Raw genomic sequence first — 138,775 nt, 5'->3', positions numbered from 1 at the left:
GAGCCAAAGAGCTACTGACAGCCCACAAACCCTGAATTCAAACCCCTAGTCTGATATCACAACAGAGAGAGGGAGAGAGAGAGAGAGAGAGAGAGAGAGAGAGAGAGAGAGAGAGAGAGAGAGAGAGAGAGAGAGAGAGAGAGATATGGTGTAGTGGTAGAGTATTGCCAAGCACTGGAATCCCTGGGTTTGACTCCTCAGTACCACAAACGCTGAAAAAGCTAGTGGTGCTGTGGCTCCAATGGTAGAGAGCTAGCCCTGAGCAAAAAAAAAAAAAGCCAGAGTTTTTAAGATTCAGGAGTGATACAATAAGAAAGGAAGACTGAAAGGAAGGAAGGAAGAAATGGAGGGAGGGAGGGAAAGAACAATGAAAGAAGGAAGGAAAGAAAGACAAATGAAAGAAGAAAAGAGAAAAAAGACAGAGAAATAGAGAAGGAAGGAGGGAGGGCCTGAGAAAGGAAGAGAATGAGGGAGATTGAGAGCAAGGAAGGAAGGAAGGAAGGAAGGTGGGGAGGCCAAATCTGAACAGAGCAAACTCTTGAATACATGGCCATTACTCTTAACACATAGCTACCCAACACCAAATTGGGTTCTCAAGCCTGCAGAAAAGGGGCAGAGGAATGGCCACCAGGCCATCACAGGGGCCATCCTGCACAACATCTAGGTCAGCCTCAGTTTGTGTTTCTTTATTTTTGCCTGTTATGGGGTTTGAACTCAGGTCGCGGGCCCTAGGATGACAGTTGTGAGCCCTGGGCTCCAGGCTAGGCCAGTCTGATCTAACCTAGCTAAAAGGACAGGGTGGTTCTTGCCCTGTGGGGGCCACCCACCCTCACAGAGGCAGACCCTCCCAGCAGAAAACGTAAGCTGATCAGGTGCCCATGGCTCACACCTGTCAGCTTCTTGGGAGGCTGAGATCAGAAGGTGGTAGTTCAAAGCCAGCCTGGGCAGGAGAGTTTACGGCCACTTCTCTCCAATGAGTGCTCTAAAAGCCAGAAGTGGAGCAGTGGCTGAAGTGGTAGAGGGTAAAAGCTCAGGCACAGTGCTTAGGCCCTGACCACCAAAAAGACCAAGACACACAAACCAATGTCTGCATATACATGGGCCGGGAGTTGGGCCTAGTGGTAGAGTGCTTGCCTGGCATGCACCAAGATCAAGAGGTTTCATTCCTCTGTACCACACACACATAGAAAAAGTGGTACTGTGGCTCAAGTGGTAGAGCACTGCCCTTGAAGAAAGCCCAAGGACAGTGCTCAGGCCCTGAGCTCCAGCCAAGGGACTAGGAGACAAAAAAAAAAAAAAAAGGCTGTGGAGTGGAAGTTGCCCTGAGGAAGAGCAGTGAGGGAGGGTGGGGGGTATGAGATTAGGGAGAGTCTCAGGGGGGGTCTTGAATAGAGATGTGGGGCATTGGAGCTGTGGAGCTCAGGCAGAACTCAGCTGGCTGGCTACTGCGGGCAGCGCTAAGGCCTCCATGGCAGACCGGGCGCCAGCCATTCGCGGAAGCCATACTACTTCCACATGCCTTGGTGCTGGTCTTAAGGGCCAATGTTTAAAACTTGTAAACTGTGCCATCCAATGACCCTGATCTCTGAAGAGCCCACAGGTAGGCTCTTCCAAGGTTGGAGTGGGGAACTGAGTGGGTAGAAAATCCCCTGCTGGTTGTCATCCTTCTCCTTTCATTGTACATCCGTGAGTGTGTGTGTGGGTGTGTGTGTGAGTGTGTATGTGATCTGAGGTCATCTGAGGTTGACCTGGAAGTTGGAGCTTGAAATTCTTCTGCCTTGATCGGGGGGAGGGCTGGAACAGCATAAAGCACCATGCTTAGCAATGAAAAAACTTGATTTATGGATTGATTGATTGATTGATTGGTCTTGGGGCTTGAACTCTGGTCCTGGCTTCTGTCCCTAAACATCTTGTGCTCAAGGCTGGTGCATTACCCATTGAGCAACAGTGCTACTTTGTCTTATTAGTTTATTGTAGATAAAAGTCTCACAGATTTTCCTGCCTGGACTGGCTTCGAACCATGATCTTCAGGTCTCAGCCTCCTTAGTAGCTAGGATGGTATATGTGAGCCACCAGCACCGAGCTAAGAAAGAACTCTTTTAAGTTCAGCTTGTCATTCCCCTCCCCTTCAGAGAGAAGTTCTATTAGAACCCCACTCCCTCTCTGAGACTGAACCTGTTTAGGTCATTGGACAAAGATTTTTTTTATCACAGTAAGGAATCTTGTTCTTGGTTGGTTTGTCTCCATACCATTGTATTAGTCAAGAAGAACATGGAAAAACGTCTAGAGTGACAGGATTCTGAAGTCAGCGGCAGGAAAGCCACAGAGAACAATAGTTCTTTGGGTTGCCGAGAGCTGGGTACAGTGGCTCACCCTTGTAATCCCAGATATTTGAGAGAGAGAGGCCAGACTGGACAAAAGGTTCACAAAGACCTTATTTCGACAGAAAGCCTGACTGAGGTGGTTTACATCTTGTCATCTAAGCTATAAGACGTATAAATAGGAAGATCTAAATCCAGGTTGATTCCAGGCTAGATCCTATCCCTAAGTAGGGTCTGATATCTTTTTCTTTCCCCCTCGGTGGTAGAGCTTGAACTCATCGCCTGAGTGCTGTCCCTGAGCTCTTTCACGCAGGGCCAGCACTCTACCACTTTCAGCTATAACACTACTTCCCGTTTTCTGGTGGTTCATTGGAGGTCAGAATCTCATGAGCTTCACTGCCCAGGCTGGCCTCCTACAGCTAGCATGAGAGGCATGAGCTACCAGCACCTGGCTAGGGTCTAATATCTAAAATAAAGAGGACTAGAGGACTACTTCAAGTGGTATGGCACTTGCCTAGCAAGTGCAAGGTCATGAGTTCAAACCCCAGTACCATAAAAAAAAATAAAAACAAATAACCAACTTACGTTCTTGTGTTAGGACGGTGGCTCAGTAGTGGCACTGAACATAAGATGAAACTCTTAGTTACTCAGGAGGCAGAACGGGAGTGATTACAAATTTCCAGGTTGGCCTGGGTCGAGTTAGTAAGCCATGAAGTCAAAAAAACAGTAAAAATGAGCTGGGTACTGGTGGCTCCCTGGCTAACTAAGAGGTTGAGATCTGAGGATCCTAGATCAAAGTCAGTGTGGGTAAGAAAGTTCATAAGACTTTCATCTCCAATTAACCTCACAAAACTAAAAGCCGAACTGTGGCTCAAATTGATCCTAGCCTTGGGCAAAAAAGTTCAGAGAAAGCTGGTGGCTCATGCCTATAATGCTACTCAGGAAACTGAGACCTGAGGATCTCACTTCAAAGCCAGCCTGAGCACTAAAGACTTATCTCCAGTTAATCACTAGAAAACTGGAAGTGGCATTGTGGCTCATGGGCTAGGGTGGTAGCCATAAGCTGAAGAATTAGAGACAATGCCCAAGCCCAGGGGTAAGGCAGTAGCTTTGAGCTGAAGATCTCAGGGGCAGCCACCAGGCCCTGAGTTCAAGCCCTAAGACCGACAAAAAAAAGCAAAAATGAAAGGACTTGCCTGGCATGTGCCAAGCCCCGGGTTCTTTCTCCAATAAGGAGAAAAAGGAGTAGAAGAGGAGGAAGAAAAGGAACAAGGGCGGAAAGGAGGGAAGAGTCAGGAGTGGGGTGTATGCTACACAGACAGCAGGATCAAAGCGAGCCTATGCTACATATAAAAATCCTGCCTCAAGCTGGGTGTGGTGGCCCATGGCTGTAATCCTAGCTATTCAGGAGGCTGAGATCTGAGGATCACAGTTCAAAGCCAGCCTGGCCACTAAAGACCAAGAGACTTTTATCTCTAATTAACCACTAGAAAATCAGCAGTGGTGATATGGTTCAAGGTGGTAGCTTTGAGGACAGAGCCCAAGCCCAGAGTCCAAGCCCTATGACTGAAGAAAAAAAAAATCCTGCCTCAGAATAAAAGAACAAGCTAGAGGCTGGTGGCTCATGCCTATAATTGTAACTACTTTGGAGACTGAGATCTGAGGATAGCAGTTCAAAGCTAACCTGGCAGGAAAGTAGATTCGAATCTCAAATTAACCACCAGAAAACTGGACGTGGTGCTGTGGCTCAAAGTGGTAGAATGCTAGCCTTGAGCAAAAAGAAATTCACAGGGCTGGGAGTTTGGCCTAGTGGTTAAAGTGCTTGCCTAGCATGCACAAAGACCCGGGTTGGATTCCTTGGTACCACATACATAGGAAAAAGCTGGAAGTGGTGCTGTGGCTCAAGTGGTAGAGCTCTAGCCTTGAGAAAGTCCGAGGACAGTGCTCAGGCCCTGAGCTCAAGCCCAGGACTGGCCAGAAAAAAAAAGAAAAAAAAGAAAAAAGAAAATCAGCTAGGTGCCAAGTGGGTCATGCCTGTAAACATAGCTACTCAGGAAGCTGAGATTTATGGATCATGGGTCAAAGCTAGCCCAGGCAGAAAAGTCTGTGAGACTCCATCTCCAAGTAAGCAAGCAAAATGCTGGACTAGAGGTATGGTTTAAGTGCTAGAGTGCCAGCCTTAAGTAAGAAAGCTGAGCAAGAGCGTAAGGAAAGGAAGGGAAGGAAGAGACTTCTTTCTCTGTTTACCCAATAACATTATATTTGGAACGAGTCATGGACGTGTATCTGCATGTGCATACAACAGGCTCCACCGCATGTCGTGCCCCCTCTCACCACAGGACGTTGGCACCATCTCGTGAAGGATCTGCCTGCTGCCTTCATACATAGCATCTCAGTCCCCAGGCAGTGCCAGCCAGTGGAACATTTCTGCAACTTTGTCATTGCGAGAATGTTACATAAGCACAGTCACATGGTCCAGGACCTCTGGGACTGGCTTTTTTCCACTCAACAGAATTCTCCAGAGAGTCTTCCAAGTTGTGTTTCAAAACTCCAATCTTCTTATTGCCAAACAATCTTCCTCCTCCAGAGACTTGAAAGAAGAAGCAAGCAGGCTTAAAGATATCCTGCCACTTTCCAAAGGGTAGAAAAACTATCTTTTCTATCACTGTGTTGCCTAAAAGTTCCTGCTTTGGCCTGGTAGCCTGGCTCTTGTGATGGAAAAGGTTTTGTTTTCAACTGGTTTCTTCTCAAGATGGAGTTAAGACACACCACAGACTGTTCAGGAAATAGCAGGAAGTGTAGGTTTATTTTAAGATAACTCTTGGATTGTTCATCTTATTTCAAATTCACCTATGTCAGTACATTTTACTCTATTCAAACTAGGCAATCATGAGCAATTGTGAACCTGAACTCAGCCAATCTGAGCAAAGAAGGGACAATTTTATATAAGTATATTTTACCCTATTCAGTCTAGCCAATCATGGGCAGATTGTGATCTGAGTTCAACCAATCCGAGTGGAGGGGTGGGGCCTGATGGTACACCCTTTGGCATAAGTAAATTTTGTCTTGCTGAGACATTTATTTTTGTGTCTATCTGTCACTGTGACTCCAACAGTTCTCGGAGAGCATACTTCTAAAACATATGAAAGGGGATTCAGCCTGCTTGTGTTTTGCCACAGACACGAAAATAAACTATAAATTAAACTTTAGAATCTAACAACTCCAGGAAAATCATATTTGATTTTGGGCCTTTCTTAAGTATGAATTTAGCAAGGCTAAATTACATTTGTGATTCCAGAGATGGGAAGATCAAGATTCAAGACCAGCTTAGGTAAAAAGTTAGTGAGACTCTCTCAACCAACAGTAGGGTATGCTGGCACATAGCTTTAATCTTAGCTCCTCAGGAGACATGGGTAGGAGGACTGAGGTCAAGACTTGGGCAAAATTTCCAGTCTTTGTCTGAAAAAGTACTGGGGGTCCGGAAGTGTAGCCTAGTGGTACAGTGCTTGCCTAGCATGCACAAAGCCCTGGGTTCCATTCCTTGGTACCACATACACAGAAAACGCTGAAAGTGGTATTGTGCTTCAAATGGTAGAACACTAGCCTTGAGAAAGCTCAAGGAGAGTGACCAGGTCTTAAGTTCAAGCCCCAGGACTGGCCCAAAAGGACTCGGGTGTGGCTCAAATAGAAGAGGGCTTGCTTAGCAGGCACACACACACACACACACACACACACACACACACACACACACACACAAATTGAACTTCTGAGCAAAACTTCAGTGAAACTTATGGCACTCTATTTTACCGCAATTAAATAATCTCCCCCAATATATTAAAAGTTATGTAAAAGTCACCTTTATTATTTCTCCTTAAACTTATTTATGTGCTGGTTATAATGTACATTCTATTTCTACTTTATTTTCCTTTACTCTTGGTTAAATAGTTACCCATTTGTCTCTATGTTTTCTTATTTTTTTTATTGTGCCACTGCAATAATATATGCTCTTTATTAGCTTGTTCCTAATATTAAATTATGTTCATATAAAATTTGCAAGAAAAACAGCATTTCCGCTTACTTGAGAATTTGAAGGACTTCTTTTGGGGAAGTTGGTCCTTGAGAAAAAAACTTGGGCCGAGTGTAGTGGGGCACCCCTGTAACCTGAGTTACTCAGGAAGCAAACTGGAGGATCCATCTGGGCAAAGCTATTGAGGCCTTATCTCAAAAACCACACTACAGCTGTGTACCTATAATTCATACCTCTAATTCTAGCTTCTTGAGTGGCTAGGAGTATAGACAGGAGCCACTGGCACCCAGCAATTATTATTTTAAATGCTGAGACAATTGTATCCCAAGCTGTCCTCAAACTCTCAATCCTCACCCTCTAGAGGGCTAAAATTACAAGCATTCATCACCACACATCATTAGGAACCTGTTTTAAGTGCCGCCAGGGAATTCTGACTGTAAGCCGCAGGTATAGAATTTGAGTAAAAAGCTGAGATCACCTTTAGCTAGTGCCACACAGCTCAACTTCCAGGCTCCTACCAGGCCTCGGTGCAAGTTGACTCCACACCTTCAGAAATTCTTGCCCTAGGCAGCCAGGAGGGGCAGAAGCCCAGCTCTTCCCAGTCCATTTGAACTGGTGCCATTCTGGCATCTGGCCACTAGATGGCAGGAGTTAGATGGCTTTGACTTGCAGTGGTCTTGGCTGAAGAAGAATTAAATCTAGCCGGATGGTGGTGGCTCATACCTGTCATCCTAGCTACTCAGAAGGCTGAGAATCAGTTTTAAGTCACCCTGGGCAGAAGAGTCCATATGAGTCTTATCTCCAATAAACTACCCCAAAAGGCCAGGACTGTAGCCTAGTGGTAGAATGCTTGCCTAGCAATATACAAAGCCCTGGGTTTGGCTCAAGTCTGTAATCCTAGCTACTCAGAAGACTACTCAGGTGAGGATCACGGTTCAGAGCCAGACCATGTAGCCTATGAGACTTTTCTCTCCAACTGACCATCAAAAAGCCAGATGTGGAGCTCTAGCTCAAGAAACAACCTAAGGGAAGGAAGGATTGATTCTGGCTAACATTTCACTTGCTGCCTATGAGGAGCAGATACCTCCTTCACCTTGCTGCAGGGCAGTTTTACACTAGTGGGCGTGTTCTGGGAGGGTGTGGTTTGTGTGGTGATGGGCGTGGCTTGAGTGATGATGTGGGTTAAATGGGTTAAGTCTAAATTTTCTGTCTAGGGCCCTATCCACTCACATGCAGGGTAATCAATAACCAACTCCCCTACCTGTGGGAGGTTGTAGGTGTGGCCTGGAGGATGACGAACGGGACTCTGTCATCTTCCTTCCCAGCCTTGCATGACAGGCCATTTACATGAAGACACTGGCCTTTTCGTCCTATATCTTTTCCCATGTTCCCCCTCTCAGCACTGAGGCTGAACTCTAGAGCCTTGCACGTCCCTGTGAGTGTTCTCCCACTGAGCTGCACCCTCCCCCCATGCCCAGCTCACACTCCTTACTTTTAGCTGAAATCTAATCTCTGTGTAGCTCACTTCTAAATTCTTTCATAGATAGCAGCCACACAAAGCATGCCACCGCCCCCCGTACACAGTATCTCTGGAAATCTCCAATGTGACATCCGGGCAGTGACATCCGGGCAAGTCTCCTCTGGTAAATCTGGGCTGCCTGTCTCAGATCAAATTCTGCTTTTCAAGCAGTTTTATGGCTAAATCCTCTCTCCACATATTTGTGATCATTTCTTACAAAGCACATTACGTTCACTGTGATCTTCACTGAATTAGACAGCGCAGATCGCTTTCCTGGTTTTTTTTTTTTAAACAATCCTATTCTTTCCTGCTGCAATTCTAAAAATATCAGTTAAGCCACCAACTAATTTCTAATCCTTGCTTCTGTTCCTATTGACAGATGGGCAGTTCATCTCTTAGCCTTTGTCCCTGCCTGATTGAGCAATTATAATCTTTTCCCGACAATTTGATGGTTGACAGCGTGACCGACTCTGGCTGGAACGCCAGGCCAGAAGGGATTCTTGCCTATGAGGCCTTGAGACCAGCTCAGTCAGAGACAGCCCAGTAACACGCTCTGCTTTCCTCCCCCACCCCAGCCTCCATTATCTCTATGGAGGAAAAAAAAATAACTTAGCATATAAAATGATTTTAAATTCTCCATTGTCTGCACACAGCAGTGTGAATAGACAGACCTCTAAATTTTGTTGTTGGCTAGATGACAGTGTAGTGGATGTTAGAGTACAATGCATAAAACCCCTAAGATGACAATTCTCACCACATACAATGGCTCATGTCTGTCATCCCAGTTGCTTCAGAAGTCAAGATCAGAAAAGATTGAGGTTTGAGGATGATCTGCACAGACTTAGCAGTTCCAGCACCAGTGAATCATGCTTGCGACTCTAGTTACCTCGAAGGCTAAGATCTGGAAGATTGAGGTTCCTGATCAGCCTAGGCACTGTAGCTCACACCTATTATCCTAGCTATACATGTAGCTTTTCTAGAGGCTGAGACATGAAGATCAAGATTCAAGGCCAACTTAGGCAGGAAAGTCTGTGAAACTATTATCTCTAATAATCCACCAAACCCCAGAACTGGTGGTGTGGCTCAAGGGGCAGAGCGCCAGCATACAGAGAAAAAAGCTAAAGGGCAGTGCTCAGATCTGAATTCAAGCCCCAATAATAGCAAATACACAAAAGAAACTATGTGTATGTATTTATAAATGGATTGATAGGTAGATCGTATCTATATCTAGCTAGGAAGAGAGAGGAAAGGAAGAGAAAGAGAGAGGCAGAGACAGAGAGAAGCAGAGGGAGGGAGAATGGGACCTCCATTCTAAATAGAGAGAAGCCAGATGCCTGTGGTTCGAGCCTGTCCTCCTCACTGCTTGGAAAGAGCTAAGAATGGGAGAATCCGAAGTTTAAGGCTAGCTCAGACAGAAAGATCTATGAGACTCCATCTCCACATAAGGAAACTGGATGCAATGGTGTCTGTTTGCTATCCAGCAATGATGGGAAGCCTTGGACAGGTGGATCACATTCCAGGTGCAGATCTAGACAGAAATCAAGTCTTTGTGTCAAAGACACTCAACAATACAACAGAGTTGAAGTGCAAACTCCAGTGCTTCAAAAGAAAAAAAAAAGAACAGGAAAAATAAACATATTATGAGAAAAAGCAGAAGCACATTTGTATAATTGTCACTGTAGTATCTTGTTCTCATGGCTGGACTTGAGTTCCTGCAGTTTTTCTCTCCCTGATGTCTCATTTGTCCCAGATAATACATACAGGAAATGAGCAGACCCCAGGGTTTGGTACTATATCCTGATATCTATTGGGGTCTTTGGATGAATCCCTGTGGAGATTTCTCTATTCCATCTATTCCTCTAGTCCATCTGCTCCATTAGAGGACAAACGGGCCTCTCCACTGTGTGACCCTTCAACATGTCTTCTAGCCAGCACTGGCTCCAACCAGCTAAAACCAGTATTTTTTGCTAAGGAGGGGCACCTCGTCTCCCAGTAGCTCCCTGACGACCCCTGAGGACATTGAGAAGGATGGTAAGGAGTTTTAGAGGCAAGACTGGGCAGGTGGGAAGAAATGGGGCTGTTCAATCTCTGTGTGGATGCGCTGCCATCCACAGCATGCTGGCATCCCGGCGGGCACCCATCACTGGGTGATCTCAGGGTGGGGACCACACAATCCTGCTAGGTGCCATGCTGGCTCCTGAAGTGCAAGTGGCATGTGTCACTGACTTTGTTTGTGGCTGTTTATACTGCTGAACTCCCTTCCTCACCCCTGGTGTGCATGTGCAAGCACCCATGAATGCCAGGGCTGGCGTGTGAGAGCCCAAAAAGCCAAGCTATGAAACCCAAAAGGATTGGGAGTTTGGAAGGCCTTCTTTTAACACACTCTCAGAAGACTGAGAGTTTCTGGGAAATGTCCCTCAGTCCTGGCCTAACAGGAATCAGATTTCTATCCTGGGTGTGAGCTAATTCTACTCTTAACTGCCTGACAACCTGGGGTAGACTGAGGTTTATGCAAATTGTAAGCTGTTTACTGGGTCAGCTCCAGCTCCGAAGACAGGAAGTCTTCCACAACCTGTACACAAAATATTGTCACTTGTTGAGGCTTACACCATACTCTCTGCACATACTTCCCTATATGAAATGCAATAAAAGCTTTGGTTCATGGAGAGAGCACCCATCCCAGAAGACCATTTGAACACAGTCACATACAGCAAGGGTGTTTATTGTCAGATTGGCTGACAAGACCACCTCCCATATGGGAGGGGAAATGGACCCTGCCTCTGTTTAGGGGCATCCTTATACAGTCCTGGACTACAGATGGGAGGTACTCTCCTTGTGCAGCTCATCCAGGAAGATAGCGCATACGCAATGTGTAGGTAAAGCAGAACTCAGGTCTGTGTGGAGAGCATTCCACTGATGCATCTGGTGGCTGGATGTTCAGGCTGAGGGCAAAGCCCCAAATGGAAGAGGACATATTAATAAATGGAAACTTGGGATCTGAAGCTAGCACAAGGCTACAGGTCCCCAGGTACCCCAAACCTCAATTCCATGTTACTGCCTTATCCTCCGTTATGGTAGTTTGCCACCCTGGGATTGGAATGCAGAGCCTGGGCATGGCTCCTTAGCTTTTCAGTCAAGATTAGCTCTCTAGCACTAGTCTTGAGTTGAGGGACAGCACCCAGGCCCAGAGTTCAAAGTCCATGACTGATAAGAAATAAAAATTTAAAAATTGGCTTTCTATTTGAACCACAGCTCCATATTCAGCTTTTTTGGTGGTTTATTGTAAAGAAGTGTCTCAAGGGGCTTTTTCTGCCCAGGATGGCTTGGGGCTATGATCCAAAGATCTCAGCCTCCTGAGTAGGTGAGGATTACAGGAGTGAGCCACTCGCCACCCGGCTGATGTTGCATATATGTAATGCAGCAACTGGGAAGATTGGGAGTTCAAGGCAGGCCTGTCTGGGTTATAGGAAAAGACTCTTGTATTAAAAAATTTTTAAAAACTGGGCCAGGAGTGTGGCCTAGTAGTAGAGTGCTTGGCTAGCATGCAAGCACTGGGGTTGATTCCTCAGAACTAAATAGCCAGAACAAGCCAGAAGTGGTGCTATGGCTCAAGTAGTAGAGCACTAGCTCTACTACTTTGAACAAAAGAAGCTCAGGGCCAGTGCCCAGGCCCTGAGTTCAAGCCCTAGAACCAGCAAACAAACAAAAAGGAACTGCTGCAAGTTTCAGAGTCAGTGACCCCAGGAGTTCAAGGCCAGGACAATACATATACCAGAGACCCCATCGCCAAACAGAAAAAAACATTCAGCACACAAAACAAGACTGAGACTTCTTCCACACATCAGGAGCCATTCCCAGACACAGCTCCAAATTCTTGACCAAATCCATTGGTTTCTTGGAGTGAGCAGCAAGGGAGCAGGATGCAGTTGGTGGCCTGGGACCCCATCAGCAACCCGGATGGGCCTAAAGTGTTTCCTCAAGCTCTCCTGCTGGGCTCAGTGCATCCTGAGTGCCATCTCATGCCCTCCCACAGAACATGCCAGGGGCTGCTGTCCAACACTGGGACTTTGTCTGGGACCAGAGGTGCCCAGCTGGGTGGGAAAGAGCCCTCTCCTGTGGGGTGAGTCCAGTCTGGCTGCGTCTGTTTGACCCAGAGCTCTTGGGACAAGGCCTAGAGATTTACAGCCACAATGACTGTCCTCTGTTATTGTGCATGCTGGCAGAGGAGCAAGTCCACAGCAGAGGGAGTTGTGAGCCTGGCAGGGGCTGCTGCCCAGGAGGTGTGCACCTGCCTCCTACCCCCAGTGCCAGCCTCACCCCACTCCTTCCTGCTTCTTTCCCTTCCAGTGAAATTCACCATTAAACACAGCACTGTGGGAACAGCAAAGCCAACGAGGCTCAGATCAGGGGCCTGGGGCCTCACAGTCACCGCAGAGAGAAAAGACAATTCCTAGTGCAGATAAACCAAGTGTATAGGAATAGCCAGGTGTCTTACATCTGTCTAGGGGAAACTTGAAGAGCAAGCCCTTCTCACTTTTTCAAACTCTCCAAGACGGTGGCTACTTCTGTTTTCCTCAAAGATTCCAGAGCCAGGGCTGGGCATGAGCAGAGCTCATGCTTGGCATGCCAGCTACTTGGAAGGCTGAGATTGGGAGAATTGAGGTTTAAGGCCAGCAAGGCAAAAGTCACAGGACATTTTCTCAACAAACAAGCTGAGCATGGTGCTGCACGTTACATGTATGGGGGACATTTAATTAGGAGGAGGGAGGGGCAGTCAGAGTCAGTTCTCAGGGCAGTGAGTCTCACCATGACACTGACTTGATTTCAGTTGGGTTTGATGGAGAGACTGACTGTCTTTGGAGGCTCATTCTTCCTCCCCTCCAGCCCCCATCTACATCTCCTGTGAACAGCAAAATGGTCTTTTCCTCCAGACTGCGGTGGGCACTGAGCTGAGCTGTTCTGTTTTTCTTTTCCTTTTTTAATGCCAGTACAGGGACTTGAACTTAAGGCCTGGGCATGATCCCTGAGATCTTTTTTTTTTTGCCAGTCCTGGGCTTGAGCTCAGGGTCTGAGCACTGGCCTTGGACTTTCTCAAGGCTAGAGCTCTACCACGTGAGCCTCAGCACCACTTCTGGCTTTTTGCTATGTATGTGGTACCGAGGAATCCAACCCGGGTCTAGGCAAGCACTCTACCACTAGGCCAAACTCCCGGCCCGATCCCTGAGATCTTTTGCTCAGGGCAAGTGCTCTACCACTTTAAGCCATAGTACCACTTTTAGTGTGTATGTGTGTGTGTGTGTTTCATTGGAATCTCATGGGGATTTTTCTGCCTGGGTTGGCTTTGAATTATGATCCTCAGATCTCAGCCTCCTGAGTAGCTAAAATGACAGGTATGAGCCATGGGTCCCTGGTATGTTTTCCTTCTTCAGAAACTTGCAAGCTAGGGGCCGAGAGTTTGGCCTAGTGGTAGAGTGCTTACCGATCATGCATGAAGACCCGGGTACAATTCCTCCATACCACATACATAGAAAAAGCCAGGAGTGGTGTTGTGGCTCAAGTGGTAGAGCACTAGCCTTGAGAAAGCCCAAGGATAGTGCTCAGGCCCTGATTTCAAGCCCCAGGGCTGGCAAAAAAAAAAAAAAAAAGAAAGAAAACTTGCAAGCTAGAATCTCCGGCTTTTTTCTCTTCATGACAACATGCAGCAAAATCCATCCGCAGAAGCTGGGGTCACACAGGCCCTTCTGTTCCAGCTAGACCACTCACATCCTCTGGGTGAGAGAGAAAGCAAAGACCTATTTTGAAGATGGCCATGTCTGGGCTACCATTCTCTCAAGTTGGTACCAATATGAACGCAGAACAATGTTCAGTCCTCGCCAATATGCATGGAGTAAAATAATGAACAACTCTAGCAACCAGCCAGTGGGAGTCTGTCCACAAAACCTCTGCTGCTGCCTCACAGTGGAGCCGCCAAGGCCCAGAGCCTCAATATTTAATGCTAAGACTGGAGGGGTGGCAAAGGGGCCTGGCTGCAAACACACATTGAGTCACTAGGAAATTGGGAGGGTTATTATTTATTCAGAATCCACCAGGAACCAAACTGAAATGGAAAACAGGCAAATGGCATACATTGTTAGTACATGGCTTTTTGCCTTTCTTTGAGGACGGAAGCTTGAGGGATCCTGAGGCAGTGACCAGTGAGACTCAGATCAGAGCCATAAACCAGGCATGGTGGTACATGCTTGTAATCTCAGCTACCTTGGATGTGTCCATAGGAGGATATGAAGTTCAAGGCCAGCCTTCAGGCAAAGATAGAACCCTGTCTCAAAAGCAAAGTATCAGCAAGAGGCCAGTGACTCATCTCTATAATCCTAGCTATTCAAGTGGCTGACATCTGAGGATTCCGGTTCAAAGCCATTCAGGGCAGAGAGAAGTTTGGGAGATTCTTAGTTCCAATTAATCAACAAAAAGCCAGAAATGGTGTAGCAATAGCCTTCAGTGGAAAAAGCAAAGGGACAGTGCCCAAGCCCTGAGTTCAAGCCCCAGTAGTGACACCAAAAAAAAAAAAATAAGCCTAAGAACTCAGGGCTTGGCTCAAGTAGTAGAGCTCCTGGCTAGCCAGCATGAGGCCCTGAGTTCAAACATAAATAATGGCTGAAAAAGAAAGAAGGTTCCAGCTGGCATTGCACATATTGTGGAAGTTTTCAGGTGTAGGCAAATGCATATAGCTCACCTCAGGCTTCCACACCCCATGCAGGAAGTCAGGTGAGTAAAGAGAGTCTCCTCCTGTTCTCATAGTCACTACGCATGCCCTCTTCCCACACAGCGGTTGGGTGCTTTTTAAATTACATGGCAGTTCATCTTTGCATACTAAAGTGTGTGTGTGTGTGTGTGTGTGTGTGTGAGAGAGAGAGAGAGAGAGAGAGAGAGAGAGAGAGAGAGAGAGAGAGAGAGAGAGGGAGAGAGAGAGATTTGGGCCTGGGTACTCTCCCTATGCTCTTTTTGAAACACGGGTCCACTACTTTTTTGTGGTTAATTGGAAACAACAGTCTCACAAGGACTTTTCTGCGAGAGCTAGCATCAAACCATGATCCTCAGACCTCAGCCTCCTCAGTAGCTGGGATAATTGGCGTAACTACAAATGTCCAGCTACCAAAGTCATTTTATTTCCCCAGATACTGCTGGGGTTTTGTTTGTTTGTAAGGTTTTGTTTTTTTTTGTGCTAGTACTGGGACTTGAACTCAGGGCCTTGCTCTCTTACTTGCTGTTTTCACTCAAGTGCTCTACCATTTAAGCCACAGTTCTACTACCAGCTTTTTGGTGGTTTATTGGAAATAAAGATCTCATGAATTTTTCTGCTTGGGCAGCTTTGAGCCCCGATCCTCAAATCTCAGGCTCCTGAGTAGCTAGACTTATAGGCAAGAGACCAGCAGGTGGCCTGTCCCCTGATTGATTGTTGGGGGAGGGGGGGAGGGTAGACATCAGGAGTCACATCAAAGCTATTTAGGATTCTGGTGACATTATGTCCTGTCTTTCCAGATCCCATGTCACCATGATTGCTCTGACAAAATCATTACTAGCACCTGCGTCCACTCTCCAAGGGTCCCAGGTGGGATCACCGCAGTCACCCTGAATGCTTCTCAAGCTAATGACAAGTCCACAGATGATGAGGAACACTGACAAGTCACCAGCCGTGGCACTGAGGGCCGCCTCAGGGCAGCAGGAAAGAGGCTGATCTCACATGCATGGGTGGCAAAGACCTCAGTGAGTTCCTGGATCCAGGCACACCTGAGGTCCAAGAGCTTAACTGTCCCTTTGGGCAAAATCTCTTTTGAGTTGGCCTCTTGTCACTTGTCATCAGAAGTCCTATGGAGTTGGATGCTGGTGGACTGAGATCTAAGGACCTTGGTTCAAAGCCAGCTTGGGCAGGAAAGTCCATGAGACTCTTATCTCCAGTGAACCACCAGAAAACCAGAAGTGGTGCTGTGGCTCAAAGTGGTAGAGTGCTAGCTTTGAGCAAAAGAGTTCAGGGACAGTTTCCATCCAATGAATTCAAACCCCAGGAATGGGGGGGGGAGTGGAGAAAAAAAAGAAAAGAAATCCTATGGATACACAGCCAACTACGACATTCCCCTCAAGTCCCTAACCCCCTCCCACTCAGTCCAATTTCCAATCTTCAAGGCCCACCAGATCCCATCAGATTTTAGTTTCACTATGGAAATGTTTGCTCTGAATTCAGTAGCATCACCAAACTGTCCCACAGCCTCAGCAATATATTACTTGTACATACTGTCCAGATTTCCAAACCCTTCCTTCCTTCCTCTTTTTTTCTTTCTTTCTCACTCACTCACTCTCTTTCTCTTTCTTTTTACTTTTTTCTTTTTGCCAGTCCTGGGGCTTGAACTCAGGGCCTGGGAACTCTCCCTGAGCTTCTTTTGCTCAAGGCCAGCACTCTACCACTTGAGCCACCACACCACTTCCAGCCTTTTCTGTTTATGTAGTACTGAGGAATCAGACTCAGGGCTTCATGTATGCTAGGCAAGCACTGTACCACTAAGCCACATTCGAAGCCCCCCAGATCTTTTCCTTCTAGTAGAAAGCCCAATGACAGTGCTCAGGCCTTGAGTTCAAGCCCCAGGACTGGCAAAACCAAAAACTATAAGGCCCAGGGAAAAGACAAGGGCCATTGTAAGCTTCTGTCATGTTTTCTTGAGGTTGGGCAGGGCAATGGGCACACAGCACACACCCTTATATTTGCAGAAGATATGAATTATGAATGGAAAGGTAATATTAACTGTGCATCCAAGCAAAGGAGAGACTGTCCTATGGGAAGTGGGCAGAGGGAAATCATGTTTATCCTGGCTAGATGGGGACAAACCAATTTCATCTTTTAGGTGCACAGGGGGATTCTTTTTTTAACCATGGGGCTTTGTGCCCCATTTCAATCTGACTGCTGGGACCATCGCTCAGGTGTTGCTGGCTCCTTACCTCAAACACATTTTCCATCTCCATTTGCAGGAATTCCACACAAATGAAGTATCCTCCTTCCTAGTTTCCCTCCCTCCTAAGTTCTTACACAGTCTATTCCATTGATCAGGCCAGTCTATTATTCTTTGATTGATTGTGCTGGTATTGTGGCTTGAACTCAGAGCTTCAGGCTTTCCCTTGGCTTTTTTGATCATGGTCAGTGCTCTACCATCTGAGCCACACCTCCACTTCCAGCTTTTTGCTGGATAAGAATAGATAAGAATCCAATGGATTTTTCTGCCCAGGCTGGTTTGAAACCATCTCCTTTTGGATGCCGAAAATAATTTTACATTTCTTCTCTGAGACATACGCATTCCTGACTTGGGCCCATGAAAAGTACTGCACATTTGACACGTCTCCATTTTGTATCTGTGCTCTTGGTCTTGAGGCTTCTCTCTTCAGAAAGCAAGGGCCAGATTAGGAGTCAGATGTAACTTTTATATTGCTCACCAGAGCAATCCTGGTATCAGTCAGATCACCTGATACCTACCTGATACCACCTGACTCCCTCTGAATGTGCTTAAAGCCTAGGACTATTTAGCTCTGCACACTTTTTAACCTCTGTCCTCAATTCCCCCTACTTCCTGAAGCTGGGCAAAGGTTATATAAAATGCCATTGTGCCACTTAATCTTTCTCGTCCTAATAAACGTTCCTAACATTTCCATTACCTTTTTTTTTTTTTCCTGGTCATAGGACTTGAACTCTGGGTCTGGGCATTGTCCCTGAACTCTTTAGCTCAAGGTAACCACCTTACCACTTGAGCTAGAGTACTACTTCCAGTTTTCTAGTGGTTAATTGGAGATAAGAATCTCATGGACTTCAGTGCCCAAGCTGGCTTTGAACCACAATCTTCAGATCTCAGTCTCCTGAGTAGCTAGGATTACAGGCCTAGGTGCTAGGTCAACTACCTTTTTTTCTGCCAGTCCTGGGGCTTGAATTCAGGGCCTTGGCTCTGTCCCTGAGCCTCTCTCTGCTCAAGGTTAGCACTCTACCACTTGAGCCACAGTTTCACTTCTGGCTTTTCTGTTTATGTGGTACAGAGGAATTGAAGCCAGGGCTTCATGAAGCTAGGCAAGTACTCTACCACTAGGCCACATTCCCAGCCCCATTTTCACTATCTCTGTGTCTTAGCTGAATTCTACTCATCCTGAACCCCAAGCATCAAGACAGATTAGCTGAGCTCAGTTTCAATACTAAAATAAATCCTGGCTAAATCTTTTGACTCTGTGAGACACCTTATGAGTCTTCCCACAAAGGGATCTCAGACCTAGGCACTGTGCGGAACCTCATCCATCACAGGTGGACAATAGCTGCCAGGATTTCATTTTTATTTATTTATTTTTGTGTTGGCCCTGAAGCTTGAACTCAGGGTCTGGGTGGCAGCCCTGAGTTTGTGTGCTCAAGGATGGTGCTGTACCACTTGAGTCACAGTTCCACTCCTGGCTCTTTTGGTGGCTAACTGGAGTTAAGAGGCTCACGGACTTTGCTTGTGATCCCTTCAAACCGCGATCCTCAGGTCTCAACCTCCCGAAGAGTTAGGATTATGGGCTTGAGGCATCACTGCCCGGCCTAATACTGGGGTATGAACGCAGGACCTCACACTTGCTAAGCAGATGGCCCACCCTTGAGCCCCAGCTCCATTTCTGGCTTTTTTTTGGGGGGGGGGTTGGGGGCGGGGCCGCTGGTTAATTGGAAATAGAGAGTCTCACAGATTTTCCTGCCAAGGTGGGCTTCGAACCCTCGGCCTCGCCTCAGAATGATCTGGCCCAAGGATTCAGCTACCTGGCCCCTGGCCCCTGGCCTCCATCCTGCCGCAGTCCAGCGATCCTACCATAAACAAGGGCCTCGGGGGACAGTGAGCGGTCGCTCGGGCCCGGTCCACTCGGGGCCACTGGGCGCAGAGCCGCCTCACGGTGACTCAGGCCAAGCGCGGAGAGCTGAACGTCCAGTCCAGTAAAGAGGCGGAGGGCGGATGAGTGGGGCGGGCCGCCGAGCTCCGGGATTGGTCAGCTGGACGGTGACGTAGGGGGAAGCGCCGGAGCTGTCGGGCCGCGGCGCAGCACGATTGGTCGACTTGTGGGTGGCGTCATCCAGGCGCGCCAGGAACGCCCAGGGCGCGAGGTTCCGACGGTGGATAAATGGCGAGCGCTGTGGGGCGAAGTGATGCGGCGTTTTCCGTGCGTGCAGCCGGGCTTTGGACGCCGAGAGGCTCCGGCTCCTTCATCCCTGCCACCTCGTCACCCACCCTCCTCCCCAGGGTAGCCGCGGAGACGGACGCTCGCTTTGTGATCTCTGAAATCCGCCGGATCTCCTGCAGCTGCCGGGGTCGCTGACCAGAGGCAAGTACCGGGTTGGCGCGGTCGAGAGCCGGGCTGGCTGGGCCGAGGGGTCGCGGCGGCCCCTTTGCCTGTGGGGCGGGGGCGCTGTCGCTCAGGTAGGTGTCGGAAGGCCGATGCCGAGTTCCGGTCGGTTTCACGGAGGAAACGCCTGGCTCCGGTGGTCACGCCTGTCATCCCGGCGACTCCGCAGGCTGCCATCAGGGGATCGCGGTTCGAAGCCAGCCCGCGCAGGAAAGTTCCTGTGGGTTGTGTTTTTGTTTTTGTTTTTTTCTTCCCACTCTCCATTCCCCTTCTCCCCCACACCCCCTCCCCCCCCCAATCTTGGGCCCTGTTTTCAAGCCCAGGACAGGCATACACACGAGATTTCCGATCGACGACTCGGCAGGAGTTCAGAGTGGGCTTTTTCGTGGAGCTTATTATTAGCAAAGGGGGTTATGAGGGATGACCCTTTTGAGAGAAGGGGGATTTCAAACCCACTCCTGACAAAAGGGTGTAGATGTTTCCAGAAGAGTGGAGCTATCTGATGGGAAGATCTGGAAAAAAGAGACCCACTCACCCACCCCTGGCTTGTGGGAAGGACAGTCGTTTTGAGTAGTTTGGTGAGTGCCAGGTGATGGGGGGGTGGGGGTGGGGGAGGGGAGTGAGGACTTCATGATTGCTGCAGTGGACCTCAGCCCTTTCTACCTGCGTCTGTGATGAGTTAACGTCTGGCACTCCTCCCTGATTAACTCCTCTGTTTTATGTCATTAAGGAGAATGCTCATAATAAAACTCAAGTCAATGCAGGAGGCAAATCTATGCACGAGGGAGAGAGAGAGGGAGGGAGGGAGGGAGGGAGAGGGAGAGGGAGAGGGAGAGAGAGGCCAGGGACCAAGTGAAAGCACCTCCAGAGAATGTAACTCTCTAATGTGATTTAGCACCTGGAAACAGCTTTGTTTATGTCAACAAGTATAGGCAGTAGGTGAAACTGGGACTTAAAAAACCACTGAGGGGCTAGGAATGTGGCTTAGTAGTAGAGTGCTTGCCTAGCATGCATGACTCCCTGGGTTCGATTCCATAGCACGCCATAAACAGAAAAAGTCACAAGTGGCACCATGGCTCAAGTGGTAGAGTGCAAAAAGAAGCTCGGGGACAGTGCCCAGACCCTGAGTTCAAACCCCAGGACTGGCAAAAACAAAACAAAAACACCACTGACATGGTAGCTATGTGAATTGAATATTTGGTGTGAACTCCTTTCAGTATATGAAATGTGGTTTAATTTCCAAGTCAAAGCAGGCTTCATAAGTTAGGAATTAAAATTTGTAAAAGCCTATCTCTCCAATGACTTGGTAGTTGTGCTAAAACTTCCACTTTTTTTTTTTTTTTTTGAGGGGTGAAGCCATAAAGATTTACCATACTTAAGTTTTAGAAAGAGCCCAGGATGCTGGACACTATTCTATTGGCTCATTCCTGTAATCCTAGCTACTCAGGAGTTTGAGATCTGAGAATAATTATTAGAAGCCAGCCAAGGCAGGAAAGTCCATGTGGTTCTTTGTTTGGGACTTAAACTCTGAGCCTTGGTGGTATCCCTGAGCTCTTTAGCTCAAGGCTACTGCACTACGTCTTGAGCCGTAATACCACTTCTGGTTTTCTTGTGGTTAATTGGAAATGAGTCTCACGGACTTTAGTGCCCAAGTTGGCTTTAAACCTCGATCCTCAGATCTCAGCCTCCTGAGTAGCTAGGATTACAGGTGTAAGCCACTACACCCAGCTCCGTGTGATTCATATCTCCAGTTAACCACCAGAAAGCCAAAAGTGGAACTGTGGTTCTAGCGAAAGCGCCAGCCTTGAGTGAAAAAGCTCCGGGAAAGTGTCAGGCCCTGCATCCAAGCCCCAGTACTAAGCAAGGGGTGTGGCAGAGGCAGCCAACATGAATGAGTAATGCTCCTACCAGGGGTGTGGGTCAGTGACTCCCTCATGAGTGGTAAGTGCTAAGTCTAACTCAGGGCCCTCCTGCTGTCCTCTTCCTTTCCCATTCTTAATAGGTCATCTCTAGCTGCCCATCTGTGTTTTGGGAACACTGTTTGTACAATGGAGTTTCCTGACTTGGGAAAGCATTGCTCTGAGAAGACTTGCAAGCAACTAGGTGAGACCATTGTTAACAGTCTTAGTAGAAAATGGTGTTTTTTGTGGAACAATATGGCTGTTAACCTTCATGAACTGATTGCTGTCCATCCATGGCCTTTGTGACTTCTCAGAGGTATTGGGACTCTGACCTGGGGTACAGGGCTTGGTCACCATTGCTAGTGTCCTCTAAGGGCAGGCACTAGGCTGGTTACCAGGGCCAAGTGGATCCAGATAGCCATCTGGATAATTATGGTATCTCATGAAATGGGAATGTGTTGAAAAGGGAGCTTTGTAGGTTCTTTGTGCTGCTGGATGGTGGTAGACTCATAGCCCCAAAGTCCTCTTTTCCTGTGCATGACAGTTCCAGGATACATTTATCTCAGGTGTGAATAAACTGCTACGTGGAGGTGATTATTAATGAACTATCTGCTGACCTACCTATAATTCAGTCTTTTGTTCTCATCCTTAAGTGACGTTACTGGTTTTGTTTTGTTTTGTCTAGATTTTCTACCACTAAAATGTGATGCATGTAAACAAGATTTCTGTAAAGATCATTTTACTTACGCTGCCCATATGTGTCCTTTTGCATTCAAGAAGGTAATTAATCATCCTCTCTTCAGAACAATCTAGTTTGCATTGTTCAGTGCAGCCTTCATTGGCCCTGGGTGCCATTTAAATCTTCTGAAATTGATAAAATCCAGGGGCTGGGGCGGGGGGTGCATCCTGGGGTAAAATGTTTGTCTAATATGCCCAAGGCTTTGGTTTTAATCTTCAACACTGCAAAAAATTCAAACAAATTCAGAGCCCCCAGTTTTCTAGCCACACTCTGTCTCCAGTGTTCTATGGCTGTGTGGGGTGTGTCACACTGCTTTGCAGGCACAGATGAGGAGACTTTCCACTATCAAGGGACTTCTTGGTGGGGAGCAGAGCTCCACAGCTACCGAGATTTTATTTTCAGACATAAAGAGCCAAATTGTTACTGTTGGCTGACCCACAAAATCATAAATGAAGCTATAATAGTTTTTTTTTAAATTTTTTTATTGTAATTAGTAAAAGGGTTACATGATATTTGCCAGATAGAAGGTGCATTAATTCACATACATTGATACCCTTTCACATGTCTTGGTACCCATTTCCCTCCCCCCCCATAAATAGTTTTTATGTAGGTGCAGAATGGATTTGCATATGAGAGACTGTCTCACCTAGAAACCAAATAGGTGTCTGTCAAGAGTAAGGAGGACTTGAGTTTTCTAGCCAAGTTCTGGCTAGAAAACATGCCTATAATCGCCACCATACTGGAGACTAAGGCAAGAGGATTGTCACCTGGGGTATATAGCAAGACTTTTTTAAAATAAAATTTAAGGGGTTGGGGATGTGGCTTAGTGGTAGAGTGCTTGCCTAGCATGCATGAAACCCTGGGTTCCATTCCTCAGTATCACAGAAACAGAAAAAGCCAGAAGTAGTGCTGTGGCTCAAGTAGTAGAATAATAGCCTTGAGCAAAAGAAACTCAGGGACAGTGCCCAGGCCCTGAGTTCAAGCCTCAGGACTGGCCAAAACAAAAAATGTATAAAGGGGAGCAATGAGCCAAGAGAGGTGACTCATGCCTGTTCATCCTAGCTACTCAGGAGGAGGAGATCTGAAGATCGTGAGCCAGCTGAGATCTGGCTGGCCAGCCAGGGCACTAAACACTGTGAGACTCTTATCTCCAAGTAACCACTAGAAAACTTGAGCTGAAGAGTTCAGGGACAGCTCCCAGGCTCAGAGTTCAAGCCTCACGACCTACCAAAAAGGAGACTTAGATCTGAGGATGGCAGTTCAAAGTCAGCCTGGGCAGGAAAGTCTGAGACACTTGCCTCCAATTAACCATCAAAAAGCCACAAGTGTGGGCCAGGAATGTGGCCTAGTGGTACAGTGCTTGCCTTGCATGCACGAGGGCCCCGGGTTAGTTCCTCAGAACCACATACATAGAAAAAAGCCAGAAATGGTGCCGTGGCCTTAAGTGGTATAACTCTAGCCTTGAAAAAGCCCAAAGACTGCGTTCAGGCCCTGAGTTTAAGCCCAGAACTGCCCCCCAACCCCGAAAATGAAATTGTGGTCCCAATAGTAGAGTACTAGTCTTGAACTAGCTAAGGAACTGTGCTCAGGCCCTGAGATCGAGCTCCTTACCAGCCCCTGCCCCCCCAACCCCCAAAAAGCAGCTGTGGAGGGGCAGTGGTCAGGAGGCCTGGGTTTTATAAGGTAAAACAGTGTCATCAGGTGAACAGGCTGTGTTTGGCCCTGCTGCCACCACTGCAGGTTGAGCTGCCTGGTGTTTCAGCTGCTCTACTCACAGAGCACCTATACTGGATGCCATCTGTGGAGACTCCCGGCTGGCATCCTTTACTCCTGGGTGGTCCACAGGACAGATGACTTCACATCACATGACATGACCAGGGCTGGCCATGGTGTGGGACTCTTGGCCCCAGTCCAGGCTCTAATGCCACCAGTCACCCCAGGTCCTGGACTCCTAGAGCTCTGGACCTTCTCTTACGTGCTCTGCTGTGTCTTTTTGTTGTGGTCATGGTGGTTGTTGGTTGTGGAGTTTGGACTTGGCCTGGGCACTGTCCCTGAGCTTTTCTGCTCAAGGCTAGAGAGCTACCACTTTGGTTATTTGGAGGTGTCTCAGGGACTTTGTTGCTTGGGATGGCTTTGAACCACAATTCTCAGGTCTCCTCCTCTGAGTGGCTAGGATGACAGGCATAAACTTCTCATTCCTGGCCTGCTTGTGGCTGCATGCACTACGCTTTATCTCGCATGAGGTCTGGTTGGATCCCAGCTGTGTCCTGTTCCTCACTCTAGGATATCCGTGTCCCTGTGTGTCCTCTCTGTAACATCCCTGTCCCGGTAAAGAAGGGGGAGCTGCCAGACGTGGTGGTCGGCAAGCACATGGACAGAGACTGTGCACGCTGTGCTGTGCCAAAGGAGAAGGTAAGCTGGTCCTAAGTGCGGGAAGGGCACAGCTCTAACCATAGACTGTAGAGCTCCACTGAGAAGTTGTGTGGAGAGTCAGTTTTCAGCTGTAGAAGCAGAGACCCAAGATCCTAGGGGCCTGAGTTTGGGGGGTCTCCTTTCTAGGGGTCCTGCATGGTTTCTCTTGAGGCAGAGAGGTAACAAGGCTTTCTAGAACCCTGAAGTTAAGCTACATTTACCCTTCAAGCTCACCTAGGATCCAGGGAGGGGGTGGGTCATCCTCTTGACCCCTCTGGAGGCCCCGAGCTTGGCATCTTTTTGGGTCTTTTTCTACCCATGCTGATTAGGGCACACTCCTGAATCCTGCAGAACCTGGCTCTCCCCGGCCAGCCGCCTCTGTGTGACCAGAGCCTTGGCTGGTTGTGGTCTAGGTGGGTCCCGTCCAGACACACCCGGCAGTGGCCTTCTCAAGCAGTGGTCCTGCGTCTCTGGCTGCTTGTGGCAGCTAGCCTCTTGGGAGTTAGTTGTGGCTGCCATGTGGCTGCTTCCAGTTCCACCTGAGCTTCTCTTCCCTACCTACCCTCATTGTCAAGGTTTGAGAACTGTTTTCTTTTTAAAATTCCTGTTCTTGGACTAGAACTTGGGACCTGGGCATTGTCCCTAAAATTCTTTTTTTGCTCAGGGCTGGTGCTCTACCCCTTGAGCCACAGTTCTACTCCTGGCTTTTTCTGGCAAGTCTCATAGACTTTGCTGCTGGGGCTGGCTGTTGATCTCACTTGACCTCCTGAGTAGCTAGGATGCCGGGCTACATGTGTGGCCCTGCCTCTCGGCCTCCCTCATGGAGACCCTGTGCCCACAGGTCTTCACACACCGCTGCTCCCAGGAGGGCTGCAGGAGGAAGGAGATGCTGCAGCTGCCATGTGTGCAGTGCCGGCGCAACTTCTGCATCCAGCACCGGCACCCTCTGGACCATGGCTGCGGCCCCCGGGGTGGCCCTGCCGGCAGAGCGGGGTGAGCCAGGGGCCCTGTGGTGCTGAGCTGGCTGGTCCTGGCTGGCTGCATCCATGAAGAGGCTGGGGTTTAATAAAAGGATTAAAGTGATTATTTCTCTGTGCCGTGGCATGCATTGTGGATGGGGGTGGTTAGGGGATGTGGGCATGGGCCAATGGGTGGGTGGCTGGGGGGGGGGGCTTACTATTTTTTTCCTGCCGCTTCCATGCACATCTGGCTGTGTAGGTGTTCAGCGACCACAGCTGCTGAGTGCAACCCACCGGGCCTTGCGAGCACCCCATCTTTCGGCTGGCTGGCTCAGCGACTCAGGTACTTGTGTCCATGTGGTCTGCTCTGAACCCAATAGTGTAGTGCACTTGTGTAGATGCCAGGACCCCATGGCACAGCATGCTTCTATGGGGAAGGGAAGTGCCAGCTGCCACATGACATGGTCCATTTCAACCCCAAACGGCGTCAGGCCAGGATGCAGTGCTGCTGCTTCTGGAATGAGCAGCATGGCCTCCAGGACCTGAGGTGTGGCCCCTCACTTTGCTTTGGTTATGATCAGCATTCTGTTCCCTTTCAGGTGGAAGGAAAAGCGCTGACGCCAGCATGCCTTGCTTGACGCACCCCCTCTGGCTTCTGACACAGTTTAACTTAGAAACCTTCACCAATAAGACACAGATTAGCTGTTAGGACAAACATGAGAAGGCTATTAAATCCAGGCCCCTTGGCTCATGCCTGAAATCCTGACTACTCAGGAAGCTGAGATCTGCGGACCAAGGTTTCAAGCCAGCATATGCTGAGGTCTGTGAGACCCCTCCCCCCCATCTCCAGAATAATTACCAAAAAGCATAGTTCAAGTGGTAGGTCCCCATTCATGAGTGAAAAAGCCAAGCAAGAATGCAAGGTCCACTGGGCATTAGAGGCTAAGATCTGCAGATCACAGTTCAAAGCCAGCCTGGGCAGAAAAATTTGAGACTCTTCAATAAATTATCTCAAAAAGTTGGAAGTGGAGCTGTGGTTCAGTTAGAGCACTAGCCTTGAGCAAAAGAAGCTCAAGGATGGTACCCAAGCCCTTAGTTCCAGGACTGGCACACGTGTGCCCCCCTCTCCCCCCACAGGCTGCTTTTAATATTTACCCTGAGAGGAATCCACACTGAGACCCATTGACCTCCAGACCTGGAATAAACGTGCTGGTTATTGTAACCATGTTTGCGGGATGAAATGGTAACAGTCCACCTAAGGTGGATTAATAAAATAGTACAATTGATTTTACCTCTTCCGTTTTATTTCATTTATAGCAACTTACTATTCTAATTCTTTTCTTCCTTCTGTTGTTCTTGGGGCTTGAACTTGAGGCCTGGGTGTTGTCCCTGAACCCTTTTGCTCAGGGCTAGCATTCTTCCACTTTGAATCACAGTACCACTTTCTGCTCTTAAATGGTTAACTGGAGAGGAGAGTCTTACGGGGACTTTTCTCCCTGTAAGACTGGTTTTGAACTGCAATCCTCAGATTTCATCCTCCCGTGTAGCAAGGATTACAGATGTGAGCCACTGGCTTCTGACTTGCTGTTTATTTGTTACCAGTCATAGGGCTTGAATTCAGGGCGAGGGCACTGTTTCCGAGCTTCTTTTGCTCAAGGTCAACATTCTACCACTTGAGCCATGGCACTACTTCAGGCTTATTCATTTTATGTGATAGTGAGAAATCAAACCCAGGACTTTATACATGCAAGGCAAGCATTCTACCATTAAGCCACATTCCACCCCACCCCCAGCTTGCTATTTTAAAATGAAGGAAGTGGAAAATGCAGATTGTTGCCACATAGCACAGCCCAGCCCGGGGCTGCGTGGACAGTGAGTTGCAGGTGAGGGGCCACAGGTTCTCTAAAAGTCTCCTATAGCATATGCTTATAAACCTTGCTTGTCTGCAGATTGAGAACTGAGCATCACAGTATCACAATTGAAAGCCAGTCATTTATTTTTGGGTCATACGGTTTGAGCTCTGGGCCTGGTTGCGGTCCCTGAGCGCTTCAACTCAAGGCTACCGCCCTACCCCTTAAGCCACAGCACCATTTCTGGTTTTCTGGATTTCTGGTGGTTAATTGGAGATGTGTCTCAGGGACTTTAGTGCCTGGCTTGACTTTGAACCCCCATCCTCAGATCTCAGCCTCCTGAGTAGCTAGGATTACAGGCGTGAGCCATTGCACCCGGCTCTATTATCTCAACAGCAGAAGTTGGAAAGGGAACTGCTTTTATGTGGTAGAGTGGCCAGGAGGCTTGCAGGCCTGGTCCTAGCACATCACTGCAGCCCTGGGTGAATTCACTTTTCCTCCTGGCTTGGCACATTGGGTATGGCTGTGGTTGAGGGATGCAATCTCAAGCTTGTCCACAAGGTGTCACCAAAGGCTTTTGTTGGAATCAGCCAGCATCTTGGGGAGACAGCCTTCCTTCCTTGCATAAATCATGATGGGAAAGAGGAACTTTGAATTCCTTTTTGTGCAATAAGCTGAAGGCTAAATTTGAAAGTTTCTGAAATAAGTTCCTCAAAATGGGTCCCAGCAATCTTTCCCAAAATTAAAAAATAGAAACTTTTGACAGGCTTGTCTTTTTTTTTTTTCTTTCCCTTTTTCACTTTTTTTGGTGCTGGCCCTTTGACTTGAACTCAGAGCCACTGCATTCTTGCTTCACTTTTTTTTTTTGTCGGTTGTAGAGCTTGAACTCTGGGCCTCTGCTCTGTCCCTGAGCTTTTTAGCTCAAGACTAGCCCTCTACTCCTTGAGCCACAGCACCACTTCTGATTTTCTGATGGTTAAATTGGAAATAAGTCTCATGGGCTTTCTGGATTAGACTAGGGATCCTTGGATCTCAGCCTCTCCAGTAGCTAGGATTACGGGTGTGAGCTCTTGCTTGGCTTTTTTTTGCCACAAGCTGGCCCTCTACCACTTGTGCCACATCTCCACTTCTGGCATGTTACTGTTCCACTGGAAGTGGAGGATGCTTCTTCTAGGGTTAGCTTCAAGCTGTGATCCTCATATCTCATTCTCTTGAGTAAGGAAGATTACAAGCATGAGCCACCAACACTCCTCACTTGGTGCAAGGGTGTGAGAAGGAAGCTAGTCTGACTCCTGTGACCGTGTGAACTTTCCCCAGGAACATGGTGGTTTGCTTTATTTTGAGGAAATGATAGAACAGCTTCTGACCAGGTTTGTTACACAAGGGAGTGAGATCCATGGGGGCTGTGTTGGTTGAGACATTCACTTAATGTCCAGTGTTGTTTTTTTGGGTTGTTGACTTGAATCCTCCCTTCCAGTGTCAGGATACCGGAAGTTCCACACATTCTCCTTATAAATCTTATAAGATGCATTATCAGCTAAGATTTAGCCAGGCTTGGTAGCGCACTCCTATAATCCTGGCCTATGGCACTGAAGTGGAAGAATCTCAAGTTCCAGGCCAGCTTGTGTTATATAGTGAGATGCTGTCTCAAAACAAAACAATCTAAAAATTTCTAACTTTACATTTTGCATATTCTGTAGGTTTTAGTTTAGAACTAAAGTAAGGTTATGTTTTGCAGGTAGTTTTCTGTCATTGTACCTTAAGAGAAAACCCACTACCAAAAGTCTATTAAGAAAGAGATATTAGGCCAAGAATGTGGCTTAGTGGTAGAATGCTTGCCCAGCATGCCCTGGGTTCGATTTCTTAGGATCACATACATAAACAGAAAAAGCCAGGAATGGTGCTGTGGCTCAAGTGATAAAGTGCCAGCCTTGAGCAAAAGAATCAGAGACAATGCCCAGGCCCTGAGTCCAAACACTCTTCGCAAACACGCTTGAGTTCAAATCTTAGTACCTGAAAAACAAGGCAATAAAGTCCGGAGTGACAGTTGTGTAAGATCAGAAAATGTCCATGGCTCCCAATCACTCAAAGAATGTGAAAGGCAATGGATCATAAAACCAATGCAAAACTCAGGTCGATAGCTTTCCTTCCTACAAACAAGAATCCCATGGCATAATGGAAAAACAAATCCCATTTACGAAGACAACCAAGATTGAGTACTTAATTATTAACCTAATGAGGCATATGCCAGACATCCAAACCACAAGTCCTTAGGACACACTCCACACACGCAAGCGTAGATGAAGATGGATGGAATGACAGCTCTTGTTCTGGAAAGACTCACAGCGTGTCCATTTCCTCTAAAGTAATAGATCTGACACAGTCCTGGTAAGGGCACCTGCAAGCGTGTTCTGGCATTAGGTAGATCATATAGATCATAGGTGGTTCATATGGAAAGCACAACATGAAAGGATAAGGAAGGCAGGGCCAAGCATGCCTGTAGGTCCACTTGGAAGGTGGAAGTGGGAAATACAAAAGCTTGTGGAGGGTTGGTTGTCAATAAGACAGCACATTACCCAGCCTGTAGCTGAGATGGTTTCATTCTGGCACCAGAACAAATGATGATGTAATAGCAAGTTCAGACAGAGGCCTGTAGTATAGCCTACTGCCGTAGAATGCCTAGCATGTACAAAGCCCTGGGTTCTGTTCCCTAGTACCACATACACAGAAAAAGCTGGAAGTGTTGCTGTGGCTCAAGTGGTAGAGCACTCTCCTTGAGCAAAAGGACCTTAAAGACAGTGCCCAGGCCCTGTGTTCAAGCCCTGGGACTGGCCAAAAAAAAAAAAAAGGCAGAAGTGGTGCTGAGGCTCAAGTGGTAGAGCACTAACCTTGAGAAAGCTCAAGGACAGTGCCTAAACTCTGAGTTTAAGCCCCAGGACTGGCCAAAAAAAAAAAAATTCGGGCCAGGAGTTTGGCCTAGTGGTTGAGTGCTTGCCTAGCATGCATGAAGACCCGGGTTCAATTCCTAGGTACCACATATATAGAAAAAAAGTCAGAAGTGGTGCCGAGGCTCAAGTGGTAGAACTCTAGCCTTGAGAAAGTCCAAGGACAGTGCTCAGGCCCTGAGCTCAAGGCCCAGGACTGGCAAAAAAAAAAAAAAAGTTCACACAGAAACTAAAGTATGTATGGAAACAGTAGTCTATACATAAAAGTTACAGCTTTGTAGTTTTTGTGCTTTTTGAAAACTATCTCCCAACAGAACTTGGGGGGCTTATTCCTGTGCCCCCCAAGTCTGAGTATGTGCCTTATGGAGACTCTCTTGCACAAAAAGACAAGGTATAATCACAAAAAATAAAACAAAAACCCTAAAAGTATACTGGGCACCCTGGTTCACTGTACTCCCAGCTACTCGGCAGGTAGTGGAGATGGGAAGGATTATGCATACAGCACCTCTCCAGTGTCAGAAATGAATAGACACAGATTGAGATTTTGTCAAGACAATTTACTTCTGCAAATGGGTACAATGCCATTGTGCTACCCAAAGTTAGGCAGGCAGACCAGACAGGGAAACTTGCTAGTTTTCGTTTGCCAGTCCTTGAGCTTGAACTCAAGACCTAGGCACTGTCCCTGAGCTACTCAAGGCTAGTACTCTACCACTTGAGCCATTGGCTTTTTCTGTGCATGGTACTGAGGAATCAAACCCAGGGCTTCATGCATACTAGGCAAGCACTCTCCCACAAAGCTACATTTCTAGCCTTTGCTAAGTTTTTATCCCAGTCCAAACTATCCCTCCTCCTTGTCAAGGAGTTAAGACTCACATTGATTATCAGGGTTAGAAAAGGGGCTGTTCTTTAGTTCTAATAAAAGATTTGATTTAGGCAGGCACACTGGCTCACGCCTGTAATCCTAGCTACTCAAGAGGCTGAGATCTGAGGATCTCAGTTCAAAGCCATCCCTGGCACTAAAGTCCATGAGACTCTTTAATTAATCACCAGAAAACCGGAAGTGGACTGTGGCTCAAGGGATAGGGCGGGAGCCTTGAGCTGAAGAGCTCAGGGTTAATGCCTAGGTCCAGATTTCAAGACCTATGACAGACAAAAAAAAATATTTGATTTACTTATCTTCCTTCCTTCCTCCCCCATCCCACAGCTGGCTGGGAAAGAGGTGGGTGACACAGTTGGTGGAGGTTGATGAGGTCAGTAGGAAGCTCCCACTCAAGTTTGGCACTAGTGGCTCCTACCTGTACCCTAGTTACTCAGGGAAATGAGATCTGAGGATCTTGGTTTGAAGCCAGCCCAGGCAGGAAAGTTGGGAGGGAAACTCTTCAATTAACCACCAGAAAATGGGAAGTGGTACTGTGGCTCAAAGTGGCCGAGTGCTAGCCTTGAGCAAAAGAGCACCCAGGTCCTGAGTTCCAGTTCTATGACAGGAAAAAAAAAAAGTCAGCATTTGTTAGGAAAATGCAGGAGAAAGGAAGGAAACAGGCCAGACTCAATCTTCCACGGGCAAGGACTGTTTCTTGAGATTCTATCTCAAGGGACACAGCCTTCCCTTGGGCTTGGAGACTGTGTGTCCAAGCTGGGACAGGAGATGGATTTTTATGGGGTCTGAACAAGAAGGCAGAGGCTAATGCAAAAGCCACTAGGTCAAGGGAGGTGGGGGCTTAGCTGTATTGCCCTGCTAGAGTCAAGACAGTAGACTGCCTAGGTATGTACCTTAGGAAAACTGGGTGTGAAGGGAGGGTCAATCCTTCAGCATTCACTCTGGTGCCAACTACTGGAGGTCATCCACCGGAATCCATAGTTTGCCTCTCTCCTTCCTTTCCTCCCTCCCTCCCTTCCTTTTCTTTCATCTGCCCTGGCGCTTGAACTCTGGACTTGGGGGAGCTGCTCTTTTGCTCAACGTTAGCCCTCTACCACTTCCAGCCTCAGCTGCTACTTCTATTATTCTATGATTATGGTCGTTGTCGGTCGTGGGACTCGAACCCTGGACCTGGGCGTTGTCCCTGAGCTCCAGGCTACCGGCCCTACCCCTTGAGCCACAGCACCACTTCCGGTTTTCTGGTGGTTACTTGGAGATAAGAGGCTCAGCATCCGGGCTGGCTTTGAAGCGCGATCCTCAGATCTCAGCCTCTGAGGAGCTAGGGTTCCAGGCATGAGCCACCGGCTCTGGAATCTAGTTTGCACTCGATGCGCGCAGCAGGCGCAGGGGTCAGGCTGGCACCCAGGTCGCAGCGCGCCGTGGGCGCCGCGCCTTCCGGGGCTTATTGCCTTAGCAACCGAAGGCTTGCACCCCGCCCCCGCAACCAGAGGCGCCAGGAGATGACGCCAGCATCCCGCGCCAGAGCTTGCCCGCAGCTCCACGTGCCATTGGCCAGCACGAAGACGGAGGCGGGTATCCACCAATGGGAGGCGCCGCGTGGCTGGAGGCGGGACTGGCGCGTCCCTGAAGCGCCCGGCCTGCCGGAAGCTGGCGTCAGGGAGGACTTGAGCGTGCGCCGGCGGGCTCAGGTGGGTATGGCGGGCCACACGATTGGGCGTCGGGAGCGCCGGGAGAGCCGAGGAGACTCCGAATCCCGACGGGCGCCACGCGTGTGTGCCCCGGGTTACCGCCCTCCTCGTGGTCCGCGGGACTCGGTGGTCGGCGCCCGCGGAAGCCGGGCGAGCAGCCCCCGGGCGGCCCGGTGTGGACGAGCCGGGGTGGGAAGGCAGCGGAGCCCTAGCCGCCCTCAGAGCTGTTGGCGCCCGCCTTCTCTCGTAAGCTTGTCTCGCATTTCCCATCATCCATCCATCCGTCCATTCGTCTGTCCACTCCGCGGCCCCTCCTTGGTTTCCTCCTTTGCGTCGTCCGTCGCTCTAGGCCGTGGGATCATCGCTGGGGATCAGGTAGAGACGAATTTAGGACAGAAATCTCATCTGCGGGCCTAATCTCACGGTCTGATGGGAGAGTGTTCGCCTAGCATACACGAGGCCCGCCCTGAGTTCGATTCCTTGGTACCACATACACAGAAAAGGCTGGAAGTGATGCTGCAGCTCAAGTGGCAGAGCGCTAGCCTTGAGCAAAAAGTCTTCAAGGACAGGGCCCAGGCCCTGAATTCAAGCCCCAGGACTGGCAAAAAAAAAAAAAGAAAAATCTCATCTGCTTCCTGATAGGAACCTCTGAGAAAAATCATCGTGGTGGATGGCAGGTTGAGAGGAGAAGCAGAGGAAGCTGTAGACAGAGGGCTAAGGTGAGGGAGAGGAAAAAGGAACAGAGGGGGAGGTTCCCAAGGTAGGTTCAGGACATCACCAGGACCCTGCAATCTCCAAGGGAAAACTTCGACGTGAGGCTTCTCTCCCCTCCCCCCCAGTCCTGGCTTGAACTCAGGGCCTGAGCACTGTCCTTGGGCTTTCTCAAGGCTAGAGCCCTATCACTTGAGCCACAGCACCCTTTCTGGCTTTTTCTATGTGTGTGGCACTGAGGAATTGAACCCTGGTCTTCGTGCATGCTAGGCAAGCACTATCACCAGGCCACACTCCTGGCCCCCTAACAGATATAACTCTAGTAGAAGGATGTGGGAAATTAGCTGGAGGAGTAAGGTGCAGATCCAGAGATCAATCTCAGAGAGACTGGTCTGCGTCAGGACACCTGGTGTAGACATAGTAAACACAAGTCAAATCCTGGATAGTATTTTTGCTCAAGGTTGGCTCTGTACCACTTGAACCACAGCTCCACATTTGGCTTTTTGCTGGTAATTTGGTGCTAAGTCTCACAGACTTTTCTGCCTATTTTCTGACTTCAAACCATGATATTCAAATTTCGGCCTTCGGAGCAGCTAGGACTACATGTGTTAGGATCGTTTTGTCACTTGGCTGTTTATTGAGAGGAGAGACACTGAAGGGAGATGGATCAGGAGCTTTGATTGTATTAAGTTTGGGGTTACAGATATGTAGGTGATCTATACAAGTATAACAGACCAAGTCAGCAGTGTAGTTTGGGGAGAGCTCTGAGAAGAGACCTCAAGATGGAGAAAGCTGGGCTGCTGTCACCAGTCAGATAAAGTATGCACTGAGATTCAGCCACAGTCCTTAGTCACATGGTGTCTCTGTGGTAGAGTGCTGGGGCACACTTGATTAAATGCCATGCACTGAAAGGCAAGTGGCTCTGGAAGAGCAGTGAGAAGGCAGAGGTGAAGCTGCTGGAGATGGAGAGCATTGCCTGCAGTGATGCCATGGTGACGGAGAGGAGATTGTGCATGGTAAAATGTTTGGTGCCCGTTAGATGGGTGTGGTGCTGAGGGTGTGTCTCTGGATCCCTGCTCAAAAGCTGAGGTTGTCTCCAGAGGCCAAGACAGGGAGAAGTTGGAGTATGAGAGTTGGGAGAGGTGACATGAGGTCCTGTGGGAGAGGGCCTGAAGTAGGGAACAGGATATAGTTACTGAGCCCCACTGGACATGCTCTCGGAGAGGTCAGAGGTTCAGTTTGCCTTGAGATGGTCAGCAGAGCCCTGTGAAGTACCAGGTGGGGTAGATAGGAAGGCAAGGAGAGGTACTGAGTGCAGAAACCGAACAGAGCAAGAGTGAAATGTAGTTATCTCAAGGGATGGCAGATCATTGTGCCCTCAGTGCCCCCTGGAAGGACAGGAGGTAGGGCTGGTAGATAGATGGTTTCCAAGCTCTGAATGAATAATACTGAAATAGGATGTGAGAGGGAGGGTTCTGGGTCTGTGGGCGAGTTTCTGAGGCTAGCTTTCGAGTGGGTCATTTTGGGTGTGGGGACCCTGGACTCCATTTGTGGACACCCTCCACTGAGCTCCCTAGGAATCTGCTGGTGGGCTTTCTTCCCAACCCTGCTCCCGTCCAGTCTCCTTCCTCCTCCACCCATGCAACCCAGGGAACTTAGCTTCGTGCTGCTTTGTAGGAGTTGATCCAAGTCACTTGGTGTTTTCCTGAAGGCCTGGGAGAAAACAAATTTTCTGACAGTGGTAGCCGGTGCCACAGGTATAGCTTATGGTTCCCAGGCCTGGTTCTAAACATGCTGTCCCATGTTAAGGGTGTACATGGCTTTCTCCAACATGCATCTCAGCTCATAGATTTTCCCCATCATTTCTTTCCTTGGCATTTGAGCTTTTTTTTTTCTTGGTAGTCATGGGGCTTGAGCTTGTCCTGGGTGCTGTCCCTGAGCTCTTTATCTCAAGGCTACTGCCCTATCCTTGAGCCAAGCCCCACTTCCCATTTTTTTCTAGGGGTTAGATGGAGATAAGAGTCTCAGGCCTTTTTGTGCCCCGGCTGGCTTTGAACCTTGATCCTCAGAACTCAGCCTCCTGAGTAGCTAGGAATATAGGTGTGAGCCACCACACCCAGCTTTTTTTTTTTTTTTTTCTGGATCATGGGGCTTGAGCTCAGCCTGGGTGTTGTCCTTGAGCTCTTCAGCTTAAGGCTACCACCCTACCCTTGAGCCTCAGCCCCACTTACCATTTTCTAAAGGTTAATTGGAGATAAGAGTCACAGGTCCTTTTGTGCTTGGGCTGGCTTTGAACCTTGATCCTCAGATCTCAGCCTCTTGAGTAGCTAGGATTACAGGCATGAGCCACCAGGCCAGCATTTTTTTTTTTTTTTTTAAAGAAGTGTGTGTGGGGCCTGGAGTTTGGCCTAGTGGTTAAAGTGCTTACCTAGCATGCATGAAGACCCAGGTTCGATTCCTTGGTACCACATATAGAAAAAAAGCCGGAAGTGGTACTGAGGCTCAAGTGGTAGAGCTCTAGCCTTGAGAAAGTCCAAGGACAGTGCTCAGACCCTGAGCTCAAGCACAGGACTGGCAAAAAAAAAAAAAAAAAAAAAAGAAGCGTGTGTGCTGGGAGTTTGGCCTAGTGGTTGAGTGCTTGCCTACCATGCACAAAGACCCGGGTTCAATTCCTCGGTACCACATACATAGAAAAAAGCTGGAAGTAGTGCTGTGTACTCAGGTGGTAGAGTTCTAGTCTTGAGAAAGCCCAAGGATAGTGTTCAGATCCTGAGTTCAAGCCCCAGCATTGGCAAAAAAAAAAAAAAAAAGAAAGTATGTGTATTTGTAGAGTTGTGCAACTATCCCCACAGCCTAACATTGAAATACTGTTCTTCCCAAAGGCACCCTGTATTCATTAGAGTCACTTCCTGTTCTCACTGCCCTCATACTCAGCACCCATGAGCTTCTTTCTGTATGTAATTTTTCTGAAATTCTGAGTATTTCCTACAGGTAGAAGTATACTGTTATGTGGTCCTTCGTATAGGATTCCTTTAACATGTTTTCAGGGTTCATCCATTTCACAGCTGTAGCATGTGTTAGAATTTCTTCCTTTCTTTGTAGCTGAATACTACTCCACTGTATGGCTGTATTTCATTTGGACATTTGTGCCCCCTGTTCCTTTTGGATATTCTCATCACTGTTGTTGTGAATATCAATTTCCAAGTGGTCATTGACATGTTCTTTATTTTGGATAAATAAAGAAGTGGAATTGCTATTAATCTTAGGGTAATTGCTTGTTATTAACTTTTATTTTGTATTCTTTCTGGTATTAGGCTTTGAACTCAGAACCTTGCTTGCTTGGCTGGCACTTTACTACTTGAGCCATGCCTGAAATCTCACTTTTTGCTGGTTAATTGGAGATAGAGCTACTTTGACTTCTCCTCCTAAGCTGGCCTTGAACCACAGTCCTCTGGATCTCAGCCTCCTGATTAGCTAGGAATACGAGTATGAGCCACTGGTACCTGACATGGGTTTTCTGTTGTTTGTTTGGTTTTTTTTTTGCCAGTCCTGGGCTTGAGCTTAGGGCCTGAGCACTGTCCTTAGACTTTCTCCAGGCTAGAGCTCTACCACTTGAGCCTCAGTACCACTTCTGGCTTTTTTCTACGTATGCGGTACCAAGGAATCGAACCCAGGACTTTGTGCATGCTAGGCACTCTACCATAAGGCCTAACTCCAGGCCTTGGGTTTTCTGTTGTGGTGGTTGTAGTTGTGGTTGTTGTGTTTGTTTGTTTATTGCCAGTCCTGGCTTGAACTCAGGGCCTGAGCATTGTCCTTGGGCTTTCTCAAGGCTAGAGCTCTACTGCTTGAGCCACAATACCACTTCCGGCTTTTTCCATGTATGTGATAACCTAGGAATTAAATCCGGGCCTTCATACATGCTAGACAAGCACTCTACCACTAGGCCAATCTCCTGTCACCCCCTTTTTTTGTCGGTTGTGGGGCTTGAACTCTGGGCCTGGGTGTTGTCCCTGAGCTATTCAGCTCAAGGCCACCATCCTACCCCTTGAGCCACAGCACCACTTCTGGTTTTCTAGTGGTTAATTGGAAATAGGAGCCGCATGGACAGACTTTAGTGCCCAGGCTGCTTATTTAAACCAAGATCCTCAGGTTTCAGCCTCCTGAGTAGCTAGGATTACAGGCATGAGCCACCATGTCTGGCTTCTATTTTGGTTGGTTTGTTTTTTAACTGAGGAACTGCCAGTCTAGTTTACAAAGTGGCTGCAACATTTTACCAGTGGTGAATGAGACTCTAATTCCCCATATTCTCCATAATAGTTATTGTTCTTTTTTTCCTTTCTGATTTTACTTTTTTGCCATCATTTACAATTTAATAGAGTACATTTTTTTTTCCTTCTGCGATGTATGTTTTTGGTGATCTAAGATACCAGCATGTATGTAACCCAGCTTCACAAAGATTCATCCCTGTTTTCCTCCTATGTTCAGGGTTTTGGCCCATGTTGAGTTGATTTTTGTGTATGGTGTGATGTAGGTATCCAAATTCCTTTTCTGACACAGCTGTGCAGTTGTCATGGCACATTTGGTTGAAGAGACTAATATTTGAATTATCTTGGCATCTTGGTTGAAAGTCAGTTAACCAAATATGAAAATAAATTTGTTTTCTAGGACAAGCATTTGTTGTCCCAGAGTTATGAACTACTAAAAGAAACCACTCAAAAACATGGAAATGTCTTTTTCTTCTTTTTGACAAATAGACTTAGCGATTCCTTTTTTAATAATATTCCCAGAATGAATATAGATTTAACTTTTTTCATACCTAGTATGTAAATATTTGCCGAACTTTTTTCCTTTCTCTGATGCAGTGACTGGCTGGCGTCTTCCTTGTGCTGTCAGTGCCCTTGTGTCAACAGTCCTGTTCTTTCAAGATTTCTTATTACATGGCTAATTGAAATTTGAGGCCTTTGGCTTAAGATATCCCCCCCCCCCCCGCCCCCTGATACTTTTTAAAGATAAGGCTTAATTTGAGGCCTGGAATTTCTGATTCCAGACTCAGTGTGCTGTAATTAGTGGCGGCACCAGGTGAGGTAGGGGCCCCTAGCATGCTCTGTGCCCGCTCCTGGCTCTCTCCCAGATTTGACCCAGCTCCGTCTCCAGGGAGGCCCATTGCTCTAGGTCTTTCCATTACTATCATTCTCTGTTACTTGTTTTTGGCTTTACTGGGTTTGACCTCAGATCCTCTCACACTTGCTAGGCAGTTGTGCTTTGTCACTTTAGCCAATCCCCAGCTCTTCTTTGCTTCAGTTATTTTTCAGGTATGGTTTCTGTATTTACCAGGCTGGCCTCTGATCACAATCCTACCTCTGCCTCCTGAGTAGCTGGAATTACAGGCATGAACCATTGTGCCTGACCTCCTCTGTTTTTATTTATTTAATTTATTTATGTTTCATTGTAAAGGTGATACACAGAGGGGTTATGGATATATAAGAGTCAGGGAAATAGTGTATTTCTTTTCTTTTTTTTTTTGCCAAGCGTGGGGCTTGAACTCAGGGCCTAAGCACTATCCTTGGACTTTCTCAAGGCTAGAGCTCTACCACTTGAGCCACAGAACCACTTCCAGCTTTTTTCTATATATGTGGTACTGAGGAATCGAACCTAGGCCTTTGTGCATGCTAGGCAAACACTCTGCCACTAGGCCAAACTCCCAGCCCCTGTTTTTATTTATTTTTGTGCTGATACTAAGGCTTGAACTCAGGGTCTCATGTTTTTACTTGTTTGTTTGTTTGTTTTATTGTTCAAGACTGGTATTCTACAACTTGAGCCACAGCTTTATTTCTGGCTTTTTGCTGGTTGATTAGAGATAATCCTCAAGGACAGCTTTGAAATGTGATCCTCAAATCTCACAGGTGTCAGTCACCGGTGCCTGGCTGTACTTGACCTCTTTAAACTTATATATATTTACCATTTTAAAAATGGAATTTCTTTTGACATACAAACCCTCAGCTTAATTTTAATTATGATTGTATATAGAAATTCCCTTCTTGAATACCTGTTTGTTAAACATGACATTTGAAATATGATGTAAAAGTCAATGTTAATAAATTCTTTAATTAAAAAAAAAAAGGTAGCTGGGTGAAGTGGCTCACATCTATAATCCAAGCTACTCTGGAGGCTAAGATCTGAGGATCAAGGTTCAAAGCCAGCCCGGGCACAAAAGGACCTGAGACTCTTATCTCCAATTAACCTCTAGAAAATGGGAAGTGGGGCTTGACTGAAGGGCAGTAGCTTTGAGCTGAAGAGCTCAGGGATAGTTCCAGGCCCAGTTCAAGCTCTGTTAGCCACAACAACAACAACAAAAAGGAATTTCTTGGGCCAGGAAGTTTACCCTAGTGGTAGATTGCTTGCCTAGCATGTACAAAGACATGAGTTTGATTCCTTGGTACCACATACATAGGGGGGAAAAAAAAGCCAGAAATGGTGCTGTGGCTCAAGGTGTAGAGCTCTAGCCTTGAGAAAGCCCAAGGATAGTGCCCAGGCCCTGAGTTTAAGGCCCAAGACTGGCAAAAAAAAAAAAAAAAGAAAGGAATTTCTTAGCCGGGCACCAATATCTCACATCTGTAATCCTAGCTACTCAGGAGTATGAGATCTGAGGATTGCAGTTCAAAGCCAGCCTGAGTAGAAAAGTCCTTGAGTCTCTTATCTCTAGTTATTCACAGGAAAAGCTCAAATGGTGGAATGCTGGCTTTGAACAAAAAGGAGCTCAGAGTGTCCAAGCCCAGAGTTTGAGCTCCAAGACAGGCAAAAGATAAATAAAATAAAATTTCTTTATATTTGTGTTGTTGTGGGAACCTACTCTCCCGCTCATTTAGCGGTGTGTTCTGTCTTGTAGGATGGCAAAACAGAAGAGAAAAGCTCCTGAACGGATAGAGAAAAAGATCAAGAAGCGGAAGAAGGAACAGGCAGCGACAGCTGAGGTCAGGCTCCACAGGCAGAAAGCCAGTCCTGAGGTAAGGCCCTGTACCTCTGTGGATCAGGCATAGCCTAAGCCACAGGGGGGCCTTCTCTGTTTCCTCAGGAGGTAGTGGGACCAGAGGGGTTTAGGTAAGTGGGAGGAGCCTCTCTTCAGCCACTATATCTGTAGGCTCCTGTGTGACCCCGTGAGGGCCCAGGTGAAGCCCGCATGTGACCTGGACTGTGCTTTCTCAAAGGAGCTTTGGGACAGAAGGGGACATTACTTCTTACTGTGAATACATGTGGGGGGTAGGGTCTAGAGACCAGAGTTTGAAATCTCATGCATAAAAATGGCTGGGGTGTAGCTCAAGTGGTGCAGTGCCTGGTCTTGAATTCAAGCCCTGCTATGTAGCACATGTGTTGAGAGAGTGAAACTCCAGCATTTGTTGGGTCTAAGCAATGGAGTTGAGATGTCCGAGAGCATGCACACCATGGTCTTGCCTGTGTCGCTGGCTTTGTCCTATCCTGGGCTCTGGCCCAGTCCTCCTGTGTGACTTCTAGGCCTCACCGCAGTGCTTACCTGCCTGGTTCACAGTGGTACCCTCCCTCTTTCAGCAGGTGTGTGAGTGAGTGATCCACTCAGCTCCATGATCACACATTGTGTCCGTCCGTCGACGTAAGGTGAATCCCAGGAGCTATGCAGCTGGGTGTCCCAGCAGGTGGCCGCGGAGGCTTGTGCCCACATCTAGGCTGAGTGCAGTGTCCTAGGAGGACAGGGATGTCGGTGGGGACACTGCGGGCTTCATGCAGGTGGTTGTCCTATATCCTGTGTCCAGATAGATGTACGCAGTAACCTACTCTTATAAATAAGTAACCAGAAGGGATGTTTGTTCTATCAGCTCTGAGACCGTGATGTGATTTGGGTGTGTATATGTATATATATATATATATATATATATATATATATACACACACACACACATACATACATACATACATATGCACATATATATATATAAGTATATTTATTTCCCCCTTGGTAATAGGGACAGAACCCAGAACCTAGGCAAGTGTACCACCATTGAGCTTCTACCCCAGCCCCACAACGCATGAACAGATAGAACCTCCATCAGATGACAACTTGCTAAGGCCCTTGCCTTATCTTGGAAGGAAGGATTAGAGTAAGCATGCCGCAACGCCACTCCAATGTTGCCAGCTGGGCCTTTGTGTGGTACCCAGAGAGATTGCTATGCTGGAGAGCAGCATGCCTGGGCAGGAAAGTAGAGCCTCATCCCCTTGACTGGTGCCTGACCAGTCTTTGTGTGTGCATAGGCTGGGCACTAGGACTCCGCCCAGCTAGGCCACCCTGAGCATCTCTTGCACAGAACTGTGGGTTGGGTGGGGCCTGTGAAGTGAGAGCAGGTTCTACAAGAGGTCTGTAAAGCAGACAAGCCGAGCACCTCTGCTTTGTCCAGGGTTCCCTAGCTGTACACCCCTTGGGACTGGCAGCTGTGTGCATAGGGCACCTTGATCACATCTGTAGTGGCTCTTAGAGGACAAGGTAGCATGGCACCTGCATCCACATCTTGCTAAACTCATTTAGCAGGCCATTAAGTTCTGTTTCTAGCATTGATTCTTCCTGGTTCCTGAATTCCAGATGGAGGCCGACGTTCATAGCCCCTGGAGTCTCTCCCAGAACTCCAGCCTCTGAGGGCAGAGCTTTCTCAAGACTCCTCTGGTTTCCTGAAAATGAACTCCACTGTGGAAGTTTTTCATTTGTCAAACCTGTAGCTTTCTTTTCATTCTTAGCAATCCCTCCTGTCTTTTCCCTCTCCCCAGGCCCCTGGCCCCTGGAAGGATTTACACAGCAGCACTGCTGGTTTAGGGTTGATGCATCGTATGGCCAAGGTTAAAGTTCCTGTCCAAGCCCAGAAGTAAATAATAGACATCCTTTTTAAGTTCAAGTGATCTTTTTTAAATGTGAGTATTTTGATTACTAAAATACATGTTGAAGCTGGGAGCTGATGGCTCATGCATATAATCTTAGCTACTCAGGAGCCTGAGATCTAAGGGTCACAGTTCAAACCCAGCCTGGGCAGGAAAGTCTGTGAGTGTCTTACCTCCAATCATCTACCAGGAAGCTGTAAGTGCTGTGGCTTAATGCCAAAAAGCCTTAAGCCAAAAAGCTCAGGGTCAGTTCCCAGGCCTTAAGTTCAAGTGCTGCAATCGACACCCCCTCCCCCCCAAAAATATGTGTGTGTGTGTGTGTGTGTGTGTGTGTGTGTGTGTGTGGTGTGTTTTGAATCACAATGTTTTGAGACTGGGCATAGTGGTACCTGCCTATAACCCAGGTAAAAGGCTGGGAATGTGACTTAGTGGTAGAATGCTTGCTTAGAAGGCATGAAATGCTAGGTTCGATTCCTCAGTATCACATAAGCAGAAAAAGCTGGAAGTGGTGCTGTGGCTCAAGTAATAGAATGCTGGCCATGAGCAAGTTCAAAACTCAGGATCAGACAAAAAGCAAAATGTGTTTGTGTGTGTGTGTGTGTGTATTTTTTGGTGTGGGGGTTGGTCATGGGGCTTGAACTTAGTACCTGGGTGCTGTCTCTGAGTGCTTCAGCTCTACCATTTTGAGCCACAGCGCCACTAGTTTTCTGGTGGTTAATTGGAGATAACGGTCTCACAGACTTTGAACCATGATCCCAGATCTCAGACTCCTAAGTAGCTAGGATTACAGCATGAGCCATGTATTTATTTATTTATTTATTTATTTATTTATTTTTTTTCCAGTCCTGGGCTTGAGCTCAGGGCCTGAGCACTGTCCTTGGACTTTCTCAAGGCTAGAGCTCTACCACTTGAGCCTCAGCACCACTTCTGGCTTTTTTCTATGTATGTGGTACCGAGGAATTGAACCCGGGTCTTCATGCATGCTAGGCAAGCACTTTAACCACTAGGCCAAACTCCCGGCCCGAGCCATGTATTTTTTTATTCATAACACACACACACATACACACACACACACAGTGTATGTTGAGTAGGAGAAGAAGGAAGTTGAACATGTTTTGCATGTTTCATCTGATCTCTTGTTTGGTTTTCAGCATGGAACTACTGGTAGATTCATATACTCTGTTTATTTTTGTGGTCGTAGGTATTGAAAGGGGGCCTCTGGCCCCTTGGAGAAGACCCTGGGGAGTGGGCTTTGGGAAGTTGTGGCTTGGCAGTCTGGCCAGCAGAGGTCGCAGTCCCTGTCCTTGTGGAGGGAGTGCAGAAGCCTGGGTGAGTTCCCAGGCTGCCAGGCTTGCTTCTTGGTGGTCTCTGAGTCGGTACTATGGCTTGGGAGCATATATATGTCCTCAGGCCCCCTTCTTTTCTCTTGGGGAGCTAGTCTTCCCCCAAAGTGAGTGCTAGTCTACTGCCTGGATACTGGTCTCTGGTTCATGGGAAATGATTAAAAGGAGGTGTCAGGCATATTTTTAGAGGAAAAATATGGAATGCTTAGCATAAGCATTGGAACAGGGTGGGCAGCAAGGCCTGATGGAGAAGTACAGTGCCCCCTCCCAACCCCCAGTGGCTGCCTGTGAAGTTCTGGGACCCGCTGCATCTACTTCCCACAGTCCAGTGCTGTGTGCCTGCGCCAGCACAGCAGATATGTCCCCATGTCCTGGAAATTTCATCGCCCCTTGGGGAGTGGTTTCCATGGAGCTCAGTTCCACTTGGGCCTGTGGGCTCGGCCTGTGAGTGGCCTGGACAGCATGGGGCTACAGCCTTCCTGCCCTAGCGCTGAAGTCTTGGGCATGGGGGAACTGGGTGTGGGACTGTGTGGGTGCTTTTGGATGTCCTTGTCAGGAGTGTTGCTATAGACGCCCTGCCTGTTGTCCTGGTGACTGGATTCTTGGCAGCTGGTCTGAGGAAGGGCCTGGCACCTGCTCTTCCTCCTCTTCAGTGCTGTGCCGGGGCTTCCTGGGGCTGGCAGGCTGACATCCACAGGACTTTCTTCCTCTGAGGGTGATGCCTGGACAGGAGAGTCTCAGCCTGTGCCCTGGGAAATCCTTCTATTGAGCCCAGTTACTCAAATCAAACTCTCTAGAGCCAGTTCCTGCCGCAAAGGGCCATGAGGACTGAAGTCCACCCAGCATGGTGCTGGTGATGCTGCAGAGCGCCTTCCCCCTCCCTTATCCCTGCCAAGGATATGCATGCCGGGTGTTGTGAGCCACATGAAAGGAGATAACCATGACACCAAGTGTCTGCAGGGTGTGGGCCCCTCTGCAGCAGGCCGGACTTGGCTGGCAGAAAGGAGGGCTGAGAGGAGAGCAGGACTCCTCATGGCCTCTCGGGGATGGGTCCTGCGTCAACCAGCCTCTTTTTCCAAGGGCAGCAGCATAGGGTCGGATTTTTAGTAACCTCTGAGATGCCAGGGCCAAGATGTGGTGCTGGGCTGGCTCTGCAGACCACAGAATAGCTGCGTCACCTGCAGTCACCCAGCTACTGGGGTTCTTCAGGGTGTCTGGGGTGAGTGCTGACCCCGGGCAGCAGTGGCTCTGAGAGAGCTGGGAAGCACCATGTAAGGAAATATCCCCATGCTTATTGGCATCTGCTGCCCGTCACCGTGACTGTTGGCCATGTGGATGGGGACCAGGACCAGCCAGACTGGAGTGTGTGTGAGTGGTGAGTGAGTGTGTGGGCAGCTGGCTGGCCAGTGGCAGTCAGTTTTCCCAGTGCAGCCTTGCTCATCCCTGTGTGGTCATGGCTCCGGAATCTGCCCGATGGTCTCGGGCTGTGGTACTCACATGGACAGGCCCGGCAGCTCCATGCTGCTTCATTTTCTTGGTAAGCTTGAAAATCAGACACACATCACATGGGCAGTAAGCCCTCAGCTTCCTATAAAACCATTAGAATGAGGTTGTGAACTTCATGGCCTTGAGAATTTTCTCCAAGCCAAGACGCTTGTCCAGTGGGATTTCGTCAGAAGAGCTTCCTGCTCTGGCCAGCTTTTGTCATTGTACCCTTGGGAGGAGTGGTGGCTCTGCTAGACTCACAGCTCCCTGAGCTGAGCTGGCTGTGGTGTGATTGCTGCCTATCACTGCTGGACATGGGCTGGCAGGCAACTGAGTGTAAGCTGGACATTGGAGCTGAAGAGATTTAGTCTGGTTGATTGTCTTCCATGGAGGAAATAGATTGAGAGAACCTGTGTTGCCTCAGAGCTGGCTCCCCAGGTGTCTTCTCCCTGGCTCCATTTCCACTTCTTCCATGTTTGTGGCTGAGTACTAGTTCACCGTTGAATTTCCTCATAACCATCCCTGGGTGCTGCTTCTTGGACATTTGAGTAATCTCTAGGGGCATGTGTGTGTGTTATGAACGGATACACATCTGTATGAGCCTTTCTGTGGCTGCTTTCCTGGAGATGTACCAGGACTAGGCCTGCTGTAGCCATGGTGGCACAGGGCGGGGTGGGGCGGGGTGTGGGGGGGTCTCTGAGAACCTGAAGAGCTGCTTTCCAGGACATCTAATGTCAGCACTTGCTATTGTCATATTTTAAATTTCAGCCAGTCTTAGTGCAGTTGTGCTGTACCCACAACTGAGTGGTTTTAAAAACAGCCCCATTGAGGAAACATTGACATAGTAAGCTGAAGGTTTATAGTTTCTCCTTGCATTTGACAAGGGATGACGGATGGCGGACATATGTTTTGACCATTCTGAAATTGTCTTTCATCACATGCTCATCTCTCTACCCTGGTTTTTGTTGTTGTTTTGTCAGTCCTGGAGCTTGAACTCTGGACTTGGGTGTTTTCAAGCCTAGTGCTCTACCACTTGAGCCACAGCACCACTTCTGGCTTTTTCTGAGTAGTTTATGGAAGATAGGAGTCTCACAGCCTTTCCTGCCTAGGCTGGCCTTGAACCATGATCTGAGATCTTACTCTCATGAGTAGCTAGAAGTAGAACCCAGCCTTTAACCTGGTTTTCATGGTTCTGATTTATTTTAATATAACAGGGTTATAGTAGGGAGAAATGGAGAAGAGAAATAGTTCCTGTTCCCCTTACAAGAAATGGGAGTAAAAGATTGCTTCTGAATTCTTTTAGTTTTTAAAAAGTATGTTTAGTTATCTAGTAGAGTAAGCATCTTTGCGTTGTCTCTTTGGATAATATTCTTGCTGTCACATTTGTTTACTTTAGGTGCTGGGAACAGAACCTCAGGCCTCATGGTACTTGGCCAATCCCCAGGTGTGAGTGTATTTTCTCATTTGTGTGATTTCATGACATGTCTTTGGTGACTAGTTGAGGTTCTCTTGAATGTCATTCAGGGAGGTGGGGTGGTTATGGACATCTGGTCTGCTTCTTATGATCATTCTCAGGTACTTTAGAGTTTGCTCTTTGCTGGGACATGTTATACAAGTTCTTGCTGGTGGCTAGAGACCTCTCTATCACTTTGATATTGAGCTTCTCGGATAACCATATGGAATATTCTAGTCTGTCAGTGGAGTTTTAGGCACATAAATGCCTGTTGCTAGGGTTTGGATCTCCAGAGTCCCCTCAAGGTTCATTTGTTAAATAAAGGCTTTGTTCTGCTGCTAACTCACACCTGTAATCCTAGCTACTCTGGAGGATTTGGGGATCTAGGTTTAAAGCCAACTGGGGCAGGAAAGTCCATGAGATTCTTAATTCCAGTTAAACAGCAAAAAGCCAGAAGTAGAGCTGTGATTCAAGTGGTAGAGTGCCAGCCTTGAGTGAAAAAGCTAAGGTATCCCAAACCCTGAGTTCAAGGCTCAGGACTGGCATTCTCTCTCTCTCTCTCTCCCTCCCTCTTTCCCCTCCCTCCCTCCCTCCCTCTCTTTTGTCTCCAGGATGGCACTTTAAGAGGTGGGGCCTTATGGGTGGGTCTTGAGGTCTTTAGTTCTTTCTGTAGGGGAAGAAGTGCAACCTTGGTTTGTCCTTGTCCTCTTTTGCTTCCTGGCTGTGAGTCCCACACACAGTGAATGCTTTGCTGTAAAGCCATACTTTTTTTTTTTTTTAGCATATAGTGTCTTTTTGTTGTTGTTTTATTTATTTATTCATGTTTTTAATTGGGAAACATTTGGATTTCTCTTTTTTTTTTTTGCCAGTCCTGGGGCTTGAACTCAAGGCCTGAACACTGTCCTTTGGGCTTTCTCAAGGCTAGAGTTCTACCACTTGAGCCACAGTACCACTTCCGGCTTTTTTTCTATGTATGTGGTACCGAGGAATTGAACCGGGTCTCTGTGCATGTTGGCAAGCGCTCTACCACTGGGTCAGACTCCCCACCCAACATACAGTGTCTTGAGAGGTAAGCATTGGGGCCAGGTGTTTGGCCTAGTGGTAGAGTGCTTCCCTAATATGCACAAAGACCTGGATTCTATTCTTTGGTACCACATACATAGAAAAGTCAGAAATGGTGTTATGGCTCAAGTGGTAGAGCACTAGCCTTGAGGATAAGCCCCAGGACTGGCAAAAAAAAAAAAGGTAAAGATTGTTGAAGAAGCCAGAGACTTCAGGGTATCACCAGCATCGCTGTTTCTCCTGTTATGACTATAGTTCCTGTGACCAGGTGCTTGCATGTGCACCAGTGTGACAATGTACATGGAGCCATGCTGTCCATGGAGGCAGTCAAAGCTTAATTTTAGGCCTGGCTGCTGCAGAGATGCTGAGGGACAAGACTCTCCCCTTAGATCCTCCACTTTGGAGGGGCTCCAAGCTTTTTGATCTCCTCTTCCTCTTATTCTATGGGCCACCAAAGGCCACGTTCAGATGTCCAGCCCCTGTGACTGCTCAGGACAGACTGCATTTCTGTGGGCAGCATGATTCCTTGTCTGTGAGCTGGAGGCTTTCTGACAGTGGCTGGCTTTTCTGGTTTGGTTATGGTTTTGGTCACAATGCCTCCCGCTGACCAGAGTGGGTCTCAGCTGGGGTTTGGTCAGCTTCTCTGTGAAGGATGTCTAGGATGTGATCTAGATTCTGCAATCCTGGGTTGGGTCATAGCCCTTCCTCACTGCTGTTTTCCGCATTAGCAGCCTATAGTACACAAGCGCATGGCCAGGGGTGTGGCTGTGGGAGTTTGTCCATCACAGTAGACTATGGATTCGTCTGCCCTGAGCTCTGTGGTTTGGATTCCTAGCCCACCAAAGCCAGGCTCCCACCTTGCCTGCACCTGTGGCCCACAGTCCAGTCTTACCTCCTGCTTGTGTTTCATTCTGTGAGAAAAGTTCCTGGCAGCACTTTGAGGGAAAGGGACCTGGCCTTGGAGGCTGGAGGCTGTGACCATCAGGCTGCACTTGGAGGCCGGTGGCACTTGGCTTACTGTGCTGTGCTGAGGGCTGTGTCACTGCTGAGGTAGGAAGGTGGCTGTGGCACTGGGGCTCAGGACCGGTGGGCTAAGAATGCTGCCACGTCCATCTGAGCATCAGAGGCTGCCATAAAGTCTTATATCTGCTTGGTGGTTGTACATGGCCAGGTTTTTGTGGAGATTCCATGTACTCTAGAGGCGGGACAGCCTGCCCCTCCCCCAGGGCTGTGTCCCCAGCCTTCTGGCCTCCTGGCCTCCTGCTTCTGTCTCTTGGGAGGGCTGCTGACTGATTTCCTGGTGGCTGTTTGGTGAGTAGAATCCTGGACAAGGGATCCTTGCTGAGAAGTCCTCAGAGAGCCTGATCACAGACTCAGAGACTGGCAGAGCTGCATGACTGGGGTGCCCTGGCCTTTGGCTGCCTGTGGGGTTTGAGCTTTCTTGAGGATGAGGCTCTGTAGCCACGTTGCCCCCTCACAGAGCTGCCCAATTGAGAGGTGGTATGACTGAGCCCACTAGCAGAGGTGACAGGGAGGAGCTGCTCCTTGTGCCCTTGTACTAGCTCTGAGACACATGTGTCGGGGAGGCTCCTGTGACACTTCTGTGCCATTCAGGTGCTCTTCAGGGTGACAGCCACCCACTGGGAGCCTGTCTCCTAGTCATTGAGTGCTGGAGGGAAAGTGACCTTACACCTACATAGTGAGCAAGACAGAACCATTGGGTACTTGTACTCATTGTCTCTTAACCCTAGTAAGGGGAGGTCCTATTTGCCTGTGGCCCAGTTTTCTGCAATGATATTGTGCACCTCAAAACCTGGAGTAGTGTCAAGACCTGGTAGTGTCAAGTCCACGTAGTGTCTTGACCAGTGTCAAGACAAAACGGTCATGCAGCCCCCAAGGCTTTCAGGAATGTGTTTATGTATATTGTATACGTGTGTATTCCTGTGTATGAGTGTATTATGCACACATGTTTTAGTGTGTATTTTGCATATATATGTGTATATATACACACATACACAAGTGCATGTGTATGTGCACGCATGTGCACTTGGGTGCTCTTCATAGCTGCTGATTTCTGAACCCCTACAGTCAAGATACAGCAAATGACCCCTGGCAGTGCCCTCCACCTATGAGGGAAGGCCACATTGGGTGGCTGTCAGTGGTGTTCTGTGACTCCAGTTGCTATTGCCATTCATGATGCCTGGTTTTTATTTCTCTAGACTAAGTTCCCTGGGTGTGCTCGTGGGCTATATGGTCTGTGCACATGGGTTTTCTAGTAGCTGCCAGGGTATTCCACTTGTTATCTCTGCCCTGAGTTGGGGAGTATACCCTCTCCCCCTGTACTGCATGGGGTGTGGAGCAGTCACAAGTTTATTTTAGGCAGCCCTGAGGGCACATCCGAAAAATGACAGCCAGCTGTTGTCCAAGAAGTCAGGAAAGGCATAATTTACATGGCCCTGGTAAGTGCTTCCTGACTGGCAGTCCTAGGACATGCTGGAGACCTGGAACTGGATTTTTCCTGGCTTTGTGCTGATGGTCGATGTACCTTTGTGACAGACTTGGAGTTTTCCTGCGTGATTCCTTGTGGGCAGGTGGAGGCGGGCTGAGGACAGTGATGGGGAGCAGGCAATTCTCCTCTATCTTCCTACCTATGCATATGTGCTGGCTCCGTTTCCTGGTTGGCTGGAGCCTGGCCAGCTTTTCTCACTGTCATGCAAGTCTAACAGCTCTCACTCCAGGCCAAGGAAAACAGGATCTGCCTGCTCATTCTCCCATTCAGCTGTACTCCTATGGGTTTTGCTGCTGTGGGCTGGGGAGATGCTGGTGAGCCTGCCTTCCTCTTGATAGCAGAAAAGAACTCAGCAAATGTAATTTTAAGCAGTAATGTTTGTTCTCCTGAGTTATACATGATCAATGTAAAAAAAAAATTAACAAACACAGAAAAATGTGCAGGAGAACCCAGGAAGGCAGGATGTATCCCCTGAGGCCCTGAGGTCACCTTCAGGTTGTACCCTCTTAGGCCTTTTCTGTGCTCTGAGTAGGGAGATGCTTATGTTCCAGTGGGAACTAGGTGTTCCTTGTGGCATTTGCCTCTTCGCCCTTGCAGGGGTCCCCAGTGCCTGCCCTTGCTCTTCCCTTTGGGTTATGTGCTCCAGGCCCAGAAAGAGGCTAGGAGGTGCAGAGGTCTTGGCTATCATATCTTCCTCATCTAGACAGATGCTTTTAAGATGGGAGCGGGCAGTGTGGCTCAGTAGGAGTTGGCCCAAGACCAGGCTGCTGCTCAGGGAAGCAGAAGCCACTCCATCCTGTAGCGGAAGTAGCATGTCTATCCATTTACACCATGCCTAACTTCCAGTGTTGTGTCCCCACCCATGGCATAGTAGGAGTATGAACCACTGTGTGGATTTTCAGTGGAATACCTTCCCCATTTGGAGTGTGGTCCATCTAGTGCTAGAGCTTCTCCTACATTTCCTAGACCCTAGGCCACCTTGTTTTTCCTCAGTGGCCAGGGCTTGTTTCAAGAGCTGGGGATAGGTCAGCTCTCATGTTGTGTGCCTGGGTGCCTTGTCTGTTCATCACACCAAGAGCCATGTGGGGTAATGTGGGTGCTCAGGAAAGTGGAAAGGACAGGGCTGCCTGGCAGACCCATGACCTAAAGTCAGAGGACTGGACGCAGACAAGGTTCAGGATGAGGCTGGTGGCCTTTGGTGACAAGCCTATGACTGTGGCAGCTATGTTGGTTCTTACTTCTGGGACGCACCAGCAGGCAAGGTGGTTGTGGGACCCAACTGGGGCCTAAGGGCCAGATGGTGTGTTAAACGTAGGGCCTCTGCGTGCTCTCAGTTAGCAGAGAAGGCTCTCTGGAAAGGCTTAGTCAGTTTGTGAGATCAAAATGCTAAAAATGATCATGTGCTCATTGAAAAAGTATAACGAGTATGGGTCAGTATGGTGGTTTGGGTGATGGCGGGGGGGGGGGCACGTATTTTTTCTGTTCAGACAGACACAGTACTGGGAGAAACAACAGAATGGCTTCACAGACTGAGCCCCAAAGCCAGAAATAAAGATAGCACTCAGAATCACACCTTGAGTGCTGCAGAACCCCACGGCCCCAAGCCATCCACAGTTTTCACAAGGATCTCTCAGACGCCCTGAGGCAGGGGTGGAACTGAGTTCCCATCCCCAAAGCCAAGTATCTCTACTCCAGTGTGAAATAAGGAACCCTGCTGTGGTCCAGGGCTAGAGGGAGAGGCTTTGCCACCAAGAAGACAAACAGAGGTGTCCTTGTTGCTTACCAGGTCAGCCACCCTTGCTGCCTGAGAGGCAGGATGATGGGAGGATCACTGTTAATTAGATTTTGTGTTTATTTGACCATGTGTAGAGCCAGGTCCCCTAAGTGTTGTGATCCCTATTCTTACTGAACCCCACGTCCAGTTAGCCTGGGTTCCTTGCCTTTAAGCATCCTAATGTGACTAGGCTTCCTTGTTTAGCTGGTCACACCAGCTCCCGTGGCCTCCTTCTCATCTACTCCTGCCTCATAAAGCAAACTATGTACTTCCAAGAATGCTACTGCCAGTGGAGCTCCTTTCTGTACCTGTCTCCCTCCCACTTGTCTTCCTTCCTGCCTGTCCTTCACTTAATGTCATTCTCATTGCTGTCACTAAGGCCTCACCCTGCATGGTGCCTGGGGCATATGCAGAACTCTGGGAAACTTCTGACCTGAATGGATTCTGGGGTGCCGTTCTGTCTGTGGTGTGATTGCCCTCTGATACAGATGCACCTTTGAACCTGCAGAAAAGAGCACCCACCTGTCTGTGCTTTGTAATGTTACCTGATGCTCTGGTGAAGTAGAGCTTGCAGCCTGCCTGCCTGGGCTCCAACGCATATCTGCTGGCAGATGGATGGGGTCTTCTTAACTTTTTTTTTTTTTTTTGCCTTGACTGCTCTCGAACCACAAGCTTCCTGAGTAGCTAGAATTACAGACATGTAGCACTGTACCTGCCCTGTCCTGTCTTGTGTGTGTGAGGTTTGAATACAGGACCTAGGTGCTGTCTCTCAGCTTTTTTGCTCAAGACTTCTACCATATGGATGAAACACAACTTCATGTCCCTGGGGTGTGTGTGTGTGTGTGTGTGTGTGTGTTTGTGATTTCTGGGAATGGAATTTTTGGATGTTAGACAAAAGTACTCTTACCACTAAGCCACATCCTCAATCTTTTTGTTTTTCACTTTTTTTTTTTTTTTTTTTTTGCCAGTCCTGGGCTTAAACTCAGGGCCTAAGTGTAGTTCTTGGGTTTTTCTTAAGGCTAGATCTCTACCCCTTGAGCTCACTGCACCATTTCTGGCTTTTGTCTATGTATGTGGTTCTGAGGAATCGAACCTGGGTCTCCATGTATGTTAGGCAAGCACTCTACCACTAAGCCAAACTCCCAGCCCCTGTTTTTTACTTTTTCTTCTTGTCAGTTGTGGGACTTGAACTTAGGGCACTGTCCCTGAACCTCTTTCTGCTCAAGTCTAGCACTCTACCACTTCAGCCACAGTGCCATTTCACTTGTTTTGAATTAGGGGTTTCTTCATATTGTACTGGCTGGTCTTGAATTTTTGAACACAAGTGATTCTCTTGCTCTAGTCTCTTAATAGCTGTAGTTGACACTACCAGATCCAGCTTGATGTTACTTAATTCTCCTTTTTAAAAATAAAAACATTGTAAAAATACAGAAAATATGGAAAAGTTTAGAAAGAAAAGCACTTAGTATCTTTCAGCATATTTGTAATTTTTCCCTGAGCGTTTTTAAAGGCAGGCATGGCTGGCCTTCAGGTTGCACCAGAACTCAGATGACCAGGGTGGGTCCTCAGCCTCCTTTGAGAAGCCTGTCCCATGCTGATAGCAAAATGGGCCTGAGCCTCGGTCCCTAGACTGCAGCTGTGTCCCCATGGCCTGCCTGTCTGCCCGAAGCACTGGTGTCTTGTACTTATAGGTCATGGTGTTCGTTTAGTATTCTCATGTAGGTCACACTTTGCTCCTGAGGTGCTGAGAGCTGGTTGGGATGCATTTGTTCCTTTCCATGGCATTGTGCAGGGCTGGGCATGTCTTAATTACAACTCTTCCATGTTCTCCCGTGGATCTCCATGCTGACAAAATAGAAACATAGAAACATGCAGGTGTACATGTCTGCCTTGGCCCTACCTCTATCGAGGATTGTTTCTTTCTGACTGCTTAGGGTAGGCCCCTGAGGGTGCTGTATCAGCTTGCAGAACTGTGACCATGGCTACTGAGGGTTGTGTGTTTCATTATACCCACTGTGACACTCACAAGGATGACCATCCCACCAGTGTGCCCAAGGAAGCTGCCCTGCTTGGGGTGTGAATTCCCAGACTGGAGACATCGGGCTGCATATTTGCACAATCCTTTCAGAATCATTCTTGAAATGGCATGGAAAGATTTCCCAGGGTGGAGTAGCTGCAGCTGGGAAAACACTCATGGCTTTGAAGATGTTTTCCCAGGCACCAAGCGCGCATCTCCTGCTGTTAGGAGCACGGACTGCGTCTGGCTTTACTTACTGAGCTCCTGGGACAGTTAATGGCAGAACTCAGCCTTTTCCTCAGAAAGCTGTATTGTCTGCTGTCAGGAACACTGAGGAGGACAGGCCGCTAGTACTCAGGCCCAACTGAGAGGCTAGAATGGGGTGGGGATGAGGGTTGCATCAGCTGTCACAAAACTGCAAGAGACCATCCACTGTTACAGGTGGTCATCTTCCTTTCTGTGCTCAGAAACCCTTGTTTAATGAGTCACTTTTGATGCAGTGCCCACCTAGTGCATACCCTCACCTCCTCACAGCCCCACCCAGGTGTGTGTCACTTCCTTAAGGCCCCACCCTGCTCGGGAAATCACAGCAAACCTCTGGATTGGCTAAGAAAACATGATGAGCCATACCAGTCAGCTCTGACAGAGCCTGCTCAGAGTGCAGGGCAGAGACAGACCTGTGCTGGGGCACACAGGCCTACCCTTCTATTCTATAGTTCTGCCAACCTGGAGGTGCCAGCCTTGCCTGTGTGATCCAGAGAGCCATGATGTAAGTTCTGGGTGCAGTGAAGCCAGCTATAAATATTCTGCATTCTTGAATATTAAGTGACAAGTGAAACTGTGGGCTGAATTCCCAAGTTTTGGCTTTCCCACAAGGAACTCCAGTCTCAAGTCTCACTGACACCTACCTTGATGACACAGCGAGCTTTAGGAACTGAGATGCAAGTTAGAGCCACTTGAGGGTGTCTCCTCAGCCTCTGTGCTTCTGAGATGCTTCACCTCATAGCCACTGTGGCACACAGTGCATGTTTTCTAGAAACTTGCTTGCTGAATTATGACCCCTGCTTCACCACCAGCTGGTCCTCTCACAGTTTGCACCTGACATACTATCTAGGTGAAACTTTCACTCTGGCCTCGGTATTCCCTTCAGTGGTTCACTGTCACACATGGCTTTCATTGCCTGTATGACCAGGGTGCAGTGGCTTGCAGTGGCCAAGGCGTACAGAGCCACTGCTTGTGGGCCACTGCCGGAGCCAGCTGGCAGCAAGGCGGGATTCCTGATTTAGGGGCTGAGGATGAGAAAAGACAAGTAGCAGATGGGGTCAGAAAGGCTACAGCCCAAGACCATAGCCTAAGGGTGTAAGCTTAAGACTGTAGCTCCCGTTTATTTCTCATTCCGGTCTTATATACTCTCTACAAAACAAGAACCTGTCAGGTGTTACATTGATAATCAAGTCTCAGCAGAAAGTGATAAAGCAATAACACATTTGTACCTAATTGTAATCAAGTCTCAGCAGAAAGTGATTCACAATACTGATGATATAGCTCAAAGTTCATAGGCATGGCGTCATACATGACAGCTCATTTCTTTGTGTGGTTATCTTACTCAGTGATACAGACCCATGGGCCAGCCTGACCCTACCCTTGGCTCCCAACATACCACAAGGCACTTTGGAATTCGGGCCATTTTGGCAGCCGCAGAAACATCCATCCCTATGACCATGACCTGTGGGTGATACCTGCACACCCTTTATGTTGAACGATGTCTCATCCTCAGGAGGAAAAGACCAGGAGGACCAGAGTTTGAGGCCTGCCTGGATAAAAAGTGAGACTCATATCTCAATATATAAGCCAGATGTGGTGATATACATCTATAGTATACCTTGGAAAGCATACATAGGAAGATCAAGGTTTGAGATTGCCCCCCCCCTAAAAAAACTAGGGCTGGGAATGAGACTTAATAGTAGAGTGCTTGCTAGCATGCATGAAGCCTTATGTTTGATTCCTCAGTATCACGTACACAGAAAATGCCAGAAGTGATACTGTGGCTCAAGTGGTAGAGTGCTAGCCTTGAGCAAAAGAAAGCTCAGAGACAGTACCCAGGCCCTGAGTTAAAGCACTGGTACTGCCCCCACAAAATGTTATCTACTTCCTGGAAGAGTGGTGTGGGTGACATGTGGGGTCATACATGCATATGTGTCTGTCTACATGTATAGCTTGGGGTTCCACTCTGGGCATCTCATATAGTTGGTGGGCTTCCCATGCCCCTCCTGGCCTGTGAGCTGGGCTCCAGCCTCCCCTGCCAGTTGGTCTGGGTTCCCAGCACCAGGGCTTTCGTTCTGAGTAACCGGCTGCCTCTTGGGTCCAGCTGTAGCTGTTTCCATCAGTTCCCTCCTGTGCAAGTCGCCAGCATGTCTGAAGAGGAACTGTGTGCTTGAAACTAGAGGCAGGGTTAGCAATGTTTCTATGCATATTAATTGAGTTTCCCTCTGTTTTGTATCTGGTAAGAAATCTAATATGTGGCACTCTTGGTCTTTCTTCCTTAGGACAAACACACAGCACAAGCACCAATTTATCCACCAAGTGATTTGAGAATTAAATCAGTCCTGAGAACCATACAGCCTTTGGGGACCTTTAAAAAACACACACACACACACACACACAACAAAGAGAAAAGGGGGGGAGAAAATAGGACTTTGTTCAAGACAATGAATTAGGGGAGTTGCCTTCTACTGTAGCTCCAGCCTGGCTGCTGTGCTCTGTGGGTGCAGGGTAGAGGGGGCTCTGTATCAGCCTGCCCAGCACCCCTCCTTTCCCACTCATGGGGAAGGAGCGGCAGGTGGATATCTCCCCAAATGCAGTGCTGAAAATCAAACCTTAGTGTTCCATTTTGCAGGTGTCTGAGCCTTGTGATTATCACAGAAATATGAGAGAAACAACTTGAAAGCAGAAAAAGCCTTGTTCTACCATGGCTGGCTGTGGGACAGGAGGCACCAGGGTACCCTCTGCCCTTTGAGGGCATGCCCAGTGACCTGCTCCATCTTCCTGCAGTCACCCCAGCCTTCACTGTCTAGCCACATTCCTACCAAGCCTTCAGCCCGGGGCCTTGGGTGGGGCAGTGGGGCCCGAGCTATAGTATGCATGTTGTATGCATTGCTGGCAGATTAAACTTCAGAGTTTTGGAGGGAAAGCTGGAGCAGAGGGAAGCAGGACGCTCAAGCACAGGTGTTGGGGACTGAGTGGTTGGGCCTGGTGGGAGGGTCAGCTCCTGAGTCATTGTGCTGGTTACCTCCCCTTGGGTGGAAGCATGACTAGGAGGGTTTGGGGCTGTAGCTGTGGGAACGTGCTCAGGTGTGCGGGTCCCGAGGCCCTGGCTGGTGATTGTTGAGGAAGTAGTTAAGGCCACCATGCTGTTCTTTTCATTCCTGCTCTCCCTGGTGTCTTCCTGTTACCCCCCCCCCCCCCCCCCCGCCACCTACCCCCAGCCTTCGCATCTCTCTGCCGCATCTCTCTGCCGGGGAGCTCCATGCCACCCTACTGGGCTTTAGGGCAGGCAGAGTGGCTCTTCTCTCTGGTTTTCAAGGCAGGTGTATGAAGGACAGGGTAGGGACTGAGGCAGTAAGGCTGTTTGGATAGGGGTGGTGACTGTGGATGTTGCTGTCTTCTCTCAGCTTGGCAGTTGTGGGCTACAGAGGGCCTCCATTTATGCAAGCATCATAGGTGCCAACTGCAGGCATCTGCCACCAGCTAAGAGGTAGTGCTACATGTCAGCACCTTCTTTGCCCACTACTTGCAGGGTGCTGTTCCCATGCCAATCCTGAATGCCCCACGAGAACTTCATATGCATGGAGGTGCAGTATGCATTGGGTCCTGTAGTTCATTTTCTTTGGCTACGTTGTACAGCTTTTGATTGTTCCCTCCACAGATTGACTGCATTCCTGATAATAACATGAGTTGTTTCTGGTCTTTGGCAGACCAGTGCTGTAATGGACACCTTACTGCAGGCATCACCAGGCATGCTCAGGAGTCTCTCGTACCTGTGACAGGTCTCGGTTTTTATTGCTGTGACTCTTTGTCTCTAGTAGAGAACCTGAGCTGTGAATATGAGATTTAATAATGGCTCTGGAATCAGGTGTATTTTGGGGGGGTCCTTGACTCACAAAGGTACAGGTGAGATCATCCAGGGCTTCCTGTACTTGCCACATGGGCATCTCCATTGGCAGCTGACCTTGACCTAGCAAAGAGAGAACAGGAGAGAGGGTAAGGGTATGAAACCAAAGTTACTTATTGTTTCCTGGAATCACTTCTCCACATGTGGCCCTCGTACAGAGGGAGTCTCCCGGAGTGCACTGTCAGGAGCCATTCTGTATTCCTGAGCCCTGGCCAGGCCAGTGGATACCTCAGTGACAGAGCACACAAAGCCATTTCCTTGGTGGCACTTGGGGTGGCAAGGCTTTTTAATTTTTTTTTTAATTTTTATTTTTTTGGTCAGCTGTGAGGCTTGAACTCAGGGACCTGGGCAATTTCCCTGAGCTTTTGTATTCAAGGCTAGCATTCTACCACTTGAACCACAACTCCACTTCCAGACTTTTGGTGGTTAGTTGGAAATAAGAATCTCACAAACTTTTTTTTTTTTTTTTTTTTCGGTCATGGGGCTTGAACTCTGGGCCTAGGCATTGTCCCTGAGCTCTTCAGCTCAAGACTACCATCCTACCCCTTGAGCTATAGCGCCACTTCCTCAAGCTTGCTTCTTGAAAATATCCTGGGCATTCTCTTGTCTTTTCAGGATTTCTGTCTCTAAGAAGTTTGGGGTTCTCATGCTCAGGTATCTGGGTGCTTGCTGGATGGTCTGGTCTTGGCCACCTCGTGGCCCTCTTAAAGATTCGAGTCTGGGGCTGGCTATTTGCTCCAGATTCAGCCAGCTTTGTCTATGGCTGCCTGAGCTTTGTACGTGGCACAGAAGTGGGGGCTGACGTAGTATGTCCTGATGGTCATTTGGGGCTGGACATATTTGAGGCAGCAGAACTCTGTGTCCTGTCTAAAGACCAGATGTCCCATGCAGGTGATGGCCACCTCCTTTCCTTGTTGTCACTTTCTTAGGCTGACCTTCCCCCGAGGCTTGGGACACTCACCTCTAGTGACACTGGAGGAATACATCTCTGAGTTGCTGTGGGGAAGACATGCCCAGGTAGGAAGCCTGCCCGTGTAGGAAATTGGAGAGTAGGCTGGCTGAAAGAGGACTGACACTTTAGATGCTGCCCAGACTAGGCATGGTGGTACATGCCTGTAATCCTGCCTAGTCCAGAGTCGTCCATAGGACACTGTCCAGGCTGGCCCAAGCAAAACTGAGATAATATCTCTAAAATAAATAAAGCAAAAAGGGCTGGAAGAGTAGCCCAAGTGGTAGCAAACATGAACGAGGCTTCAAGTTAAAAATTCAGTCTAAACCATGTTCTACGAGGATGAGTTAGAGGGAGGAAATAACAGAACAGAGCTTAAACAGCTGCCCACTCTGTTTTGCCCTCACTGTTGACATGCCTCCCTTGACCCACTAGACCCAGCCAAGCCAGTCTCCCTGCTCTGAAGCTGGGGCTGCTCCAGGACCAGCAGCTGATTTCTGGTGATAAGTGTCTGGTTGGTTCCACCCTGGGTAAGGGCGTAGAATCTGGCAAGTTTGGGAGCCCTTTTGTTCTGTGTTCCTGTAGTTTTTGACACCCTGTTCACATGGGACACCCCACCCAGAGGATAATGGCAGCTCAGCCAGCTGATGCTTTTCTGACACCTAGGACTGGTGTGGGGGAACGCTGAGTGCAGTTGTGTGTGGGGTCCACGCCTGTGTGTTAGTGAGCGTGTCAGCCCGGGTTGTCCTGGGAGGCCACAATGGTTGTCAGATCCCACTTACTGCTCAGAGTGCATGCTGTGGCTACCAGTGCCCATCCCACTCTGACAGGAACTGTTCCCTTATTCCTGCCCAGTCAGTGCTAGTTGGTAGACCCAGGCTGTGGGTGAGTTTGCTGCTGCACAGATCACAGGCTAGCCGGTCCTCAGGGTACATGCTGCAGACTGCTGTGGGCACCACACCTCTTTTCCTCAACTTTGCAGCACATGGTCGCCCTCTGAGAAAGAGATGTGCTACTATTGGTTTCCTTCCTCCATCGGGGCTCATGTGATGGGTGATGGGGTCTGGCTTGTCAGCCCAGGGACCCCAAGTGTGCATGCTGCTCCCCCGCCGCCCCATGAGCAGGGACTCTGCCCTTTACTATGTTACATGATCCCAGGGGACCATCTATTGCATTCAGCTTTAATTCCTACTGAAGTTCTTTTCCTCTATTTTTAATTTAAAAGCATACCAAAAGATACCCTCGATAATCAACTCCCATTATAGATAGCAAAAAAAGCTAGAATTGCTAGGCTGTACGTAAGCAGAGAAAACTTTAATTAGCAGCTTTACCATAGACGTTAGTGGACAGCTACTAGAGCTCTCCCTCCGCAGGCACTCCTTGTGGCTGCTGTGGAGAGGAGTAAGGCTGCTGTAGGAGCAGCATTTTTGCAGAGTTGAGCAAGGGAGCATCCAAGAAGACCAATGGTGGGCATGGCCTGCTGCGTTTACCCTGGGTTTACTGAGGTGTAACTTGATAAGTATGCTCTCGTGGCTTTAGCTGGCTACACCAGTGCTGTAATGTCAGGATGTTGGCTTCATTCATAAAAGGACTCCTCACTCATTGGTAGACATATCCTTCACTTCTCCACAATCCCTGCACTGCCTTTGGCTTTACCTGTGCCTGGCTACTTCATAGAGTATGTGGCCCCTAGGCCCAGCTTCTCCCACTGAGAGTATTGGGTGCAAGGGTCCCCAGGTGGCAGCTTGTCAGCGCTGTTCTTTCATAGTGAGTGATGTCCCATGATGTTACACCAACAATTACCAGTGTGCCAAAACAGAGCATGCATGCCAATGTTAATCTCCGCTTCTATACTTTGTGTTGTTTTTTTCTCCCAGCTGGTGCTGGGGACCTATGTTGTATTTAACTGTCACTGCTCTCCTCTCCTGGTCTGGAAGCCATTCTGTCTTGGCTCTTTATGACACTGATGTCTGTAATGTACTCTTGACTCCTGGTTACCACCCGGGGTTTTTCTGATCTTTGCTCTTAATTAGTGTAGGTTAGTACATAGGAGGCGCCCTGCGCTTCTTAAAGGGGTCACATCTAGACTCCGTCTGTCCTCTGGGTGATGTTAATGTGACCACAGGGTGAGGATTGTGGGAGCTGGGGCAAGCTCTGTGGGTACCTTGCTCCTCACTGTGCCCTCAAATGCAGCATTAGTCGGGAATTTCTACCTGATAAAAGCTCTATCCCTAGAACTTCTTTCTCTTCCACAAGCCAGAATCCTTACACTGCTTTACCATCTTTCCTTCCTATTTATAATTGTTTGTTTGCATTATATTTACTTATCTGTTTATTATTGGGATAGACTTGTGGGTTCTTGTTTGAGGCTTTATAGTTCATATTTCTTAGCTATTTGGATGCTCAGATTATCCCAGACTTGGCCAGTGGGGTTCTTTGGGCTGACTCATGAGACCTCTGCATGTTGCCTTGTCGTCTTCTCTAAGCCTCCATTCCTGCATGGCCTCATGCACCAGGTGCACTTGTGACCACCCTGCCCTGCATTCCTGTTGGGGGGGGCAGGTGTCGTGTGGTGTGCAGGTGTGGAGAGCAGCCATGGAGAGTAGCACTGGGCCTATGCAACTGCTCCCCTTCTTTTCTGGACTTAACAGGCAGAGCCAGAGGACCTGTGAACCCCGATGCCTGTGTCTATATGTGCCCTGCACATGTGCAGACTTGCTCAAACCCAGCACGTGTACATACCCACAAGTACCTTTTATTTATATTGGAAGTCCTGGGTCCAAACTGCCACCTTTATGTACACTTCACTATTCCCATGGAGTTCTTACCCTACCCCCTCCTTCCTTAGGTTCTTCCTCCTCCAGTCCTACCCTGAGCTCAAGAATAGGAGCAGATTCCTTCAAGTGCTCAATCACAGTTCCCTGAAATTGTTCCAGAACTCCAGGGAACCACCTTCTGGGCTTTGACTGGGGTCCTCTCCGCTCCCCGTTTCCTATACGACTGAAGGTGTCCTGCAGGATAGTGCTAGGGGACTGCCTGCCCCTGTTCCTCTCCAAGGCCTACCCTGGATGGAGGGGTTGGGGTGAGTCAAGAGTTCATTGTTCAGCACAAAGGAAAAGCGTTGGAATTAGTCCAGTGCTAACCAACCATGCCTCAGGCACTTACAGTTACACTCCAGCTTCTTGTAGGGTTTGCACAGCATTAGTATAGAGAGAGAGTTGAGTTACCAGGAAGCAAGAAGGCAATTAAACCGCCTTGATTTTATCTTGTGAGGTTCCTGCCAAAAATAATGAAGTTAGTCTCAGCTTCCAGATAAATGCTGCCGGGAGGGTTGGGTGGGCTCTCCAAGAACCATGGGGCTTGCCAACCTCACCTCCAGGACTCATATGGGGTTAGGGAGACCTCAAAGGCTCTGGCCTAGCTGCCTGCCCACTCTGCACCTTCCCTGGGCACAGCTGCCATTCAGCCAGTGACCCTAAACATTTCTGCTGTTCCACTCCCACCTGCTGGGAGCTTTAAGGGCAGGTTCCCTGGCAGAAGATGGTGCTGAAATGAGTGGCATCTGTCCTAGGTAGCAAGGAGGGTTTGGAGAAGGACTGGTGGAGTTTAGAGCAGGCAGGTAGCCTTAGCCAACCTCTGAGTGCCCCAGCTGCCTGAGGCTGAGCCTGCCTGTCACTACTGTCAGACACAATGCACCACTTGTCCTCGAGTGAGGTGGGCTGCATGGACCTGGGAGAACCCCTGGAAGCACAGAAGGGAAACTCACTCTCTCTTGCACTCCTTGTCTGTTTCCCTTCCTGTTACAGCTCTAAGTTAACAGGTTCTCTTCCATTTTGTACCCATTTAGGGTATCTGTGCATCACTGCTTTTCAAGCTAGGACGAAGGGTGAAGAGTGGGCACCTTGTGTAATTGCAAACTCAGCACAGGGATCCAGCCCTGCCTCCTTGTCCATCATTTAGAAGGTCTTGGCCCTGGCTGGGCATGGTGGCTCATGCCTGTAGTTCTAGCTACTCAGGCTGAGCTTTGAGGATCATGGTTCAAAGCCAGTCTGGGCACTAAAATCTGTGAGACTCTTACCTCCAATTAATCACCAGAAAACCAGAAGTGGCACTGTGGCTCAAGGGGTAGGGTGGTAATCTTGAGCTGAAGAGCTTAGAGACAATACTCAGGCCCATAGTTCAAGCCCCACAACTGACCAAAAAAAAAAAAAAAAAGAATAGAATAGAAGGTCTTGCTCTGACACTGGCACTGAGGTCACAAGGGGGAGTTAGGGTCAAACACACACACACAGTATTATTATTTTTTTTTTTTTTCGTCGGTTGTGAAACTAACTCTGGGCCTGGGTCCTGTTCTGAACTCTTCAGCTCAAGGTTATTGCCCTACCACTTGAGCTATAGCACCACTTCTGGTTTTCTGGTCGTTAATTGGAGATAAAAGTCTCACAGACTTTAGTGTCAGGGCTGGCTTTGAACCACGATCCTCAGATCTCAGCCTCCTGAGTAGCTAGGATTATAGGCGTGAGCCACTGCTTCTCAAACATGTATCTTTTAACAAGTCACCATTGGGCCGGGAGTCTGGCCTAGTGGTACAGTGCTTGCCTAGCATGCACAAAGACCCAGGTTCAATTCCTTGGTACCACATACATAGAAAAAGCTGGAAGTGGTGCTGTGGCTCAAGTGGTAGAGCACCAGTCTTAAGAAAGCCCAAGGACAGTGCTCAAGCCCTGAGTTTAAGCCCCACGACTGGCAAAAGAAAAAAAAAAACAGTCACCATCAGGTTTTATAGCCACAGCTCTGGGTATCTAAAGGAGCAACATGTGGCTGAGGCTGACAAAAAGTATCCTCGGCTAGACTTGATGGCTCACACTTGCAGTTCTCCTCCAGCCATTCCCCCAGGAGGCAGAGATCGGGAGGATCACAGTTTGAGGGAAGCCTGGATACATAGTTAGTGAGACCTCATCTGATGAATAGAGTTCAAGCTCTAGTACTACCACCATTGCCACCAAAAAAAAAAGTTTAGTACCCAGAAACAACTCGGCACAAGTGTTAGACAGCATCGTTTCTGGCATCTTGGAAGTGCCAGGCAGTTTGGGTGCTGGCCTCCTGGGATTCACAGGATGGCCTGTGGGCTTTGTGACACTGTGCTTAGGTTCTCCTTCATGAGCAAGGAGCTTGTCTAGGGCTGTGCTCCTTCTGCCTTATCTTACCCATGGAACAATGACTTGGAGCAACTGGAGTATCAACACATGACTACATTTGTTTCTTTTAACTTTAATGAGATCGGTTTATGACACCATTGTTGCAGAGGCAAATTCTCATCTACACATACCAGGGTTTCTCACCACAGCACTCTAGACTGCCCTCTACATTCACAGAATTGCCACCCAATGGGCAGGGGTCGCAGCAAGCAGGCTGCCTTGCTTTCCTGGGCTCTGCTGTGATCCACTTGGTTCTCATCGGGCCCCCCGTGTCCTGGCAGCCCATGAAGCCAACTCCCATGTCATAGGCGTGCAGAACGTATCCAGTTTGGGTTGGTTTGATTGAGTGTGTTCTCTCTCCAGACTTCATTTCCTCCCAGATTGCAGCCATGCTACAGGCTTGCCTTGTAATGCAAGCAGGCCCCCATCTTTGGCTTCTACTGGTCAGCAGCAGAATGGTTTCCACTGGGGATGCTGAGCCAGGAGCAAGGTGGACCTGGGTCCCCTGAGGTCAGAGAGCAGGGCCCTCAGCAGGTGGACTTGAAGTGGAGCAAGTCAGGATGAAGTCAGGAGAGTGGAACAAGGCTCCCCAGCAGCCTTGAGGGGGACCCAGCAGAGACAGCTGTCTGAGAGGCACTGAACCCCCCCTCCCATACACACCTGGCCCAGGTGTGTGTGAGAACCCTATGGGTGGGCTCTTCACACGGCACTGTTGAGCCTGATGTCTGACTGCTCGGCGCTGTCCGGGATGACTGCTTTCAGGGCGGCGTGGCAGAAGCGATTCAGAGCCGGCAACGTGGTCTTCTGCTCCACATACAGCCTGAGCTTGTCCCTGAAGGTCTCCCCCAGAAAGCTGTAGATGAGAGGGTTCAGGCAGCTGTTGGAGAAAGCCGCTAGGTTGACGATGTGGCCAGTCAAGGGGTAGGCATGGCGGAAGGACTGTTTGCAGGGCGCAGCCCCCGGCTGTGTACGCTGCAGGAGGTGGACGCTAATGAACACGTTCTCCGGTAGCCAGCAGATGAAGAAGACCAGGACCACGGCGAAGATCATGCGGAGTGCTTTTTGTCTCCGCGGCCGCAGGCCCCGGTGCTTGTGAGCTTTGACAAGCACGCGGACGATGAGGGAGTAGCAGAGCCCAATGATGGCGAAGGGAATGATGAACCCCAGAGTGATCTCCAGCCACTGCACCTCCCTGACATCGGCGAAGCAGAAACAGACGTCCTCCGTGTGCTGCAGGTGCACGGCCGTGAAGGGCACCAGGGTGGCGGAGATGGAGGCCATCCAGATGAGGCCGCAGCTCAGCCGGGCGTGGTGCTTGGTGCGGAAGAGACTGGAGCGCATGGCTTTGGCCAGTGCGATGTACCTGTCGAAGCTCATCCAGGTGAGGAAGAACACGCTGCTGTACATGTTGATCTGCAGGAAGAGGGACATGAAGGTGCAGAGCACGGCGATGTCATAGTACTGCTCGTCCAGGTTGAACACCTCAATCAGGGAGTCGGCAACCAGGATGAGGTCCGCTGCCGCCAGGTTGATGAAATAAAGGTCGGGGATGGTCATCTTGTCACGGAAGCTGATGTTGACCACCAGAATCAGGATGTTGCCCACGAAGCCAATGGGGAAGAGGAAGATGGTGTACAGACAGGAGAGAAAGAGGGCGATGGCGTACTGTTGGTGCTCAGACAGCTCCCCAGTCTGGTTTGCCAGGGCAGCACCGAGCAGCTGGTGGGACAGGTTGAAAGCTGGGGACGTGATGTTGTCGGCTGCCAACTCTGCACTGCCCCAGTGAATCCCCACACCTGTAGCGTGGGTTGGAGCAGTCACATCCATGGCTCCTGTGTGTTTTCAGGATTTGCCAAGAGAGTCACAGAAATCGGTGTGAAGCAACCGCTCCATCCTTCCAGATGAGCTGGACAGGGCACTTGGCATATGTGTCCCTATCTGAGCATCTGCCAGAGGCACATGGGATCAGCTTAAGACATAGTGTAGCACAGTCCTGTGGAGGCCAGGCTGGGCAACGTCACAGAAGCATGGAGGAGGCAGGGAGTCTTGTCTTCACTGTGATGAGGAGATGCCTCTGAGAAGCAGAAGCAAAGATGCACATGTCTGGCTCCCTCCCCTGAGGGCCACCCCTGTAGCAGGCTGTTTGGTGGGGAAAGGTTCAGTCATGATGCTGGATTAGCAGTCAGAAAACAACCGATGAGGTGACATGGCCTCCAGCTGGATGGGACAGGAAATAGGGTTATCTCAGCAGCTGTGGGAGAGAGGCGTCACACTGGGGGAGAGGAGTGGCATGGCAGAAAAGGGATCCCAGCTTTGCTGAAAGGTATCGGATCTAGAAATTGGGAATTGGATCAGTGTTTTCCTTTGCATTAAAGCCCTTTCAAAATGGTAGGACTGAATTTGGCTGCCAGAAACAAAATGTTCAAAAAAATTATAGATAGGATAATAAACAGAAGAAGGAATAAAAATGGTCAGTGTTGGGCTGTGTAGCTCACTGGTACAGAGTTTGTCTGGTGTTCTCAAGGCCCTAGGTTCCATTTTTAGGTCTGTTTATTTGTTTGTTTGTTTAAGAGAAAGTTACTGTTTTGAGAAATGATGTTAGCCAGGCATGGTGATACTACAGTCTGTAGTCCCAGAGAATTGGGAGGTGGAAGCAGTAGAACCATTTAGGCTCAAGAATGTGAGACCAGGGGTCTGAAGCATAGCTTAGTGATAGAATGCTTGCCTAGCACGCATGAAGCCTGGATTTGATTCCTCGGTACCATATACACAGAAAAAGCCAGAACTGCTAGGTGTGGTGGCTCATGCCTGTAATCTGTAATCCTAGTTATTTGGGAGGCTGAGATCTGAGGATTTCTGTTTAAAGACAGCCCAGGTGCTAAAGACCAAGAAACAAGAAACTCTTATCTCCAATTAACCACTAAGAAAACCAGAAGTGATGGCACTGTGGCTCAAGGGGTAGGAGCTGAAGAGCTCAGGGACAGTGCCCAGGCCCAAAGTTCAAGCCCTACAACCAACCCCCCCCCCAAAAAAAAAAGCCAGAAGTGTTGCTGTGGCTTAAGTGGTAGAGCTTTAGCCTTGAGCAAAATGTGTACAAGGATAATGCATAGGCCCTGAGTTAAAAAAAAAAAAAAAGTAAGACCAGCTAGGGCAACTTCAATGAGACTTGGATCTCTAAAAAGAATGTATAAATTTTTATTTATCCTTTTAATGCATTACTCTAAAACCTAGAGTATTTTCTTGCTGCATTTTGTGACAGTGAAGATGAATTTTGCTGGGGTGAAGGGGTGGGCCCAGTGGCGGGGGTTGTTGTCACTTTCGAGAGTAGCACCCAGGCTTGCAGTGTTCTCAGGACTACACGACAGGACAGGGTCTGTGTTGTCAGCTGGAGGGTGGTGGAGGAGGCAGGGAGACCCACGAAGACCCTATGTACATAGAGCCACTCACTGCCCAGACTGGGGGCTGTGAAGCTACGAAGAATGAGCTGGCATGAAGGGCACGTTTATGGCTTGCCTTGGGTTCTTTATTCATCATATTCCTGGCTCAAAGCAATTTGCACAGTTGTGTCATTGTCTTAAGACCCCAGCTGGTGGCCCACCACTGTGGTGTGGTAAAAGTGTCTGTGTTAAGCCAGGCACAGTGGCTCACGCCTGTAATCCTAGCTACTCAGAAGGCTGTGATCTGAGGATCAAGGTCAAAGCCAGCCTGGCACAAAAGGACCTGAGACTCTAATCTCCAATTAAACTCTAGAAAACAGAGAAGTAAGGCTTGGCTCAAGGGTAGGGCAGTAGCCTTGAGCTGAAGAGCTCAGGGACAGCACCCAGCTCGAGTTCTAGCCCCATGACCCACAAAAAAAAGAAAAAAAAAGTGTCTGTGTTGCCAGGTGTTGGTGACTGACACCTATAATCCTAGCTACTCAGGAGGCTGAGATCTGAAGCTTAAGGTTCAAAGCCAGCCTGGCACAAAAGTCTGTGAGTCTCTTATCTCCAGTTAACCACCAGGAAACTGGAATTGGTACTGTGGGTTAAAGTGGTAGAGTCCTACCCTTGAACTGAAGAGTTTAGGGACAGTACCCATGTCCTGAGTTCAAGCCCCACAAAAAAAAAAAGGTGACTGTTTATCTTCTAAAATGTTCCCCCAGTTCACATTTATTCTCTTACTCTACTTGAACTTGCCTAATGAAAGGGGATGGGGGGAGGGGAAACGGGACAGGAGGGGTACTTAAGCAACTGCCTTCTTCCTGTACAAATGGGGTGGTCTTAGGATCAGAGCCTGTGTGTCCCTCTCCACCTGGCCAGAACTTTCAAATACAAAGGGAGCATCAAACAACTTGGTATCGTCTCATTCTAAGCTTCTCCATGTTTCCTTCAGGTCTCCTCAGTTGGTCATCACTAACATTCTGCAAAAGGGGCTGCAGCGCCCACCTCCTAGACAGCCCCCATGTGACACCCCATCCTGCTTGAGCAGAGTGGGCAGAATGTTGGGTCCCACTATCTGCTGTGTGTTAGCAATCCACAAAACCCCTGCTCTCCACACCCAGGGTGGCCACTCCCAAGCTGCCGTCCCTGGTCCCTTTCCTCCAGAAGAAGGGTGTGGATACTCCTCCTGCTGTTGCCACAAAGGACTTGTAGCTTCAGGAAGCCCCTGGGCAGTGGGCACGCAGGGCCCAGAACAAGGATGCAAATCTTACCTGAGCCAAGGGCTGGGTCTCCATGAGCCATCTGGGTTCTGAGCAGAGCTGCCCCATGTTCCCTCTCTGGAGCTTGCTCGAGGGGCACTTGGCACTTGACTGTCCCAGTGGGACCCTGGACAGGTGTGGGGGCTTGAGGGTAATCGGAGTGTAGAAGCAGCAGGCAGAGAGGAAGAAGCCTCCCTCCACGGGAGGGAAGGCTGCCTGACTGCCAGAGGGCTCTGGAGAGGCGAGTGAGGCAAGCTCCACACCCGCCCAGGCTTTGAGAGCAAGAGCTGTCTTGGCACTGGGCCGGCTTTATAGCCTCCCAGGACCTGCTCATTGGGCTCTGCCGGCCTCCTTTTAAGGCCAGTGTTAACTGTTTCTTTGCTGGCTTCTTCCCCCATCTCCCACATAGCAACAAGCTTGCTCTGGACGTTCATATTTACATGGAACTTTCCAGGGTAACTTCTTTTCCTCACCCACTGAGACAGTTCTCTTAAGTCTAAAGGGTAATAATAGCCATGTTTGTCATTTAGATAATAACCTTTCATCATTTGTTGAAACACCATGGTAATTTTGCTTTAGCAACTCACTGGGTTTTAAACTAAATGCTGAATTTCATAATTTAACAAAAGAAGGATGTGAATATCGCCTAGAGATTTAAGTTATGATGATCACAAAGACATTGTAGGAAGAACTTTAGACCCAAGAAGAAGCATCCACTTCCCTCTGCTCCACAGCCCCCTGCCCTCTCCACTCTTCCACCCCCTCACCCCTTCCTGCTCTCCAGCCTGGTGCAGTCAGAGGGGAGTCCCCGACAACATGGCTTGTGTCTCCATGTGCCCCACCTACTGGTGGTTGCCCTCACTTTTGAGTCTGACCCAGGGAAAGTTGTAGAGATGTGGAGAAGCAGACATAGGTTGGGGAGAGGGGGCATAGGTGCTGGCGGGCACTGGGACAGGGGACCTTGAGTGCCTACTGCCCATTTGTTGCCCTGTAAGCCAGCAGCAAGCAAATGGCTTCAAGATGTTCTGAACAATACTGACTTAATATCTCTCAAACACTTGCTGAGGAAAATATACACTCATTATATATTTAACTTTTTTAATGTTATTTATTTTTTGTCGGACGTGGGACTTGAACTCTGGGCTTGGGCACTGTCTCTGATCTCTTTAGCTCAACGGTAGCACTCTACCACTTAAGTAACAGCACCACTTCTGGTTTTCTGGTAGTTAATTGGAGATAAGAGTCTCATAGACTTTTGTGTCTGGGCTGGCACTGGATTTGAACTGCATCCTCAGATCTCAGCCTCCTGAATAGCTAGGATTACAGGTGTGAGCCACTCTCTTAGCTTTTTTAAGTGATAGAGCAAGACTGATGCTGTGCCACTTGAACCACAGCTCTACGTCCAGAATTTTGGTGATTCATTGGAGATAAGAGTCTTATGGACTTTGCTCCCAGGACTGGCTTTGAACTGAGATCTTTAGATCTCACCTGATAATTAGGATTATAGGTGTGAATCACCAGCACCCAGCTTATTTTTTTTCCTTTTCTCTATGTATCCCAAACTCCTGCCTCTGCCTCTTGATAACTGTGGTTAATTATAAGTATGTATCACTGTGCCTGGCTGTTACTTGTATTTTTAAGCAGTACTGTGTTAATTTTTTTTAAGTGGAAAAGTACTAGCATTTGGGGTCCCTTCTAGCTGTAGCCACCCTGCTGTAATTTATTAGCTTTTTGTTTGAATGGTATGATAAAGTGAAGTCTATTGGTTTTTAGACAGTTCCTGACCAGCTTATGAACTCAAGATGATTCTAGCATTAAAAATGCTTGAGACACCATTTTGATAGAAGTGAGTCATGAGAAAGTACAGCTTCCTCTTGAATTAAATAAATAAAATAAAACTCCAAGCCCTTGAAATAGTCGAGGCGTGGCACTTAAAAATAGCTGCTCCTGGGGCTCACAGACCCAGACTCTGGGCTTCAGAACTTGGTGAGGACGGCTTTGGACTCCTGGGGGGCCCTGGCTCGCCATTCACTTGCCTCCACAGTTTCATTGGAGGATAGCTGGGTGACTACTGCTACATCTTTGTGCTCCAGATGCAGGACTGGCAGCTGAAAGGTTCTAGCTTGAAGCCTGACCTTTCCTTTAAAGATTTCAAGGTTGCAGGGTACCACACTGTTCCTGAACTCTTCAGTTCAAGGCTAGTGCTCTGCCACTTGAGCCACAGCACCACTTCCAGTTTTCTGGTGTTTATTTGGAGATAAGAGTCTCACAGACTTTCATGCCCAGGCTGGCTTTGAATCTCGGTCAGAGATCAGCCTCCTGAGTAGCTAGGATTACAGGTGTGAGGGACAGCATGGACAGTCCTTTTTTTTTTTTGAATTAGCATTCTTTATTGAAACTCAATAGTGTCAGCTACGTGCACCATTTTAGGATATGCTCATCATCTCAAAAAGAATATTATGCCCTTTAGTTGTTCCCCCTGCACACCTATTTTTAGTTATGTCACCATTTCTCCTTATCCTCCCTCCTCTTATTAGCCTTAATTGTCTTTTTTTAATTAAAAGATTTTATTAACATTGATTTTTTTTTTTTTTTGCCAGTCCTGGGCTTGAGCTCAGGGCCTGAGCACTGTCCTTGGACTTTCTCAAGGCTAGAGCTCTACCACTTGAGCCTCAGCACCACTTCCGGCTTTTTTCTATGTATATGGTACCGAGGAATCGAACCCGGGTCTCCATGCATGCTAGGCAAGCACTTTAACCACTAGGCCAAACTCCCGGCCCCTAACATTGATTTTTTTACATCGTATTTCAAATGTCATTTTAACAAACAAGTATTCAAGAAGGCAATCTATATGTAATCACTGGCATATATATTTAAGAATATAATTAAAATTAAGCTGGGTCTTTGCATGTCATAGATACATACCAATCTATAGAATATATAGCCCATCATAGATGTATATGTCTGTGATATATGTCCAAGTTCATGTCAATGACCTGGAGTGCCTGAGTATTGAGAGATGGCTCTTGTATTGTTTAGATCTAATATCCACATACCAAGGAGACCATGTGCCTTTGGTTCCTTTGGTCTTGGCTTACCTAACTCAACAAGATTTGCTCTAGTTCCATCCACTTCCCAGTGAATGCCATTATATTATCTTGTCTGTTGGCTATATAGAATTCCATTGTGTATATGTATATATATGTGTATATATATGTGTGTGTGCGCATGCATGTGTGTGTGTGTGTGTGTGTGTGTGTATATACACACATTTTTTGTATCCATTCAACTGTAGTGGGACATCTGGGTTGTTTCTATCACTTGACTATTGTTGTGAATAGTGTAGGTGTTTAAGAAGTTAACCAGCAGTCAGAAGTGTGGCCTAGTGGTAGAGTTCTTACCTAGCATGCACAAAGCCCTGGATTTGATTCCTCAGTACCACATATGCAGAAAAAAACTGAAAGTGGTGCTGTGTTTCAAGTGATAGGGCACTGGTCTTGAGAAAGCTCAAGGATAGTGCCCAGGCCTTGAGTTCAACCCCAGGACTGGAAAGAAGAAGAAGAAGGAGGAAGAGGAGGAGGAGGAGGAGAAGGAGGTTAACTAGCCCCTTTTATTGCTGTTTTTGCTTTCTCCCTCCCCCCCTCCTTTTTTGTCGGTCGTGGGGCTTAAATGGCCTGGGCGTTGTCCTTGAGCTCTTTAGGTCAAGCTACCACTCTACCCCTTGAACCACAGTGCCATTTCTGGTTTGCTAGTGGTTAATTGGAGATAAGACTCTCACAGACTTTATTGCCCCAGCTGGCTTTGAACCACTACCCTTAGATCTCAGCCCCCTCAGTAGCTAGGATTACAGGCATGAGCCTCGGCACTCAGACACTCAGCTTTGCTTTCTTTTTATCTTGTTTTTGGAGGGTTAAGGGAGGCACAGGAATTGAGGTACAAAGGGTGAACAAATGCAGAAGTGGTACTCACTGAATACTGTTGAAGATGAACTATACAATTTGTGGGTGAGGATGGGAAGGAATGTGAAGGAAGGGGTGGCATTGTCCAGAAAGAAATGTTCTCATTATCTGGCTTATGTAACTAACCCTTCTATATTACCTTTGTAATAACAATTTTTTTTAAATAAAAAAGGGAAGGGCAGGAGTTTGGCCTTGTGGTAGAGTGCTTGCCTAGCATGCATGAAGACCGGGGTTCGATTCCTCAGTACCACATAGATAGAAAAAAAAGCCGGAAGTGGTGCTGAGGCTCAAGTGGTAGAGCTCTAGCCTTGAGAAAGTCCAAGGACAGTGCTCAGGCCCTGAGCTCAAGCCCAGGACTAGGGAAAAAAAAAAAAAAAAAAAAAAGGAGGAGGAAGGAAGAGGAGGAGGAGGAGGAAGAAGAAAAGTTTACCAGTCCTGCAACCCAGCTACTGCGGAGACAGTGGTAGGAAGATCTTTGTATCTTTGTATACTGAGGCCATGGTAGGAAGATCTTTGTGTCTTTGTATACTGAGGCCAGGAGGCCAGCTTGGGCAGAAGCCCAAAACTGTATCTGAGAAACTACAAGAGAATGCTAAGGGGTACATGGCTCAGTGCCAATCCCCAGATGGGGCAAATGATTAACCCCTATTTCACGTTTGAACAGCGAATACTGTGTAATAAGTGTGTTGAGGCTCAGTGCCAGTACAGTAAAGCCACTGTTGTTGACTTCAGAAGCCATAAAAGTTGCTGAGGCCCTGGCCCCTCATCTCTCTTGCACGCAGACTTTGTCACTTTGTGAAGTCCTGAGCCAGTACTGCCTGGCGTCCCCAGTTTCCCCAGTGCTGGTGGTATCTCTCCCTGCTTTCTTCATATCCCACACCCTACACTTTCATCTGGGACATCGGACAGTCCTGACACTTGGAGGTGACTAGTGTCTCCTTGTGCCTGCCCAGTGTGTGGCACTGCCACATTTGGCTATCTGGGGTGTGAGGCCAGGAAACTCAGCCTCTTTTGCTTTTTGCACTTGTCAAGGCTGTCACTTGACCCTTAGGCTGCAGGTCTGAGGCATGGACTTGGTTGTCCCTTGGCATGGGTAGCAGTGTATCCAGATGACCCATAGGGAGCCCAGCATGGGTGCCATCTCTAAGGAGAGGTTTCCTGAGGAAGCCAGCATCAGCCTTCTTATGTTCCCCTGTGGGAAAGAATTTATAACTCACAGAGCTGGTACAGGGCTGGCCACAACACACGCAGTGGCCCTGGTGGTTTCACGCATGTTGACTTTTGGATAGCTGTTCATGCTCTGTGGTTGTCAGGAGCTTTCAGGATCTTTCCTCGCATTCTTCAGGGGTCATGGCAATGCTGGTGTCCTGGGCCCTGTCTCCCATTCTGCATAGACAGACAAGTGGTGCCACTTAGAATACAGAGGCTGGGGCCATGGTGGCTACACACCGCCCAGGATCACTTGCCTGGGCTGAGAATTGTTTTTACCTTTATTTTACTTTTTTTTTTTTTTTTTTTTTTTTTTTACCAGTCCTGGGCTTGAACTCAGGGGCCTGAGCACTGTCCTTGGGCTTTCTCAAGGCCAGAGCTTTACCACTTGAGCCACAGCACCACTTCCCGCGTTTTCTATGTATGTGGTAACAGTCTTCTTGCATGCTAGGCAAGCACTCTACCACTAGGCCAAACTCCCAGCTTGTTTTTACCTTTCTTATCAAGGTCCTGGGGGGCCCTGAGGCCTAGGGTGGCTTACTGCTCCAGCCCCAAACCCCCTTTCCCCTTCTCCAGTGAGCAAAGTGTTTTTTAATGTTTCCTGTTTCAGCCCCCTATAAATTTTTGTGTTCTGTTTTGTTTTGTTTTTTAGAGGATCCTACTGTTTGAGAACCACAAAGGCACATTTTTGTGGTTGGGTTTCTAAAATTACTCCTGGAGCTGAAATGCTCAGGAACTCAGTGTCGTTGGCAGCTCCAGGCCCCCTGACCCAGCCTTGCAGGCAGCTGTGCCTCTGTGGGCCTCTGTGCACCTGGGTGTGTGTCTCAGCTCACAAGCTGTTGGCATCAGCTATTACAAGGGTATTTTTCAATAAACTGGCCAGGAGCCACTGAAGATGGAGCAGATACAGGGAACAGCTGATGTCAGACATCCAAGGAGGTGAGGCTTGGTCTTACCACTTCCTGCCTGGGTAGTCTTTCAGTCTGCAGCTCAGGGAAGACATCCGTTCAGAGACACAGAAGCTGGCTAGGTTGAAGGAGCTGGGATTGCCAGCATGCAGTCCTGGCACAGGAGATCCCACATGGAGAGAACCCCAGAAAGTTGATGACAATCTGCTGGAACTGGGTGGTGTGCTGTGAACATGCAGGGAGGGTCCTCAAGCCTGATCTGGCTGGAAGCAGAGATGGTCGGCCAGCTCCATACTAAAGGATCTCCCAGCTCCAGACCACATAAAAAAAGCCGTGAACATGTGTGTGTAAATCCATACATCACAATCACACAATGCCTGATTCTGGGTATGTTATACAGAAAAGAGGTTTCTTTTACGTCTCAGTGTTTAGTTTTGTTTGGTTTTGGTGCTGGTTCTGGGGCTTGGACTCAGGGCCTTGGCACTGTCCCTGAGCTGCTTTTTCCCAAGGCTAGTGTTCTACCACTTGAACCAGACCTCTACTTCTGGCTTTCTGGTGGTGTAATTGGAGATTATAGTCTCCAATTCCAGTCTTCCCCAGCTGGCTTTGAACCGTGATCCTTAAATCTCAGCCTCCTGAGTAGCTAGGATTACAGGCATGAGCCACCAGTATCCAGCTTAGGTCATAGTTTTGAAGGTTAAAAGTGTAAGATCCATGTCACAGTGGAATGTGTCAAGAGGGAGAGATTACATGGCAAGCCTGGAAGTCAGAGTGGAGTCTGGAGTAGACACCCACTGGGGCCCACTTCTTTTTTTTTTTTTTTTTTTTTTTTGCCAGTCCTGAGCTTGAGCTCAGGGCCTGAGCACTGTCCTTGGACTTTCTCAAGGCCAGAGCTCTACCACTTGAGCCTCAGCACCATTTCTGACTTTTTTCTATGTATGTGGTACCGAGGAATCGAACCCGGGTCTTCGTGCATGCTAGGCAAGCACTTTAACCACTAGGCCAAACTCCCAGCCTGGGTCCCACTTCTTAATCACTTTTCTTCCACATCACACACTAGGCCAAGCCTTGGGAGGCAAAAGTCAACCATATCTAAACTATGACAGTCAGAGGAAACCGAAGCAAGGAGACAGCTGAGGTGTACAGCTTAAGTTGCCTCCAAATTCAGACATCTATAACCTTGACAATGAAGTTCATGAAAGGCTCTCAAAAGAAGCAGTGTCTATTTCACACACCTCTAATTCTAGCTACTCAGGAGACTGAGATCTGAGGATTGCAATTGGAAGCCAGCCTGGGAACAAAAGTCTATGAAACTCTTATCTCCAATTAAAAACCAAAAAAAGGGGAAGTAGATCTCTGGTTCATATGGTAGAGCACTAGTCTTGAGCACAAAAATTTAGGGACAGCTCCTAGGCCCTGAGTTTAAGTCCTAGTATCAGCACAAAACTAGAAAACAACAAATACCCTGCCTTGGCTGGGTGTTAGGAGCTCTTTGAAAGGCAGATCTAAAGGATCCTGGTTCCAGGCTAATGGGCAAAATTTCTACAACCCCACCTCAACAGAAAAAGCTGGATGTGTTGGTATGCACTTGTCATCTTACCATAGAAGGATCATAGTCTAGGACTGCCTGGACAAAAAGACCTTATCTTAAAAATAATCAGAGCAGGCCAGAAGTTTGGCCTACTGGTCGAGTGCATGCACAAAGACCCAGGTTCGATTTCTAGGTACCACATACATAGAAAAGCTAGAAGTGGTGCTGTGGCTAAAGTGGCAGAGTGCTAGCCTTGAGGAAAATGCCCAAGGACAGTGCTCGGGCCCTGAGTTCAAGCCCCAGGACTGGCAATAATAATAATAATAATAATAATAATAATAATAATAATAATATAAAGTAAAAATTTTTTAAATCAATTTATTTATTTATTTATTTTTTTTTTTTTTGCTGGTGCATGCTAGGCAAGCACTCAACCACTAAGCCAAACTCCCGGCCCCATAAAGTAAAATTTTTTTTAAAAAATTGGAGCAGCTGGGTGCCAGTAGCTCATGCCTTTAATCCTAGCTTCTCAGAAGTCTGAGGTCTAAGGATCAAAGTTCAAAATCAGCTCAGGCAGGAAAGATTTACAACTTATCTCCAGTTAACCACCAGAACATCAGAAGTAGAGCTGTGGCTCAAAGTGGTAAAATGCTAACCTTGAGCACAGAAATCCGTTGAGTTCAAACCCCACTACTGACAAAATAAAATAAGCAGAGCAACCAGGGCTGGTAGTGTGACTGAAAGGGCAGGATACGCCTGGGAAATGCAACGCCCTGAGTTCAAACCTGTGCTGGGAGAAGCAGCCTGGCTACTACCGCCTGTGTGTTGGTGCAGTTGGCAAGGTCTGCCCACTCTCTGCTGCAGTTGTGGGGATGTGCAGGGGGTCTTTTGGGAGCAGCCTTTCAGAAGCCTTTGCCTCTGAAGAAATGGTGCAGATATGTCAACATTAACAAGAAGTTCACCATAGACATTCTTTTATTCTTTTAAATTTAATTTTATTTTGCCAGTCCTGGGGCTTGAACTCAGAACCCAGGCACTGTCCTTGAGCTTCTTTTGCTCCAGGCTAGCCCTCTGCCACTTGAGCCACAGCACTGATTCTGTCTTATTCTGTTAATGTGGTACTAAGGAATTGAACCTAGTGTTTTCTGCATGGTATGCCACATTCCCAGCCCTCTTTTATTCTTAAGATACAGACTACTGTTAAGACTGAAACCAGGCAGCCATAGATTTCATAAAGGCCTCCGTGCAGGTCTTTTCTCTATTCAAGAAGATCTGGATAAAAATCCAGTGGGAATGATGGATAGCACCTGTGGGACAGGAGCATCTAGAGTTCATGCTTTCAGCCTGTCCACAGACCTTCAGATGGGGGAATGTGGGTGCTCCCTTCCCGCCAAATTAGGCACGGGGTCTCCCCATCTACCTGCTCTGTGATACTATAGGCGCCAGGTTCAGTCCAGCTGTTCCAGCGCTTCTCCGCCTGTATGTGACAGTCACAGAACTAGATGGCGATGACAGCTATGAAAACAGACCTTCCTTGTTCCTGGCCAGATTTCTATTGTCACCCATCATGGCAGCATTGGGGGATTGAATGGCTATGGCATGAGGAGCAGAGCATGGTATGGCTTCGAGGTGTCTGTGTTGACTGGTGTCCCTTTCTGTCACTTGGCTAGGACAGTGCTAGGGAAGATGTCAGCCAAGTTTGCAGTGCCCAGTTCTTTCCCCTTGTCATTTTGTACTTGGGTGTGGTTTTTGTGGATTGAGTGGAGTGCCCCAAAGCCACTGTTTAGTGAATGTTCCAAGCATGCACATGTGGCATCTCCACAGAAGGGCTTAGCCTATTGTGTTCTCCGTGAGCCTGTGTGGCTCAGCCCTAGCTTTCCACTGCATGCAGGGAGACACTGTTGTCAGTCCCCTGTTGTCTGCACCTCTGGGTGAGGTACCCTAGGAGATCCAGCAGCGCCACCCTGCAGAGCTGGTGCAGGAAGAGGGTGGCCAGGGCATTGACGCAGCTCTCCCCGAACAGGACCAGTTCTGCGAGGTTCATGAGCAGCTCATCCCTCGGGGTGCCAATGTCTCTCTGTAGCTTCCGCCTGGCCCTCTGGAGGAGCGCTGTGTTGTAGAGGAGTCGGCAGACAAACATGTTCAGAGCCACAGCCAGCACCACACCGCGGGCAGAGGCTGTGTCCCTCTGGGCCAGAGCTGCCCGCCAGGTTGATTGGATGGCACATAGGACCAAGAGAACCAGCTTGAAGGCCAGGGAGAGCCCAAAGCCCAGGCTGAACTTGACAATTTCATATTCTGCCCAAGTATTCAGTGGGTCCACCTGGCACAGGGTGGCTCTGTGCAGCTCCCTGGATGTGCCCAGTAGAGCCACCACAATCAGTGAGCTGCAGATGGCACAGCTCCCAATAGTGGCCAGGCCTGCTGCAGGGCTCCAGGCACCCTGGGTTCCCGGGAGCAGATGGCATGAGGAGCCTGGCAGGAGGGTCAGGATGAGCATGGCTCCCTGCAGGTACTGGGCAAAGAAGTAGCAGACATTGGCAAAAAAAGACAGGACCCCGCAACCCAGGTTGGTGGTGAGCATGTAGTTGGGTCTGCTGGCAGTGTTGAGTGACAGCAGGGTCATGAGGATGCCAATGACAGTGAGGACCAAGAGCTGTGTGTCCAGCACTCCCAGCTTGGCTCGGCTGCGGAAGAATGTGGTCAGGTTCAAAAGACCAGTGGCCAGGCTCAGCGGAACACCCAGAGCCACGTACACCTGTGTGCATCTGGAGATGATGCTCTGCGCAGCAATGACATCCTCCACAGCTGGGGACACATGGCTCGGGTACTGGATCCAGGACATGTTGTGGGAGCCCATCTTCCAGAGCTGATACCCCTGTAATGGAAGCATGTGCCCCGTGGTCACAGACTGGCCCAGCCTTCCCATCACAGTGTGCAAGCTCAGGGTTTGATCTCCAACAAGTCTCCCTGCTGCTGAACCTGTGGGGGGCTGGCCAGTGTCATGTCTACAATATGAGGGGCTGTGTGTGTGTGTAAAAAATTCTGTCCCACCATTGAGCAGCCCTGCCAGCCTCACTCCCTTACCCTTATCACCCTCAGCCACATCTGAATGTGGCCGCCCAGGATGAGGAGCAGTGTGTGTGATGGCTTCTGTCTCCCAGAAGCCCACCACTTCCCAGGAGCAGAGTTCTTCCCTGAGTCATCAGAGCTTCCTGTGCAGGCTGGCCCTGGCCTCTGGCCTCTGCAGAATCACCCAGAATCCACATTACTTGCAGGCGGGGCCTAGCTGCATTTGAAGTCTGGCTGTGAGCCTGAGAAATTCTGGGACATGCCGACCAGTTTGTCCCTGATTATGGACCTCTTCCTACTCAACATAGACACTAGGGGCTCAAGGAACGGCGTATTTTGCTGGCTCTCTGGGGGTTGTCAGGCATCTGGCTAGCTCTTTCAGTTGAGAATTACTTTATTACAGTGAGCTGTAAATTCCTGGGTTCAGGGTTTAAATCACCACACTCATACCAACTTTGGTCAGTGAAGTAATTGTGTTTCGATGCACATATCCCCTCCTTTCCTTTAAATTTTAACTAAATACCAGTTGAAGCTGGCAGATAGCGTTGCTGTCTATTAAAAGAAAAAAGACAATCAAATTGGAAGCACAAATTTCCTGGGACGCCTTGAGGGATGGGCTGCTGGTGTGGGTGGCCTCAGCGCATGGATGAGAAACGTGTGTACACATGTGCACTTACGTGTGTCGGGGTTATTTTGAAGCATGTCCTGCACCTGGCATGCCTGGCAGATGCACAGTGTGGCTACAGATTGCACACGGATGGTTTGGCAGTGTGGTAAGAATGAACAACCAGGGGCCGCGAGTTTGGCCTAGTGGTAGAGTGCTTGCCTAGCATGCACAAAGACCCGGGTTCGATTCCTCGGTACCACATACATAGAAAAAAGCCGGAAATGGTGCTGAGGCTCAAGTGGTAGAGCTCTAGCCTTGAGAAAGTCCAAGGACAGTGCTCAGGCCCTGAGCTCAAGCCCAGGACTGGCAAAAAAAAGAAAAAAAGAAAAAGAATGAACAACCATTGGTGGAGTATCAGCCCACCATGATTCTGTGCTCTTTAAGCTCAGCCATGTCCCCTCAGGCAGTTAATGACACAATATGCTGGGTCTTTGCATGCCCAGGGCTGGCCTGGGCTTTTCTGTGGCTGGGTCACTTTATCCATTTCCTCTGTCCACTCCCCTGCCTTTAGCTGTCTCTTCTGCTTCACAATCTCCACCTTTCTGCTTACCTACAGACCAGACATGCGCGTCCCTCTCACTGGATTCTTTTCTTTTCTCTTAGCTGTGGCCAACGGGCTCCCACAGGCATTTCCAATTTACTTTCTGTATTTCTCATTTCTAAAGGTTCTACTAGGGCCTTTGAGAACTCTGGCATTTTTTAGGCTTTAAGATTTTTTTTTTTTTTGCCAGTCCTTGGGCTTGAATTCAGGGCCTGAGCACTGTCGTTGGGCTTTCTCAACACTAGAGCTCTACCACTTGAGCCACAGAACCACTTCTGGCTTTATCTGCATATATGGTACCGAGGAATCGAATCCAGGACTTTGTGATTGCTAGGGGAGCACTCTGTGACTAGGACACACTCTAGGCCCAGGCCTGAAGATTTTTATATTCCTTGAAGATATCTTGAAGCTTCTTTTGATTTCTGTTTTTTGCTATCCCTGAACACACCTATTGAGTGCCCTACTTAAACTTACATTTAGATTTTTTTTTTTTTTTTTTGCCAGTCTTGGGCTTGAGCTCAGGGCCTGAGCACTGTCCTTGGACTTTCTCAAAGCTAGAGCTCTACCACTCGAGCCTCAGCACCACTTCCAGCTTTTTTCTATGTATGTGGTACCGAGGAATCGAACCCGGGTCTTCATGCATGCTAGGCAAGCACTCTACCACTAGGCAAAACTCCCACATTCAGAAATTGACAAATGAGGACACCTTGTTCTGAAGAGTTTGCTTTTGCTTCTGTGTGGCCCCTCAACAGCAGGAGCCAGTCCATCGTGACAGCCCGCAGGAGTGACATCTGCAGCTGGCCGCATTTACCCCCCCCCCCCCCCCCCCCCGTGCTAGCCTGGAAGTGTCCGGAGAGGTCTCACCATGTAATTCCTTATGTCTTATTTTTTGTTTGTTTGCTTGTTTATAGACATTTACACTCCCTACCCCTAGTTCTTTTTAAAACGTTTTAGGAAAGGGATTTTTCTGTCATAACAAAGCCGCGTAGCCAAAAATGGGAGTTTGGGGCAGGCTTTGTCTCCGGCATTGCGCCTTGAAGGTTCTGGGTTGGAAGAGCTGACTTGCCCTGTCCACTGGCCTACTCCCTGAACCTTGTTACACTCAGACCATGTAATATGAGGGTAGGGAGGAGGAGGAAAAGGAGGGAAGGGTCTTCTGAATAACTCACTGGCCTTGGGAAGGGCACCTGCTCATGGCACCATATGCTTTTGGACTCATTTTTTGTTGTCCTTTTGTTTTGGGCAGTACTTTAGATTTGAACTCAGGGCCTTAAACTTGCCATGCAGGTGTTTTATTACTCTAGATTGATAAAGCCGACCTTGGACCAAGGTTCTTTTACTTACACTTTCGATGTAGCTGGGATAATAGGTGTGCTCTACCATGTTCTCGTAATATATACATTTATTAAGAGGGGAGGAGGGTGTCACAAACACTTTACCCAGATTAACTCAAACCACAACCCTCCTGATCTCAGCTTCCAAAATAGCTGGGATTACAGATGTGAGCCATGGCCTAGCTGAGGAAATTGCACGGATTCCCCACACACACCCGAAGAGGGTTTACTGAGATTTGAACTCTGGTTTTGCACGTTGATTTACTGGTGGTATCTGGGCGCCCCGGGCCAGCCCACCCTTCATGCTGTGGACACTCACTATATGTGCTCTGGCTCTTGTGGTTGGAAGACACAGCAGTGAGCTGTGATGGTTTCCATTCACCAGTACTTAAGGGCCAGGTGGCTTGAAAATGAAGAGTCATGACTAGCCTGAGAGGAAGAGCTTCACTCATCAGCATAATGGGAAGAAGCTGGGAAATGGTACTGTGCAGATGCTGGTCTCTGTCCCCAACGGGTCCATGCTGCGTGGACAATGTGGTGGTGGGTGGTGTGGCTGTGGATGCCCACTGTTAGGAACTGTGCTGCTTGTGACTGTGAGGCCTGCTCCCCAGTGTGGCTGTGACCTGACTCTGAGTGAGAGTGTCTTGCTCTCTGGGGTAGGAGGGTACCTTGCCCAGTGTTTAGAGCTCTAGCTGCACCATTTTTCCGCCCTCCACGTGCTACCTTGGGCCACTCAGTGTGTATGCTCAGCTCAGCTCAGCTCATGGGTTTTCTGTCCTGGCTGGGTGTGCTAGAGGAGAGGAAGGCCACTGTGTGGCACCACTCAGGTTCTTCTTCCTGCCCATGCTTCAGCTGATATTTCAGCACATGCATTCAGGGCTCCTCAAGGCACATTAGGACCTAACCCTATTCCTTAGCCCCATGTAGTACCGAGCCCCTGTGGTGGGGCTGCCCTGGTGCAGCCAATCACTCCATGCTACCTAGGGGCCTGGACCATGATCATACACTGTCAGGCCTTGGTGCCAAGTCTGCCCACAAGGCCCACTGGCCACTTCCCCCCCCCACACTCATGGGGCTTGGACTCTGGGCCTGGGCACTGTCCCTGAGCTCTTCAGCTCAAGGCTATGGTCCTACCCCTTGAGTCGTGGTACCACTTGTGGTTTTCTAGTGATTAATTGGAGATAACAGCCTCGCAGACTTTAGTGCTTGGGCTGGCTTTGAACTTGAGCCTCAGATCTCAGCCTCCTGAGTAGCTAGAACCACCATACCCAGCTCCCTGGCCACTTATTCCCCCCCCCCCATTTTTTTAACCAGTCCTGGGGCTTGAACTCAGGGCCTAGGCACTGTCCTTGAGCTCTTTTCACTCACTTTCCTGCCTAGGCTAGCTTTGAACTGTGATCCTCAGATCACAGCTTCTTGAGTAGTAGTTAGGGTTATAGATATGAGTCACCAGTGCCTGGCTTTCTTTTTTTTTCTTCTGTGTGTGTGTGTGTGTGTGTGTGTGTGTGAGAGAGAGAGAGAGAGAGAGAGAGAGAGAGAGAGAGAGAGAGAGAGAGAGAGAGAGAGAGAGAGAGAGAGAGAGAAATGTGCATGTGTCCTGAGAGAGAGAGGGAAGGAGAGAGAAATGTGCATGTGTCCTGGTCCAGGGCTTTAATTCAGGGCCTGAATATTATCCCTGAGCTTTTGTGCTCAAGGCTGTCACTCTTACCATTTCAGCCACAGCTCTACTTCTAGCTCTTTGCTGGTAAATTGGAGATAAGAATCTTACATACTTAGCTGGGTGGGGTGGCTCTCACCTGTAATCCTAGCTACTCTAGAAACTGAGATCTGAGGATCAAGGTTCAAAGCCAGCCCAGGCCAAAAGGACCTGAGACCCGTTATCTCCAATTAAACTGTAGAAAACAGAAAGTGGGGCTTGGCTCAAGGATAGGGTAGTAGTCTTGAGCTGAAGAGCTCTGAGATAGCGCCCAGGCCCAGGGGGTAAGGCTAACCTTGAGCTGAAGAGTTCAGGGACAGTGCCCAGGCCAAGTTCAAGTCCCATGACCCACCAAAAAAAAAAAAAGAATCTCACAGACTTTTCATGCTTGGGCTGGCTTTTAACCTTGAGCTTCAAACTTCAACCTCTTCAGTAGCTGGGATTTCAGGCACGAGCCCACCAGCACCTGGCCACTGAACACTTGATGGCTGCAGAGACTATCTAACAAGAACACATGGGGCTGGGCGTGGTGGCTCACACCTGTAATCCTAGCTCCTCAGGAGGCTGAGATCTGAGGTTCGTGGTTCAAAGTCAGCACAGGCACTAATGTCCATGAGACTCTTATCTCCAATTAACCACTAGAAAACAGGGAAGTGGGGCTGCAGCTCAAGGGGTAGGGTGGTAGTCTTGAGCTGAAGAGCTCAGGGACAGTGCCCAGGCCCAGAGTTCAAGCCCTTCAACAACAACAACAAACACATGGCACCTTTCCTCCTGAGCCTTCCATGGCTTGCTTCTGATACTCAGCCTTCTAGCTCCCCCTTCTGGCCCTTGGAATTCTCTTCTCCAGTGTCTCCCTAACTCTAGAATCACAGCAAGTGAGCGTTGGAAGAGGGAGCATGATTGGGGCCTGGCACATAGGAATTGAGGTGTTGGTTGACAACTTTTTTCTCGTGGTATCATGCCATACTCCAGTCTCCAACTGAACACTCGGATTTTGGTCATCCACTGGGACCTGGCTTCCACATGAGACAGATGCTGAGCTATAGTCTCGCTTCCAGTGCTTGTAATGAGTCATGGACAGCCAGCTAGTTGACACAGTGACCAAAGTCAAAACCTAGACAGTTTGGCCGAGAACTTGGCACCTCCTCCCTCCGGCTTTTTTATGGTTCTTTTAAAGAATATGCAGTGACACCTGTTCTTCTTGGCAAGACCCATGAGGACCTGGCCTTGCAGTGATTGTGACCACCACACAGCAAGTAGAATGGTCCCCTCACTGTTTCCATGTTGGCACCCAGCCCTTCATCTACCCCTTTCTGCTGCCACCAAGTGTCCATCTTCTGTTCCTGAATTTTGACTTCAGACTAACCCTGGATGTATCTGCATGTGGAGCCTCGGGCCCAGCTTGGTTCCTCACAGGGCATGGTGCCCTCCCCGGTTGTCGTGTCCTCTTGCTGAGTACCTGGTGTTGCCCTGTGCTGACAGGTTTGTGAGGCTGGGGTCTGCAGGCAGCAGTAGTTGCTATGGGCCTGCTCCTAGGGTTGCAGGAGGGCCACATCCCTGTGAGTGGCATTGTTGGCTCCTGGACTCAGCCCAGAACTACTGCATCTTCCCCGGCAGCCACACCATCCTCCGTTCCTGTTGGAATTGTGCTTTTAACTCCAGCAAAAGCGAAGATCTTACTAAACCACAGAATTCTTGGCAGAAGGATGGGCGCTCCATGGCAGCCAGCCTCAGGCCGAGAACCAGGGGTTCTGAGCCCTGAGGAAGGGCTGCCGAGGTCAGCCTGGATCCTCTGGGCACTCCCCAGGGTCAGCATTTGGAGAACTCTGTGTCCCTTGTAGCAGCTTTGGACCCTCCAGATTCTGATTGGCTCCTGGATGCGTAGGCCTGCTCTAGTACCCAGTTACCTTCCCAGAGTTAGGGAATAGGAGAGGAAAATGGTAGCTAATAACCCTGCACAGCTCCTGGAAGGGCAGGCACTGTTGTCTTCCCCAGCCAGGCCAGGGACTGGTGCTTTACCTTCCCCTGCCCTTCTTCCCCCCCCCCCCCCCCCCCCGCGCCCAGCTCTGTTACAGGCCACTGAGTGTCTATCCTTAAGGAACTATGCAGACACTGCCCAATGCAATTGTTGGACGGTCTTCTGTGCTTCTCCTAGTTTTTGCCATCTTTATACAAATAATTTCTTAGTGGCAGGTCAGTAATTACAAAGGCTTTCTCTCTGTGGACTGACAGCCATTGTGAAGCTTTTGCTCTTATAGATCTGTGTATCTGTGCAAAAGCTGTAGAAATTTGGGAGACCAAGACATGGTCTGAGGGACCCTACATTCAAGTGGTGAAGGGGTCTCAACCACTGGCAAGGGGCCCCGAGCTCTATGGAGAGGATCTGCCTGTGGTCCTGCAGATCTAGTGAATTCTAGCTTGGTTGTTTCTTTAGCCCTGACCAAGGGCATTGGCAGTCTCTGTCACTTAGTTGTTGGTGAGGTGGCAGGGGCTGAGTTCAGGATGGAGGGCACAGTGGCATTGGGTGACAGACCACTGTGCTTACTCTGTAGCCCCACCTTCTCGGGCAGAAGTTGGCCAAGAGTTTTTGCTGTTGGCTCAGTCAGTCATGTTTCCATTTCAGTTTCCCTCACTCTGCCAGACACAGACTTCCCGATGACTCACTGCTGCTCTGCATATGTGGCCTGATGTCCTGCGCCCCCACCCTAGCCCCTGGCCAGGTCCGTGTGGAGCAGCTGCAGAAGGGCCTTAGAGTGACATGGACAGGGCCAGGCCATTCACCTCTGACTATAGCCCATGGGTCAGCGTCGGCAGTGTGGGAAGTCCTCAGCTCCCCACTTCTGGCCTGCCCACAGGTCCTAAAGCCATTGTTTCCAGGAACTATTTGAGTCTCTGCCTACGATGTGAAAAATAACCTCATAAAAGGAGAAAGAAAGCCTCACAGCACACGGTGGCTCACGCCTGTCATCCTAACTACTCAGGAGACTGAGATCTGAGAATCAAGGTTCAAAGCCAGCACGGACACAAAAGGACCTGAGACTCTTATCTTCAATTAACCTGTAGAAAAAGGGAAGTGGGGCTCCGCTCAAGGGTAGAGTGGTAGCCTTGTGCTCAGGGACAGGGGCGTTCAAGCCCCATCTCACACATAAACACACATACACACAAGAAAGATAGGAAGACAGGGCTGGGGATGGGGCTTAGTAGTAGAGTGCTTGCCTAGCATGTGTAAAGCCCTAGGTTCAATTTCTCAGTACCACATAAACAGAAAATGCTGGAAATGGCACTGTGGCTCAAGTGGTAGAGTGTTAGTCTTGAGCAAAAGATGCTTAGGGACAGTGCCCACAGTGCAAGTCTCAGGACTGGAGGGGGGGGAGGGAGAGGGAGAGAGACAGAGAGAGAGACAGAGACAGAGACAGAGACAGAGAGAAACCACCTTGTTTTCCTGGATCTTCTGAAGAAAACAGGTGTGTTACACATAGACTGCTGCATACACTGGACACATGTAAGTACACATAGTCGTGCTGTATACATACATGTGCACACATGTATCAGGAACCACAAACAGCTCTGCCTACATGCATGTACACATCTGGTCAGCACACATGTGCATGTGATGTACATCACACACCAAGGGCACAGCACTCACACACAGCTGCTGGCTCAGTGTAGGAAGGGCCAGTTTCCCAACCCCCCCTAGTATCCAGCAGTGACCTGGCTGAAAGGTGAGACACAGCCCAGGCTCTGACTGAGCTGCAGTCTGTCATGGGGGGCTGTGCAGGGCCATGTGTGGACCCTTTCCCAGCAGTCTCTGTAGAATCTACAAGCTCTAATGCTCCCTGCTGTCCACTGCCCGCCACCCCCCCACAACCGGCTGGTGTTCATTCAACATTTTTTGTTGTTGTTGTTTGTTTGTTTTGTTTTGTCGGTCGTGGGACTTGAACTCTGGGCCTGGGCCTTATGCCTGAGCTCTTCAGCTCAAGACTATCACCCTACCCTTTGAGCCACAGTGCCACTTCCAGTTTTCTGGTGGTTAATTAGAAATAAGAGTAGCACAGACTTCCATGCCCAGGCTGGCTTGGAACTGTGATCCTCAGATCTCGGCCTCCTGAGTAACTAGGATTGTAGGCATGAGCCACTGCACCCAGCTTCACTCAACATGTTTTGATATAGCCTTGATCTCTGAAGGCCACCTGCCCTGGCAGACTCAGGTTGTGCACTTAGCCAAGCCCTGTCCTGTGTAGCCCAAAGGCAGAGCTGGTTGCAACTTCTGAGCAAGCCCATTTCCTGCTGGTCTGTGGGGGCAGTGAGGCCAGTTCCATACATGCTTGCTCTTGGGCTACAAGAAGCCCTGGGGTGCATTGTGGAGCATCCCAACGGGCACCATCTGGTGGCCTTCTGAAGCCTAATGGACCCACACATGGGACCCCATCTAGTTCTAGTTCTTGCCCTGGCTCACAGCGACACTGCTATTATATTAAAGTGTTGGGAGCACAGAGCCTGCCTTGTGCAGAGGCTGGCCACCCCCTTCCCTCAGGAAGTCCAGCCACAGCTCCCACACGCTCCCTCCCCACCCTGCCTGCCAGTGCCCTCTGGGAGGAAAAGTACACGTCTTGGCCGCAGTCAGTCAGCCAACAGCATCCTCCATTTTCAGGTTTCAGGTGTGCATTCCAGATGTGCCCACATCTGTGTGCTTTGCCAACTCAAATCTTCCGGGTTTCTTTGTACAAGAAGACCCAGCATTCATTACTTATCTGGCAGCTCCATTAATGAAAAACCAGTATTTTCTGAACCCCAGAAACTTTCCAGGCCCTCTGGGCACCTACCAGAGCTACTCTTTTTTACTTTTTTTTTTTTTTTTTTTTTTTGTGGGTCATGGGGCTTGAACTCTGGCCTAGTTGCTGTCCCTGAGCTCTTCAGCTCGAGGCTACTGCCCTACCCTTGAGCCAAGCCCCACTTCCTGTTTTCTAGATGTCAATTGGAGATAAGAGTCTCAGGTCCTTTTGTGCCTGCAGTGGCTTTGAACCTTGATCCTTAGATCTCAGCCTCCTGAGTAGCTAGGATTACAGACGTGCGCCAAGCCCGGCCAGAGCTACTCTTGACCTCTTTCAGTGCCTACATGCAAATCGTAGAACAATAACTATCTGTGGTAGAAAGTTTGAGTTCACAAAGAAACTTCCTACTGCAGCAGCAAACTTGCTCTAGGCTTTCCCCAGCCCCTATCCAGCACTGATTGAGTAAGTTGAGGCAGGAGGCCAAGGCCAGGAAGGTGGACAAATGCTTACCTGTGCTGCTTCTGTTCTCAGGACGAGAGCTTGTGTCTCTTGTCAGGATGGAGGAGGCTGCTGTGGAGCTGGGCTTCTTCTGTGTCTGGCCTAGCTTCTGCTACACTCTCGCTGAAGCTCCGCCAGCACAGAAACCTACAGTTCATAAGGAGAAGCAGGAACTAGCCTGAAGTCATCCAAACCACTGTGTTTTAAGTAGTGTATGGTTTGGTCACGTGACCAGGCACATTCAAGTCACCCCTGACGTGTGCTGAGCTGAGCCTCAGCTTCCAGGGCCCTGTTATGTGTGTTGGCCCTCACACAGCCCCTCCCAGAGAGTCGCAACGTTTGCAACTTAAAATAGGAGTTGAAACCCCACCCACACTTGAAATGCTCACGACCTATGCCAGCCAGCAGTGCGCTCCCGAGACTCTCCCGGCATTCACTCAGGGCGATGGTGGCCCAGTCCCAATCAGGGGTCTCAGTCCTCTCTCCCCGATGACAGGGTGACCCAGGACAGTGGATGCTGTGTGGCCTGGGTGCCAGGAGGCACCACCAGGCTTTACAGGAGGCTGCAGTGCTAGCTGCAGGGCCTGGGCGGAGGCCCCAGGTTCTGAAGGAAGAGCTGTGGTCCCACCAAGGTAATGGGTCTTGACAACGGCTTTGGGAGCAGCTTCCTTGCCTCAGCTTCTCTTTGGGCAGCTCTGTGGAAACTTAGGACACTGTAGTCTACGCTCCTCTTCCTTGGTGCTCATGCCCTTTTGTAAAGCTTGTGCCATGTTGAGAGGACCCTCAGGGACTTTGTGCAGTACCTAGTCCATCTGTGGTCACAGATGGCATAGCCGCAGGATGTGGTGCTGTCCTTAGCCCCCTGCTCAAGCTACGCTCTATGCTGCTGGCATCAGGTGCTTGCCACAGGCAGGCAGTCAGGCAGGAAGGTATTCCGGGCACCTCACCCAGGCTCCTTGGCTCAGTGGGCATTGCTGTGGTCCTGAGGGCTCCTCTTCCGCCCATGCAGAGCACTGGGTGACAAGTGCCACCTGAGGGGAGGAGCCTTGTTTTAGGAACTGGACTCTGCTCTGGAGCTCCAGTGCTCAACTTCCATGGGAGAGAAATCTGGGGCCCTGGATGGCAATGGGCCCCTTCCCCCTTGCCTCCCTCCTCCAGGATGTCCACCAGACCCTGGGCTCCCCTCCTGGCCTGCCTCCCGGCAGCCCCATGTATCCTGTTAGTCCATCGTGCCAGCTTCAGCTCTGCAGTTAGCTCTGGTGGGCAGTACTAAGCTTGCTGGCCCTGAGGCTAGTAGAACCACAAGTAGCCCTCTTCCTCTGAGAGCTGCCCCTGACATTCCTATACTTGGCTCCAAATCCTGTGTGTGGCTGTTGTTCCTGGCTTCTCTAGTAGCGATATTTCCACCTACCCAGTCCTGGCCTGAACTCAGGACCTAGGCACTGTCCTTGAGCTGCTGCTTCCTTTTTTTTTTGGTCGGTCATGAGACTTGAACTCTGGGCCTGGGCTCTGTCCCTGAGTTCTTCAGCTCCTTGAGTCACAGTGCCACTTCCTGTTTTCCAGGAAGTGGAGATAAGACGTTCTTTAGTGCCCAGGCTGGCTTTGAACCTCAATCCTCAGATCTCAACTTCCCGAGTAGCTAGGATTACAGGCAGGAGCCACCACACCTGACTTCCCTGAGCTGCTTTTACTCGAGGCTAGCACTCTACTAGCTTGAACCACCATGCCGCTTCCCGATTTTTCTGTGTATGTCTGTGAATAGAATCCAGGGCTTCATATGCATGCTAGACAAGCACTCTACCACTAAACTTCACTCCTAGCTGGGACTTTGATATTTTTACAAACACGCATTTCTCCCCATCCTGCAGGATGGTCCCTGACTCCCTGCCCCATGTGCCTCACCCCTGGCAGCATAGACCTCCACTCCCGGTTCCACCTGTAGGTGGGGGGGGCGGTGGCCAGAGGTCCCTTGGGCTTCCTGGCCTGCCTTATTTGTGTCTCATCCTGCTCAGGTGCCTTTCCCACAGTGAACACAGCAGTGCCTGTCCAGGACACCCACTTGATGGTGCCCCTATCATCCCAACTCCCGTTTTCCATCTGGGAGGGGAGAGGTGGACTCAGTTCTGGAGCCCACAGTTCCTGTGCCCCTGCGTGCAGGGATGGAGGGACAGACCCTGTGCTCCGGGACCCTGCCTGCTTTGGTGCTATTGCTACTGCGGGGTAGTGAATTGGCTCTGGAGGGGCCCTGTGGGATCAGATGTTGTTCCACAGGGTTCAGTGAGGTCTGGGATGCTCTTGGGTGGGGGCTGCCCCGACCTGGGCTCAGGACTCAGGTCTTGAGGGCCTGAAGTGTGAGGTGGAGTGACAGGTTGCAACACAGGAATCAAGGGCTGCTGAGCCAACACTCTCCTGGAAAAACACTGGTGTGGCCTTTTCCGTCAAAGATGGCTCCCCATCTCCTCGCCCCAAATCCATAGGGTAGAAGGACCTGAGAGTTCCATAGTTAAGAAGTCTCCTCCTGCCCTTGGATGCCAGCAGATTACCAGGGCCAAGGCTGGATGAGAGCTGCTTTGTCTGAATCACAGCAGAGCTGCTGCAGGGGAATGACGGGGGGCGAAAGGGGGGTCTTGGCTAGAAGCCCAGCATTGTCCTGAGAACCTAGTTACTGAGACTATTTCTGCACTTTTATGAAGAATACTTAGAAACCAAAGGCATTTGTTTTAATGTGATGTAAACCTAGGGGGTTCTGGGGGAGGCTGTGGGGTTTTGTGGTGGGCGCCTGGCCCACCACTTGACTGGACTGCTCAGTAATTCTTAATTCAGTCGCTTTGTTTTGGGGAAGCTGAGGTGGGGTGGGGCCGTTACAGAAGTCCCTGGACTGTGTCACTGGCTTCAGCCCACCACTTTCTCTGCCTGGAAAGCTGCTGGAAGCCCTTTACAGGCTGACAGGGCCTCTTTCCAGCACTCACTCCAAGCCTGCCTGTCCTTCTGCTGTCCCCTCCTCCCCCTGCCCTTGCTTGGTATGCCCTACAGGGTGATATCCTCAGGCAGCCACTGGGAGGCGCTCTGCAAACAGGCAGACATGGAGCCCAGCCACTGCTCAGAGCTCAAACACAACTGCGCTATCCGTACAGTACTTCCCAAGTGCCTGCCCCTGGGCACACACAATGTCAGTGTGTCCCTGCCCTTTTCACAAGACCCTGAGGTATGATCCACATGTGGCCAGGCTCATGAGTTCTGACTGTGTGCACCCCTGTTTCCATCACAGCCCTACAGGCAGTGTCTCCTGCCCTGGAACAGGGCAGGATGTGTGCGGCTCTTAATAGTGGGTTGGTGACTGGAAGGCAGCAGGTTTCCAGGCTGGGTTCTGGTGGCAAAGCTGCCGTAAAGTGTAGGTTGTGGATGGTGGCCATATTGAGGAAAAGCCTGTGGTAGGACAGGTGGGATGGATGGTGGCCCAGTGGTTGTGCCACTGTACAGCCTCCCCCTCAGTTGTTGCCTGGAGCAGGGCAGGAGCTTGAGGACTGCGCAGTGTGGAGAGGGAGTTGTGCCATTTCTCACCTCAGCAGAGAGAAGTTCAGAAGTCCTTTACAGAGAGAGAAATTAGGGACTGAGGAGTTTGAAGGGTGTGAGCTGGAGCCTGAGTGCACACCATATCACACGTATAGGGGACCCAGTGTGTCTGCACTGACATTCCATACCTGTTGCCCTTATTCCCCGGGATTCCCTCTGCACTCCACAGGCCCACGATGGCAGAGACGACTCTTGAGATTGCTCCCTACGTACCTGCATCCTGGCATCCTATGGATTTTTCCATTGTTCACCAGGGGAGGGGGCACTGGCTGACTTGGTGTTTATGGGCTGTGCCTAGCTATGGAGGCTGTTGGAGTGGCCGTTGTGTCCTGGTGTTCTGCTTGTCTTTCTCAGGAAGCTGCCTGTATTTGGCTCCTTTCTGTGTGAATGGACAGCTGCCATGAGACTTAGGAAAGTGCCCTCCTCTGCCTCCTGGGTAGCCTGCAGCCTTTCCACACTGTGTCCTAGGACCTGGCAGTCGTGTGCCCTGATACTGCTGCTGGGTCTTCTTACCTTTGTGAACAGGGCTCACCAAGCGCATGCTTAGATTTTAGTGAGTTTTCAGGGCTCGGAATGGAACCGAGGGCCCTGCGCACACTGACCTGGCACTGTACCACCCACTGCATCTTTGTGTACATTCTTTGAGGTCAAAACCCATATGCCGCCCTTTTAGCACCATGTCCTCTGGGAACTGGAAGTCACTGCAGGCCTTTGCTGACAACTGCTTGGTCCTTGGTATCCCACGGCTGGATCAGTTCTCACATTAACCATTGGAGCATAAAGGCAAGAGACAACTTCCACTGAGCAGCTGTCCCCAAGCCCAAGCTTATGTCTCTCGCGGCCTGCCCTCGTGAAGCACTGTCCAGCAGCACCACGTGCATGGCCACCTGCCTTGCAGAGGGGATGGAAATACAGAGCACTCACAGGGCCAACCTCTGAGCCACTGCTTCAGCTTCTGCTGGTGGCTCCCACCTGTTATCCCAATTACGTGGGAGGCTGAGATTAGGAGGTTAGTGGTTCCAGGCCAGCCCAAGACTCCATTTAACAGAAAGGGCTGGGCATGGTGGTACGTGCCTGTCATCCTAGCTGTGTGGGAAGTATAAATAGGAAGATTGGAATCCAGGATAAAAAGGACACCTATCTCACAAGAAAAACAGGTAAAGGGGGGCCAGGAGTTTGGCCCAGTGGTTAAAGTGCTTGCCTAGCATGCATGAAGACCCGGGTTCGATTCCTCGGTACCACATACATAGAAAAAAGCCAGAAGTGGTGCTGAGGCTCAAGTGGTAGAGCTCTAGCCTTGAGAAAGTCCAAGGACAGTGCTCAGGCCCTGAGCTCAAGCCCAGGACTGGCAAAAAATAAATAAATAAAAAATTAAAAAAATTAAAAAAAAAAAACAAAACAGGTAAAGGAAGACCTGCCTGGCACACATGAAGTCCTGAGAACAAATTATAGTCCTGTGGAGAGGGAAGGAGGGAGAAGGAGGAGGAAAAGCAAGAGGGAAAGGGAGGGAACACACAGCAACTTCAGGCTGTGTCTTCACATCATGTCAACCTACTTGAGGAACTCAGACAAATCCTAGACATTATGGGGAAGGACAGAGCATTTAAGGCTGGTACTGGCTGTATATAAGAAAAGCACAGTGTAACATGTTGGGGGGAGTTTGGTCCCCACCCCTTCTCTACCTAGAGCTCCTTGGTCTGTGTACCTTCAGGAACATGGGTGAGCCATGCCCACCTTCCTTCTAACACTTGAAGACTTTTCCAGTGGCTTAACTCCTGGGTAGTACATGGATGTGTACATGCTGCCATGCCAGGCCTGAGGATCACAGGGCTGGTGGTAAAGTTACAATGATCCCATCTCTCTTTTTTTTTTTTTTGCCAGTCCTGGGCTTGGGCTCAGGGCCTGAGCACTGACCTTGGACTTTCTCAAGGCTAGAGCTCTACCACTTGAGCCTCAGCACCACTTCCGGCTTTTTTCTATGTATGTGGTACCGAGGAATCGAAGCCGGGTCTTCATGCATGCTAGGCAAGCACTTTAACCACTAGGCCAAACTCCCGGCCCCATCTCTTTTTTTATGCCAGTCCTGGAGCTTGAACTCAGGGCCTGGGCACTGTCTCTGAGCTTCTTTTGCTCATGGCTAGCACTCTGCCACTTGAGTCACAGCACCACTTTTGTCTTTTTCTGTTCATGTGGTACTGAAGAATCAAGCCCAGGCAAGGCAAGCATTCTACCACTAAGCTATTCCCAGCACCTCCATCTCTTTACATGCTGCTTTCAGTGTGCTTGGTGCCTCCCTACCCAGCTTAATAAGTGGGAGAATGGATTTCCATGGGCTTCACCTCCCTGTGGACGTGGAAATGGGGTAGAGGCTGTACTTGATGATCCTATGGCAAGGGCTGGTATCCAGAATAAGTCAAAAGAAAACTTGATTAAGAGAAAAGCTCAGCCCCAGGGTAAGCAAGGAATCAAAGGGCAGGGGAGCCAAGTCATAGCAGCTGGACTTTGGTGACCTCAGGGACCATGGCTGAGACTCTGCCTTGTCTTGCCGTGGCCTGCAGAGGGGTGCTGCACAGCACCCACCCTTTCCTCACCAAGTGCAGCCCCAACAAGCCACCAGAGGGCTCCTAGACACAGGGTCAGGAGCCCCAGGAGGGGAGGGATGGCCTCAGAGGAGCTTGCTCTGGCCTCAGCCCCACCTGGGCAGGCAGTTGGAATCCACGCATTCATCTGCGACACACCTGCCAGGCCTGGGTAGAGTACTTCAGGCAAGAAGCACTGCTGCCCCTGAGGTTCCCATGACCACCTCTGGGCTTTCAAAGAGTCATCGCTCTGTGCACTTTAGGAGGTACAGCAGCACCAGTGGTGGGGTTACCCTGCACCCAGGAATGTCCTGGAGAAGCCCTCAGCCTGAGGAGTCACTGGCATTCAGCGTGTGAGCAGCAGAGTTGCTCGGGCAGGTGAGGCCAGCTGTGTTCTGGGGAGGAGCAGTACTGTGCTACATGTGGGTCTCCGTGGGCGGAATGCAAGGGACAGTGGCTGTCCTCTGGACTGGAGTGGCCTAGCCTTGAGCTAGGGTGGTCAGGTGGAATTGAGATCTCTGAGCTGAGCCTGGGCTTCGCCAAGAAAAACATGCCTTTGACACTGCGTTCATTCCCACATGCTCAACAAACCTGGGCCAGTCGCAGTGTTCCTCCAGGTTGCAAATTCTTTTCATGTAAGTTGGGTATTCCTAGGGCATCGCTTTTCCAGTCATTCCCTTCACAGATTTGTCCAGCACGTCCTATGTTCAGGGGATGGGAAGCGCATGAGCCCCTTCTCCATTCTCTGGGACTCCTCTGTCCAACCCCACAGGTTCTAGAGACCCCAGGAGCAGCCTGAGGACATCATCTCCCATCAGGGACAAGCAGGACTGGGCTGGGTACCTGCATCCTCAAGCCTGCAGCAGGCATGGAACAGGCCAAGCCCCTCTGCCACTGATGAGGAGTCACCGGGAACACAGGGGACTGAGCCTGCATGGGTTATTCTTCTGAATCTGTAAAGATGACCCATAGAGTCTCCCCCCTCTCCCCCCGCCCCCGTAGAGGTGTAACAGCCTGGTTTGTGGCACTTTCTCTGCTGGTTTTCTGCTCTCCATTATACCCCTCCAAGCTTGTGCTTAAGAACTGACATCAGATGATGATTGCAGTGTCTGCTGTAATTTCTGTATCTCAGAGGCTGGTGCGGGAGGAGCATGGGCTCCAGGCCAGCCTAGGCTATCTAGTGTGACCCTGTCTTAAAAACAACCTACTGATGTTGCTATCGGTGGTAAGATGGTGATGTGAGCCTTCATCTGAGTGGGGTTCTTTCCAAGTTTCTTCCTTCACAGTCACAGAACTTTGGACAGGTAGTCCAGCCCCTGGGGCCGAGCCCACAGGTAGAGAGCAGGTACAAGAACTCAATATACAGCTTATTTCCTTCATTTATTCTTGTTCTGGGTTCTTCTTAGGGCTTTTTTGGGGGGGAAAAAAAAGTACTTGTTTCCTTGTCTGCCGTCACCACTACATGCAGCAGAGGCTTATGCAGCTTCTCAGGTCTGCTCTCCTACAATGCGCCACATAACCTCTGTGAAGAGAGTCTCTCATTAAACTCACCTTTCGAAATTGTAAATAATGAAACATGGCAACTTGTGGGTTAATGAAAATAAAACCATTCATTTTGACTTCCAGTAGTCAGGTAGTGCGGATAGCAGAATAAATGGCTCCCCAGCATACAACATCTTCAAACTCCTAGGAAGAACTGAGCGCCAAGCATGTGACCACTGGCTCTTCCCTGAACATGTGTGAATTAAGAATCTAACATTAGCAGGGCAAGAGACATTCAAGGCACGCAGGATCCCAGGGCAAATTCGGCCTGGGAAGGTAGTAGCAAGGGCTCAAGGACCTGTGGGCCATGTGGCATGCTGGGATTGCCACTGGGGGGTAGGCAGGAGGCTGGAGCCAGTAGGAGGCAGGAAAAAGAAGTACCAGGAGTCTTGCTTGTTGCTTGCTACAGGTGGCTGCCTGCCAGATGTCTCTGTGTGTCTCCCCTAGAAAGATAGGACTAAGGACTAGACAGATGGTGGTAAGGCCACAGAAGTCCAGTCCCCGGTTTGTACCTAAACTCACTGAGGAATTGCAAGGAACAGAAATGTGACTTGGGCACCTCCTCCTTGCTTTGTCTGGGGTGTGGAGGTGGTACTCTGGAAATGTGGTGGGAATGTGCCCTTTGCTCTGTCTGGAGCAAAGGTTAAGCCAGGATAAGCAAGGAAAAAGGTCCTTTATTTTAAACTAGGACATCACTGCAAAAACAGCCTTCTTCTCCATGTAGAGCCCAAAAAGCTCAGCTGCCCTTGGCCCTAGCTCACCTGGCCTCATGGTTTTTTGCAGAGCAATCTATTTCCTTGGCAAACATGGAGATTTTACAGGCCGCCAATGTTTGAGCTACATCCTGACCGTCCTCTGAGAGGAGGGTGAACCAGGTAGGCTGCTGTAAGGGTGGAACAAGATCCTGGCATGCCTTTAAAAACTTAGAACCAACTGAGAAAATTGTGCCTCAGCCTCATGGATTACAGAGAGAAAGTGAGCCTCCCCACCCCAGAACCTGTGCTGTGTGGCCCAGCTTCTAGGGGCAGTGTGGCCTGAGGCCAGGGCGTCCAGTGTATCTTCCTAATTTCTTCACAAGGCAAACTCCCCCAGGCCTGATCAGAGGAAATATAGTTTGCATATAATAAATAAGATGAAAGCAACTGAATCTCCCAGGACACAAAGAGCAGAGCTTGAGGCTGCTGTGTATAAGGCCACAGGATTCAGTCCTTGGGCAAGTGTGCTCAGAGGCAGCCTGTACTGGGCAAGCAGAAGGAAATGCATTATGCACCATGTGTGTTGCAGCATGTGGCTAGGGCAGCACCTCACTTTATTCCAAGGATCACACAGGGAGACAATCAAAAATGAGGGCTGGGGGCTCTGGGCTGTAATTTAATCCTTATGAAATATGTAGACAGAAGTCCTGAGAAAGGCTGGCTCACTGAGGCATCATTGACCTGGGGGTTCTATCTGAGCTGCACCAGCGCTGATGTCCACATGCAGTGCCACATGAAATGGGCCACAGGGTCCCCTTACCATGGGTCTAGTCCCTGGCCATCTCAGGAGCCCAGCTGGATGCATGCCCTTCCTGCCCAGCCTCATGAACCAGACCTCTGCCCTGGGGAGGCTTCGGTGCCATGTCAGAAGTCTGACAGTGTTTTCCTTTTCCTTGCATTTATTTTTCTTTATAGTCGTGTGCACACTTAAAGCATCTGATGTGGGAAGACAAGCATGTGCTGAGATGAGTGGGTTGCTGTCCTCCCTGCAGGAGGGGAGCAGGTCCACTGGGGCTGGTACTCAGTGACTGTCCCTTGAGCCTGGCTGCATGGCATGTCTTTTTAGAAAACAGGGAGGGAGAATCTGCCCTGGAGTAGAGTACCAATACTGGCTTTGGGTTTTCATCTCTTCATTTGGTGCCGCAGGGGCAGAGGTCAGCGCGTTTAGGAGGACGTCATCCTTAGGAAGAGAGGCTCACCATTCCAAAACAGGCAGGAGGATCCAGGAGAGGCACTTGCTGCCCTCCACAGGAACCTTGGCCCAAGATTGGTCTTTTGGGGGACAACACAGGAAAGTTGAAGGCAAACACACCAATGTGCTGTTGCCCCTCTAGCACACCCCCTGGGGATGCCACTGTCCCACTGGGTGGAAGAGTGCTCTGCATCTCTCAGGCTCTGTATCCAAGCCTGGGCCTGTGGCCATCCCCTACGCCTGTGCCATCACCTGCTGTATGCCCACAGGACCGGGAGAGCAATGCCGGTGCCCACAGTGCATTCTCTTGATCAGCCGCCGTAGTTTGCCGGGGAAGGTCTTGTTGATGTAGCGGTAGAGAAGGGGTGTTATGGAGCTGCTCAAGAAGGCCAAGAACTTGGACAAATCCTTAGCCAAGTGCAAGATTCCCAAGTAGTGGCCGTCCACAGGCCTCCCTCGTGAGGCCAGCACCGTGTGCCCCAGGAGGCTCAAATAGTAAGGCGTCCAGAGCCCAAACTGTGTGCACACTGTGGCTACCAGAAGCCTGTGTACTGAGGGGTCCAGCCTGCTTGTGTCCTGGTCGAGGGGTGTGGCCTCCTTCCGGACACGCGAGATGAGCACCAGTGCATATAGCACCGCCAGGCCCGGCACCACATACCCAATGAGCACTAGGATGGCATCGGCCGCCTCGGTGTTCTGCATCTTGGCACACTCAGCAATCCGGGAGGACACGTAGCTGCAGATGTAGAAGAGCAGGGAGGAAAAGCTTGTGAGCAGCGCCCCACCCCACACAAAGCCACACACGTGCCGCGTGTTGTACACACTGGCCATGTAGGTGCGTGGCAGAGCCCGCTCGATGTAGTAGTCGAGGCTGAGCAGGGCAGTGGAGTACATGGTCACCAGAGCAGCCACATTGAACAGGATCAGTAGCGTCACGTGGGCCTCGCTGCTAAGGCTCCACAGTGCCCACCGGGAGTGGGGGGGCCCCAAGAGGTGCAAGGGGGCCAGCGCAGCCAGCAACAGGCCAGCCACAGCCATGTTGACAAAGTAGACATCCGGCATGGTCATACTGCTCTTGCTGTTCACATTAGCCAGCACCAGCAGTGCATTGTAGCCCAGCCCCACAGGGACGCCTGCCACCAGGTAGAGCAGGGAGAGGACCCAGAGTCCCAGGTGCAGGTCCTGGCACAGCTGTTCCTCGCCAGGTCCTGTGTCATTGAGCAGGCCACAGCTCCACATGGCGCCTCTGTGGATAGAAAGACAAAGTCACACTCTGTCCCCTGAGTCAGGACCACCAGACTCCTGGGAGTGATTGTCCTGTTTTCTCTGTGTAGGGGAGGACCCATGCTCTGAAGCTAGGGGGACCCAGTGGCTGCTTCTGAAAGGTAGCCGGGCCCCAGGTGACACACCAGGGTACCACTGAGAAGCTGTTGCGTCCCAAGCCACACTAGCCATTGGTCAGTACCTGCCATCACCCAAATTCAGGCCACCTGATAGTGCTGGGGTGTCCCCATCACCAGCCCCACATAGCTAGTCCTGCTTGGCTCCTGCCCTATGAAGCTGATATCTACTGAGCACCTGGTAGGGCATGAACACCAACATCTGTGGGCCCGCACGCCTGGCCTGAGGGAATGGCCATGTGAACACTGGTGTGTGCCAGCTAGGCTTGGGGACGTGATCCCCAAGAAGAGCTGCCATGTAGGTATGTGCAAGCAGGAGTTTGCTTCAGGGTCCTTGGGGTCTGGCACTGCAGTCAGCCGCTCTCCTGAGAACTGCAGGGAAGCTGTAGCGGCCTGCATCTGCCCATGCTAGGAGAGGCAGGTAGGGTGGGTGGTCAGCCCTGGGGCAGCCTGAGCCCAGGGCCTAGCTTATCTCAGGAAACATAAGGCAAGGTTATAGGTTACATCTGTCCAAGCAGAAACTCACAAAGTGGCACTGTGGTAGCCTTGAGCTGAAGGGCTCAGGGACAACGCCCAAGCCCAGAGTTCAAGCCCCAGGACCAATCCAAAAAACAAAACAAAACCAAAGAACCTTCTGTGGGGTTGGGAATTTGACCTATTGGTAGTGTTTGCCTAGCCTGCACAAAGACTGGGGTTCAATTCCTCGGTACCACACACATAGAAAAAAGCTGGAAGTTGTGTTGTGGCTCAAGTGGAGCTCTAGTCTTGAGAAAGCCCAAGGACAGTGCCCAGGCCCTGAGTTCAAGCCCCAGGACTGGCAAAAAAAAAAAGAAGAAGAAAAAAGAAAAAAAAAAAACAGTGCGGAGAAGGGATTGCCTCAGATTCCATGTCCAAAAACGTCCAATTCTTTGGAAGGAAACCTTGCAGTCAGCATATAAAGTTTTAGGGCCGGGAGTTTGGCCTAGTGGTTAAAGTGCTTGCCTAGCATGCATGAAGACCCGGGTTCGATTCCTCGGTACCACATACATAGAAAAAAGCCAGAAGTGGTGCTGAGGCTCAAGTGGTAGAGCTCTAGCCTTGAGAAAGTCCAAGGACAGTGCTCAAGCCCTGAGCCCAAGCCCAAGACTGGCAAAAAAAAAAAAAAAAGAATATAAAGTTTCAGTGTAATTTATTCTGCTCCCGGAATAAAACAGTTGTAGGCAGATGCACAGGAAGCCAGCGCTCCAGTTTCCCAAGCTCAGAACAAAGGGAGGAAGCTGGGCTGCGGTGCTGGCGCCGGTGGGTCCCCACCCGCTCCTCGTCCTGTGTCCTGTGTCCTGCGGGCCGGCAGGCATGTGCACAGGCTACACTGCCACTTAGGATCATGGTGGTGGGTGAGGTCGGATCTCTTGCCACCACCAGACTCCTGCCAGACACACACTCCACAGCGAGGCCCAGCTGATGTTGGGAAGGGCTGCAAGAAAAGAAATGGAGGCTCTGCAGCCAGCAGCTTAAGTCTCATAGCACTGGCAGCTTGGCGAGAGACTCGCCTCTACATTTCAGGGGAACGTGGAGCTGCTGCCACTGTCCTCAGTCAAGACCACCAGTGCCCAGCACTGGATCCCGCCAGATGCAGATGCCCACTTTCCTTCCTGGGACAAGTGTTTACACTCAGGTCTTCCCCTACAGCTTCCCCAGTACAGAGTTTTGAACTCAGGCCCTGGTGCCTGCTAGGCAGACTCACCATTTGAACCACACCCCTAGCCTGCCCAGGTCCTCAAATGCTGCTTGTCCTCTTTCACATGTCTTTACTGTGCAGCCGTGGGGAGCTGGCAGGGCCGGAGTTTCATAGGGGAAGTGAGACCTGACCCATTCCCAAAAGATGGTGTCACTTAGGTGTCTTCTGCCCTGCTATTTCTCTTAGCCAGTGTCCCAACCTGGCCATTGTTGGGCAGTTTGGTACCCTGGCTCCTGACCACTGAGTACTCTGGCTCTGGCCACTGGGTCTAAAGCGAAGCCCACGTTGTGGTGTTGCCCACCAGGGCTGAAGTCTAAAGGAAGCACTACTGCTCTGGCCACTGAGCACAGCTCTCACAAGTATCCTGGCCCTGCCAAATTCCTGTTGCCCTGGCCTTGCCTGGCATCCTAGACCCAGATTTTTTCCAATCGGTACCAGATTAACTAATCAGTACCTTTTTCCTCAAGCTGGGGACAGGCTGTGCGAACCACACATCCTCTTCCAAGGATGTCCCTTCACATCCATGACTGAAACAGTGTCTTCTCTGATTGCCTCACAGCCTGGCCCTGGCCTGACATGCTGTGCTCTGGACAGGTCCAGTGCCTGGACTCTGCTCTGTTTCTTGCTTGGCATTCCTGCCACTTGACTGTGCGGCTCTGGAGGTTGGCCTGTCACTAGCACCGCCTCCTTCCCACAGGCAGCTTCTCCCTGGCGCCCGTGTGGCTCAGCCCCCCGGGGGCCCTTCCCTACCTTTATCTCAGGTCCCACATTCCTTGGTGCCGGGGTGCGGGGGGCTCCAGACACCATCAGTGGGCAGCATGGCGGGCCGGAGGCAGCCTCCACAGCCCAGAGCCTCAGTGGTGTCCCTGGAAGACCGGCTGCTCTGCAGCAGCCAGGAGCACAGGCTGAGTGTGTGAGAGCCGCGTGCTTGGAAGGCTCGTGCCGTGGAGGCGGCACTTGTTTTCCTCCAGTAAATTACTCACCAAGTTTCTGCCTCCCTTGGCAGGCGCATCGGCCCCTCCCTATTTCTGTTTACTGCCGATTTCGAGAATGAGAGGCTGGACTTGGACCATCGGCTCCAGATCAAGTTGTTCATATCTCCAGTGGGCCCAGGCTCAGGTCTGCTGTGGCGCCCCACACATGCCCCCAACCACAAGCGCCCCTTGGCTCTGTAGTTGAAGCATTGTAACAAGTTCTCTTGACCCTTGAGGAAATAAAACGAATAGACATTTGTCTACAGCAACTAAGGACAAAATAGTTGGCCCTCCCCAAGCCTTTACCATAGAGATTCTGACCGCTTTCACCGCAGGCCTAGGGACACAAAGCTTTGAAGGTGAGGTGTGGCGCAAGGCAGGCTTAAAATAGAAAGCCCATTGGGGGCAGCCCCCCCTCCCCAAGTTTCCAGGTGCCAAAGCATGTGCATGTCAAGATTAAAGAGGACCAACCCAGGAACACGGATGTGAGCCCAAGGCTCATCCTGCAGCCCCAGCGCCCTGCACACAGCAGAGGGAGGCAGCAGCTGCCAGGACTGCTAATGCCCTGCTGCTGGAAGTGGGACAGGAGGAAAGGCCAGTGCCTGCCAGCTGGGTGGCCTGGTACTCTGGAGGGTGTCACGTGGAGCAGCATTGGTTTAGAATTCCCCTGGGTGTTCACCAGCAGAGCAGCCGTCCCCTGGTTTGAGATAATGCCGCCACATGGGGTGGTCACGCCAGACCAGGCCCAGCAGAGGGGCAGTGGCTGTGTTGTATGCCAGCAGCTTCTGAAAATGCTGAAATGCTGAGGATCTTCTGTAGCTAGAGGTAGCTTCTGTATATTTTTATATCTGTTGTCACAACTTCTTTTCTCAGTCATGGGGCTTGAACCCTGGGCCTGAGTGTTGTCCCTGGAGCTCTTCAGCTCAAGGCTAGCACTCTACCACTTGAGCCCCATCACCACTTCTGGCTTTCTGGTGGTTAACTGGATGGAGATAAGAGTCTTGTGGACTTCTGTGCCCAGCTGGCTTTGAACTGTGATTCTTAGATCTCAGCCTCCTGAGTAGCTAGAATTACAGATGTGAGCCACCAGTGCCTGGCTTGTCACACCTTGCATTTCAAAGGAAAGCCACAAATCCAGACATTTGTTTTGTCCATTGGTCCTAAAAGTGACATTTGTTGGTTTGTCTTGACAGTGCCCTGCAGAGAGTCTCTAGTCACCTAGGGACTCGGGACGAGCTGCACCTATGGTAAGGGTGTTGGTTGAGACCACAATGAGAAGAGGGCAGGCCAGTAGTCCCCTGGAGGTAGGGCCCCTGCTACTGCCCCTCACAGTGCCCCTGGCCAGCAGAGTGCAGCACAGAGCCGACTGTGTGCTAGGAGGGGCTAGCTGTGGGCCACTGGGCCAAGTAAATTTGTCCCTCCCTCACCTTACCACCCAGCCTTGATGGGTGACACTTCTCCATTATGGCCCACGTGCCCATTGGGCAGAGAGAGCCCATCCTATTGAGGCTAGCTCTGTGGGGGTGGAGCTGCACCCCCATTTCCTGAGATCCTCACTTCCTTATTTGGGGAGACAGACAGTGATTTGCTTTCCACTCTTCAACACAGGCTGCAGGCCTTTCCAGTGAGCCAGGCTTTCTGGTAATTTCGTTCATGAGAATTCAGAGCTCAGAACTAGAGAGTGGGCGATCTGGAGGTTAAGAGGAAGTCCTGGAAGTAGTCTCCTCAGAAGCAGGCTCAGTGTGTGACTGACAGTCTGGTTGGGGGTTGGAGTGTTCCAGGAAGGCCTCACAGCACAGGAACTAGTGCAAGCGGGCTGAGGTCTGGCATACAACTTCCCGGGATGCCGGGCAGACTTCTCACATCAGAGTCCCCCTTGACGTTGTGACCTACAACCACAAAACACTGCCTGCCCAGCCCCGCACAGGCCTGGAGCCCACGGAAGGCTGGGGACATCTTGTCACACCAGTAGCCTCTGCATATGCCTCACCTCTGGCGACCTTCCCTAGAGATCTCCTCCTCTTCCTCCTCCTCCCTCCAGGACCTGCTCCTGTCGCACTGGCTGGTTTGGCCACCTTCCATTCTTGTCCTTGGCTACTCCCATCTCTGAAACCCTCCTCCACACTTCCGGAAGGACCTGCCACACTTGTGGGTCGCACCCTATCTGCTGTCATGCCCACGCCCCTCAGACCAGCACCAAGGGCTGTCATTGTTTTCACTTCCCTGGCAGCCCTCCATTCAGATGAACCCCTCTATCCACCTCTCCTCAGGAGGCCCTCATTTCCTCCCTGACCCTCCTCCTGCTAGCCCAGGGCACAGGCTTCCCCAGTGGCTTTTCCACCAGCTTCAAGCAGTGACCAGAGGACAGTCTTCAGTCATGCTCTGTCCAGGTACAGCTCCCCTAGAGGATCGAGGGCATTTCACTAAGGCATGCCCTGTCCCCCTCCTTACTCATCACTATGGAAGAAAACACCCACCTTCCCTGGGAACCCCAGCCAACACAGGGCCTGGGGCTGCTAACTTCTGTTCAGTGGAATGTGGCAGGAGATGGGCACTGTCCCATGAGCCTCGGCCCAGCTCGCTTTATATGGCTGTCCCCTGGGCGTGAAGCAGTCCCTGAGCCTCTGCGAGCCAGAAGCAGAGCCAGCCCAGGTGTGATACAGGTGCGAGGGATGCTATTTGGGAGGGAGAAGAGGACACAAGACCAGTTACTGTTATTTTATTTTCTTCTCAGTAGAACAATTCACTGAGGCTGGGCGGTAATGGCTCCCGCCTGCAGTACTGGCTACTCAGGGCTGAGACCTGGAAAACCAAGGTACAAAACTGGCCTGGGCAAGATGGCAAGGTACTATCTCCAAAATAGTCAACAAACACTACACTGAAGGAATGGCTTAAGTGATAGAGTGCCGGCGTGAGTTCGAAAGCCTTGTGAGAACACAAGGTCCTGAGTATGAGCCCCAGTACTGGCACACAAAAAGGAAAAAGGAAAGGAAATTCGCAAATAGGACTCATATGCCTTCTCTTTAAAAACAAACAAACAAACAAACAAAAACTCTTAAATACTCTTAAAGGAGGAGGCATGGCAGGAGCCAGGCATGGTATCGTGTGCCTGTGACTCCAGGAGGTAGAGGTAGGAGAATCACTATCTAGGCAGAAGCACTACTTGAACAATAACTAAAGCAAAAAAAGACTGAGAGGTTGACTCAAGTGGTATAGAGCATCTACCTAACAAGTGTGAGGCCCTGAGTTCAAACCCAAAGTCTAAGAAGGAAACAAGCGTTGGCCAACCTTGTACTGCTGCTTTATTCCCAAAGGCTCCTGGCATAGCCTCACAGAGCCAAGTCCCTGGATCCACTCAGAACTTTCACCTACCGGGCTCCTCACCCCTGCCCATCCTTGCCACAGCAGAGCTAAGGGTTAGGACTGCCAGGGTTCTGGGCAGGACTGTCCACAAAGCCTCTAAGGACATCTGGAGGGGGACAGGGGCCTTTCCCACTGAGTGGAAGCTGGTGGAAAAGCTACTGAGGCGGAATGCCCGTGGCCACCCTGGCTCAGCCTTTCTGTCCAGGCCTCCCTGCTTACTTTGGGGTGCCTTCAGGCCATTGTGAAATTGGCTGGGGTCTGCTGGATGGGCACACGGAAGTGGTTTTGTTTCCTGTGAAGTACACTAGGGATCCCTCAGGAAGGTGCCTACCCTTTGGAGTTGTAAGGACTTATTCCCTCTCCCTAGGTCTTTAGCTAGGGCCTTCCTGTGTGTCCTGCTAGACCATCACTATGTTCAGATATCTTTGTGGGTGAGAAATGGACCTGACTCCCTGGAAAGAAGGCTCAGGCGTCATGCAGGAAGTTGTGGCCTTGGCCCCAGAGAGGCTGTCCCCTCCACCCCCTCCAACTGAGCTGCTGTCGTGTAAACTGAGAAAAGAAAGCTGGGCATGGTGGTTTATGCCTATAGCCCCAGTCATTTAGGAGGTGGAGGTAAGAAGATCTCAAATTCAAGGCCAGCCTGGGCAAAATTAATGAGAGCCTGTAAGTGAAGAATAAAAAGGGCTGGAGGTGTGGCTCAAATAGTAGAGCACTTGCCTAGCCTGTGTGAGGTCCTAGTCCCTACTACTGTAATGAAAAGAAAACCTATAGGAATGTCTGGTCCCCAGGCCAGTGGGGACAGGCAGAACAGGGTCCTTGCTGAAAGCAGAATCGTCACAGTGGTCTGAGGAGCTTTCTGTCCTCTCTTTGAAATCTGTGGCAGTATTTATCGTCCCAAGTTGGGTGGCTGTCGCTTTGTCCTGAGCCTTGAGCACAGTGTGGAGGTCTGGGGTTTCTTCCTGATTTCTAACAGCCCCTCAAGCTCGCCACCTTCACAGAGGTTGTCCTCAAAGAGTCTAGAAGCACCTGGCCCAGACATTCTGTGACACACTTGGGTGTAAGCAGAGCCACCATGTCCTGGTTTGTAAGGGTCTGGGGTCCTAGTAGCCAGGGCACAATGATGAACATACCATTCTTAAATTGGCAGGGGCCTTGGTTGGTAGCTGTGCCCAGGCTGACAAAATGGGACACAGTCAGGATCATGGCAGCTGCTGTCCCCACCAGGGCTCTCTGCTCCAACAGGAACTTGTGACAAAGCCCCACAGTCCTAAAACTGCTTTCACACACCAACTCACCCCCTGGCCTGCCATCCTGGGGAGCTTGGGTTGGGGCCTCTGAAATCAGTGAGCCACTGGCAGGAGGCTCTTTTCCTGTGGTCTGCCCAGAGCCAGGGCAGCAGGACTGGGAGCTAGTCCCCTGGGTTTGCAAGCCAGTCTTCCTGCCTACAATCTGTACCTCTGTTTAGAAGGTTACTGCTACCTCTGCCTCAGTTTCCCTGTTTCAGAAAAGACTTATAAGCATGTCAGAATAGTTACATAAAGTAATTCTTGTGGGAACATAGGGGCAGCAGCACGAGTCCAGGTGACTAGCATAAGCAACACAGGCAGGGCAGGGTGGGTGAAGAAGATCCTCCAGAGCCCAGAGAGGATCAGAGGCTTTGCCAAACACTGCAGTTGTTGTCTTCCAGCTGGGACTTCCAGGTGGTCCCCAGTGCCACACTATGGGGTAAATACTTGCTTCTCTGGCCTGTCCTCACTGCTGTCCAAGGAACCCAGAATTGGGAAGATGTACTTCAAGGGCATATGTTATCTTCTGCTCATAACTTTTTTGGCAGTAGTGGGGGTTGAACTCTGGGCCTCTGGCATGCTAAGTGGTGTTCTACCATGAGAGCTGCCTTTCTGCTTGAACCTGGGTGGACCCCACATGGGCCAACTCCTGAGGCCACCAGGGCCCTGCAGTGACCCTGCTCACGATGGACAGGACAAGGGCCCCATTCAGTCTGGCTATTGGGAGCCTAGTAAGGTGAGACATTGGATCCTTTCCTGTTCACCTTATCTTAAGAGAGCCCCATGGTGTGAACTCATCATGATGATCTGTAAGCAACAAAAGCCTAGAGCTGAGTGGCAGTGAGTGCCAGGACTGGCCTGATGGAACTGCCTCAGCAACAGGGATGTGGTCATGTGGAGAGCACAGGCCCAGCACAGAAAGCTGACTCCCTACAACCTTTCCCGCTCCCCCCACCACCACCTCCGCTGCTGTTCACCAGGGGAGTCTGCCCTCTGTGCAAGACCCCCCCCCATCTCAGGGAGGCTTTCTCCACCCATGTCTGGGTATCCATCCTTCTTACATCCTATCTACTCCACCTGCCTTTGGTGCACTGACCCATAGTACTTTGCTCTGGGCACTAGGACCCTTGGAATGCCTCCCCGACGGTTGTCCCCATGCCCTCAGCCAGGGGGCTGAGGTACCACCATCTCCCTCTGCTGCTGTGCACGAGGGAAGAAGCCCACCATGGGCTCTGAAGTCCCAGCTTGACTCCTGGGGCTGTAGATGTCCCTGGCTGGGGAATCAGTGGGCTAGCCACTCAGCCTCCCAGTTGGGGGCCTCCAGCCCAGGCGCCTGGCCGGCTGCTTCTGTTGGAAGGAGACCTGCTGTGCACCAGAAGACTCAAATTGGGGTGAATGTTCTGGAACAATCAGAGTGTTTTGAAAATTACTCCCAAGTGTTTATTTGCTTTGGTAGTAATGGGCAGAAGCCTTGGCGACAATGAGCATTCAGCTTTAGAGCCCAGTGCTCAGGGGAGGCCGTGGCTGTCCTGGTTTTCGGTGGGGGGTGGGGAGGGAGCACTGGCTTGCACTGGCTCCGATCACTGAGTCTGTGTCTTCCTAGGATACAGTGAGAAGCTTCCTTGTGTAGATAGCTGGTTTGAAGTTGAATGGCATTTGCTTTCTAGCTCCTGTAGCCAAGTAGTGAGTGTAAGCCAGGCAACCTGGCCTAGCTGTGTACATGGAGCACGCTGTCCAGCTATGGCCAAGAGTGCCCTTGTTGCCTGCTCTGGAAGACCCTAGGGGGCTGAGACTAGCACCTGGCCATGAGCAAGCTGGATGCCTGTGGGGGGGCCTTGGATTCTATCTCCCTGGAAGAAGATGGGACATAGAGTGCTAGCTACTTGGACTGTTTTCCCCCAACTAACATGGTTTAAAGTTAATGCCCTGTTCAAATACACCACACCAGGGAAAATAGGGAAGGAAAAAAAAAAGATATCTCAGAAATTCATGGTCCAGGCTGAAAACAGAAATCTCCCATTTCAAATCCCACCTAGATTCCCTAATGTCTTACCTGCAGGGAAGCTGCAGATCTTATCATAGCCTTGGTGTTTATTTTTACTGTCAAGTTTAGTCTAATCTCTAGAGCTGCTTGCTTGATTTGCTCTGGTTCTGATTAAAATGGGGAAACTCCTGGCCACATTCCCCTCAGCATTCATGGAGGGGCCCAGGGTGTGCGGTGAGGTACACAGGACACCTGGCCCATTTCGGTCTGCCCCTTTACTTGCTTTGCACATGGCTCCTGCACTCGCTCCCAAGGGATCCAGTTCCTCTCTTCAGCAGCTTCTCATGTTGCATCTCAAGCTAGTTAGAAAACTCTGTTTTCCTCTCCAAACTGAATGCCCTTGGGCTCTGAAACTGGTACTTTGCACTTCTGGCCCTCTAAGAGCCTGTGGACAGGGGCAGTATGATGCTGCTGGGCCAAGCAAGTGTGACACTGGAACCAGTCTTGCCTTGGGGAGTGGGGAAGCTGGGGTGCCATTGGGCAGGAGGAGGAACCAGGAAGGAAACCAGTATCCCAGCTATCTGTTGACTGTCATGCGCACTTACACGTGAACCTGGGCAATCTGCCCCCTCCCCAAAGGCCTAGCCTTGGTTGTATGGTTCCTTGGTGTAGCTAGGTCATTACAGGTCAGGCAATAGTTCCTATTTTAGGATTCCAAGTGACATCCAGGGGCAAGGAGAGGAAGAAGAGCTCTTTCTTGCCTTTCCTCTCCTTCCCCAGTGCATACCCTGCTTCCTGCCTGTCAGTTATCCAGCCAAGCTTTTAAAAGAGTGTCATTTACCCCCTGTTAAATAACGCAGCCTGCCTTTACATCTCTTCCTAAATCTCCTTAAGTTCTTACATCTGGGGAGTGTATTTTACCTGTCTCTCACCAGCTTATTTAGGAACTCATGAAAAATAGATAGCAGGTCAACTCTGGCATTTACATTCTGCCCTCCATCTGTACTTCTTCCTCAGGGTGTTTCCATACTCATGAAAGGGTGGACAATAAGGGGACACCTGTGTGGCCTGTCTGTAACACCCAGGGCATTGTAAGCACTGAACATATTCAAACTTGGAAGAAGCCATTTGGGCGCAGAGCCGCTGCCCGCCTCCTCCTCTCCGTGGGCGCTGGAGATAGGAAGGGTGGGGGGAGCAGGCGTTGGCCATTTAACGTGGGACAGGGCTGCCAACGAGTCCCCGCGCACAGATAAGGAGATCAAAGGTGGCGGGAGCCGGGGAACGGCGAGCGCAGCGCCCTCCCGGCCGGCCGGGCGCGTTGGAGGCAGCGGCCAGCTCCCGGGGAGCCGCGACGGCACGGACGAGACCTGCGGGGCACCCGGCGACCCGGCCCGGGACAGGTGAAGGGCCAGCGCCGCCCTGGCCGTGGCTCCCCGGGTTGACGACCCAGCGAACGCGCGGCCCCGGCCCGGCCGGCCGAGCGCCGGTCCCCCCTGCGGGGACAGCGGCGGCGCCTCGGAGCTTCCCCCCACCACCCCGGCGGCCGACACCCGAGTTCGTTCGCTCGACCGACCCGACCCCAGGTCCCGAGCCCCACTCACCCGCAAGCTGGGCGGCGGCCGGCGCCGGAGCCGCTGGCTGGCAGCTCGGGGCTCACAGCGGAGGCGGCGGGGCTCACGGCGCGCACGCCGCGGGAGCCCTGTGTACACACGTGACCGGCGGCCCCGCCCAGGCCCCGCCCCCCGGCCGGCGGCCCCTCCCCTTCCCCGGGCCCCGCCCCTGCCCTGCCTCCGGTTGCCAGGCAACGGCGCTGCAGACCCCGCCCCGCGCTGGGGCCGATGGTGGGGGGGACGGGGGAGGCCCCTCGTGTAACCTGAGTCCGCCACAGCCCGCAAACCCCGGGCTCTCTTCGGAGACGTTGCTGGAAACGGATTGGCCGGTGCCTATCTGCAGGGCCCAGAGCTGCTCCCCGGTCCACCTGCTCCCCGCCCGGCCCCGCTTCCCGCCACTTCCCCGGGGCTCCGCGGGAAGCCGAGCTGGTCGGTCGCAGGAAGGCCACTTTAAAGAAACAACGTTTCTCCTGCAGCCTGATAACCGTGTCGAGTGTCACGGGCGGGGGAAAGTGGAAGGACTGTCCCCGGCAGCCCAGGAAGGCTGCCCCTGGAGAGCTGCTGCTGCTGCTGCTGCTGCTGCAGGATCCGCCCCAGGGCCGGGCCCGCGCGGGGGCAGCCTGTGCAGCGTGGGCCTTGCTGTCCGCGGGGCGTCCCTCATCCCCAACCCACTTCCCTGGTAGGGCCGGCAGGCGGCCTCCCACCCTGGTGTGTGCCTGTCCTGAGGCCTGGACCCCCCGCCCAGGGCACTCCTGGGGCTTGAACTCAGGGCCTGGGCACTGTGTCCTGGGACACATTTCGCTCTGCCACTGGAGCCACAGCGCCATTTCTGGCTTTTTCTGAGTATGTGATAGGGCTTCGGGCATGCTCGGTGAGCCCTCTGCCACTTGCCACAGCTCCCCTTTGAACCACTCTCCTCAGACCTCAGCCTCCTGAGATCACAGCTCCACATCAGGTTTTTGTAGCAATGGCAGTTAAGTTACTGGCTGGCTGGGACTGGTCTGCCCAAAGGTGTTAGGAGCCCCTATTCGCCATCAACAGACACCCAGTTCAGGCTTGTTTTGTGTGGGGTGCTGTTCTCTTGAGATATGTAGTTCCCAGCCCCATGAATTCCAATTCATAACTAACAAGTAGAAGTGCCATTATTCTCTGAGTTATTCAAAAGAGAACAACCTGTCGACGACAGCCTTCTAGGGCCACGAGTTTGGCCTAGTGGTACAGTGCTTGCCTAGCATGCATGAAGACCGGGGTTCGATTCCTTGGTACCACATACTTAGAAAAAAAAAAGAAGCCGGAAGTGGTGCTGAGGCTCAAGTGGTAGAGCTCTAGCCTTGAGAAAGTCCAAGGACAGTGCTCAGGCCCTGAGCTCAAGCCCAGGACTGGCAAAAAAAAAAAACAAAAAAAAAAAAACCTTCCAAATATAGAGTTGTTTTTGTCTTATCAATGAGATACAGTATTCTGCCACCCTCATCTTACAATTCACCTAGATGGTCCTTGGTCTTCCACATCAGCATGCTGGGGGATGTGAGGTGTTCTTGTGTGTTTGCTCCCAATGTTAGAGCAGAGTAGAGGGCCTCTTGCATTTTAGGCAAGTGCATTACTGTTGAGAGACATCCACAACCTGCCTTCTCTCCTCCCCTCCCTCCCTCCCTCTCTCCCTCCCTCCCTTCATCCATGCCAGTACTGGAGCTTGAACTCAGGACCAAGGGGCTCCCTACATAAGGCTGGCATTCTACCACTTGAGATTTTTTGCTTAAGACAGGCTCATGGGCTTTCCCGCCCAGGCTGGCTTTGAACCTCAAGCCTGAGATTTCAGCTTCCTGAGTAACCAAGATTACAGGCATGAGCTATCAGTACCAGTATCAGCCCCACTTTCTAAAACAGGTTTGGGACTTTTGGTTCCCTGCATACATGTGAGTCTTGTCCCCTGGACTCCTTCCGTCTCCTACAGGGTGCCTGTGGCTGGTGGGACTGCTGTTCATAACTGGAAAGCCCACAGGATAGCTCTGGCCACGCCTGTCAAGGCTCAACCACTGTGAGCTGCTGTGTAGCCGGGAGGACAGAGTCCACTACTATGTACTTGGGGGAGCTTCACTGTGAGCCCTCCCTTTCCTGAGCCCTGGGAAGTACCTTCCAGACAAGGAGAGATGCATGGCGGTGAGGGCTGCATCCGGGTACTGTGCACTGGCCACTCCCCACATTGTGAAGACAACTGGAGTGGGCAGGAGCTCTGTGGTAATCTACCTGATTCAATCTAGTGTTGATAGTTGAAAATCACATGGACTTGGCCCCCTCGGGCTGCGTGAAGGCAGCAGGGGACCGACGAAGCCAGAAGAATGCCCCTGACCAGGGCTGTTTTTGTGGTCACAAATGCTGGAGTCACGAGGCTGGGCCCCTAGTTCAGCGCAGTGATGAGGCCATGGGTCATAGGAGTGTCAGAACTGCCCTTCTCCTGCACATTCTGGAAACTTGGAAGGTCTTCCCTGCCCCCCTCAGTTGCTTGATAAGATCAGCAGCATTCCACAGCAAGGGCACAAGGGCGCTTGGGCGCTGGTCAGGAGCCCAGAGTGGCCCAGCTCCCAGGACTGCTTGCATTTGCTCTCTGGGGGAGGCGGGGGCAGTGGGGGGGGGGGAGGACCAGCTTATAGCTGCCCTCCCTGGATGAGCCCCGGCCCCTGCATCTCTTCTTGTAATTGTGCATCCATAAGAACTGTACATGTTGGTCAGGGACAGGGTATTTTTTTAAGTTAATAGGTCTTGGGAGAACATCTGGCCTGTCCACCTCTTCCATGTAGAAATGGGGAGGGCCTGGTAAGAGATAACTCTTTCTTTGGGGAGTGAGCTGGGTCCACACAGCTTCCTGTGCTCAGCACAGGTCGGCATCTGTTAGTGCTAAGCCCACCGCTTCCTTTTCCAGATTTCAGTCTACATGGCTTTGTACCAGGACTCTTGCTTGCTCACCTAACTTGATCTTCCCACCAGTAACTTGAGAAGAGCCAGAATGTAGCTCTAACAATGTAGCTAAGTCCTGTGGCCTAACAATGACCCCCAGAACACTTGGCACACACTGCCCTGAGGACAGGGCAGTGGCAGACCCACCCTCAGCCCTGCTCCAGGCCATGACCTCTGTGGCTGGAGTGTGAGAGAGCAGTGCTTACAGAGCAGCTGCCCTGACTCTGTCCCCTCCACCCTCACAAGGCATGGGGAGACAGTCAAGCGGGCTCCCTGACCAAGAACACCTGGGAGACCACTGACAGGATTCTAGCTTGTGGTGGGGGCACAGCGGGCTTGAGCTTAGTAGGACATACCAAGCCCCAGCCCCCCATGACCATGTCCACTCCCCTCCCTAGCTCCCATCCCCTCTCGAGCCCCAGCCCTTCCCTTCCCTCCTCCCTGCCTGATTTGGCAGGTGTTCCATACTCAGAAGGTCCTGGCATGGCCCTGAGGGTACCCTCTGCCCGGAAGTTCTGGTCCCACGCAGCATGCTGCTGGAATGAGCCTTGGCTGCTGGGGAGAGGAGAAGCAGGAAGAGATTGCTTTCTGGGCATCTGTGTTGACCACAGCCCACTGCCCTGTCCAGCAACCTCTCTCCAGTGTGTAGAGGGCCACCTTCCCCAGCGACCATGAGGCACAGGCTCCCTATGACCAACCTGGAGGCAAAGGCCAGCCATGTGGGCACAGCACAGGTACATGTCTACACTCGGGGACATTGCGATTCCTCCAGACCCCATGCTGCCTGCTTCCCGAACACTGTGTGCCCAGGAGGGCTGCCTGGCTCCTCCACTGCAGCCCGATAGGAAGCTGTCCAGCAAAGGCAGAGAAGGGGAAGGATACTGCTAACGGCAGTGGCTGCAGGGAGCACTCAGACCAGGCCCTGGCCTGCACAGTCTCCACTTGGCCCTAGCAGAGGCTCTGAGTCCTGGGAGGCTGAAGCAGCTGCAGTGCTTGTAAAACAGCGCTTGGGAACACTGTTCCCGTGCGGAGGCAGCTGTGAGCTGTGGACGTAGGCAGCATGGGACCTCTCGGGATAATCTGAGTGCATCAAGAGTCAGCAGGGCTTCCTTGCCACCCAGCTAACAAGGTTCAAGCAGTGTTGTATCCAAGACAGCACTCACTGCTGTACACTGCCTGGACTCCTACCTTGGCTATGCCCCCAGGCTGAGTACCAGTCAGGGGTCCCAACACACTTACGACCCAGGCCACCAGTTGAAAGGAAGGGGTTGGGGCCCAGGCTCTGGGCTGGATACCCCTGAATCTGCTCCCCCTTCCCTCAGGCAGGTCACCACTTGGGGTCTGCAGCTGCTGAAGGCCAAGTCCTCTGAACTTAGCAGCCAGCCTGGTACTTCTGAGCTTTCTCTCCTCTTACCTTTCCTTTCCTTTTCTTTTTTTTCTAATTTACTTTATTATGTTAGAAGTGATATACGGTGGGTTACCTTTATATACATCAGGTGATATTTCCTTTCTCACAGTATCGTCAGATCCCTCATTCTCTCCCCATACCAGGGAAAAACATATACTGTTCGTCTCTCTAATCTTGGCTTACCTCACTTAACGTGATTTGTTCTACTTCTATCCATTTCCCTTCAAATGACATTATTTTATCCTTTCTAATGGCTGTGTAAAATCCCATTACATATAGGTACCACATTTGGGGGACCCACTCATCTATTGTGGGGCATCTGGATTGTTTCCATATCTTGGTTATTGTGAATAGTAAGGCAAAGAACATGGATGTGCAGTGTCCTTGTCCTGTCCTGGTTCACGATGCTCAGGGTGATGCCAAGGTGTGGTATGGCAGGGTGGTAGGAAGGTCTATGTTTACTTGTATTTGTTTGTTTTGCCAGTCGTGGGGCTTGTACTCAGAGCCTGAGCACTGTCCTTGGACTTTCTCAAGGCTAGTGAGCTCTACCACTTGAGCCACAGCACCACTTCTGGCTTTTTCTGTGTATGTGGTACTAAGGAATTGAACCCCGATCTTCATACATGCTAGGCAAGCACTCTACCACTAGGCCAAACTCCCAGCTCCTATATTTAGTTTTTTTGAGGAACCTCCAGACTGCTTTCCAGAATGGTTATACTAATTTACATTCCTACCATCAGTGCAATAGTGTTCCATTTTCCCACATCCCCACCAGCATTTGTTGTTAGAATTCAAAATGTTGGCTGGGCGCTGTGGCTCACCCCTGTAATCCTAGCTACTCAGGAGGCTGAAATCTGAGGATCAAGGTTCAAAGCCAGCCTGGGCACAAAAGGGCCTGAGACTCTTATCTCCAATTAACTTCTAGAAAAAGGGAAATGGGGCTTGGATCCAGGGTAGAGCAGTAGCCTTTAGCTGAAGAGCTCAGGGACAGCACCCAGGCTGAGTTCAAGCCCCATGACCCACAAAAAAAAAAAAAAGAAAGAAAAGAAAAAAAAATTCAAAATGTTGGCCAATCTAACTGGGGTAAGATGATATCTTAGGGTTTTGATTTGCATTTCCTTTAAGGCCAGGTATGATGAGCATTTCCTCATGTGTTTCTTTGCCATTCTTACCTCTTCTTCTTGAGAAGTCTTCCATTTCATATATTAATTTTGGGAAAGGTTAGTTTCTTGAACTCCTTGTATATATTGGATATTAGGCCTTGTCTGATGTACTGCTAATAAAGATCTTTCCCAATTGGTTGGCTGTCTTTCTATTTTAGTATCTATGAAACTTTTTTGTGTGTGTCTGTGTAGGTCATGGGGCTTGAACTCGGCCTGGGTACTGTCCCTGAGCTCTAGCTCAAAGCTACTACCCTACCCTTGAGCCAAGCCCCACTTCCCATTTTTTCTAGAAGTTAATTGGAGATAAGAGTCTCGGGTCCTTTTGCACCCAGGCTGGATTTGAACCTTGATCCTCAGATCTCAGTCTCCTGAGTAGCTAGGATTACAAGAGTGAGCCACCATACCCAGCCAAAAACTTTTTAATGTAGTCTTACTTATCCAGTCTCTGTTCTGTGTGTTGTGCCCTTGGGACGCTCTATTCAGGAAGTGTCTACCTGTACCTATAAGTTGTCTCTTCTACTCTTTCTTGCAGTAGTTTCAGAGTTTTTGGCCTAATATTGAGGTATTTGATCCACTTTGAATTGATATTAGTGCCTGGTGACAAGCAAGAGTTCACTTTTAGTTTTCAAGAACACCAGTTGTTGAAGAGGTTGTTTTTTCCACTGTATGTCTTTGGCTCCTCTAGAGTTGGCTGTCTTCACTGGTCGTGATGCGGTGGGGGGGAGGGGGTGTTCATCGCTGCTGTCTTTCCTCCTCCTCTTCCTCCTGGCAGGGTGGGAGTCACGAGTTGTTGGTGGAGAAGCTGAGTCTAACCACCCACCAACTACAGGTCATTTTTTATAGTTTCTCCATAGCTCCTGAAAGTGAACAATCACTTTCAGGGTTTTGTGTGGATATTAAGTTTTCATTTCTGGTGCTTGAAAGTTAATTTTTAATCAACTGCAAAATGTGTCCTTGGCCTTCCCACAGTCAAAAGGCATAAACCCCAGTTTCCTGTGTTCTTACCAACATAAAGTACTATCAGCTTTTGTGTTTTTTTGTTTTTTAAAACCAGTACTGAGGTTTGGACTCAGGACTCTGCATTGTCTTGGCTCTCTTGCTCACAGCTGCTCTCTGCCACTTGAGCTCTGCCTACAGCCCATCTCTTCATTGGTTATTCTGGAGATGGAGTCTCAGGGATTTTTCTAAAAGCCCAAGCTGGCTTTGGCCTTTCAGATCTCACTTTCCTGAATGGCTGAGATTGCAGGTGTTACCTACCACATCTGGCAGTTGTCTTATTGTGCTTTACCTTTTCTCTCTTGGGAGTGATATCGATACTGTTCTGTGTTCTTACCTGCCCTCTGCCTATCATTTTGTTGTTGTTGTCGTCCATGGGGCTTGAACTCTGTGCCTGAGCACTCTCCCTGAGCTTTTGTGCTCAAGCTCTCTACCACTTAAGCAACAACTCCACTTCTGGCGTTTTGTGTGATTAAGTGGAGATAAAGAGTCTTATAGGTTTTTCCTGCCCGAGCTAGCTTTGAACCATTATCCTCAGATCTCAACCTCCTGAGTAGCTAGAATTACAGGCATGAGCCTACTGACACAGAGTACCACTTCTGGCCTTTTGCTGGTTAATTGAAGGTAAGAGTCTAAGACTTTCCTGCCCCAGGTTGGCTCTGAAGCTAGATCCTTAGATCTCAGCCTTCTGAGTATCTCAGATTACAGCAGTACTGAGCTATCATTAAGAGGTTTTTTTGTATGTCACAATGCATTATATTTAAATCACAATAATTTACTCTATTGCTCTTTTCTATTGTCCCTCATTATTATTATTACTATTATTGTTATTATTAGTTTTTGTATGAGAACTTGTACTTAGAACTGTGGTTCAAAGCCAGCGTGGGGCAATGTGTCAAGACTGGCTAGGGTTCAAGGTGCACAGTCCATTCTCTTCAATTTCAATCTGGATATTTGAGGCTGAAAAGAACTCTTCAACATTAAAACAGATCCCAGGATTCTGAGTTGGACCAGAGGGAAGCTGGTGTCAGGTCCAAGATTTGCATCTGACAAAAGACTGGGGGTATCTAGTGTCTCACCAGGCAGGTTACTTGAGCAGGTGTGCTCTATGTCACTTCATGAATCGATTATTTGGGTCTGGTTATCTGTCATGTTCTGTGTAGGAAGCATACTGCTCTGTCCACTGCAGTTTAGCATGGCTTCAGACTTCTTAGTGTCTTGATTTGAAGTCCTGGTTGGAAACAAGAACAAGAGGATATGGATATGGAAGAGTCAGGGCCAAGCCACCCAGCAGAAGGTATCTGGTTTGGTAAGGCAAAGGACAGGTCCATTGGTTGAAGAAATGCTGTTCTTCTGACTTGTATTCTCTAGTTCTTATGAAGGATTTGATGCACTTTTTCCCAAATTCACTCGAGCACTTATACACATTGGCTCAACAACAGAACTGCTCATTCTTTTAAACAATTAGGGTCTCCTTCAGGGAGCAAGAGTCAGCATCCAGGCCAAGAACCAGGTTTCCCACAGATAAGGGCAGAAAGTGCATAGCCCCCAGCACAGAGCCTTGACCCACGTCAACATCACAGGCTGGCCCAAAGAGCCAGCTGTAGGCACCAAGACAGATAAGGGAGAACACTACATGACTAGAAATTCAACCAGGGCTTTGGTAAAAGCAACTTCTGTGGATTTCTTCAGACACTCTGCTTCCTGGCGTTAGAACCGACCAGTCCTCAGAGGAGGTAATTAGTTTTCTTTCTGAAGTTCTGAGTTCTCTGGTGTCTTGAGTAGGTTTGTTGTTCAATGACTATCCCTTTTGGGGTTTTTTTGGCCAGTTCTTGGGCTTGAACTCTGTGCCTGGGCTCTGGCCCTGAGCTTCTTTTGCTCAAGGCTAGTACTCTACCACTTGAGCCACAACTCCACTTGTGGCTTTTTTTGTGTGTATGTGTTACTGAGGAATAGAACCCAGTGCTTTGTGCATGCTAGGCAAGCACACTACCACTAGGCCACTCTCCTGGCCCTATCCAGTGGTCTTATTGGATAGTTTCTGGGTTTGCAGATAGTTTTCCATTTTCTTTTTTTTTTTTTTTTGCCAGTCCTGGGCTTGAGCTCAGGGCCTGAGCACTGTCCTTGGACTTTCTCAAGGCTAGAGCTCTACCACTTGAGCCTCAGCACCATTTCCGGCTTTTGTCTATGTATGTGGTACCAAGGAATCGAACCCGGGTCTCCGTGCATGCTAGGCAAGCACTTTAACCACTAGGCCAAACTCCTGGCCCCTCTTTTTTTTTTTTTTTAACGAGTTGGATCCCTGTGTTCTGCAGGGATCTCGTAGCCAGTTTGGTAGATGTGAGGCTGCAGTGCTGTTCTGCTGGCACAGGGACAGCCACACGTGCATGGGAAGGGCCCTTCCAAGCCCCACTCCGTGCCACAGGAGAGCCTCTCAGGATGCATCTTCACTACGTGCTGTTTTGCAAGAGACCACTGACAAAACGGCCGGCCGGGACCTCTAAGACATCCTTCGGTTGGACAACAATTTCCAAAATCTTTTCTCACTATTGGATTTACGAAGCCATCCCGGAGGCGGTGGCTCCTGGCTTGGCGCACGCTGCGCACGAGACGGTTGGGCGGGATCTCACCACCGGCAAGCACACGGCACAGACGTTGGCTGCCACGGCTGGCTAGATCAGCTCCTGTGCCGCAGGTGGTAGCTCCCCCTCACAGAAGCAGAGACATCCTTGCCACCCTCGGACGGAGCCCCAGCCTCCCGCGCGGCCTCCCCGCCCGTGGGCACCGCGTGCGGCCCGCCAGGCCCCGCCCACCCCCCGGAGGCCCCGCCCACCCCACCGGAGGCCACGCCCACCCTCCGCCCGCGCCCTTGCGTCACCGCCCAGCCGGCTGGATCTGGTTCCAGCCGAGCCCGCGGCCTGACATGCGCAGTGGGCGGGCGCTGCGGGCTGGCTGCGGGACGGGGGACCGGCCGCAGCGGGCGCGCCGGGGAGGGGGGGCTGCCGGCCGCCTGTCCTGACGACGCCCGCCAGCCCGGGACGCGGAGGTCAGTGCGCCGGCAGGGGGACCGGGGGGGGGGGGAGGTGCTGTCCGGTCCGGGTTCCGGTCCCGCCCCGCGACGACAGGTGGCCGGAGGCCCCCGGCGGGGGTGCGCCGGCGGCGCCCGCTGCCCCGACCCGGGGCCCGGCCTGCTGGGTGGTGGGGCCCTCGGGAGGCCGCGCCTCTGGGGCCGCACGACCTTGGGTGTCCGGGCCCTCCAGCCAATGGCCGGGGTGGAGGGGATCCCCTCATCGGTGCCCACACGGGTGAGGACGAGCGGAGGCGGTGACCGGCTCGCATGCACCACTTGGGATTCCCACCTATGCAGTAACGCGTTCTGTGTTCTCCCACAGCGCGCTTGTGCAGGCCTTTGAGCCGATCGCGACCCTGGGGCCGCGTCTGCAGGGCCCAGAGCGCACAAGGATCCCTGCCAGGCGCCCCCTGTAAAGTCTAGGGTGGAAGGCAAGGAAGCGGCCCGCAGGTGAGAACATGGACGTGTGTACTCACTCGCCCGGGGGACCCTTCCAGCCTCTCATTATTGCTGCGGGTCCTGCTGGAAAAGCAGAGTCTGGGGCTGGGAGGCCGGCCCGTCCCGAGCCTCATTTAAAGACCCTACCGTGGGAAGTTGCTCGTTTCCTTTGAGGGTGGCAGCGTGGAGTGCTTCTCCATGAATGCGGCGCACATGTGTTCTCCATGGGCTGCATCCTGTGCATCGAGTGACTGGACCTGTCTAACAGATGCCAGGTTGGAATTTGAATAGCTGGGGAGGAAACAAGCTTGGCCAGAGAACTTTAACATACAGGAGCATTATTAACTGTGTGTGACCTTTGCCTTCCAACCCAATTAACTACTTGGGCCAAAAAGCCATAGCTGTGACATCCACATGGGCTGCCTGTGATGCTGGGCTCCAAGCCATGGTGTCCCAGCAGTAGCAAAAGAAGTGGCTTGGGCCGGGAGTTTGGCCTAGTGGTGGAGTGCTTGCCTAGCATGCACGAAGACCTGGGTTCGATTCCTCAGTACCACATACATAGAAAAAAGCCAGAAATGGTGCTGAGGTTAGAGCTCTAACCTTGAGAAAGTCCAAGGACAGTGCACAGGCTCTGAGCGCAAGCCCACGACTGGCAAAAAAAAAAAAAAGAAGTGGCTTACCTTGTGTGTCCTTAGAGTTAATCCATAAGCCAGGGACATGTCCACCTTCCCACAGGCAAATTCTCCCAAAATTCTGGGAGGCGTTGAAGTCTGGGAGCAAGGAGTGGGGCTTTGGGGCAACAAGGGAGACCAGCTCTGGTCCCTGCCTCCCAGCAAACCTCTCTGGTGGTGGCCATGCCAGAGAAGGGGCTGGGAGTTCCAGGACCAGGATGGAACAGTGTGCTGTGACCTGGCCAAGTGAGGGAGCTGCAAATGGAGAGGGCTGAAGCAGCCTTCTCATGCTTCCTGTGTTACAATTCCCTCAGACCCATGTGAGACAGCATTGTCCAGCTCCACCAGGGGGCAGTGTAGTCCACAAATACCAGGGCCACCAGATGCAGGGGTTGCACACAGGCTGGGTGCTTGCTCCACGCTTCCTGAACTGAAAATGTTGCCAGGGGCTGGGCCTTCTTGTCTTTCCCCTTTTGATCTGCTAGGATCTTGGCCTACACAAAAAACTTGTCTGTGAGCCCTCTTCCTCTTCCCCTGGATTGTGAGGTCACCCCACAGCTAGGTATGTGCCTGAACCCTCCCTCCTGCCTCCCCCCACCCCCAGCTGCTCCTCCAGGCCCACATCCCTGCCCTGCTCTTGATTCCTCGGTCCTCTTCAGTCTGCTGTGTTCTCAGACCTCCACAGGGCCCACCCTGCCTCTGCTATCCCTTCTTCCACCAGGAGCTCTGTCAACGGGGATGGGGTCTGACATACCTGAACACCAGCACAGGCCATGTGCCCCTAGCTATTGTGCACTGGGCTTCTGGCACCAACTGGGCTGAAGTTGACCAGTGCTGCAGCTTCTGGCTTGTGTGGAAATGAGACAAGGTGATGGCTTATGTCATCTTGGTGATCCCTTCAACAGTACCTCCACCTGCTGTCTGTCCACCTCCAGGACTGGGCACCTAGAATACTATCTATTCAGACGGCTCAAATCTGGAGGCACCCATTTTAAAGCCAGCCCAGGCAGAAATGTCCCAAGCTCTGTCTACAGAAGGAACCAGCTTTATCTAGCTGAAGTCGTGGCTCATGTAATAGACTACCATTCATGCTGAATTAAGCATCAGAATCTGAGTTCAACTATTCCCCAGGATGAGGATATCATGATGCTGGACAGTGTGAGGTAACTGTGTACACTACATAAAATCAGCATCTTGGGGAGACTTCACAATCTTTGTTTCTAGAAGTGATCTGTCTCTGTAAAGCACACTTCTGGGAACTTGGATGGGGAGAGACCCCAGGAGGGTCTCTGTGGGAGGCCTTGCTTCCCAGGCTTGAGGGTCCTTTGCAGTTGGAGACTCTCCCTGTCCTTAGTTCCACCTCCCTGGAGCAGGGCCTTGGGCCTCATGCCATGAGGGTGTGGGGCTCTACTAGTCACACCATTGCCACAGGTCTGTCGCAGTGACAGTGGAGCTCAGACAGGAGAAGTGCCCAGCGGGGAAGCACCCCTGCACTGAGTTGATGGGGTGGCCGCCCTCCCTGTCCTCCAGGAGCTCACGTATGCCTGCCTGTGAGCGCCTCGATGACAGAGCCGGCGTCCCCCCAGCATCTGCTGGCTCCCCGCCCTGCTGAGACTCAGACTGCCCTGTCCTCAAAGCAACCTGTGCAGCCTGCAGCCGCGGTTCTGCCTGGCTGCTATGGCCACTCCCTGGACAGTATAGAGGGAGGAGCCAAGACCATCCTGTCACGACCAAATGCTGAAGGGGAGCAGGAGAATTGCCTTCCAAGAATTTAGGAGTGTGTATTGCCATGTAATTGGATGAGTTGAACTTACTGTGTGCCTTGTCGTTAAAGAGAACTAGTGCTGCGTAGGATGGTACATGCCAGTGGTACCAGTGACAAGGCTGGCAGAGGTAATAGCGCCCTACCACCTGAGCCACAGCCACATTCAACTTTTTCTGCGTGTTCTATTGGAAATAAAAGTCTCGCAGACTTTCTTGCCCAAACTGGTTTCAAGCTGTAGTCCTCTGATCTCAGGCTCTTGAGTAGCATGAAACCACCAGCGCCAGCTTTTTTTTTTTTTTTTTTTTTAAGTGACCTGAATCAGGGCACTTTGTTGTCCCAATGGACAGATCCTGTGGGAGGAGCCGGGCCCGGCCAGCCCCAGGTCCTTGAACCATGTTGACTTCCATGTCCACCTGTGCTGGAAGTGGCTCAATAAAAAGCTGATTTGGAAAACATTCTTGTTCAGGAAAACATTGTGTTTCAGGAAAAGAAAACAATGTTGCAACTGTGTTGCCTCCTTGATACTTCTGAGTCCTGTGGGAACCTTGAGCTTTGGCTTGGTCTGAGGAGATGGAAGTAGGAGTAGCCATCTGTGGATGGCTTGGGGAGGGGGGCAGGCAGGCAGGGTCCTGGGTGTGACCCCAACTCCAGCTACCTGGTCAGAAAGCCACCTTCTTGCTTCACAGTTACCATTTCCTGGATGGCTCTGGTGCCTTCAGGGCTCTCTGGGAGCTATGGAATGGTAGCAGTGGAATAAGTACTCAAGAATGCCAGGGGCTTCCAGGGCACCGCTTGGTGAAAGGCAAGCAAAGGCCTGGCACTGTGCTCTGTTCTCTCTAAGTGACCAAATGAGTGGCTTTTCCGTGCCTTGCTTCCCAGCTGCTTTGTGCTCAAAAATGGGAACTAGGGGAGCCGGGAGTTTGGCCTAGTGCTAGAGTGCTTGCCTAGCATGCACGAAGACCCGGGTTCGATTCCTTGGTACCACGTACATAGAAAAAAGCTGGAAGTGGTGCTGTGGCTCAAGTGATAGAGTGCTAGTCTTGAGAAAGTCCAAAGACGGTGCTCAGGCCTTCAGTTCAAGCTCCAGGACTAGCAAAGGAAAAAAAAAAAAAAAGAAAAGGATGGGAACTAGCAGAGGGTTGTATCCCTGGAACTTTTATCTTTACAGGAGGCCCCATGGCCTCACAAAGTAAGGCGGCCTGAGCAGAGCCCCTAGGCGGGACTTGGTGGCAGTGACTGCTGACAGGCTGGTTCTCTCGGGTCACTGCAGGGTCATTGCCTCTCTGGGTGGTGCCCAGTGAGGAGCAGGCCAGCAAGGCATGTTGAGCCCAATGGGGCTCTTTTTAGAAGTGCTTTGACCTAGAGACACCTTGATGACTGTCCTGGTAGCTAGCTCTGCTGTGGTCCTGGCCTCATCCTTGGGAAATTGGTCAAAGCACCAAAGTGGCTAATGTCAGTCTGTAGGCTTTTTTGTGGTGTGTGTGTGTGTGTGTGTGTGTGTGTGTGTGTGTGTGTGTGTGTGTGTGTGTGTGTGTGTGTGTGTGTGTGTGTGTGTGTGTGTGTGTGTGTGTGTGCGCGCGCGCACGCGCGCGCGCATGCGCGCAAGGGATGGAGCCCAGGGCTCTGTGCCCACCACACACACATTCTAGATAAACACTCCCTCTGAGCTGCACCCCCAGCCTCCCTAGTGCTGGGACTGCAGGCGTGGCCACGATGCCAGGTTTAAAGAACTCTGTAGGTAGAGACTAGGCCGAACTTTAGTCTCCTGACCCCCAAAACTGTAGTGAAGTTTAGTCCTGAAGGATTGACCCTCCAGGGGCAAGGTTCAGGCAAAACCCCAGGTAGTCAGGGCAATCCCACCTAAGCCAGGCTGTAAACATTCCATTGTGGGCCAACCTGTAGAGAACTACGAGGCCGAGCTGTGAGACAAGGGTTACGAGGCTGGAATGGAGTTTGGCCTAGTGGTAGAGTGTCTGCCTAGCATGCACAAAGACCAAAGTTTGATTCCTCCATACCACATACATAGAAAAAGCCAGAAGCGGTGCTGTGGTTCCAATTGTAGAGCTCTAGCCTTGAGGAAAGCCTGAGGACAGTGCTTAGACCCGGAGCTCAAGCCCTAGGACTTGGGGTGGGAGTGGGGGGAGGCTGGAATGCCAGAAGACTGAGAACTGGACCTTGAAAAGGTGAAGGCCAGACAGATGTACAGCTGTTTGAACATTAAAACACTTGAGGCCTTGGATAAGACAGTCCGTGATCACTGTGTATACTTACTTGATTATCTGCTCTCACCTGCAATCACCTCCCCTATACTGAAATAACCTCTGTCTCCTTGCTCAGACCCCAGGAACACCTAACTACAACCCCACCCTCCACAACCTGTCTCATTGCCCCTCACTGTGCCTCAATAAACAGTCCTCACCTGTCGAGATGGAGAGTCTGGTCTGTTCCTTTCCTTGCTGTTGGAGCCCAGGGTCAGGACTGTACTCCCCTAAGAGGAACAGGAGTTGGACCTCTCCTCCTCCTTCCTCAGCCCTAGGGCAGGACACCCAAAGGCCATCTCGGCCTCCATGTGCCCTCCTACCTGGCTGTCCTTAGGAGGTGGTCAGCCATGGTAGCATGTTCCTGTGCTCAGGGACCTCAAAATAGGAGGGAGCCTCCGTTTCCCACACATACCCTGTTTGGGGTTCTGGTGTGATGCCTGCAGATGGGATCCTGACCGGTCAGGAACTCAGGGACACTCCAGGCGGACAAAAGCAGATGAGTGGCTGCTGTGCTCTCCTGTGACCATTGGGCAGGGCCAGGAGGCAGGCAGGAGGTGCCCCCCTCCCAGGACTGCACAAACTGTGCTGAAATTCTGCCCAGTGTCGCAGGTTTTTCATTCTGCTGCTGATGCCCAAAGCAAGTGAGGCACAGAAGGGCAGCTGCTGTGTGCAGAGGATCAGGAGGCAGCCAGAGCAACTGACCTGAAGAAATGCAGTCCACAAAGCAGATACCATGTGAAGGGAGCAGCCAGCCAGGCTCAACCTGCTGTTGCCACCTCCCCAGACTCCCCAGCTACCTCAGGAATCCAAACTGCCCTGGTCCCTCTTGATGCAGGAAGCACAGGCTTGCTGCACTGGTATCTGCCCTCCAGGGCCCCCTTGTCTGCCCTGGGCGAGGCTCTTGTCTGTGATAGTGTCCACCCAGGCCTCGCAGCCCTAGAGCCTGAGTCTGAGACAGCTCCATGTTCAGCAGTTTTAGATCCTCTGGGGAAAGGGTCATAGTTCCCTTCTAGACTTGGTGCTGTTGCCTGTGGGTCTGTGACTTGTCATGGGGCCACTGCAGGCCCAAACCCCAGGAGTCCCACATTTGGTCTAGCTACTCGCAGAGAGAGATTTACTCCATAGCAGCCACAGGACAGCACTCCAGGACCTCCTCAGTGTCTTTAGGCTAAAAGGAGAATTGGGGGCAGGATGAGAAAGGTATGCAGAGCTAATGCAGTCCTGAGTCACGGATGTGTGGCCTGGTTGGCATCAGTCCAGTCTGTGATTCCCAAGGCCTGGCAAGGAGTCCGAAGCTTTGCCCCCCTCCCCCTTTCGTCAATTGTGGGGCTTGAACTCTGGGCCTGGGCACTGTCCCTGAACTCTTCAGCTCAACACTCGTGTTCCACCACCTGAGCCACAGTGCCACTTCCAGTTTTCTGGTGGTTAATTGGAGATTAGAGTCTCATGGACTTTATTGCTGGGACTGGCTTTGAACCTTGATCCTCACATCTCAGCCTCCTGAGTACCTAGGATTACAGGCATGAGCCACCATACCCAGCTTATAATACATATATATATATATATATATATATATATATGTGTGTGTGTGTGTGTGTGTGTGTATGTATGTATGTATGTATATATATATATGTTTGTTTGTTTTGTTTTGTTTTTTTGCCAGTTGTGGGGCTTGAACTTAGAGCCTGAGCACTGTCGTTGGACTTTTTCCTCAAGGCTAGAGCTCTACCCTTGAGCCACAGCACCACTTCTAGCTTTTTTCTGTGTGTGGTGCTGAGGAATCGAACCCGGGTCTTTGTACATGCTAGGCAAGCAGTCTACCACTAGGCCAAACTCCCAGCCCATGATATTCTTAACAGGGGAATCTCAATAACCCGATTGCTAAGTACATAGGGTCATATATAATGAAGTGTATAAACATGTACTCCAAGTCACGGAAACAAGAGATTCCTATTATGCTCTATATGTAGTTTTTCTGTTGTCCCCCCTCACTGTTTGTCTTGTTTTCTTTACGTTGTGTCTTGTATATAATATTACTCCACATGTGGAAGGGAAAGGGACCACAAAAACAGCAAGACAAAAGATGAGTTAATCCAACATTGATACTCACTTGACACTATGTTGAGGGTGGGGGGTTGGGAAGGGTAAGCAGGGGAAAATTCGGGCTGGGGTAACAGTGTTTAAAAACAAATGTTCTCATTACATTATTTATGTAACTGTAATCCCCCTGCTCATCATCTCTTCAATAATAAAAAAGAAAAAAAGAATGCTTTGTCCTAGCACCTCGCCCCATGGCACTGCCAGCCAATGGCCCAGGCCAGCTGCCCTGCCTGCTTCTTCCCACTGGGAGCCCATGTGGATCTCCAGGGCCCTGGGAGAGCTCCCTGGCCTGGGTAGTGTGGCGGGTGGGGTGCCTTCACACCGACTCTGAGAGGAGAGGGTGCCTTGTCCACTCCAGTGAGCCCTGTGGGCACCGCCACGACAGTCAGGAGGAAGCTGCAGGAAGCCACACAAGCACTCAGCGCAAAGCACAGCCTGCATTGTGAGCCACACCCATGGTCCACCACGGGCCCATGGTCCAGCCGTGGTGTTGCTGGCCAGGCCATGGGGAGAGGCTGTGCTGTGCTGGGGCCCATTTGCCCTCTGTGAGAATCCTGTGGCTCCTGCCCACTTAACCCCCTGAGCCTGCACAAACTGGCAGAGTAGGTCAGGACTCGTGTGTGTGTGTGTGTACACGTGCACACATATGCACCAGTTCTGAGACTTAAACTCAGGACCTGGATACTATCCTTCAGCTTCTTCATTCAAAGCTAGTGCTCTAGCACTTGAGCTGCAGCTCCACTTCTGGCTTTTTTGGGCTCCTTGGAGATAAGAGCCGGCTTTGAACTACAGTCTTTGGATCTGAGCCTCCTGAGTAGCTAGGATGAGATGCCTAAGGCATCCGGCTTCGCTTCTTGAAGCACCTGCGTGCCCCACCCTGCATCCAGTTTCATGGCACCTCTTGTGCAGAGCTCTGGGGAGAGGGAGCACAGATATCCACAGCCCTCTCCACCCCTTGGGCCCAAGAGGCCCAAGGCCCCTGACAAGGCCTTGAGGTACCCCAGCAGCCCCCTCAAGCAGTACATCACAGCTCCTCCGGTAGGAGGCACTGGAGAGCAGCTCTTTGCAGATAGGGAATGCTGGGGTGAATGGTCTGTGAGGAGCACTGCTTGTTTTATTCCATCTTGCTTTGTAAGGTGAGGCTCTGAGAACCCTTACACACAGGTCGGGGTTCGCCCTTCTTGGAAGGATTGGGGTAGTGCATGCCAGGCTCATCACCCACACCCCACTCCATTTCTGGGTTCTGAGTTGGGTCAGAGTAAACACAGTTCTGCTTTCTCCAGGAAAGCCAAAGGAAGAGTTGTTGGCAGCGTCTCCACCCCATGTCCCCTGGCCAGAAGGCCTCGCTCCACTTGATGCTCTCCAGTGCTGTTGGCTCTTGTTTGCTCTGTGTATGTGGGGGGGGGTCACCCCTCAAACAGTGTGGCTGGAAGCTCTGCCTGAGGAGCAAGACCCCAGCAGTAAGGACCACACCAGCCCCCTGCCCTTACCAGGCAGAGCCTGCTGCCAGCAGCCAATGCTGTCCGAGATTGCTAGACACACGGAGTTGGTGGTGGTGGTGGTAGTATTTGTTTATTTTGGGTTTTTTTTTTGCCAGCCCTGGGACTTGAACTCAGAGCCTGGGTACTGTTCTTGGACACTGTTTGCTCAAGGTTAGTGCTCTGCCACTTGAACCACAGTACCCATTCTGGCTTTTTCTGTGTATGTGGTACCAAGGAATTGAACCCAGGGCTTTGTACATGCTAGGCAAGCACTCTACCACTAGGCTACATACACTCCCAGCCCCTGATATTTGTTTTTGCTTCAGTTAATTTTTTTTTTCTTTTAGGGGCCAGGGGAGCACAGAAAGGGGAAGGGGAAGGAGGAGCAAATGTAATCATGCTATCCAGAAGACATGATGTAGAAAAATGGTCCATGTAACTTGTAGGCAAGGTGGGGGCAGGGGGAGACCTTGCAAAAGAAGGGAAGCAGTGATAGTATCCAAAAAACAAAATGTAGCTGGGCACAGTGGCTCACACCTGTAATCCTAGCTACTCAGGAGTCTGAGATCTGAGGATCAAGGTTCAAAGCCAGCTGGGGCACAAAAGGACCTGAGACTCTTATCTCCAATTCACCTCTAGAAAACAGGAAATGGTGCTGTGGTTCAAGGGAAGGCCGGTAGCCTTGAGCTGAAGAGCTCAGGAACAGCACCCAGGCTGAGTTCAAATCCCATGACCCACAAAAAAAAAAAAAAAGAAAAAAGTACTTGTCAGACATATGAAATGGCAGCCCTATTGTACAACACCTTCATACTAAAAAATCAAACTAACAATCAAATTGTGTTTAAGGGGGGACAAAAAAAGACAGCTGTCCTCTGGTGGCCCTGTGGAGACAGTACAAGGATTGTGACAAGCCTCTGGGCAAACTGGGCATATACCTGGTGCCTGCAGCGCCCCCTGGCGAGCCACCACCCTGCCACCTCTGCAGCAGGATGGGAGACAGGGAGGGGGCATCCAGATGATGGATGTGTGCAGTGGTCACTGAGTTTAGCCCATGTCAGCTCCAGCAAAGCCAGGCCCTGCTTCTCCCAAAGCTTTTGCTCATTGTCATCTAACAAGTCTCCTACAGGGACCAGGCCAGACCAAGGTGGGCCCTCTCCCCTGCATGTGAGCAGCACCCTGGCACATACCACCTCAGGCAGGCACCACAGCCACCCCACGCCTAACCAGTGCTGACCTTGACTTCCAGGGAGCAGCAGTGAGCAGGGTGCAGGATGTAGGCCCTGAGATGTCCCCAGAGGAGAGGAGAGTCCTAGAGAGGAAACTGAAGAAGGAACGGAAGAAGGAGGAGAAGAAGCGGCTGCGTGAAGTGGGCATTGCCACTGTCCAGGCGCCGCTGGCCAAGCCCTCGGGTGCAGAGCTGGCCCTGGATTACCTCCGTGGGTAAGTCCCATCACGGGATGGCTGTAGGGCATCCTTCCCTGACAGGGTGCTGGGCAGGGTGCCAGCTACCCCAGAGCAGGTCCGTCTCCCAGCCTGCCTGACTCCACTCCTGTCTCCTTCACCCTTTGTCCTTGTGTCCTTCCTGGCCTGTGGCTACAGCTTCCCCAGTTCTGCACACAGGTGCCCTGGGTCAAACACCGGGCTACACTGACAGCCAGGTGAGGCCCCACCCACCCTGCATCCAGAAATCTCTTTCTGGGCAAACCTGACAAAAACTCCGTGTGGCCTATAGTGCTGGAAGAAACTGGGGTGCTTCCAGGGGACCATGACCCTCTGGAGGAACCTTCCCTTCCCAGCAGACCGAGCAGCGTCCAGGCACATGGGCACACCTGTATCCCCGGCCCTGGGCAGAGCAGGCCCCGTTAGTCAGAACAAAGGAGGCCAGGTAGAGCCACATAGAGAGGACTGTTGGCTGGGGACTGCCCCATGGCAGCCCCCGAGTCTCTGGGTTCCATCCTGCATCCAGTCCATGTGTCCTGGGATGCGTGTGCTGAGGTTTCTGGGGTAGAGGCTGTGGCAGGAGCTGGCATGTTTTGGGAATGACTTGACGCAGGTGTTGGCTGGGCCTGAAGTGCCAGCAAGCCGTGAGAGCAGACAGATTCCTGTTCACAGGCCCAGATACCACAGCAAACCTCTGGTCCCACCAGTAGCCCAGCCCAGGGCAGCAGGCCGCAGAGCCACATGCCATGTGGCTAACTCTACCCTCCTAGCACCAACCTTATCTCTGGGTGAGCTGGGCCTGATGCTAACTGCACCTGCCTTTACCCTCTCTGGGGTGTTGACACATCCTTGTCTTCCTTCAAAGCTGTATGGGTTCCAGCCCCCCACGCCCCCCATCTATAGAGCCTCTCCCTGCATCGCAGAGATGACCCAACCCAGCCCCCTGTGCCAGGCTGCAGCACCACCCTGAGCACTGAGGAAATGTCCAGTGAGAGAATATTCGCATTACAGCTGGCCTGGATGGGTGAACCAGCCAGCAGCCACCGTGATTTCAGTAGGGAAAGCTGATTGTAAAGGACACTGGAGGCTGGTGTAATAGTGCCTGCCCTTAATCCAGGCTGGAGGGATCAAGGCTCAAGGCCAGACAGTCAAAAGGTTAGCAAGACTCCAACTCAATAAGTAAGTCAGGTTTTGTGGCATGGGTCTATAATTCCAGCTACATGGGAGGCTATAGGTAGGAGAATCATAGTCTGAGTTTGAGGTTGACCCTTGGCCAGAAAATAAAACAAAAAGCAGCTGAGAGCCTGACTCAAATGGTAGAGCACCTGCCTAGTGGGTATGAGGCAGGGAAGTGTGGTGGAAGGCCCACCCCATTTTCCTAGGATCCGCAGTGAGGGGCTTGGCACAGGGATGGTTTAACCCAATCCCCGTCTCTGAGCCTGGGGTTCCTGTGGGCAATACTGGCTCCCTGGAGCTCCTGCATCTGCCTGCCACCATGTCAGGCCAGCCTGTGTCCTGAGTCCTCCTTCCTCTCCTGCCACCACCGCACCACACTGCCCTCTCCATGCTTGGCCTGCCCTCCCTTCCCCAGCTGCTCCCCAGAGGTGAGGCTCTACCCGATTCCCCATCACCCTCCCTTCCCCACATGTGGGTACTGCCGAGGACTGGGGGACCGCATGCAAGCATGCTGAGATGGCCCTGAGCCTGAGCCAGACTTGTCCTGTCACACGGTCCCCTCGGCTGGGGAGGGGTCCCACCCCTGGAGTCTTCATCCAGTCTGAGGTCAGCCCTGCTCCCCCAGGTGGGCCCGGAAGGACTCGAGCTGGAGATTCCAGAAGACGAGACAGACGTGGCTGCTGCTGCACATGTACGACAGGGACAAGGTCTGAGCGCGCACGAGTGGCGGTGGGTGGGTCCCCCTTGGGCCAGGCTCAACAGCTGTAGCAGGCAGGGAAGGACTTTCCCAGAGGTCCTATGTAGTTTGGTGCCAAGTCTTTCTGTGTCGGACACACCAGGACTCTGTGCCCATGTGCAGAGCGCCTGCTCCAGGCAGCCATAGTGCCAAGAATTTAGATAAACGGTGGGGGCAGGGGAGGAAGGGAGTGAGGGAGGGAAGACAAATTCAGGGCTTGGGCACCGTCCCTTAGCTTTTATGGTCAGGGCCAGCACTACTTGAGCTCCACATCCATCCTTTTGGTAGTTAGCTGGAGATGAGTCTCACAGACTTTCCTGCCTGGATTGGCAGGGCCTGGCGCCTTGTCCATCCCCTGCTTGGCGTCCCTGGGCGTGGAGGCCCTGGCTGGCTCACGTGCTCCTCTTCTCCATCAGGTTCCTGACGAGCATTTCTCCACCCTGCTGGCCTACCTGGAGGGGCTAAAGGGCCAGGCTCGGGAGCTGACCGTCCAGAAGGCCGAGGCCCAGATGCAGGAGCTGGATGAGTTGAGCGAGGACGCCGCCCTGCTGGAGAAGGCTGAGCGCCTCCGGCAGGTGCTACAACTACTCTCCTAGCAGCGGAGGGGGTCCCAGGGGCTCAGGTGCCACTGCAGCCCTCGAGAAGCACTGACCGGCTCCCCTCAGGGTGTTGAGGGAACCAAGAGGCCTCTGGCAGCTCAGCTGCACAGGCCTGAGGCTGCCCAAAGCCACGTGCTACTTTCACAGGGACCACAGCAAGACGTGGTCTTTGCATGGGACACAAGTCCCACAAGCCCAGGGCATGCCACTGAGCAAAAGTCGAGCATGCGCGCGCGTGCGTGCGTGCGTGCGTGCGTGCGTGTGTGTGTGTGTTACCAGAGACCTCCTCTAAACCGAGCTCCTCTTTGGGGCTTGGGGTTCGCCAGGTTGGCCCTGTGTATTTGGTCGGGAGACCCTCCAACATTGCTGGCCACCGCACCATCCCCCTCCTCGCACCCAGCTGCCAAGAATTCCCATGGTGGGGACCCTGGGCTGCCTGGCCACGTTTACAATAAAAGCGGTCTGAGGCCTTGCTCTGTATCTCACTCAAACCTGGGTCAGCCTCAAGCTTAGCTGTGGCCCCCTCAAGGCTGTCGCCAGCTTCACAGGGACATTTCTGGCCGTCTGCACTGACTGTTGCTCTGGGCTGCGTTCTCTGGCAAGTACACAGGGTATCTCGCTGTATCCCCCACAGTGGTTCCGTAAGAGCAGCCCAGGACTGCCATGAAGCAGGCCACAGCTGCTAGCAGGACAGCCCCTGGCCCAGGCAGTGGGTCCTTAGCCACCTCCATTGCCCTTGGGCTCACCTCCTCAAAAGCTGCAGTTACCGGGTGCCAATGGCTCACGCCTGTGATCCTGGCTACTCAGGAGGCTGAGATCTCAGCATCATGGTTCAAAGTCAGCCCAGCTGAGAAACTTATCTCTAGTTAACCACCAGAAAAGCTCAAGTGGTAGAGCACTAGCCTTGAGAAAACCCAAGGACCGTGTTCAGGCCCCGAGTTCAAGCCCCAGGACTGGCAAAAAAATAAAAAGAAAAAACAAGTGGAGTTGTGACTCAAGTGGTAGAGCACCAGTCTGAGTGGAGAAGCTAAAGAATAGCCCCAAGGCTGAGTTCAAGCCTCACTGCAGGTGCACACATTCAAATACATGCACACACACCAACAAAATCAAGGCGTCTAAGAACCTCTGGCCTGGCTACAGGACTGGCCCTCACATGCCACCTGAACCCCTGGCCCTGAAGAGGCCAGCAGTCTCCTCCCTCCTGGGGTCAAGGTCTCTTCTCCCCCAGCAGCCAACGCCCCTATGGGTGCCTTCACACCATGCTGGTGTCTCAGCCTGGGGTGCCTCAACCCTGCCACTTCCAGTGAAGCTTGAAAGCCCTGCTGGTGACCCATTTCACAGATGGTAAACTGAGGTGTGGATAGAAGATACCTGCCCCAGGCCCCCAGCACCCTGAGCAGACTGCAGGTGGCAAACCCAGTGGGCCTGGTGGACCCTGCCTGCCCTGCCGGGAACCGTATAGACAGATGTTGCATAGGGGTGCACTGGAGGCTGCAGGCAGGGCATCGAGATGTGAGGGGTCTGGATAACAGAGGAGGGGACCGGGATATTGGGGTGTAGTGCGTAGGAGAGTCACCCCCAGTGCTTCCCCTGTGGAGCAGCCTAGGCCCGGGGCAGTGCTCGCAGGGTCTGGGCTGTTGGCCTCATGGTGAAGGCCGGGGCGGGCTCAGTGTTGAGAGTCTCGGGGCTGACGCCTGCTGGGGGCAACAGCTGGAACCGCTGCAGAAGGCCTGCGAACAGCTGCAAGAGTTCCATCTTGGCCAGTCTCTCTCCAACGCAGACTCGGCGGCCTGTGTGGGACACAGAGGCAGGCAGGTGAGTGCCGGGCTTGCTCCCAGAGGGGAAGGGAGCGAGGGGGACACAGACAGCTGGCAGCTGACAGCTGGGAGACAGCCTGGGTACCTGTGGAGAAAGGCAGAAAGGCGGCTCGCTTCACAAAACGCCCTTCCGGGTCCAGGAAGTGCCCTGGGTTGAACCGGCCCGGCGTCTCCCACTGGGTCTTGTCCATGAGTACAGAGGTCAGCAGGGGGATCACCGGTGTGCCCTGAGGGCGGGGTCCCGGCCTGAGTGACAGAGCCTCCCCGAGCAGGGAGGAGCTGGCGACCCACACCTGCTGCTCGGGTGGCATCCCAAGAACTCACTGGGCCACAGCACACAGTGAAGGCCCCCCCCCCAAAAGCAGTGGATCCCCAGGAAACAGCAAAGATCCCATGGGGACAGAGGTGGACCCCAATCTATGGCAGAATGGACTCTGGGAAAGCTCCTTGTTTCCAACAAGGGAAAGCTGCTGTCCACCCCTGAGACTTGGCCATCTTGGAGTCCCAAGTGGGTAGGAAGGTATGAGCCGGTCCCCCCGCCAGCCATCACCTTGGGGAGCATGTAGCCGCCCAGCTGCATGCGGGTGGATGTGCAGCGAGCCACGTGGGGCAGGAGCGTGATGTACCGCTGGGTCTCGTGCAGCACCGCACATGTGTAGGGCAGTGCCCGCTGGTCCTCTGGCCGGGGTGGCCGCCCGGGGCCCAGCACACGGTCCAGTTCCTCCTGTACTCGTCCTGGGCCACAGGCAAGAGCTATATCTACAGCAGCTCCAGACCCCACCCCACATCTGCCCCATTGGGGAGGACCTGCTGGCCACGGGATGGCCTCACCTTGCACATCGGGATGCTTGGCCATCAGAAGCATGGCCCACTGCAGCGTGGCCGACGTGGTCTCGGTGCCAGCCATCAGCATGTCCAACACGCAGGCCAGGACATTAGCCTCGTCAAATAGACCCTCCTGGTCCTCCCCCTGTGTGGCAGGTGGGCAGAGCGTAGCTGGAGGTCTGGCATCCACCCCACCCCCTGGACCACCCCAGCCCAGGGCCTGGATGGGTGCATAGGTGCCAGGTAGGGTGGATGGAGTCAGCGTCGGAGCACCCGCTCATCTCCCTGTGCCTGGGGCCTGGAAATGAGCCAGGGAAAACACCTCTCTGCCCGGCCCCACTTTCCCAGGCAGGGCCACAGGCCTTTGCCACACCTGGCCCTGCTGGATCAGAGCATCCATGTAGCTTTGCACCGGGCCACGCCAGTCCCTCCGCCGCACATCCAGAATGATCTTTAGGATGGCCTGCACCTCCTTGATCTTGCGTAGGACAGGCCGATGCAACTGCAGCAGGGCACCCAGCCAGGGGAAGATGTTAAACATCTGTTCAGAACGCAGGATGGTGCGGTGGGGTGAGGAGCAAGCCCTGTGGGGGGCCAATCACCTCTGCCCAGGGCTCTGCCTGCTGCTGCAGTGCTGCCTCCGGCCACTAGGGGGAGCCAGGATTCAGGGGTGTGCGGAAAGGAACTGGGGGGGGGGGGGCTCTGCGCCAGTCCCAGCAGCTGGTGTCATGGAGAGGGGCCTGGGCAAGCTGCTGGTCGTCTCCAAGACCCCCCCACACCTTTGCAGAGAGAAAAGCAAGGTGGGCCCTGTTCCAGCAGGGACTCCCGTGGGCTGGCGCTGACTGGAAGAACCACAGCTGCCCACAGTCAGGGCTCTGGGCTCAGGTGGCTCGGCCTGGTGCTCCCTGAGGCTTCATTGTAATCCAAACACCATATGCCTGGGACACTGGGCTGAAACCAGACCTAAGGTTGGGGGCAGTACATTTGTCCTGGGATCCAGTAAACCCAGAGACACAGTGACCCTAAGCATGGACTTTTCAAAGTCTCAAGAATGAAATTCACCCCTTTGGATGTCAGAACTGGGTTTTATGACAACTTGTTAGGAATGTCCAATGAAGAACATGGGAGAGGAGGGGACCCCTCCCCTGTGTCTAGTACTGGCAGGTGGGTGTGGAGAAAATGGGGACTCCGTTGCTCCAGAGTGCACAAGACTGGCCTGAAGTCCCCAATCAAAGCAAGGGACATCAGCCTTTGATGGCAGGGCTAATGGCGGGGTTAACTACTAATGGAAAACAACTAGACCCCCCCCACACACACCCCCAGTTCTGGTATTTTGTAGCCCAGAGCCAGGGCCCCCTCCCCAGCTTTGGGGAGACCCTGTGTGGCAGGACAGTGACCTCTCACCTGTACACTGGGTGAACCCAAGAGAACCATGACCTCATCAATGAGACCCAGCAGGGATATGAACATAGGGTCCTGGTATTCGAACCTCTGGCCAAAGAGGAGCGTGAAGTTGATGTTGGAAGGTGCCCAGCCGAGCTGGGCCAGGGGAAAGGGCCGGCCTGGAGAGGAGAAGCCAAGTGTCAGGTGGGGAAGGGGTCCAGGGAGGGACATCCAGCCCCTGCTTACCTCCATAGCTGTCCAGCTGCTCCGTGAGACACACCAGCTCCCTCAGCACCTTGTCGGCCATGGACCCCTGCCCCACGCCCAGACCATGCAGTGCGCGCACTGTGAACTGCCGGGCTGCCCTCCAGCGCCCCCCAGAGGAGAAGAAGATACCTGCGGGCAGTCAGCATGACTCCGTCTTGTGATGGACAAGACCACCCACCCCACCCCAACCCCCCGCACCTGCCCTGCCTGGGCCAGCCCAGGAAAGCCAGGCCTCTTCCCGCCTGGTAGGGGAACTCCAAGACACACCTACCCCCGCCTTGCTGGATGAGCTGAAAGATAGGAATGGGAGGTCTGCCGGCCAAGTCCTGCCCGGTGCCCACCAGGGCCTCCTTCACCGCCTTGTAGCCTGTCAGCACTACAGTTTTCTGGGATCCCAGGTGGACAGTGAACACCGGCCCATAGCGTTCTGAGAGCTGGTGGGGAGCAGGCAGGGCTGAGCCTGGCGCCCCCACCCCAGCCTTCCCAAATCCACAGCCCACCTCTGGCCTCAGGACAGACAGAAGCCATGTCTGGGCCCGGAGCACCACCCCCTAGAAGCAGCCTGGGGCCTGCAGATAGGCAAAGCCCAGCTCAGGTCTCGCTCCTGGCCCTTCAAGGGTTGAGAATCACAGTGGGTATCCTGAGCATGCTGTTGTTCACTCTGGGCCACCTCCAGGAGCAATGGCTCCTGGAAACAAAATTCTCCCTAAAGGCCGCCTGCTCCAGGCAGCCCGCCATGCCTGCTCCTCCTGGACAGCCTTGGATGCATGGCGGAGCTGCTCGACCTACCTCCATCAGCCACCGATCTTGTTGGGACACCCGCAGCAAGTTCAGGTTCCCCACAATGGGCAGTGGGCAGGGTCCGGGGGGCCATCGCTGGATAGGGGAGGGATCCCAGCCAGAGGCACCAAGCAACCACCAGAATCCCAGAACCAGCAGCAGCCCCCAGAGTCCTAAGACTAACAGGGCCATGAAAGCAGCGGATAGGGAGGCCCCAGCTCCTCAGGGCCCCACCAGCCCTGCACCTTATAGCTGCCCTCCCCAGGGTGTGCCACACCCCACCCGCCCTACCACCCGAGAATGTGGAACGAGCAGTTTACAGGGGCCCCAGCCAACGGCTTAAAGTGACAGGCTGCTTGGAATGTGGGGTTGGCTTAATGGCAGGGCCCAGAGCTGCAGGGGCTTGGGGTGGGGGTG

The 138,775-nt window shown here is 50.8% G+C and overlaps 6 protein-coding genes and 1 pseudogene across 15 annotated transcripts; 2 read left to right on the top strand and 5 right to left on the bottom strand.

Moving 5' to 3' along the window:
* Positions 1 to 18,995: 18,995 nt before the first annotated feature.
* Zfand2a (zinc finger AN1-type containing 2A) lies at positions 18,996 to 26,554 on the top strand. Of its 3 annotated transcripts, none has more exons than XM_090324122.1 (7): positions 18,996 to 19,231; positions 21,255 to 21,355; positions 21,839 to 21,933; positions 24,176 to 24,304; positions 25,146 to 25,297; positions 25,523 to 25,606; positions 25,863 to 26,554. In XM_090324122.1, exons 2-7 carry the CDS (start codon positions 21,301 to 21,303, stop codon positions 25,879 to 25,881), a joined length of 534 nt encoding a protein of 177 aa, XP_090180248.1. In that variant the 5' UTR covers positions 18,996 to 19,231; positions 21,255 to 21,300; the 3' UTR covers positions 25,882 to 26,554. The 3 variants fall into 3 exon arrangements, with proteins under 3 accessions (XP_090180248.1, XP_090180250.1, XP_090180249.1); XM_090324123.1 differs by lacking the exon at positions 18,996 to 19,231 and adding an exon at positions 19,562 to 19,830; XM_090324124.1 differs by lacking the exons at positions 25,523 to 25,606; positions 25,863 to 26,554 and having other exon boundaries at positions 18,997 to 19,231; positions 25,146 to 25,387.
* Positions 26,555 to 32,539: 5,985 nt separating this feature from the next.
* Positions 32,540 to 133,526, top strand: Chlsn (cholesin). Of its 6 annotated transcripts, none has more exons than XM_090324321.1 (5): positions 32,540 to 32,623; positions 40,221 to 40,338; positions 130,582 to 130,775; positions 132,577 to 132,658; positions 133,104 to 133,526. In XM_090324321.1, exons 2-5 carry the CDS (start codon positions 40,222 to 40,224, stop codon positions 133,281 to 133,283), a joined length of 573 nt encoding a protein of 190 aa, XP_090180447.1. In that variant the 5' UTR covers positions 32,540 to 32,623; position 40,221; the 3' UTR covers positions 133,284 to 133,526. The 6 variants fall into 6 exon arrangements, with proteins under 6 accessions (XP_090180447.1, XP_090180448.1, XP_090180450.1 ...); XM_090324322.1 differs by lacking the exon at positions 32,540 to 32,623 and adding an exon at positions 32,722 to 32,869; XM_090324324.1 differs by lacking the exons at positions 32,540 to 32,623; positions 40,221 to 40,338 and adding an exon at positions 120,491 to 120,595.
* Gper1 (G protein-coupled estrogen receptor 1) lies at positions 64,264 to 69,172 on the bottom strand. The gene is made up of 2 exons (XM_090324173.1): positions 68,881 to 69,172; positions 64,264 to 66,329 (listed from the first exon to the last, which is right to left on the bottom strand). The coding sequence occupies exon 2, from the start codon at positions 66,015 to 66,017 to the stop codon at positions 64,890 to 64,892; it is 1,128 nt and encodes a 375-aa protein (XP_090180299.1). The 5' UTR covers positions 66,018 to 66,329; positions 68,881 to 69,172; the 3' UTR covers positions 64,264 to 64,889.
* On the bottom strand, positions 78,346 to 79,335 carry LOC150042594 (uncharacterized). The gene has a single exon (XM_090324177.1). It carries the CDS (start codon positions 79,333 to 79,335, stop codon positions 78,346 to 78,348), a length of 990 nt encoding a protein of 329 aa, XP_090180303.1.
* Gpr146 (G protein-coupled receptor 146) lies at positions 98,558 to 111,123 on the bottom strand. 3 transcript variants are annotated; one of them, XM_090324319.1, is made up of 3 exons: positions 111,022 to 111,123; positions 102,797 to 103,017; positions 98,558 to 99,942 (listed from the first exon to the last, which is right to left on the bottom strand). In XM_090324319.1, the coding sequence occupies exon 3, from the start codon at positions 99,933 to 99,935 to the stop codon at positions 98,931 to 98,933; it is 1,005 nt and encodes a 334-aa protein (XP_090180445.1). In that variant the 5' UTR covers positions 99,936 to 99,942; positions 102,797 to 103,017; positions 111,022 to 111,123; the 3' UTR covers positions 98,558 to 98,930. The 3 variants fall into 3 exon arrangements, 2 of the variants coding, with proteins under 2 accessions (XP_090180445.1, XP_090180446.1); XR_016533585.1 differs by lacking the exon at positions 98,558 to 99,942 and adding an exon at positions 101,258 to 101,549; XM_090324320.1 differs by lacking the exons at positions 102,797 to 103,017; positions 111,022 to 111,123 and adding an exon at positions 102,564 to 102,598.
* LOC150042592 (ATM interactor pseudogene) lies at positions 118,740 to 119,994 on the bottom strand (annotated as a pseudogene).
* A 1,307-nt stretch (positions 133,527 to 134,833) lies between the features above and the next one.
* On the bottom strand, positions 134,834 to 138,550 carry Cyp2w1 (cytochrome P450 family 2 subfamily W member 1). The gene is made up of 9 exons (XM_090324178.1): positions 138,368 to 138,550; positions 137,850 to 138,012; positions 137,558 to 137,707; positions 137,333 to 137,490; positions 136,302 to 136,469; positions 135,935 to 136,073; positions 135,654 to 135,838; positions 135,189 to 135,330; positions 134,834 to 135,076 (listed from the first exon to the last, which is right to left on the bottom strand). Exons 1-9 carry the CDS (start codon positions 138,548 to 138,550, stop codon positions 134,889 to 134,891), a joined length of 1,476 nt encoding a protein of 491 aa, XP_090180304.1. The 3' UTR covers positions 134,834 to 134,888.
* Between the last annotated feature and the right edge of the window lie 225 nt (positions 138,551 to 138,775).

This window comes from Megascapheus bottae, chromosome 34, assembly GCF_031878675.1.
Source record: "Megascapheus bottae isolate mThoBot1 chromosome 34, mThoBot2.hap1, whole genome shotgun sequence".
NCBI classification, from domain to species: domain Eukaryota; kingdom Metazoa; phylum Chordata; class Mammalia; order Rodentia; family Geomyidae; genus Megascapheus; species Megascapheus bottae.
Note: the sequence above shows the minus strand (reverse complement) of the source record. Positions and strands in the feature narration are given on the sequence as shown.

Excerpts from the sequence above, each read along its gene's own strand:
- Zfand2a (XM_090324122.1), top strand. The coding sequence starts at position 21,301 with ATGGAGTTTCCTGACTTGGGAAAGCATTGCTCTGAGAAGACTTGCAAG. Across the intron at positions 21,934-24,175 it reads GTCCTTTTGCATTCAAGAAG|GATATCCGTGTCCCTGTGTG; the intron begins GTAATTAATCAT and ends TCCTCACTCTAG. Across the intron at positions 24,305-25,145 it reads GTGCTGTGCCAAAGGAGAAG|GTCTTCACACACCGCTGCTC; the intron begins GTAAGCTGGTCC and ends CTGTGCCCACAG.
- Gper1 (XM_090324173.1), bottom strand. The coding sequence starts at position 66,017 with ATGGATGTGACTGCTCCAACCCACGCTACAGGTGTGGGGATTCACTGG.
- Chlsn (XM_090324321.1), top strand. The coding sequence starts at position 40,222 with ATGGCAAAACAGAAGAGAAAAGCTCCTGAACGGATAGAGAAAAAGATC. Across the intron at positions 130,776-132,576 it reads GCCCTGGATTACCTCCGTGG|GTGGGCCCGGAAGGACTCGA; the intron begins GTAAGTCCCATC and ends CTGCTCCCCCAG. Across the intron at positions 132,659-133,103 it reads ACATGTACGACAGGGACAAG|GTTCCTGACGAGCATTTCTC; the intron begins GTCTGAGCGCGC and ends CTTCTCCATCAG.
- LOC150042594 (XM_090324177.1), bottom strand. The coding sequence starts at position 79,335 with ATGGGCTCCCACAACATGTCCTGGATCCAGTACCCGAGCCATGTGTCC.
- Gpr146 (XM_090324319.1), bottom strand. The coding sequence starts at position 99,935 with ATGTGGAGCTGTGGCCTGCTCAATGACACAGGACCTGGCGAGGAACAG.
- Cyp2w1 (XM_090324178.1), bottom strand. The coding sequence starts at position 138,550 with ATGGCCCTGTTAGTCTTAGGACTCTGGGGGCTGCTGCTGGTTCTGGGA. Across the intron at positions 137,708-137,849 it reads GCTCATCCAGCAAGGCGGGG|GTATCTTCTTCTCCTCTGGG; the intron begins GTAGGTGTGTCT and ends GACTGCCCGCAG. Across the intron at positions 135,077-135,188 it reads CTTTCTGCCTTTCTCCACAG|GCCGCCGAGTCTGCGTTGGA; the intron begins GTACCCAGGCTG and ends TGTCCCACACAG.